The sequence below is a fragment of the Meriones unguiculatus genome, chromosome X (assembly GCF_030254825.1).
Source record: "Meriones unguiculatus strain TT.TT164.6M chromosome X, Bangor_MerUng_6.1, whole genome shotgun sequence".
Lineage (NCBI taxonomy): Eukaryota > Metazoa > Chordata > Mammalia > Rodentia > Muridae > Meriones > Meriones unguiculatus.
In genome coordinates, this window is record NC_083369.1 from 60370330 (window position 1) to 60514508 (window position 144179).

General features: G+C 37.6%; 1 pseudogene; it reads right to left on the bottom strand.

Annotated features, from left to right (window-relative positions):
• Positions 1-791: 791 nt before the first annotated feature.
• On the bottom strand, positions 792-101443 carry LOC110542436 (small ribosomal subunit protein uS19-like; annotated as a pseudogene).
• Between the last annotated feature and the right edge of the window lie 42736 nt (positions 101444-144179).

The following is a 144179-nucleotide window of genomic DNA, read 5'->3' on the forward strand; positions in this document are numbered from 1 at the left end:
CCCATAAGCAGCTCAGTCTCAAGTGGGATCCATAGTAAGGGGAGCAAGGGCAGTCTTTGACATGAACTCAGTGTCTGGCTCTTTCATAACCTCCCCCCTGGAAGGTGTAACCTTGCCACACTACAGAGGAAGAGGATGCAACCAGTCTTGATGAGACCTGATAGACTAGGATCAAATATAAGGGGAGGAGGACCTCCCCTATCAGTGGACTAAGGGAGGGGCATAGGTGGAGAAGAGGGAGGGAGGGTGAGACTGGGAGAAGATGAGGGAAGGGGCCACAGCTGGGATACAAAGTGAATAAATTATAATAACTAATAAATCAATTAAAAAATAAAAATAGTCTCCAGTCAAATAAGGTTTCTAATCTTTTTCACAAAGGAAAGAAAGTGACATGGAACCAGGTATTTTCTAAAAATTCTGTCTTAACACCGATGTTTGAAAGTTTTTTTTGAATGATCTGTTTCTTCCTTTCTGAATATATGCTTAACTTATTTAAATATCCACATCATTTACTATCAAATAGTAATTGGTATAAAGAATAATGTAAGCTTTTTTGTTATCTCCATTGTAATGTTCTGCAAAGTTACTGTGCATGATTTATAAAATCAAAACATTAAATGTTTATTTAATGGGAAAATGTCTTACATACCTTTAGTGTCTTGCAATCACAGCTCTAAGAGCTATAAATAACATTTTAATATTTTTAATTGACAAATTAAAATTTTATACACCTGGGGCATAGTATAGTGTTTTGAAATACTTTTTAAAACATGAGTCTTTATTGGCCAATGCTATTTGAGGGGGATAAAGCTGGAGGAGTGGGTGGTATCAATGCCAGGCTGGCCATGCTTCAAGGGTAAGTGATAGGGAACTCATCTAGGTAGTGGTTGATCATCTTCAGCTTGATCTCCACCTGGTTGAAGGTTTTGTCATTGTACACACCCGCCCTGCTGCCCATCATCTCGGGCAGGGTGATCATGTCCCTCAGGTGTATCTTCACCACCTTGGAGGTCTCAATGGGTTGAACCTCCTTGGCCTTCCTCAAGTGTTTGAGAAGCCAGTGCTGCTTCTGCCGCAGAAACCGGTTCAGGCGCAGCCTCTGGCAGGCACTGTACAGGTACATCAGCTGCTCCTAGGATGTGTCCAGCAGCTGGTCCAGGTCCACGCTAAGACAGGTGGACTTGCAGGAGGTCCTCTTCTTCTACTCCACTTCAGCAACCTCGGCAGCTTCTCGGAAAAAGCTGTTTTGAAGTATTTCTTTTTTTTTTTTTTTTCAATGCAGTTTATTCAGGAACCTTGAACAATCATCTGACCCTGGGGAAAGCCAGCCCACAGCTTAAATAGCCTCTGGGTAGCCAACCCCAGCATGCCATGTGGGCAATGCAGATAGGTCCACATACATGGAAGCAAGTCAGATCCTCGGCCTTAGCCAAATGTGGAGTTGTTCATGACAGAGAGCACTCACCATCGGTAAGGTGGAAGGCAGAAACCAGCTCCATCTTTAAGACACGGCATTACACAGCTCTCTACAGTTCCCCCTTTTTGTTTTAGACGCGTCAGGCAAGAGTAGAGGTCTGATCTCTGATATTAGAAATAAATTGGGACTTTGTACCGATGTTTGCCGAGGCCAGCCGGGCAGAGTCGAACGGTTCTTGAGTTGGGTGTGAGGATTAAAATTAATAAAATAAACACAGAGCACACAGGAAACTTTTTAAAGGTCCAGACTCGACATCTTTTGAAAAAGGCAGACTGCTGCAGCAAGCAGCAAGTCTCAAGTGCTGCCTCATCCTCTGCCTCCAGCCTTCTGACCACTTTATTCTTTGAGGAGTTACTTTAGCCAGTAAAACATCTCAGAACAACAGGTTAATTTGCACAAGGAACCTGAAGAAGAGGTGTAACCCTCACAAGCTATCCCACCTGTTGTCACAAACAAAAGGAGATGGACTTGCAAGTTCTCCTCTGCCATTAGTAAAGGCCTGCTAAAAGCCATCTCTCCACCGAGATTTAAATATCAAAGCAGGCCACTGAGTCACGGCTCCTGACAGATGTTCATTTAGGTGTCATCCACCCAAAGAGCATCAGACCTGTCTGATACCTTATTCTCAGAGGCGGGACCTGGGGCATCAACCCGCATGCAATCAGACATGCTCTTCTCTGGGTCCAAAGCGGCTGACCCTGAGTGCAGTGCTTAGCCTCGCATCCTGAGCGTAACATTTTAGCATTTCAACAATGTAAAATGATTAAAACAAGATAATTAATATTTCCATCACCTTACATATTTTTGGTGAGATACTGGAAATATAATTTTTTCACTGTTTTCAAATGTGAAGAAATTGTTATTAACTATGGCCACTCTGCTGTTATAAATAAGTTTTAATAACATTTTCCTTAAAAATGTTTTCTCTAGTAGTCAGCATAAGAATAACGAATATTCATTGAGTTCTTTTATTATAAATGGCAAGAGGATAGGCATTTTACTTAATGTACATTGCCTCATTTCAAACTCACAACCTCATACGGGGATTATTTTTAAGATTTGCTTTATTTTAAAAGGTAGTAAAATTATTATTATTTACCTTGTAAAGAAATATAGTGGGAGGAGTCACTAAATTACCATGTATTATAACCTTATATTCAACTATGAACAGTAATAATGACTAATGTGTATTGACTGCTTGCTTTGTACCAGAAGTATTTTATCTGGATAATTGCAACACATACACTATAAGCTTACACTTGAGAACTGAGAGTCTAAGGAAATAAGCAACTGGTCAAAGCCACAGCATGCATTGAACAACTGAGATCCATGTATGATTTTTTTTTTTACAGATTCTAATCTGTGTTCTCAAACACTTCCCCTGTTTACCTACATTCCATTTTTAGAATATCAGAAACTGAATAATATATAAAGATAAGAAATATATCTTCCTTATGGTTATGAACGCTAAAAAGTTCAAGATCAGGTAGCCTTATGTCTTAAGGCACCACCATTATGACCTTAAAGTTAATTAGGTCATAACATCTTCACCTTCAAATGGTATAGTTTCAGTAAGTTCTTACCCTCTTGCCATTTTATGAAGGGGATGAAATATCAGCACGGACTTTAGTGGAGTCATTTAAAACTATAGCACCATTAAAATGTCTTCCTACTGTATTCTGTATACTTTGGAAATCATCAGAGCAGCAAAGTTTTGTTTGTGATCTTTGTCTTGAAATACTGTTTGATTCTACTGGAACTTTTAGATACTGCCTTCAGTAAAACTTAAGTATTTTATTTGTTTATTTATTTTTATTATTTCTAAGTTGTCTGTTGTGAGTAAGGAAACCCACCATCTGCCTTATAGAATTCTCTCTCTCTGTCTCTCTGTCTGTATGTCTGTTTGTCTCTCTCTCTCTCCTCTCTATCTCTGTATAAATGATAGCAGTCCAGAGTTCTCTGTCAACATATATTTATTCTAACTGCAAAATTAACCCATTTGAATATCCAGTGACTTTGTGAACTGGTTTTGAGAATCTGGAAGGCATTTTTTACATTTTTATAACATGGAGAAAAATTCAAACTAAGTATTCACATAAATTCCTAAATGTTCATATAGGAAACAATTATGTTTTGAAGATGATTTATAGTTTATAGATTCCCTTAAAGAGGTGGTCTCTTTATAATTATCTCAATAATTCAGACTAATGTGTCAAAGGTACAATTTGCTTTAAAACATACCATACTTAAGTTTTCTACTAAAGAAAATTCTCTTACAATGAAGTTGCATTTACAAATATTTTCACACATTTATCCAAAAGGCATATTTTCAAATCTCATAAGCCTGGGGCATAAAAGTAGAAGTTTACAACCAGGTACCAAAGCTTAATTTTTCATATCCTCAATTTCTACATCTGCTAGCCCATGTCTACTTCTCCCTTAGGGTAACCAGGCCCCTTGCACACTGGCCTGAGCTGGAGGGAGTGAAGCTCAGTGATGGTGAGTGCAGTGCAGGGTTTCAGTAGGTGGTCCTGTAAAACAAACACCTGGGAATAGCTTAGGAGAACTGGTTCCATTTATTGGGGGAGGGAGTATTTATTCCCCTGAGGAAGTGGGCTATAATCTCTGGGGTAAGGTTTGTGTAGCTGTGTAGCCTTGGCCATGGAAGGGGTGTTGGAACATGTTTCATCCACTACTCAGGGGCTGTAGGGTCTGAGAGCAAAAACCTTATAAGGTCAAACAAGGAGTGAAGCCTAATTAACTGTTAGGGTAATAAATTCTTCATGGTGGAGATGCTGGCTTTTGGCACTAGGTTGGGAGGGCAAAGGTAGCCAACTCCTGCTTTCCTCAACTTAGAGGTTTCCAGTGTTGAAACTTCCTTAAAACTCTCTCTGTCGTCCTAGGCCATTGTGGTCTCACATACATGTACAAAATAGAAGGACAGTCTTGAGAACATTTAACATCTTTTCCAAGTCTGACATTATTTAATCTTTACTGTGATTAAGGTGATTCTGTATAACCTTTTTTAAAAATAAAATTTCTTTATTTATGTTACTTTACATCTGTCTTGCAGTCCCCTCCCTCCTTTCTTCCAGTTCTACCCTCCCTCCCTCCCTCGAACCATCCCACCTCCCCTATTCCTTAGAAAAGGGGATTGCCCTAACCACCTACCACAGTTCATCAAGTCACATAAAGACTGAACTAGTCCCAATTCCCTCCCCGACCAGGGGCCAGTGATCAAAAAGCAGGCAGCAGAGTCCTTTATATTATTTAAAATTTTTAAGTGGTCACAGACAGTTAATTCTTGAATGAGTTTTACTAGTACAAATGTGCCTTATTCTAAAGTCCCCTGTGTAAGAAGGGAGTTTGTATAAATAGCAAATTCTTAAAGGCCTTGGAAGGGTTCCAAATGAGAAACACAGAGGTGATTAGAATACAAACAGACATCTTAGACATCTTAGATTTTACAAAAATATTGATGTAGAGCATTCCTTCTCTCCTTGTTAATGTAGATCATAAATCAGAATTTCCTGACTCATGACAATTAATATCTTGCTATGATACTATTATGTGCTTTAAGTTATTTAAAAATAGTCTGTGGATGTCAGATTTATAATTTTAATTAAATAACAAATTCCTCAAGGTCCAGAATCATGGTTTGGCTTGGTTTGTCTTCCTTGTTGAATGTTTAGCATCATAAATTGTTCATGGTGTTTGCTTAGATCAATGTTATGCTTTACATGTTGTTGGGAAGTCCTACATAACAGCATTACATGTAATTCTTACCCAAGTCGTAGATACAGCAGAAAGATAAACTATACCACCACAAATGGAGAAAATATTTAATAAAATGAGAGAGGGGTGGTGAGTTAAACCCTAAAGCATTAAAATCCCATTAGGGGATGTTGCTAATAAGAGAAGTAAGCTAACATTGTAGGTACACATTAAAGATTACAAAGTATGAAGAACTTAGACTCAAAATACACTTTTTTAGGATATTGAATTCTAATGCATTACAAATTATAAGCATGAAGGGGTTTGAGCTTTCTGGCACCTAGAACTTAAATTATTTCAGCTTTCCTTTCCTAAAACAAATTTTCAATTTTGCTAAAGCAAAGAATGTATACAGTCACAGAAAAAGCCCGTGGGGGTAAATCTCTAAAACCTTAGCTCTATCAGCTGCATAATAACTATGCTTTGGGACTTTGCAAAGGTCGTAACCTTGGTAAAGGGCAAGGCCCTATACTGTCATTTCTTACATGAAGTCCAAAATCTGAAAATGAATATCTTCTTAAAAGTCTCTACTGGTTGGATCACGATGGTAAAGATAATTCTCTACTTAACCTACCTTTGTGCTACGTAATAATATAGCCAAGAAAGAGATATTAATACTAGTTTGGAATTTGTGAGCCTAAGAACCGAGACAGAGGCATCTCTGAAAACAACTTCTAAAAAGGCTGTTATAACCCATCTCTTATTCAAATATTCCACAGGAAGTATGCTCACATATTCAAAGAAGATGAAATCTTACATAAAATTGTAAAACATATGAGAAATTTCAACACTAAGAAAGCTACTCCACAAAACCAACAGATGGGAGATAGTAATCAGAGACAGCAAAGCAATATGAAAGAGAGTTCAAAATAAAAGTACATGTATATGTATATGTATGTATAGACACACACGATATATATGTATATATGTAATATATATGTATAATATAAAGACTAGCCCCAACTTATGGTTTGTCTTATTTTTTTCCAACTTTTTGATGATGCAAAGGTGATATGCAGAGTAGAAGCCAGGCGCTGAGCTTATTATCCCTGGCTAGTTAGAGCCATCTGTTCCTCATTTGCAATTTTGAGAAGTGACAGCATGCTTTAGCTTACAAATAGCCATGTGATTACAAAGATAAATACCTGCTATATTGAAGTATCTATGTTACCAACAACTTTCATATGTAGATAGTCAATAAATTATATAAGTCATCCGACAATTTGTTACCAGTAAGGCTTATGTTATATGATTGAACATAACTGTAGGCTAATGTAAATATTCTTCGGGGTTAACTATGCTATGACATTTGGTGGGCTTGGCATTTCAAATGTGTTATCAACTTACAATGTTTAGTATGTGTTAATCAAAATATAACCCCTTTGCAAGTCAAGTCATACACACATGTGTGCATACATATATATGCATATATAAAATATTATCTTTTATATAAGACAAAATACTATTTGACATGTTTGTTTAAAAAGCAACAAGAATTTATTTCTCATAATTCTAACAACTCAAAATCTGAAATCAGATTAAAGCCACTTTCTGGGTCATGGAAAAGCATCCTAAGAGAATTATTTGTGGTCATTTTATTCATAAGGAAATATGTACTGTTTATGAAATTCCTATTCTTAGCATCTAAATTACCATTTCTGCCAAAAAAGTCATTTTAAAATAGCATTACAATGGAGGTTAATATTTCAACATATGAATTTAGGAGTTATATACATTTTGTTTATTGTTATTATTATTTATTATTATTATTTGTTTATTATTATTATTATTTTTAATAACCTAAATACTATGTTGCCTCATTGAAGCAGTGGTGGTTAATCTCAACTGTCAACTTGGTTGGATTCAGAAACACTTAGGGCATTAGTGGGGTACACTGTGGAATATTTCTGTTTGAAATATTTTCCAGAGAAAATTAACAGAAGAGTAGAAGATCCACCTATGTGGCAGACTATACCAAGGGCTGAGATCTTGGATTGAGTACAAAGTGGGGAAGAGGAAAGCCAGCTAATTGCCCACTTCCCCTGCCCTCTGCTTCCTGATGTGAAGACTCCTTACTATAAGCTCCTGATGCCATGATTTCTTTGCCATGACAGACTCTACCCTCTCAAACATGAGCCAACATGAATCCTTTCTTATGTAATTTAGTTCTTGTCAGGTATTTAGTCACTAAATGAAAGAAAAAGAAACCAATATGGATATTTCTTATCTTCCTTTTTTTGAGACAGGGTTTCTCTGTGTAACTTAGCTGTCCTGGACTCACTTTGTAGACCAGGCTGGATTCAAACTCACAGAGATCTGCCTGACTCTGCCTCCCAGAGTGCTGGGATTATAGGCATCTGTCACTGTACCAGGTTTTATTATCTTCTTATTGGCTTAAATATTTTTGTATTGTTTTTACAATGCTGGGAACTGAACCTTATGCTTTCCACATGCTAAGTAAGTACCCTACTACTGAGTTAGATTCTTAACCTAATATCCAAATTTTATTAGGTTAATTTTAAGGTTCGCTATAAATCTCCTTCATATTCTTTTCAATCTGGTATTGATGCCATTAAGTAGCAGGGCTTGTAGTAGATATTGACTGACATTTTCATTTGAGAGGGGAGAAGAAGAGCAAAGTGGTAAATTCCTTGATGGCTCTGAAAAGATATAGAAAGCAACATGCATCATTTCCCTTCTTCCTTTATTAGTTGGTGCACAGTAATCACATATCTAGGCATGATGAAAACATAGAAAAGTACACAATATTCCTGAAGTAATGACCAATGGATATTTTCGCAAAGAATATTAGGGTCAGTTGTGACAACTAATAAAAATTTGATTATCTAATGAATCTATGCTTTGTTTATGGAAGCTTTATAAGACTTATTTTATATAATCTCCCTTAAATTTAGATACTCTTTCCATAAATGATTTATTGATATAGCAAGGATTATAACCAATACTTTCCTGTTATCTGGACCTAAATATGTAGACATGAATATCATTATTTTATCCTTCCAGTTCAAATTCTTTACTGAGGAAATGGAAAAAAAATTTGGGAAGAGCTGGGAGAGAGGAAAGCATAATCAGACATATTGTATGAAAAATATCTATTTTCAATTAAAAAATCCTTTCCCATGCAGGGATAATAAGGAAGTTTTATAGTTCCAAGAACAAGAGAGGTAAAAGTATATCTTGGGATCAAGAGACAAGAGACCACATTGGAAAGAAGGAGACTATTTATAAAATGGTTCTTTTCCAGTCTTTATCATATCTGTATATAGATCTTTAAAGTTCAGGTTTGATTCTCTATAAACTTCTCTCTTTAAAACTTAAAATGTGCACAGAATCATAGGCAGAGAAAATGGGGTGTAACATGTTTTTCTTTCATCATCAGGAAAAGCTTATATTCAATAATCTTGCTATGAATGCCAGAACAGGTTGGTTTCAATAACAACAGTCATCTTCTAGCCACAAATCAGGTCCACTCCTTGGACTTGTTATTGATGCTGCCAGAATAGAGGAAAGTGAATAAAAGGAAAAGGCATGTTAATTTCAAGGTCCATTTAGAAATGCACTAGAAAAATCAATGGCTGGTAAATAGAAAATCAGCAAAATTGGCAGGAAGAATTTTTATATTCAAGCTTAGAAGGATCCAGAATATAAATCTGCACACTGGCCAGATAATAACCAAATAAAATAATGATAATAGTAGAAAGTCATCTGACAAGGCTTTTTCCTAGTGTTTTAGTGTACAAAGGAATGACTGTTTATCAGATTCACTGAACCAAGTGCCTGTCAATGGAAACTTAAAGATTAAAATTTTGACTATAGCTTTTCATCAGGCATCATTGTAGCATCATTGATTTTAAAGGGCCAAAGAAAGTAGACCATATTGGAGTGATTAACTAAGAACATTAATGCTGAAGGTATTTGAGAAAACTGGCCTCTACTTAGTTAGACTTAAGGGGTCTTTGTTCATCAGGCTTAGCTATTACTTTCTGTGATAAACATAATCTCTTGTGTATTCTTCATTGTTATGTTTTATAACAAGGACACTGTTGTGAATTGGATGCCCAGCTGCAAAATAAGATATTTTACAAAAGTGTGATGTTGAAATAGGGAATTACTTTCTGATTCTCACCCTAGAACGCTATTGGCTCTAACCTAAACTGCACTTTGCTCTTTGAAGTACTCACTGAAAATTTTTGACTTCACATTTGTGGCTTTTGTTGTTGTTGTTGTTGTGTTTTGTTTTCTTGTTTTTGTTTTTCGAATGCTCAGGGAAATTTATAACTTCAAAGTCATTATGATAATGTAGTCTTCAGTATTGTTCCTTAAGTTTATTTGCATTTATTACTTTATTACTCTGTCAGGTACTGTTCAATGATGGGAACAAAAAAGTATAACATTCCCTCCTATGTAATACTCACAATTTAATAACAGGAAAGATAGTAATTAAAATACTATGGAGACAATTAAAATACTATGGTAAAAAATTAAAAAAAAACCATGTCATACACACCAAGTAGTAAGCACAGGTCCTTTCTGAATGCTGATTTATGTATGCCTGGTACTTCCACAAACCAAATAATATATTTCTCCTAGAATTGATCCATATCTTTTACTTTGTTCTCCTATTTCCTGTAGTTTTTGATTTCTAATGTTCTGGAACTCCTGTCCACTACAAAAATCATGATATATACTAGTATATAGAATATATTGCATATAACATATCATAACCTAATATGCCACGACATAATATATATGTTCTTTCGTTTAAGACTTTTACTCCAAAAGACATTTGAACTAGGTTTTGTTTTCAAAATTGCATCTGCCTGCTTGCTCTCCCTCCCTACTTCCACATATAGTCAGTCACTATAGAAGTATATATGATCTGGCCTCATTTCATTTTTCTACCTGCTATTTCACTACTATGGCATTTACTTATTTTTTTCAGCGTATTGTCTAATTTCATGCTGGAATATGTATTCTCTGTAGGGGTGAATCATGTGTGTGTTCTTCAGTACTGAGCTAGAGCCTGTGACAATGTAGAGTGCATATTTGTGATTTAAAATGTAAGTGTTGAATTAATAGATAAATGCTGATAGTCCAAATTAGTGTCAAAATTCTAATTTATTTACTTGAATGGATACTTTTATTATAGCAAACAAGGCCCCTCTACCACCATCTCTGTTTTTGATATAGTTTATAATGGCTCTGCCATCTTTAATCTTTAATGTGTTAGAACTCTTGTTCTCCTATTTCCTGGCCACATGTCAGAGTCTTGTAAAATTGTAGTGCCAGAGCAGATACCTCCACAAAGCAGATTTGTACTCTGGATGCACGTAGCAGATGGAATTGGCTTTGGTGTAGGTAAACAATTTACTCAGATTTCTGCTTTAGGGGGTATCATATTTTCATGACCATGATAATTTTATAGTGTACATTTGTTTATATTTATTAACTTTGAAACTTATGCCTTCTATGTAACAAGTCAGAAAAATTAATTTTTCTGCTTTTAGCAGTCAACAAAGGCAAATATTTCCTTTATAATAATGTCAGTTCCTTGTCTCACAGCTCAGTATACAAGTAGGTTCCCTAATAAGGGGAACAGGGAGTGTCTCTCAGTGGCTGGCTCTTTGACCTTAATCCCCCTTCCCCACTGAGGGAGGAACATCCTTGCTAGGCCACAAAGGAGGACATTGCAGACAGTCCTAAAGAGACATGATAAGCTAGGATCAGATGGAAGGGGAAGAGGACCTCCCCTATCAGTGGACTTAGAGAGTGGCAGGGAAGAGATGAGGGAGGGAAGGTGGGATTGAAAGGGAATGAGAGAGGGGGCTACAGCTGGGATACAAAGTAAATAAACTGTAATTAATATAAAAAATAAAAAATAATTAAAAAATAATGTCAATTTCCAACCCCCTGTTAAAATTTTTGATTAGTTCTAAAAGAAAGTATGAAAAAATGGCAAGTTTAAAGATTTTGGTTATTTTTTTTTTCCTAGAAATGGAGTAGAATATAACCTTTTGCATTCCCAACTCTTAATTCTAGACTTTTTTCCTTAGGAGTTTTGGATATCACTCTTTGAAAAAATAAAATTAGCATTTTTTAAGAAACATGCAGCTAATCAATGGAATTTAGAACCCACTCTGGGTGAACAATGGCCATAAATAACTTTTGTCACTTGAGATCACTGTTAATACAAGCCATTTGTGAGTGTGTATGTGTGTGTGCATGCCTGTGTGTATGTGTTAGAGCAAGATCTACAGGAAATAAAAGAAGATTAATCTTTGAATAAAAATCATTGTTTACTTCAAGAAAGAGCAAATTCATCAAAAAATAACAGGTATGTGCCAGACCTAGAAAAAAATGATATAAGACACATGAAAATTGTGAAAGATATTGCAAATCAAAATTTTAGTTTTTTTTGTGGTAGCATGCCATTGGCTTGGGATAAATTCTATGGGACTGTGGACTAAGACAGTTCTTGATAAGTCTATCAAGTGACTTTACTCAGTCCTTACTGTTGCTGTAGCACATCTTTTCCATGTGATCCAAGCATATATACTGTCCAAGCATTGGTACCTAGCTTCTAAACCTTACTGCTGACCCTGGGACATTGAATCATTCAGAAATATTTGTTTTGTTACACTCCACTGCTTGCAACCATCTTCTCCCCTGATTTGGATTCTTGCTACTACTTCACTATTTCTTACTGTAAAGACTTGTTCCATGGAAACTGATGGTACGTCTTCGTGTGTATTTTCTTGCCAATATCTTTAAGAAAGTCATGTATGAATTTGTGTCAACTCTCATAACATTTCTATTTTTTATTATAATATATTTATTACTTATTGGATTATTTTTGGTTTATTTTGCTGGATAAACTTGATACTTGCTTTGCAATATGATCTATAACATTAAATTCTCGCTAAAAATAAATTTCTTCCAGATACATAAAATTACTTGCATATGATGTAAATTGTGGCCTGGTGTACTTTCTAAAGGTATCCTGTTGACTTTAGCCTGCTCTAAGAAGATATGAGATTCACTACCATGAAGGTTTTATTTTTTTTCCTAATGAGTGAGTCCTCATTTAAATTTCTGAGTCATAGTTACAGATAGGATGGGTCCATTTTTGGAGAGGCTTGAGGAAACTAGAAGTATTCAATTAGAAACATTAAAAATTCAAAATTATCCAAGACAATCTAAGTGTAAGCTGAATAGCAAGTAATGAATGCTTTCCAGGTAACAAAAGAGAATTGACAACTTCACAATCAATTAGGGTAATGTGAAAAACGTAGGAGTATGTGTATACAGTGGGTTGAATGCTCAGTAATCAAACTATAGTACTACTCACTTTCCCCTGCTGAGTTCATGAACTCTTGTTTGCAATATTTCATTTGCTAATCTTACTTTATCTTACAGTAATTGCAGCCTGCTATAAGTATATCCATCATTTGCTCTTATAATTCTCCTCCCCTCAAATCTGTAAAATCAAGGCAGAAACCCTTTGAATTGGAGGCATACAGTGTTAGCTGTAACCTGGTCAGATTCTCTCCTGGCAAACTGCACAATGAGGCTTCTATAGCATAGTTCAGTCGGAGATTCGTACCTCTGCCAACATCTATAACTCCAGGGAACATTTCAAATCTAAGACAGTTTGTGACACTGCAGACCTTCTAGAGATCAAGCAACATTTCCCAGTTGCTTTTCATGAGAACTTAAGGTGAATATTTGCTTTCTCGAAAAACATATTTCATATTATAATAGAAAATTATAGTTTACAAGACATAAATTTGCTCAGAGAAACATGCAGATAAAATACATAAATGCTAGGGAAATACAAAAAGAATATTCTTAACAATGAGGCTCTGTTTCATGTATTTTCATACCCCCTAAAAAGAATTTAAAGGACAGAATAGCTAGATACATATTAGTTTGAGTAATATAAGATAAAAGATATTTGAAGGTAATTTTTTTTTCTTGTAAAGAACTACTCTTTAGTTGGTTTTTGGAAAGTATGCAGTTATTGTTTCTTGAATAACCAACCATCCTAAAGCCTATGGGTTTATAAACCATATCTACATGCTTCTATAGACTGACTAGGTACAACTAATATGATGTCAATTTCAAGCGAGAAAAAGTATTCTCAGATTATATGAGAATATATTTATAATAACCTAGGGATTTAATATTGATGTTATGATACTATCATAATGACTGTATCCAAATCTAAAATTGGGATTAAAAACGTAGTTGTGGATTGATGTTATGATAACATATCATGCCTGTATCTAAAGCTAAAACTGTGTTTTTCTTTCCATGTAGTCACTCTAAAGGGTAGAATGATCCTTGTTACAGTATGGTATGTTTTGTGAGTAATTTTCTTTTGTGAGAGTTATTTTCATATAAGAGAGCAAATATCCCAGAAATAAGAAATAAAAGCTTGTAGTCTTTTAATTTACTGATTTACAATCTGGCACAGAATCATTTTTTGATATTTTGTTAGTGACAATTGACCAACTCAAAGAGGTGACCATACCTCTCCACTTAGAGAACTGTTGACGGATTTGTGGCCAAAGTAATCAATAGCAAACATTGCATGTGACAGGATGCCTCTTTCATTAATCTTGTTGAAATAGCAAGGATAAGAAACAAAAACACAGAGAAATGTCAGAATATCTATATATGCAAATTGAACAATAAGTATCTGAAAAACAATTCAATGTATGATGCCCTTGATATTACACTTGTCTCATACTCAGAAGGTGGCATGGACATCCCTTATATAATTCAGATTTTATTTATATATTCCAGAACTGCTCGATATCTCTTAATATAAAGTAAAACCATCCATAATGTTATTGAATACAAAGGAGATAAAAGAATAAATGTTTTTTTTTTAATTCTCTCATTCTTTTAATGTTTTCTGAAATGTATGCCAAGTCTCTCTCTCAACTTAACTGGAGTGTTTGGAAGCCTTGCATATAAACGTCTATTCTTGGTTTTTGAATAGGAAAACTATTGAGTGTGTTGGTGGTAGTAGGAGGCAAGAACAAGGGAAATACTGCATGAAATCTGTGGCCCAAATTTGAAAACCAATCCTTGATTGCCATAGAAGTTAATTTAGATGGTGAAACTCACTGCTATGTGCTGTGTGTGCTCAGGTATCAGGAGAGAGTAAAATGATAGTAGTTTGGCATTAATAACATTGGAAAAGTGAATTCACATTTAGTAAAACAGAGCAGAGTCTTGGAGAATGGGGACTGGGTTTTATTTTACTTGGACTAATCTAACAAACATAGTTCCATATGGTCAGTGAGGGATGAGTATGCATATCTTAGTGTTCATGTTAGTTTGTGACACAAAGCTTAATTGAATTTATAAAATGTCTTACATATCTAAGTTTTTAATCCATATTTTAGATTAAAATCAAGAAACAAAAGATGGTGATTGACATTTTTAGCATTACCTTTCCAGTAATTTGATTGGAGCTTTTAACTTTGTCCAGAACTAATTTGAAAATTTGGGCTAAGATACTATGTCTCTCTTTTCCTCATCTCTTTGTAAATTGCCAAGATGAAAAATAGAGATAATTTTAGGCAAAAGATTAATATATCTGTAACAAGTTACTAAAATAACATTGAAAATATGCCATAATGTAGTAGAAAATTGACCTTAAAATCCCATTTGTCTATACAAATAGTGCCAAAACTAAATGATTTTCATCACATCTTTAATTTTCTATGTATTATTTTTGTGAAACTTTTCTGAGGTCCATTATTACTATTGTTATTAGTATTATTAATATTAACTATTAATAGTAGTGGAGGTGGTAGTAGTAGCAGTATCATTATCATTACCTTGGTATTATGAAGACATCAGGAAAGAATGCAAACAAAATAAGGGAAATTAAAATTTGAAACATGTCTTAAGTCAATTTCAATTTATTGATGTCAGACAAATTTTTTGTAACTAAATTTTCAGCAAAAGAAGGCTTTATCTGAGAAGTATTCCTACATAGGGTAAAGCATATAACTTCTAGCATACTTTAGTGAAGAAAATAAGTATGTCAAGGAATTAGAAAGTAAGACTATATAGCAAAATTGTGAAAAAAATGATTTTTATTTCTAGAAATCTTGCTATGCATGATGAACTGATGGCTGTAAGAGGCAGCCTTTGAAATAAGCTGAATATATAGTTGCCTATTTACCTGTTTCTAGACCTTTTCATTATTTTTCATTCACAATTTAGCCATTGTAAGTGAGCTCAGTTCCATTAGAACTAGAATGCGGCGTCATGCTGATAGATATATACCCAAATGAAAACTGTGAGAGAATAGTAACCTAGTGCTTTTCAAGTTAATTCATTTTACATTCATAAAAATTTGTTTATATTCTTTGGAGTCATATTAAAAGAATCTTCTTTCTGTACTGTGTGAAAATGATGTCTGACTCAAATTACCATTTAATTTATAAATACAAAACATATGGATGTCTCCAAAAAATAACCCCTTGAATCAAAAGGATAACTGAAAACATCATGGTTTTCACAGAACAGTGGTGGTTTATGCATTTTGTCTTTTGTCTCATCATAATTATTAACCATGTCCCATTCATTCAGAAAAGTCCCTAGTCTGAGTGCTCACATACATGGTTACCCTATTTATATATGAGTCTCTAGGTATTAAGGAATTGATTAAACACTGTGCTGTTTATGCTGCCTCACGATTCATTAATTATCCTAAGAAAGAGCAGAGCCTCTGTTCTTTGGGGATATCCCACTCAATACTATTCTGAACACACATATAAGGGATCAAACAGTTAACTAAAGGATCATTGTAGTCCTGTCATGTTCTGTAGAAACACATTTCTTTACAGTATGGAAGGAATGAGAGAATTCTGTTTGAAAATTACAGGACTTTTAATATTTTTGTAATTTATTTTTATTTTATTTTTATTTATTCACTTTATATCCCTATTGTAGCCATCTTCCTCATGTCTTCCTGGTCATATCCTCCCACCCTCTTCCTCCCTATGTCCCTCACCTAGTCCACTGATAGGAAAGGTCCTCCTCCCTAGCCTATTTGGCCTAACCTATCTGGCCTTAGCTGATCAGGTCTCATCAGGACTATCTGGATTCTCTTTCTCTGTGGCCTAGTAAGGCCACCTTGCAAGGGGGAAGTGATCAAAGAGCAGGCAACAGAGTTCATGCCAGAGACTTACTCTGCTCTCCTTACTAAGGAACCCACGTAGAGACTGAGCTGCCTATGGGATACAGCTGAGCAGGGCTCCTACGTCCTCTCCTTGCATGGTCGTTGGTTGGTGACTCAGTCTCTACAGCGCCCCCCCCCGGGGGGCCTAGATTTGCTGGCTTTGTTGGTCTCCTTTTGGAACTCTTGTCCCGTCTGAGTCCTTCTACCCCTCAATCTTGAGTGCAAGCTTCTACAACCACTTTGGAAATCAATCTAGTGCTTTTGCAGAAAATTGGGAATAGTGCTACCTCAAGATCCAATTATACCACTCCTGGAAATATGCCCAAAAGTTGTTCTACCATACAACGAGGACTCAACCATGTTCATAGCAGCTTTATTTATAACAGCCAGAATCTGGAAATAACCTAGATGTCTCTCAACCAACAAATGGATCAAGTAATTGTTGTATGTTTACATAACACAATGCTACTAAGCTATAAAAAAATAAGGAAATCATGAAATTTGCAGGCAAAAGGTCATCCTGAGTGAGGTAACCAAAATCAGAAAGACATGCATGGTTTATACTCACTTATAAGCAAATATTAGCCATATAATACAGAATAACCATGCTAAAATCCAGAGATCTAAAGAAGCTAAATAGTAAGGAGGACCTTAGGGAAGATGCTTAATTCTCATTTAAAAGGGCAAGTAGAACAGATACCAGAAGCAGTTGAAGAGAGGGAACAAGATAGGAGCCTACCAAGATAGGGTACCATTATTTTTGTTATTGTCATAGAACTGGAGATTGAATTATGAGTCCTAAATACAATACTGTTCTAGGAAGCTATATCCTCTGCCTCCTACGGCCTGTATACAGTTGATTTGTCCCTGGATGGTGTGGTTCCATATGAAAGACAGAGAAAGAAACTAAAGTTATCTGTGACTTACAGAACTTTAATTTACAGGCACAAGAAATAAGTACTAAAAATAGACTTTTTCCCTCCCCCTTTCCCAGCTGAGTAGCTATTGTCAGTTGACGCTGCCAATAGCAGGAGGGTGACTCAGATTTCTTTAAGGCTTTGGCCCTTTGTAGGTTAAGCATACTTCAGTGGATGGCCTAAAACTCTTGCATTCATGGGCAACACAAACTATGCTATATAACATGGCTTAGATATAGTTAAATCTTGCTTGCAAAGAATGGCTGTATATTAGGGTATTGCTTAATATTGTGTTTTTAAGGGGGGATGGGGATTCTTGGCTGCACACAAGATTTATTGTTTAATTTCAATGCTCCTAAAATGTTGTGATTTGTCATATTTCCAAAACTGTATTCACCTTGTTTGTTTTGCTTAGAATATGTCCCCCTTTTTGTCTTTTCCTGCCTTGAGAACACCGACAGCAATGTTGCTTTACCTAGCATTCCTCATTATTTTTGTCTAGGTAGATCAGAACTTTCTTTCTTTTTTTCTTTTTTTTAAACCAGATAATGACATAAATTAGAGAACCAAGACTTAAGTGAATATACTAATACATGAAAGATAGACAAAAAGCACCCATGCATGCTAAATCATGTGTTATTGAGGAAACAAAATTTTGGACCAAAATGGTGGACTCTTTGAAGACACCAATTGTCCCCCCAAATTTTAAATCTACTCCAAAAGTTTACTTGATTTTCTACTATCATCTTGCATTCTTAAGTAGGAAAGTTAACTTTTCTTAACACTCAGAAGCTGGACATTCTTTGACGCTTTTGCCTGCCTTTGAGACCCCTTTTCTCCTACTGGGTTGCATCTCCCATCCTTTATATCATGGTTTATGCCTACTCTTATTGCATATTATTGTGCCTGTTTGGTTGCCTGCCATAGGAAGCCTTCTTCTCTTTTCTGAAGGGGAATGAATGAGGGTTGGGTATGGGGAAGAGGTGAGGTGGGGAGACACTGGGAGGAGGGGAGAAATTAGAAACTGCACTGTGGATATAACCTATGAGAAAAGAATAAATAAAAAGAAAATATTGAAAAGAAAGATAGACATATATTTAGCACTGTAATACCTGTTGGTTATTTATTATTTTTACAATGACATTGTACAAATTAAAACTTTAAATAGTCACTTTAATGTTTATTTATTTTATGTACATGAATGTTTTTTGTGCATGGATATATTTGTCCATGTGTGTGCCTGGTGTTTATGGAGGTCAGAAGAGGTTGCCAAAACCCCTGGAAGTGGAGTTACTGATCAGATCATTGTAAACCATCATGTGAGTGAAGGTTATTGAACTCAGATCCTCTGGAAGAGTGAGGAATAATCCTAATCACTGAGCCATCTTTCTAGCCTATAAAATAGAAACGTTTCTCTTTTTTTTCTTCACAAATTTTCAAGAGATGTGCCCAATGATGTTCTTGAACTCTTTCTTTTAACTTCCAAGTTAAACGTTTTTTTCTGTTTGTTTTTCCTTGTAAGTACTCAATTGATATTTGTAGAAAATATGTTGAAGAAATTATATTCTTCTATTAGCACTGTAATAAAAATAATTTCCTTTTTTGTTGTCATTTCATTTTACTGACTTGTTCTGCATGCTAAATATTATCAACAAGAATATATTTATTTATCACAAACATGGTATGTGTGTTTTCTTCCCTTCAGTAGGAATTTCAGTATAAATACCAAGCAATCAAACATAAATAGCTTAAGTAGTAGTGTTACATTTCCAATTACTTGTCATTACATGGGATGTTATGGTTGCAGCTGACTACTTAGCCCTACCTGTGATGTACATTTTACATTTACAAAAGCCTATTACAGATGAACTGTGAAAATTGGAGAGAAATTTTGATAATTATAAGACGTTTTCCTTGAAGTATGTAAAACTCTTCAGAGAACTTGAATTACTTGTCTCTAATTTTGTTATCAACTATGATGTTATTTATTTAACTTGAATTTTATTGCTCCTGAATATATTTTCCTGTGTCTTTCTATTGAGTGACACATATGCTATATTCTCTAGAACAGCTAATCTTGAATATCATTTTAAATTTTATTTTGCTTGTTAGTTTCTAAACATCATAGAATTATCTTCCTAGGAGGAATGATTCAAAGGTGATAAATTAAATTACTCCTGGAATTTTAAATTAAGCATATGAATCAAATCAAGTACCAGGCATGGAGATAACCTAGAACCCCTGCACAGATGTAGCCCATGGCAGTTCAGTGCCCAAGTGGGAAGAGAGACTGCCTCTGACATGAACTGATTAACCTGCTCTTTGATCACCCCCCCCCTTGAGGGGGGAGCAGCTTTACCAGGCAGCAGAAGATGACAAAGCAGCCACTCCTGATGAGATCTGATAGACTAGGATCAGAAGGATGGCGAGGAGGACCTCCCTTATCAGTGGACTTGGGGAGGGACATGTGTGAAGAAGGGGGAGGGAAGGTGGGACGGGAAGGGGAGAAGGGAGGGGTTTATGGGGGACACAAAGTGAATAAAGTGTAATTAATAAAAGTTAAAAAAAAGAATGTGAATCAAAGCTCAAAAGATAGATTCTCTTTGATCTTATCTTTCTTTCCTCTCAGTACTTGACCCAGCATTGCACTACTGAATGACTGTCAACCTGCACAGGCTATATGCAACATTTTCTGTCATAGAGAATGTTCTCCTTTTGTACATTTCCATCATCCTTTTACAATCTTTCTCTTGGTTAGTTTTTTTTTTTCCTGATTTTCCAACATAAAGTTTCAAATTCATTCAGATTTTTTTTTCAGTCTTTGAATAAAACAAATCGCTATATAGACTATCTTCTTACTCTCCAAAATCTACCCAAATTTTTATACTTCCTTGACAAGATGGTCCAATTTATATTTTACTATGTCCGCGAATATTTATGTAAGTACTGTGGCCCAAATTTATCTTTTATCATATTTTGCTTGTATGCCTTATTTGCTAGAACTCTGTGCTGGAACAGCACTTCATATAATTGTGTTTTGTTCCACTCAAGATTACAAATAGGAGAATTACAACCTGAAATCGTAACCACAAAGCTGCTTCAGTGTGGCTACAATTCATTCTTAAGAGCAATAATGTATAATCTCAGTTTTTAACAAACTTATCTGGTTCCCAAGCCCTTAAATGATAATGCATAATCAGCTGAACCTCATTTCCTAATTTTTTATGTGAAAATTATCTTTATGATTTTCATCATATCTAATATAGTGCTGATTGTAAGATACACTGCATCATAGTCCACAAAGAAAGAAAAATATTGCTTGTAAAGTTCTGCCATAAGGGCTTGCCAAAAATAAGAATTTCTATTTTTTAGTTATTGAGAAAGCTCTTTAATATTTAAGGATATACTTTTGATTATCACCTTGTTCTTTAAATTACCTATAAATTGGTATTAAAATATTAATGTGCATTTCTACAAGTTTTTAACTTTTGAATCTTTTCCTCATGGTCATAATTCTGGAACAGAGTGCAATACTGGTCAGGCCTGTATTAAATTCTTCATCTACGAAATGTTAGCTTTCTGTTATTGGTGTATTAGTTACTTCATTGTTGCTGTGATGAAACACCATAGCCAAAAACAACTTATTGAAGTTTATTTTGAACTGTGGTTCCAGAGGGCTAACAATCTATCATGTCTAAGCGGCATGTCAACAGACAGGCATGGTGGCAGGAACAGGGAGCTGAGAGCTTGAGCAGTCACATCCTCAGCCTCAAGTATAAAACAAAGAGAGTGAATTGAAAGTAGAGGATGATAAAAACTTTCAAAGCTCACACAAAGCTCCAGCAATGTTGTTCCTCCCACCACCCCTCCAAACAATGTCACCAGTTGGGGACCAAGTGTTTAAATGCCTGAGATTATGAGGGACATTCAAACCATTACAAACAGGAGTATTATCGAATCCTCCTGTGGCCTTCATTTCTTTACCTATAATATAGGGAAAATAATTTTTTTTTTTCAATGCAGTTTATTCAGGAACATTGAACAATCCTCGGACCCCGGGGAAAGCCAGCCCACAGCTTAAATAGCCTCTGGGTAGCCAACCCAGGCGTGCCACGGGGGCAATGCAGATAGGTCCACATACATGGAAGCAAGCCAGATCCTCGGCCTTAGCCAAATGTGGAGTTGTTCGTGACAGAGAGCACTCACCATCGGGAAGGTGGAAGGCGGAAACCAGCTCCATCTTTAAGGCATAGCATTCCGCAGCTCTCTACAGTTCCCCCTTTTTGTTTTAGACACATCAGGCAAGAGTAGAGGTCTGATCTCTGATATTAGAAATAAATTGGGACTTTGTACAGATGTTCATTTAGGTGTCATCCACCCAAAGAGCATCAGACCCGTCCGATACCTGGGAAAATATTTTCTAATTGTGGGTTTTTTTGTTTGATTTTTTTTTTTTTTGCATCTGAAATAGTCTTTTATTTTGATGTTAGTAATACAGAGTAATACCCACTTCTGTCAGTGGTAACATCTTCAAATATTTTGTTAGAATATCGTAATTCAATACTGAAACCAACAGCATGCTACTATCTTACTGACATGAAAAAATCCATCTAGACCAGTGATGCTCAACCCCCAAAAGGTCATGGCCCTCTAGGGGGTTGAACTCATCACAGGGGCACATATTCAGTATCCTTCATATCAGATATTTACATTATAATTCATAACTATAGCAAAATTATTGTTAAATAGCATCAAAAATATCTTTCCTTTCATCTATCTATCTATCTATCTATCTATCTATCTATCTATCTATCTATCTATCTATCTATCTATCTAATCACTTTACAGCCTGATCACAGCTTCCTCCCTCCTCTCTTCCCATTCCCACTGCTATACCCACTTTCTTCCATTTCCTCCTACCCTTCTCCTCAGAAAAAGGGAGGACCCCCTGGGTACCAACCAACCCTGGTACACCAAGTCACAGCAGGATTAAATGCATCCTCTCTCACTGAGACCAGACAAAAGAGCTTAGCTATGAGAAATGAATCTAAAGGTAGGAAACAGTCAGACACAGCCCCAACTCCAATTCTTAGGGGGCCTTCTTGTAGAACAAGCTGCACATCTGCTGCATATGTGTAGGGGCCTAGGTCCAGCCCATGCATCATGCTCTTTAGTTGGTGATTTAGTCTCTTCACCCCCCCCCAATGGTCCCAGTTTTGTTGACTCTGCAGGTCTTCTGATGGTGTCCTTGACCCCCATCCAGCTCCCTTAATCCTTCCTCCTCCTCTTCCACAAGACTACTTGAGCCTATTGTTTGGCCATAGCTCTCTGCATCTGTTTCCATCAGCTGCTGGACTAAACCTCTCAGAAGACAGTTATAGTTGGCTCTTGTCTGCAACCCTATCAGAGTATCATCAATAGTGGCAGGGATTAGTTCTCCGCTTTGGGTGGGTCTCAGGTTGGGCCAGGCATTGGTTGGCCAGACCTTCAATCTCTGCTCTATCTTTATCCCTATAGTTCTTGTATGCAGGACAAATTTGGGGTCAAAATTTTATGGGGGTTGGTGTCCCTCTTCCTCCACTGGAAGTTCCATTTGTCTACAGGAGGTGACCACTTCAGGCTCCTTAACCTCACTGCTAAGAACCTCAGCTAAAATCACCACCATAGACTCCGATGAGCCTCTCCCCATCCCAAAGATGGCCCCTAATGATTTGCACTCTCTCTCCCAGTCCTCTCCTACACCTGATCTCCTCCATATCTCCTCTCCCACCCAGTTCCCTCTCCCTATTCACTTCAGATATCTATTTTATTTCCCCTTCTGAGTGAGATTCACGCATTCTTCCTTGGGCACATCTTGTACCAGTTGAGATACTGCAAGTGCTATGTGAATGTTATTAGTCTGTCATATATGGTAGTGTATAATTAGCCTCCTAGAACTCAGCTTAGTATTTGAATAACTTAGTTATCATTTAAATATCTATTATGTTTGCCTACAACACTGTGTCTAGAAATAATAGACTAGAATCTGGTAATTCAATTTTATTTAGACTTTGTTCTTTGAAATTAATATTTTATTTCATGACAATATATTTTAATTTATATACATCTATATTTACTCAAGATACACTAATTGTATGATGCATTTATTTATAGTTACAGAACAAACTAAGATATGAAGAACACCTTGAGTAAATCATAACCATCTTTATACAGTGGGAGTGAATTTTTTGGTTTATTTTATTATTTGGAATTCTCTTGGTACTTTATAAATGTCTGGTGATCTTTCAAACTACCTTTATTATTGCTACTAAATTTTCTACTTGTTTTCTTAAACTACATTACAGTTACACTTGTAGAATAAAGCAATAATGCTGCTTTTCTTAGCAAGTAGAATGAAAGATTGTTATGATGAATAGCAGGAAATGAGTAGAAATAACTGTAATGTAGCAAAGAATTTATATTAACTAGATGTAGTGGTTGAATTGGTATTTAATTTAAATTTATCACCTTACAGAAGATGGCTCTCTGTCTTCCATAATCTTTCTATAATTATTGATTACTAGAAATACAAATGTAAAGGAACCATGGTTCCTTCCCTAAAAAATCTCTCTCCCGTTTCTTTATAGATGAGAATCCTGGGGTGGAGAGAGCTCAGATGTATTGCCCAAAGCTACACAATAGATAACAGAACTGGGGCTCTAACCTATTTTCTGCCAATTAAACTCAATAAAAATTAAACGAGAATCTAGTTATAATGGATTCTGCCAAAGCCTATCTTGTCTGATGTTTCCTTTATTCCAAGAAAGAAATGCAAACTGGACATGGAAGCTTGCTACTTTCATAACTTGACTTCTGTTGGAAGAATGTGAATACCACTGTTAATAGCAAATAAAAGCAAAGTATAGTAAATTTCAGCAACAAAAATATAGCTAGTAGCATTTGTAACTACAATTGTCTGGGCCAGACTTGGTAATTAGGGTACCCTGCATGGAGAGTTCCAGAAGAATAAAATCCAAGCTTTGAAACAAACTATCAAGGAAAAGACCTTTTCTATTGCACAATGGTTCTTCCATTTGTAAATGGATTGGTTGCAAGAGGCCTCTGTAAAAGTTGTCCTTTCATGCTTTTAAGTATGTTATTAACAGTTTCAAAGAGAATGGATTCCAATAATTTCCTTGTGAAAACTGGTTTCTATAGTAAGCCCTTCACTTATTCATATATTTCTTCATTCAACAACAATATAACCCAGTATTAATGACCTAGGATTTATTTGTATATGCATTTCTTATTTTCCTGTTGACTGGGTATCAGCTTTTTCACACCAGTAGATGTTACAGAGCTCATTCTTTAACTGGTGACATTTTTGAAATTTTTACTTATTTATTTTATTAATAACAGTTTATTCACTTTGTATTCCCCCCATAGCTCTCTCCCTCATCTCCTCCGAATCCCACCCTCCCTCACCCTTCTCCACCCATGTCCTTCCCCAAGTCCACTGATGGGGGAGGTCCTCCTCTCCTTCCTTATGATCCTAGTCTATCAGGTTTCATCAGGAGTGGCTGCATTGTCTTCCTCTGTGGCCTGGTAAGTTTGCTCCCCGCTCAGGGGTAGGTGATAAAAGAGCAGGCTACTGAGTCCACGTCAGAGACAGTCCCTGTTCCCATTACTAGGATACCCACTGGGAGACTGAACTGCCATGGCCTACATCTGAGCAGGGGTTCTAGGTTATCTCCATGAATGGTCTTTGGTTGGAGTATCAGTCTTAGCAAAGACCCCTGTGCCCAGATTTTTTAGTTTTGTTGCTCTCCTTGTGGAGCACCTGTCTTCCCCGTGTCTGACTATCTCCCATCTTACCAAAAGCAATCTACAGATTCAATGCAATTCTCATTAAATTACCAACACAATTCTTTACAGACCTTTAAAGAAAAATTCTCAACTTCATATGGAATAACAAGAAACCCAGACTTGCTAAAACAATCCTCTGCAATAAAAAATCTTCTGGAGGGATCTCCATCAGTGATCTCAAGGTGTACTATAGAGCAACAATATTAAAAACTGCATGGTACTGGCATAGAAACCAACTGATGGATCAATTGAATCGAATAGAAGACCCTGAAATAAATCCATATACTTATGGACACCTGATTTTTGACAAAGCTGTCAAAACCATTCTATGGTTTTGAGTACCAACAAATGATGCTGGTCTAACTGGATGTCTACATGTAGAAAAATGCAAATCTATCCATATTTATCACCCTGCACCAAACTAAAGTTCAAGTGGATCAAAGACCTCAATATAAAACCAGACACACTAAACCTGTTAGAAGAATAAGTGGGGAAAAGCCTTGAACTAGTGACATTTTTGCACCTGAAACTCAGCATTCACTTTGATGGTCTTTTCTTAGTAGATCTCCTGAAGAAGCTATATACTGAAAAGGGGCACTGAATCAAATACCTGACTTTCGGTGTATTCCTATTGTTCACTGCATGTGTGAACTCTGACAAATAAATATATCCAACATGCTTCAGTTTCCTCATCTATAAAATAGGGGCTATGGGTTCCATGCTACAAAGTCTTTGTGAGGATTACACAAGATGATAAGCCTTATATTTGTCCCTTTTTAGGGGTTTAACAAATGTGAGTACCTCCAATACCCACAGTTGTCTATGTTCTACTTGTTGTTTTATCCTTGCTCTGTGATATGGTCACTGGCAAAATATCAATGGAGAACTTTATGAAACTTCTTACTCCAATACCCACAGTTGTCTATGTTCTACTTGTTGTTTTATCCTTGCTCTGTGATATGGTCACTGCAAAATATCAATGGAGAACTTTATGAAACTTCTTACTCTATTTCTCTTGAGACAAATTCTAGGTGGCTTCTGTGCTCAAATTGGAGATGAGGGGTTAAGCTATATTTACAGTAGACATTCCTAAAAACTCTGTCAGTCTGCATCTCCTGGTGTCAATATTGTGGAACTAAAGTAGCCTCTTGTTTTCTGGAAAGAGATCTTCAGGGCCAAAAGAAAATTGGACTGTGTGCTCCTAGCCACCTCTGAACTTTGACCCAGCAGAAACTGAGAATATATTTAAAAAATTATTTAAAAAATTTAAAAAAATAAAAATAAATAAATAAATTATTAAAAAGTACTTTTCAACACAGTATATTAAACAATAAAGGAAAAAGTTCTGAGAGTTGATTTTCACTAATTACCACAGTTAACCTCCAAATTACACCAACCGAAACATCTTTTTCTCTTGAAATTCTGTCACAGATTGAGTGAGCCCGTACTGGGGGATATGAAAAAAAAAGTTATGTAGGTTGGTAGGAATTTTTATTTTGAATAATATTGTAGACAGTAAAAACACATTTAACCTTGAAAACTGTATCTGGGTCTAAAAGGAAAACTGTTCTCCAATGTCTAGTTACTTCAAAAACTATTGAAAATTCATTCAACTTTAAGCCAAACATACTGTTCATTTAACACTGAGTAGAATTTCATTTCCTTATTGTGAGTTTTACAGTTATGAATACTATTTTTCATATATGTCCTACATTTCTATGCATATTCATGTATTACTGAAATATTGATGTTATAGATAACAGGTCTCTGTTTGAACAATTTAGATAAATGTAAGACTAAATTAAAAAATGTAAAGATGTAAACATAAAGAAGAGAGTAAATTTTAAACACACACACACACACATACACACACACACACACACACACACATTCATGTGCCAGTATGTGCATGCTTTTTCCTTGGTTTTTAGAGACAGAGTTACTCTGGGTAGCCTTGGCTGTCCTGGACTCACTTTGTAGATCAAGATGTCCTCAAACTTAAAGATATGCTCCAGCCTCTGCTTTCCTGTGTGCTGGGATTAAAGGCATACACTATCATGCTTGGTTTACAAACACCTATTTCAAATGATCATACAGACTACTACTTAAAATAGCATTTTATTTTTTTATTTTTTTATTAATTACACTTTATTCATTTTGTATCCCCCCATAAGCCCGTCCCTCCTCCACTCCCAATCTCACCCTCCCTCCCCTTTCTGCATGCATGCCCCTCCCCAAGTCCACTGATAGGGGAGGTTCTCCTCTCCTTTCTGATCTTAGTCTATCAGTGCACATCAAAAGTGGCTGCATTGTCCTCTACTGTGGCCTGGTAAGGCTGCTCCCCCCACAGGGGGAGGTGATCAAAGAGCAGGTCAATCAGATTATGTCAGAGGCAGTCCCTCTTCCCATCACTATGTAACCCACTTGGACACTGAACTGAAATGGGCTACATCTGTGCATGGGTTCTAGGTTATCTCCATGAATAGTCCTTGGTTGGAGTATGTGTCTCTGGGAAGTTCCCTGTGTTGAAATTTCCTTGTTCTGTTGCTCTCCTTGTGGAGACCCTGTCCTCTCCAGCTCTTACTATTTCCCAGTTCTTACATAAAATTCCATTCACTCTGCCCAACAGTTGACCATCAGGCTCAGCATCTGCTTTGATAGTCTGTAGGGCAGAGGCTTTTAGAGGCCCTCTGTGGTAGGTTCCTAGTTTGTTTCCTGTTTTCTTCTTCTGGCTTTCAGAAGCCCTCTGTAGAAGGTTTCTAGGTTGTTTCCTGTTTTCTTCTTTTTCTGATGTCCATCCTCTTTGCCTTTCAAGATGGGGATTGACCGTTTTAGGTAGGGTCCTCTCTCTTGCTTAGTTTCTTTAGATGCACAGATTTTAGTGGGTTTATCCTATGTTGTATGTCTATATGAGTGACTATATACCTTGTGTGTCTTTTTGCTTTTGGGACAACTCACTCAGGATGATTCTTTCCAGGTCCCATCATTTACCTGCAAATTTCATGGTTTCCTGATTTTTCATTGCTGAGTAATACTCCATTGTATAGATGTACCACAATTTCTGCATCCATTCTTCAGTTGAGGGGCATCTGGGCTGTTTCCAGCTTCTGGCTATTACAAATAAAGCTGCTAAAAACATGGTTGAGCAAATGTCCTTTTTATGTACTTGAGCCTCTTTTGGATATATGCCCAGGAGTGGTATGGCTGGATCTTGGCGAAGCAGTATTCCTAGTTGTCTGAGAAAGCTCCAGATTGATTTCCAGAGTGGTTGTACAAGTTTACATTCCCACCAGCAGTGGAGAAGGGTTCCCCTTTCTCCACAACCTCTCCAGCATGTGTTGTCACTTGAGTTTTTGATCTTGGCCATTCTCATGGATGTAAGGTGAAATCTCAAGGTTGTTTTGATTTGCAATTCCTTAATGGCTAATGATGTTGAGCATTTCTTTAAATGCTTCTCTGCCATTCGATATTCCTCTCCAGAGAATTCTCTGTTTAGCTCTGTTCCCCATTTTTTAAGTGGATTACTTGGTTTGCTGCTTTTCAGCTTCTTTAATTCTTTCTATATAGTGGATATGAGTCCTCTATCAGATAAAGTGTTGGTGAAGATTCTTTCCCAATCTGTAGACAGTCACTTTGTTTTGATGACTGTGTCCTTTGCTTTACAGAAGCTTTTCAGTTTCATGAGGTCCCACTTATTGATTGTTGCTCTTAGAGCATGTGCTGTTGGTGTTCTGTTCAGGAAGTTGTCTCCTGTGCCAATGAGTTCTAGGATGTTCACCATTTTTTTTTCTAGCAGATTGAATGTGTGTGGTTTTATGTTGAGGTCTTTGATCCACTTCGACTTCAGTTTTGTGCAGGGTGATAAGTATGGATCTATTTTCATTTTTCTACATGTAGACATCCAGTTGGACCAGCACCTTTTGTTGAAGATGATATTTTTTTCCATTGTATGGTTTTGCCATCTTTGTCAAAGATCAGGTGTCCATAAGTGTGTGGGTTTATTTCTGGGTCCTCTGTTCTCTTCCATTAATCCACCATTATGTTTCTATGCCAGTACCATGCAGTTTTTACAACTGTTGCTCTATAGTACAACTTAAGGTCAGGGATGGAGATACCTCTGGAAGATCTTTTATTGTAGAGGATTGTTTTAGCAATTCTGGGTTTCTTGTTATTCCATATGAAGTTGAGAATTTTTCTTTCCAGGTCTGTAAAGAATTGTGCTGGTATTTTGATGGGAATTGCATTGAATTTGTAGATTACTTTTGGTAAGATGGCCATTTTTACTATGTTAATCCTGCCAAGCCATAAGCATGGGAGATCTTTCCATCTTCTGATATCTTCCTCTAATTCTTTCTTCAGAGACTTGAAATTTCTTCATACAAATCTTTGACTTCCTTGGTTAGGGTTACTCTGAGGTACCTTATGTCATTTGTGGCTATTGTGAAGGGTGTTGTTTCCCTAATTTCTTTCTCAGCCCTTTTGTCTTTTGTATACAGGAGGGCTACTGATTTTTTTGAGTTAATTTTGTATCCGGCCACTTTGCAGAAGGTGTTTATCAACTGTAGGAGTTCCCTGGTAGAGTTTTTGGGGTCACTCACGTATACTGTCATATCATTTGCAAATAGTGATAATTTGACTTCTTCCTTTCCAATTTGTATACCCTTGATATCCTTCAACTGTCTTATTGCTCTAGCAAGGACTTCCAGAACTATGTTGAAGAGATATGGAGAGAGTGGGCAGCCTTGTCTTGTCCCTGATTTCAGTGGGATTTCTTTAAGTTTCTTTCCGTTCAGCTTGATGTTGGCTATAGGTTTGCTGTATATCCCCTTTACTATGTTTAGATATGTGCCTTGTATCCCTGATCTCTCCAATACTTTAAACATGAATGGATGTTGGATTTTGTCAAATGCTTTTTCAGCATCTAGGGAGATTATCATGTGTTTTTTTTTTTTCTTTCAGTTTGTTAATATGGTGGATCACATTGATGGATTTCCGTATATTGTGAACCACCCCTGCATACCTGGGATGAAGCCTACTTGGTCATGGTGGATGATATCTTTGATGTGTTCTTGTATTCGTTTTGCGAGTATTTTGTTGAGTATTTTTGCATCAATGTTCATAAGGGAGATTGGCCTGAAGTTCTCTTTTTTTTTGTTGGTTCTTTGTGAAGTTTAGGTACCAAGGTGACTGTGGCTTCATAGAATGAGTTTGGTAATGTTCCTTCTGTTTCGATTTTGTGGAATAGTTTGAAGAGAACTGGAGTTAGCTCTTTTTGGAATGTCTGGTAGAATTCTGCGGTGAAGCCATCAGGTCCTGGGCTTTTTTTGGATGGGAGACTTTTGATGACAGCTTCTTTTTCCTTGGGGGATATAGGACTATTTAATTGATTTACCTGGTCCTGATTTAGCTTTGGTAAGTGGAATCGATCAAGAAAATTGTCCATTTCATTTAAATTTTCAAATTTTGTTGCAAATAGACTTTTGAAGTAAGTCCTAATTATTGTTTGAATTTTCTCACTGTCTGTAGTTATGTCCCCCTTTTTATTTCTGATTTTGTTTATTTGGATGGTGTCTCTCTGCCTTTTAGTTAGCTTGTCTAAGGGTTTGTCGATCTTGTTGATTTTCTCAAAGAACCAGCTCTTGGTTTCATTGATTCTTTGAATTGTTTTATTTGTTTCTAATTGATTGATTTCAGCCCTCAGTTTGATTATTTCCAGCTGTCTACTCCTTTTTGGTGTGTCTGCTTCTTCTTTTTCTAGGGTTTTTAAGTGAGCCATTAAGTTGCTTGAATGTGCTGTCTCAAATTTCTTCTTGAAGGTACTTAGTGCTATAAACTTTCCTCTTAGCACTGCCTTCATTGTGTCCCACAAGTTTTGGTATGTTGTGTCTTCATTTTCATTGAGTTCTAGGAAGACTTTAATTTCTTTCTTTATTTCTTCCCTGACCCAGCTGTCTTTTAGTAGCAAGTTGTTCAGTTTCCATGTATGTGTAGGCTTTTTGCTATTTCTGTTGTTACTGGGGTCCAGCTTTATTCCATGGTGATCAGACAGGATACAAGGGATTATTTCAATCTTCTTGTATCTGTTGAGGCTTGCTTTGTGACCAACGATGCGGTCTATTTTGGAGAATGTTCCATGAGGTGCTGAGAAGAAGGTAAATTTTTCTGTGTTTGGGTGTAAGGTTCTGTAAATATCTTTTAGGTCCATTTGATTCATGACCTCTGTTAGAGATATTGTTTCTTTGTTTAATTTCTGTTTAGTTGACCTGTCCTTTGTTGAGAGTGGAGTGTTGAAGTCTCCCACTATTAGTGTGTGTGGATCTATGTTTGGTTTAAGTTTTATCAATGCTTCTTTCACAAATGTGGGTGCCCTTGTATTTGGGGCATAGATGTTCAGGATTGTGATGTCTTCTTGGTGGAATTTTCCCTTGAAGAGTATGAAGTATCCTTCCCCATCTCTTTTGATTAATTTTGGTTGAAAGTCTATTTTATCAGATATTAGAATGGCTACTCCTGCTTGCTTTTTGCGTCCATTTGCTTGGAAAGCCGTCTTCCATTCCTTTACCCTCAGGTAATGTCTATCTTTGTGACTTAGGTGTGTTTCTTGTATACAACAGATTGCTGCGTCTTATTTACGCCTCCATTCTGTTAGTCTGTGTCTTTTTATTGGAGAATTAAGTCCATTGATATTGAGAGAGATTAATGACCAGTGGCTGTTAAATCCTTTGACTTTGATGTTGGCTGTGGTCATATGGTTGTGTGCTTGGTTGCTTTTTGTTTTACTGTAGTGGGGTTATTTATTTCCTTGTTTTCTTGGATGGAGCTAGTTTTCTTAGGTTGTATTTTCCCTTCTAGTGTCTTCTGTAATGCTGGATTTGTTTGTAGGTATTGTTGAAATTTGTTTTTGTCATTGAATATCTTGTTTTCTCCATCTATGAGGACTGAGAGTTTTGCTGGGTATAGTAGCCTGGGCTGACATCTGTGTTCGCTTAGGGTCTGCATGATATCTGTCCAGGCCCTTCTGTCTTTCACAGTCTGTGTTGAAAAGTCAGGTGTGATTCTAATGGGTTTGCCATTATACGTTACTTGGCCTTTTTCTCTTGCAGCTTTTAGTATTTTTTCTTTGTTCTGTATACTTACAGTTTTGATTTATTATGTGGCGGGAGGATTTTCTTTTCTGGTCTAATTCATTGGTTGTTCTATAGGCCTCTTGTATTCTTATTGGCCTCTCCTTTAACTTGGGCAAATTTTCTTCAATGATTTTGTTGAAGATATTTTCTGGGCCTTGGTGCAGGGAATCTTCTTTTTCCTCTATTCCTATTATTCTTAGGTTTTGTCTTTTCATGTTGTCTTGAATTTCTTGGACGGTCTGTGTCCGGAATTTTTTATATTTAATATATTTCTTTGACAGATACATCTATTTCTTCCATTGTATCTTCCACACCTGAGATTCTTTCTTCCATTTCTTGTAGCCTATTGGTTAATGCTAACCTCTGTAGTTCCTGCTTTCTTCCCTAAGTTCTTTCTCTCCACAATTCTTCCATTTGTGTTTGTTTTTTTTTTTAATTTTTCCAATTCTATCTTCAGGTCTTGAGCTATTTTGTTGGTTTCCTTCACCGGTCTGACTGTATTTTCATGTTTTTCCATCAATTCCTTCAACTGTTTGTTTGAACAATCCACTGTTTCTTTTATTTCATTCAGTGATTTAAGCATTTCCTCTCTAAAGGCCACAGACTGTTTGGCTGCAGCTTCCCGTATTTCTTTTCATATTTTATTTGTTTCCTCTGTTATCTTCCTCATGAGCATAGATGTTAGGTCATCTCCTTGAATTTCAATTATGCTGGGTTGTCTAGGGCTATTTGCCCCTGGATAACTGGGTTTCAGAGATGCCATATTGCTCTGGCTTTTGTTGGTTGAACTTTTACGCTGTCCTCTACCCATTGTGCTATCTTAGTTGTTTGAACTTAGTTTCTGGTTGTTCCTGGACTCTTGTAGTGGAGAGAATCCCTTTGGCAGGAAGATGGTTTTTCCTGAAGAAAGCCTTCTCAGCTTTTTCGGTATAGTCACTGGATGGCCAGTGTTTTTCAGGAGTTGCTACAGCTTGCCTCAGGCATAGAGACCTGGGTGGTAACTGTGGTCCTGATTAGTCAAGAGGGCTCTCCTCTCACCGGGAGAAGTCCTTGAGACAGCTGCCCTCCTTCTGGGTTTCTTGCTGTAAATTTAGTGATCAGCTGCTCTAACCTGTATGTCCTGTGGTTTGGTCGGTTTTGTTAGGCATAACTGGTTGCCCCTTGGAGCAGTATCTGGGGGTTGATCTCAGGGTTCCTGGTCTTTTCTAGGTCTGAGTTTGGGGCTCTGTGTTCCAGACCCCAAGAGGTAATCTGTGGCAGGTGAGTACTGCTCTCCTGGTAACAGCAGGTTATCTGGGGTACAGCAGTTCCCTGGGTTGGGCCAGTCTGTGGGACCTTTTCCGGGGATATACTGGGTTGCCTATGTCTGTCCCCTTTGCTTCATTCCTTGTTCTTTGTGAGGGTTTCTCTAGACAGTGACTCTAAGACTCTGGTGTCTTGGGGTACACAGTTCTGTCTGTAAGGAGTAGTTGGTACAAAGCAGGCCTCTGGGCTGGCGGAGTGTGCGTCTGCATGTATTCAGCGGGGGCTGGGTTCCCAATATCTCTGTGCTCCCTGCTTGGGCCCGGATCTGTGATGGCTGGGCATACTTGCCTGTTTGCGATCTGCAGTCTGTTAGACTTTCCCCAGGCACAGCCTAGGTGACCCCAGCAGCACGGTTTCTTCCTTCCCTGTGGGGCCCTCTCCAGGCATGGGTTCCCAGTCCCTGTTGCACTGGGGCGCGCAGCTCGTCTGTACTGGTGAGCTGGGTGTGCAGCTCTCAGCACGGCGGGAGATCAGTTGCTATGGTGGCGGGTACCCTTGATCCGTGAGACCTTCCAGGGAAAGACTGGGTGACCCGTGATCAGACTCACAACTTTGCTTCCTCGTGAGGTTTTTTTGAGACTGGGACTCCCAGTCTCAGGCACCCTTGTGCCCACTGATCAGCCTGGGAAAGTGATCGGGACACGCAGGCTTGCGGCTCCAGCCCGGAGACCCAAAGCCCGCGTTACTCGGGTTCTCTTCTGGGTTCTGGCTGGGCAGCCGAGAGTGGACCCGACCCATTCCCACGCTGTGGGAGCCTCCCCTCACCTGGGAAACATGATTGCTGCAGTTTTAGGGCCCAGAGTTCAGTCTCCTGGTTGCTGCATGGAGAGTGCTGTCCCACTTCTCAGAGGCAGTGCTCTCCTGGCGCCGCCATCTTGGCTCCCCCCGTTAAAATAGCATTTTCAATAAACATTAAGATGCCTTAATTCTGTTCATTTAATAAAGACAAATGAAATATTGCTTAGCAAATTTATTGTTCTATTAAAACCATACATTCTTGTACTCTCCAAGAACATTATGTTTGGTGAATTCATTATATTTCAAACATCTTGTTTCATTATAACTTTGCTACTAACTTGAATCTCTAAAAGGGAGTGTAATTTGAAAAATGTTAACCAATTGCATTAAAAATAATTTCATCCAATATGATCAGCTCAGGAAGAAAGTTCCTGTGTTATCATGTTAATATACAATTGGGAAGATTTTGTTTTATCATTCCCTACATTTTAAATATCATCCAACATTGAAAATCTTTTCTATAAACTTTCTAAATTAAATTTTCCTTAGGCTTTCATCAATGAAAATGAAGTGTAGGAACATCTAGAAATGCAACTATTGTGGTAAAATATAAAGAATCAACTGTCTACAGTTTCACTGAAATGAATTAGGAGTGGATGCTGTCTGGTTTTCCTGAATCTACTGAAGTTAGCTATATTAACAGTGTTTTACAAATGATGACAATTACACACAGTTAAGTATACTGATGCTTTTACCAGGTCAAATCTAAGACTGAAATTTAGGGCATTCTAGGTCATAATTTTCATCCATAATTTTTATTGCTGTTTCCAAAGAAGAAACGAAGTTTGGGTCACAAGGTTGCTCAAACCTAGCTTGTAGTTTTACCTTTTGTTTTCAAGTTTCTTTTCATACAAATGTACCATATGGCCATTGTAGAGTCAGGCAGAAAAAGAATGATCTTTTCATGAGAGTTCTGCTTTATACTGATTGAACAATACGTCTACAACTTTATTTTGAATGTTTTAATTTCTTCTTCATCTACAGCCAGCATAGCATACATGGATGTGTAAAGCCTGATAAAGAGAAATATTAGGTTTTCGATTTCCTTTTAGCTTCCTAAAATAATACTACATGATCCTTACTCTCAGAGCATTCTGCATAATTTACTCACCTATGTTTATAATTTATGAACTCCTTACAAACAAAAAAATAATGGGGATTGCTTGGGTGGTGTCGTTAAACTGACATATTTTCAAGGAGTTTTTAAATTACTTTCTGTGAAGCCTTTTTAAAGGCTGAATATGATCATTGTTGAAATAAGGAAAGGGAAAAAGGAAAGAAATGAACATATAAGTAATATTAGGAATAATAAAAATCAATATGATAGATAAAATAGAAATTTGAAAATTCAGAAGAGAATACATATGCCAATAAAAGTTTAAATATTAATGGAATGGATATATTAATAAAATATGTCATTTATCAAAATTATCTCAAGAAAAAATTATGAAAACCTTACTAAGCTAGTAGGCTTAATTATATTGAAATGGTTATAAAAAATCATTCCTTCTCTGAGACTCTAAGCCTAGGTGATTTTGCTGGCAAATTTTCCCTAACTTTCAAGGATTAAATTGTCCTAATTATATTAACAATTTTCAAAAAAAGATAAAGGCTACTCAATTTATTTTATGAGACTAGTATAACCTTCATCATAAAACCAGGAGGGGAAAGGACATAATAAGGAAAGGGAAGTAACAGGTCAATGTTGCTATATCTGGAGTAAGTATCACAATACATGTTATGTTCTGTCTTTCTGTCTGTCTTCCTGTCTGTCTCCTTCCTCTCTCCCTCTCTTTAAGGCTGGGGATTGAACCAAAAAATTCTCTGGAATTGAAACATGTACCCTGCCTTTAAAAAGTTGCTTTTGAACTAGGGTTATCAGTATGTTATTTAGGCCAGCATTCAAGTCACTCTGTAAGCCAGGCAGATTCGAACGTGCAATCCTCTTGCCTGAGTCCCCTGAGTACTTTGGATTACAGCCCTGTGTCACTACTCCTTGCTGCCAAGTCATCTTGACAACCACATTTTACTTGAAATCTGTTTAGTTTTCTTTCTCTTCACTCTTGCCATAGGTCACACCACAATTCTCACTCTGCAGCAAACTTCTTAGTCACCTTGGCAATCTTGCCTTGACCCTGAAAATACAAGCAAGATCACTTAGGTTCCATTTAGAAGTCCCTACATGATATCTAGGATAAAGTACATAGCATTCATAGTTTAGAAGCCACTGTGTCATCTGAAATAGCTCTTCAGACATCTTTTTCTTCTTTTCACCAATCTAAACATATTGCTGTTTAAAAGAACAAGCATGTCTGTCTCAGACGTTTTACATTTTTCTATCTTCTGCTCCTTAAATACTTTTCCTCCAACCATTTGCATAAGAAAATTCATCAGATTACATGGGGCTCTTCTCCAGTATCTCCTTAGAGAGGCATTCTCTCTTCCCTGTGTTTCTATTCGCCCTTCTTCCATTTGCTTTGGCTTTGCATTCCTTTATTCACCTTTGTTTTCTTCATTTTCAAATGTCTTAAAAATCCATTGTCTTTCACATTCACTAGAATGCAAGCTGTGTGAGAGCATGGATTTGTATTTGTGATAATATTCTTATTATCTAAAAAAGCCTAGCAGACATTCAATACATACTGAATGAATGAATCTAGTCTAACACTTTTATTCTCAGGCAGAAGAAAACTAAAGCCATAGAACAAAACCCTTCTGCACTTGGGAACAGAAAACTTTCTCTAGATTATAGTATAATGCCTTTTGTGCTGTGCTATATTCCTCTATGCATATGTAGGCCTGTGTCTCTAATTCAAAAGATATTCCTTACTTCTTCCTAGTAGACTGGTCTAAGTATTAACTTATGGGAAGGATGATGAACCATGCCTTCGACAAATCAACATGATAGAGTTTCATTATAGACACTGTATTACTTTGTACCTCTCTAGTAGTTATGTTTAATTTCAAGGACATCTTCATTCATGGGTAGAAAATATATACATATATTTTTAGTACACCTATTAGGAAATGTGGTAAAGCATGATAAGGCCAGGAATGCTGGTCTGATGACATTAACTTACCCTAAATAAGTCTTGAGTCAAATAGTTTTTCAAAGTCTCACTGTTTACTATCCAGCAAAAGACTGTCACAGAAAAACAAGGACAGAAAGGTCACATAGCAGAGGTGAGTGTTTGTACGTGCATATATGTTACATACAATAAGCACATTGGGCAAGCATCATATGTCTGTGTGTATTCCAGTGACGATACAAAAGCAGTGTCAGACATTATCTTTTTCCTTAAGGACTATCCATATAAAAAAGGCAGGGCAGTGAAAGTATGCTGATTTGCCAGAGCAAGAGTGATACAGAATCAGACAAAGTCACTATGTATTAGCATTTATCTTATCAAGCAACAAAATGATTATGCAATATGATGTTGCATATAGCTGCTCTTTCTTCTTTATTTTTGCAATAAGATTCACAGTGGATTGACATATCATTAAAAGTAGTTTATTTTGTTTGCATTTGAGCTGGAAGTCATCCACCATAGGTGATGAAGTTTTTTTAAGGCTTCAAAATAATTCTTCAGAGATAATAAGGTTCACAAATGCCTTTGATTTTCTAAGCAGAAACAGTGTTGGAATTTCCTTTGTCTCTTTTCAGAAGTAGGAAAAGGGCTAGTATCCTGTTACTGTGGAATGTTTCACAAGTTGCATAAAAGAGGTAGAATATGAGTTTCTTTGTGGCTCATTACTTTTAGGCCTCTGAACAAGGTGGAAGAGCTCTGATAAGTTTTGTTTTCCCTGGACTGCCTGTTTCCTATCAGCTGCTATGGAAAAGAGGCTGACTAAATCTGGATTTGATTTGTGCAAGGAACTTTACACAACAGTAAGAAACTCTCACCAAATATACTTAACCCTTTCAGGCCTCCATCTACTCAAAACCAAATAAAAGTTAATGGATACTATTTGTTGAGGGCATTTGTGCTAATTTACCAGTGTGTCTGGTGGTAACTTCAGAGATCATTCACAGTTTTCCAAAGACCATCCACGGCCACAGGAAATTATGCTTCTTTATCAATCAGCTGCAATGTGGAACCCTCTATTTGTAACCTGCAAAGCACTAATCACATTTCTTTTGTAAAAATAGTTAGGAAATAAAATATGTACTAGAATATTAAGCTTGTTATAATAAGAATTGTAGGGAGTTTAAAAATAAATTTTGGCTTCTACAGGTAGAATTTGGCTCAGAGTGATAATTTTGTTTGCATTTATTTATTTCAAATGTGTTTCTTTGAGCAGCTGATGCTCAAGGAAATATACAACTTATTTTCACTTCAAAATGGAACCTAACGTTCAGGAAAGTGGTTCTTTTTTAAATAATTTATTTAATTTTATTTTGTATGCATTAGTGTGAAGGTGTCAGATCCCTTGGACTCAGCATTACAGACAGTTTTGAGCTGTCATGTGGGTGCTGGGAATTGAACCCAGGTCCTTTGGAAGAGGATACAGTACACTTAACCACTGAGCCATCTCTCCAGCTCTCAGACAGTGGTTCTTAAAATGGAGAATGTAATACAATCATCTGGGGAGATGTTTAAAAGTATACCTTTAGTCCTTGCACCAATACTGCTTTGTTTCTCCTAAAATTAGGGCTCCTGATTCTTTTATTAGACATATAATATAGGATAAATATACTAAAATCTGTATACCTAAAGAAGCTAAGCTAGAAGGAGGACCCTGGGTAAGATCAATCCTTACTCAGAAAGGCAAACAGGCCAGACATCAGAAGAGGTAGAAAACAAGGAACAGGACAAGAGCCTACAACAGCGGGCTTATGAAAGACTCCATCCTGCAGGGTATCAAAGCAGACGCTGAGACTCATAACCACACTTTGGGCAGAGTGTAAAGAATCTTTTGAAAGAAGGGGGAGATAGAAAGACCTGGAGGGGACAGGAGCTCCACAAGGAGAGCAACAGAACCAAAATCTGGGCACAAGGGATTTTTCTGAGATTGATACTCCAACAAAGTTCCATGCATGAAGATAACCTAGAACCCATGCACAGATGTATCCCATGGCAGCTCAGTAGACAATTGGGCTCCCTAGTAAGGGGAAGAGGGACTGACTCTGACATGAACTCAGTGGCTGTCACTTTAGTCACCTCCTCCCTGAGGGGGGAGTAGCCTTACCAGCCTTCCACAGAGGAAGACAATGCAGTCAGTCCTGATGAGACCTGATGGGCTAGGGTCAGATGGAAGGGGAGGAGGACCGCCCCTATCAGTGGACTTGGAGAGGGGCATGGGAGGAGATGAGGAAGGGAGGGTAGTGTTAGGAGGGGATGAGAGACGGGGCTACAGCTGAGATACAAATTGAATAAACTGTAATTTATAAAAAAATAAATTAATTAAAAAACATTGGCAGTTACAATAAGACTAGGTATGTACCCTCATATCAAGCCTGGGATGCTTTCTCTTTTCCCAAGGGAAACTGAGTAGGAGAAGATCTGGAGCTTAGGAGAAGTGGGGAAAGGAACTGGGAGGAGAGGAGGGACAGCAGAGTGAGGTTGGGATATAGTATATGAGAGAAGAAAATATTAAAAAAGAAAAATGAAAAAATACATTAACATTTGCAGTGTTCAGTACTTGGAAGATAGAACAAGGTTAATTAGAAAGAATAAAGCACAAAGGTGGCATGGAGATTACCACCTAATGTCAAATAATATTTCTTCATTTGCATGTCAGTGTTGCTTCTAGAATTAAAATGTCAATTGTTCATTGAGAAAGGGCTACAGAGCCAAGTATGTCATACATATAATGTCATATATATAATATAATAATACATACAGAGCCAAGTATGTCATACATATAAGCCAAGTGCATACATATAATTCTAGCACTAAGAAAGCTTAGGTAGAAAGATTTCTGGAAGATTCAGGACAGTCTGGGGTATATTGTGATATCAGTCTCAAAAAAATAAAAACTCCGTCCACCACACCATTAGTAAAAGAATGTAGCACAGCTAGTCAATATGTAAAATGACTTTATGAGTGATTTATAAGTGCATGCAAAAGATGCTCATTCGACATTATTCACTGAGCGAAGCAATTGATTGCACATGCATAATGATTGCTTTTTAAAAACATTATGCTTATTATAAATAGGGAAATATAAAAATAAGCACATATAGTGAAATAAACATTGTGTGATTATTAGATAATTTCATACTCTTTTTTTTTCTTTTTTTCTTTTTCTTTTTACCAAATTGGGTCCTTTTAATTATTTTCCTAAACATTCTTTTTTGTTTGTTTGTTTTTAGTTTTTTTAATTTTTATTATTAGTTACTTTTATTAATTCTGTATCCCAGCTCTATCCTGCTCCCTCTCCCTCATTCCCTCCCAATCTCACCCTCCCTCCCTCATCTCCCCCTTCCCCCTTTCCAAGTTCACTGATAGGGGAGGACCTCCTCCCCTTTCATCTGACCCTGTTTTATCAGATATATTCAGGACTGGCTGCAAAGCCCTCCTCTGTGGCCTGTCAGGACTGCTTCTCCCTTGGGGGGTGGGGAGGTCAAAGAGCCTGCCATTGAGTTCCTATCAGAAATAGTCCCTGTTCCCTTACTATGGGAAACCAATTGGTTACTGAGCTACCATGGGCTACATCTAAGCAGAGGTTCTAGGTTATATCCATACATGGTCCTTTTCTTTCCTGTTTTTTTTTTTTTAATTCTTAATAATGAATGTTTGACATAAAGATAAACACAAGATATATCAGGTATTTACTTTTTGTGGCCTAATATATTTTTAACCATCTTAGCTGAAGGGGCTAAGATGCCCTTTTATGCCCTTTCTTCTTCTTTGTCTGAATATAATGACAACACCTTATTCAGGTGGATGCAGTAGCCGCATCATTCTCTTTAACTGTATGTACTAAACAGACTAAGCTTCTAGGATGCTGAAATTTCTCCATTAGAGAGCCTAGTCTACCTCTTGCTAGCCTGTCTGTGTGTCTCTGTGTTTCACTTTTCTTTAGTTTCTCACTGCCCATAGTCAGGTCAGTTCCTAAAGTCATGCAAGGATGGGGAACTTAGCTCTCAAGGAAATTCAAATTAAACTACAATGGGATTCCAGCTCACTCTGGAGAGAATGGCTGTCATAAAAAAACATGGACCCTAATTTATTACTGATGAGAATTTTAAATTGTTCAACATCAATAGGAGAACAGATTTTTTTTTTTCAAAAAAGCTAAAAAAAAATGGAACAACCATATGACACAGCATCTACATTTGTGTTTCACTATTTACAAGAACCAAGTTATGAACTCAATCTAGATGTCCCTCGACAGATGTATGGCATCAGAAAATATTGCATGTGTGTAAAATGGAACATTATTCAGCCATAAAAAAGAACAAAATTATGTAGTCTGCTAGAAAATGGATATAACTAAAAGTAAACACATTAAACAACATAAGCCAGAATCCAAAAGACAAATATCACACCTCCTCTCACTTATGGATCCATTTTACATTAAATACACAGTATATTCGCATGCTGAGAGAGACAGGAAAAACTTTGTTTCATTCTGTGCAGGTGGGGCCCACGTTCATACTTTGTAAAGCGAGAGCAGTGACTTATCATACAGTTAAATATAGCTGGGAACAAAGTGAATAAATTGTTATTTAAAAAAAGAAAGAAAAAATATTGTTAGTTAATGCATTATCCTATAGCTGTATTTTAAATTTACTTAAAGGTTTTCTTAATCAGTGCTCGTTAAAGAGATGCCATAGGTTTCTTTTTTTTTTTAAAGGCTCCATTTGATTCTTTTTTTTTCAAGATTTATTTATTATATATACATGTATACCTGAACACCAGAAAAGGACACCAGATCTCATAGATGGTTGTGAGCCACCATGTGGTTGCTGGGAATTGAACTCAGGACCTCTGGATGAGCAGCCAGTGCTCTTAACCTCTGAGCCATCTCTCCAGCTCCCATAGGTTTCTTTTATCTTCTCTTCTCTTCTCTTTTTTCTTTTCTTTTCTTTTCTTTTCTTTTCTTTTCTTTTCTTTTCTTTTGAAGTGATCTTGCAATAATCTTTCCAAATTGCTATCTTTATTGTCTGGCTATTTCAGGTAATATGGACTAAGTGATATTAGAGAAGCTTTTCAGGAATGAGAGTGTAACTCAGGTGTAAACTCCAAACAATGAAAGAAAAACAAACAAAAAACTCTGTTCATATCATTTGCAATGTTAAATGGTTCAACATCAATAGGGGAACAGATTTTTTTTAATTTTAATTTTTTATATTCAATAAAATTTATTCACTTTGTATCCCAGCTGTAGCCCCCTCCCACATTCCCTCGCAATCCTACCCTCATTATCTCATTTCCTCCCATGCCCCTGTCCAAGTCCACTGATAGGAGAGGTCCTCTTTCCCTTCCATCTTACCCTGGCTTATCAGGTCACTTCAGAACTGGCTGTGTTATCTTCCGCTGTGGCATGGTATGGCTGCTCCTCCCTTAGGGAGAGGTGATCAAAGAGACAGCCATTGAGTTCATGTCAGCTACAGTCCCTGTTCCTATTACTAGGGAACCCACTTGGACACTGAGCTGCCATGGGCTACATCTGTGCAGGGTTTCTAGGTTATCTCCATGCATGCTCCTTGATTGGAGTATCAGTCTCAGAAAAGATCCATGGGCCCAGATTTTTTGGTTCTGTTGCTCTCCTTGTGGAGCTCCAGTCCCCTCCAGGTCTTTCTATCTTCCCCTTCTCTCATAAGATTCCCAGCACTCTGCCCAAAATTTGGCAAAGAGCCTCAACGTCTGCTTTGATATCCTGAAGGGTAGAGTCTTTCAGAGTCCCTCTGTGTTAGGCAACTGTCTTGTTCCCTGTTTTCTCCCTCTTCCAATGTCAGTCCTGTTTGCCTTTTTAGGTGAGGATTGATTATCTTTACCTGAGATCTCCTTCATGTTTAGCTTGTTTAGGTGAACAGATTTTAGTATATTTATTCTATATTATATGTCTAATATCCATTTATAAGTAAATATATACCATGTGTGTCTTACTGCTTCTGGGATACCTCACTCAGGATGATCTATTCTAGATCCCACCATTTACCTGCAAATTTCATGATTTCCTTCTTTTTAATTGCTGAGTAGTATTCCATTGTGTAAATGTACCACACTTTCTGTATCCATTCCTCCACTGAGGGATATCTGGGTTGTTTCCAGGTTCTGGCTATTATTAATAAAGTTGCTACAAATATGGTTGGGCATACATGTCCTTGTTGTGTACTTGGGCATATTTTGGATATATGCCCAGGAGTAGTATAGCTGTATCCAGAGGGAGCACTATTCCTAATTGTCTGAGTAACCCCCAGACAGATTTACAAACTGGTTGTACAAGTTTACATTCCCACCAAAAATGCAGGAGCATTCTCCTTTCTCCACATCCTCTCCAGTATGTATTGTCCATTGAGTTTTTGATCTTAGCCATTCTGGTGGGTGTAAGCTGAAATCTCAGGATCGTTTTGATGTGCATCTCCCTGATGACTAAGGACATTGCACATTCCTTTAAGTGTTTCTCTGCCGTTCGATACTCTGTTGAGAATTCTCTGTTTAGCTATGTACCCCATTTTTAATTAGTTGAATTGTTATTTTTTAATTTCTTGAGATCTTTATATAGTCTGGATATTAGCCCTCTGCCAGATATAGGGTTGATGAAGATCCTTTCCCACTCTGTAGGCTGTCATTTTGTTCTGATGACAGTTTCCTTTGCATTACAGAAGCTTTTCAGTTTCATGAGGTCCCATTTATTGATTATTGTTCTTAGAGCCTATGCTGCTGGTGTTCTGTTCAGGGAGTTGTCTTCTGTGTCAATGAGTTCTAGGCTCTTCCCCACTTTTTCTTCTAACAGATTTAGTGTGTCTGGTTTTATGTTGAAGTCTTTGATCCACATGGACTTTAGTTTTGAGCAGGGTTATAAATATGCCTCTATTTGTATTTTTCTGCAAGTAGAAATCCAGTTAGAGCACCACCATTTATTGAAGATGCTGTCTTTTTTTATTGTATGGTTTTGGCTTCTTTTGCCAAAAAATCAAGTATCCATAGGTGTGTGGGTATATTTGTGTGTCTTCTTTTCAATTCCATTGATCCTACATTCTGTTTCTATGCCAGGACCTAGTAGTTTTTAGTTCTATATTTCAGTATTACCGCTTGAGTTCAGGGATGGAGATACCACCAGAGGATCTGTTATTATACAGGATCATTTGGCAATTCTGATTTTTATTTTTCCATATGAAGTAAAGAATTATTCTTTCAAGTTCTGGAAAAAATGGTTTTGGTATGTTGATGGGAATTGCATTCAATCTGTAGATTGCTTTCAGCAGCATTTCAATTTTCACTATGTTAATCCTACTGATTCAAGAGCATGGGAGATCTTTCTATCTTCATATATCTTCTTCAATTTCTTTCTTCAGAGACTTGAAGGTTTTTTTGTTTGTTTTTTTCAGACAGGTCTTTCATTTGCTTGGTTAGAGTCATACCAGGGGACTTTATGTTATTTGTGGCTTTTGAGAAGGGTGTGGGTTCCCTAAATTCTTTTTTCTTAGCCCTTTTGTGTTTTGTATAAAAAAGGGCTACTGCTTTTTTGTTTGTTTGTTTGTTTGGGTTTTTTTAGTTAATTTTGTATCCAGCCACTTTCCTGAAGATGTTTATCAGCTGAAGGAGTTCTCCGGTTAAATTTTGGGGGTCATTCATGTATACTAGCATATCACCTGCAAAAAGTGATACTTTGACTTCTTTCTTTCCAATTTTTATCCCCTTGATCGCCTTTGTTTTATTGCTCTAGCTAGGATTTCAAGTACTCTATTGAAGATATACAGAGAGAATGGAAAACCTTGCCTTGTCCCTGATTTACGTGGGATTGTTGTAAGTTTCTCTCTGTTTAGTTTGGTGTTGGCTATAGGCTTGTTGTATATTGTCCTTACTGTGTTTAGGTATGTGCCTTGTAATCCCTGATCTCTCCAAGAATTTAAACATGAATGACTATTGAATTTTGTCAAAAGCATTTATGGCATGTAAGATGATCATGTAGGTTTTCTTCTTCAGTTTGTTATTTGGTGGATTACATTCATGATTTCTATATATTGAAATATCCCTGCATGTCTGGGATGAAGCCTACTTGCCTATGGTGGATGATATCTTTTATGTGTCCTTGGATTCGGTTTACAAGTATTTTATTGAGTATTTTTGCACCAATGTCCATAAGAGAGATAAGTCTAAAATTCTCTTTTTTTTTTTTGTTGGGTCTCTGTTTGGTTTAGGTATCAAGAAGATTGTGGCTTCATAGATTGAGTTTGTTAATGTTTCTTCTGTTTCTATTTTGTGGAAACGTTTGAAAAGAATTGGAGTTACCTCTTCTTTGAAGGTCTGGTAGAATTCTGCACTGAAATTATCTGGCCATGGGCCTTTTTTGGAGGGGAGACTTTTGATGAATGCTTCTATTCCTTTGGGGGATATAGGACTATTTAATCTATTTACCTGATCTTAATTTAATTTTGTTCGATGCAATCCATGAAGAAAATTGTCCATTTCATTTAGATTTTCAAGTTTTGTGGCATATAGACTTTTATAGTAAGACCTATTGATTGCTTGGACTTCCTCAGTCTGAGTCTGTTGTTATGTCCCACTTTCCATTTCTGACTTTGCTGATTTGGATAGTCTCTCTCTGCCTTTTAGTTAGTTTGTCTAAGGTTTTGTCTATCTTGTTGATTTTCTCGAAGAACCAGCTCTTGGTCTCATTGATTCTTTGTATTGTTTCCTTTGTTTCTCAATTTGATTTCAGCTCTGAGTTTGATTATTTCTAGTCTTCTACTATTCTCAGGTGTATATGTTTCTTCCCCCCCCCCCCAGGGCTTTTAGATGTGCCATAAAGTTGCTTGTATGAGATGTCTCCACTAAGTACTGCTTTCATTGTGTCCCATAAATTTGGATGTGTTGTGCCTTCATTTTCACTGAATTCTAGGAAGTCTTTAATTTCTTTCTTTATTTCATCCTAAACCCAGCTGTCATTGAGAAGTAAGTTGGTAAGTTTCCATGTGTGTGTAGGCTCTTTGCTATTTCCATTGTTGTTGAGGCCAAGCTTTAGTGCATGGTGGTCAGATAGTATACAGAGGCTTATTTCAATCTTCTTGTATCTGTTGAGGCTTGCTTTGTGACCAAGTATATGGTCAATTTTGGAGAAGGTTCCATGAGGTGCTGAAAAGAATGTATACTCTTTTGAGTTTGGGTAAAAGTCCTGTAGTCATCCCTTAGGTCCATTTGAATTAGGATGTTTGTAAGTGCATTTATTTACCCATTTGGCTTCTGTCTAGATGATCTGTCCCTTGGTGATAGTGGGGTGTTGAAGTCTCCCTATTAAGGTGAGACCTATTAAGTCACACTATTAAGGTGTTGTGGTCAATGTGTGAATTACACTTTAATAATGTTTCATTTACGAATGTTGGTACTCTTGTATTTAGGGCATAGATGTTCAGAACTGTGATGTCTTCTTGGTGGATTTTGACGAGAATGTAGTGCCCCTTTATGTCTTTTTTGATTAGTTTTGGTTGAAAGTCTATTTCGTTAGATATTAGGATAGCCACTCCTGCTTGTTTTTTGGGTACATTTGCTTGAAAAACAGTTTTCCAGTCTTTTACTCGGAGGTAGTGTTTATCTTTGTTGCATATGTGTGTTTCTTGAATGCAGCAGAATGTCAGATCCTATTTACTCAACCATTGTGTTAGTCTGTGTCTTTTTATTAGAGAATTGAATCCATTGATGTTGATAGAATATTGTTACCAACGAATGTTAGTTCATTTTATTGTGATGTTACTGTATTTCAACGCTTGTTATCTTCAAATTTTTTATTGTGAAGCTTTCTATATCCTGTGTTTTCTTGAGTGTAGTTGTATTCACTGCATTGGTGATTTCCTTCTAGTGTCTTCTGTAGGGCTGGTTGCTGTGTAAAGGTTTTTTAAGTTTAGTTTTGTCATGAAATATTTTGTTTTCTCCATCTATTGATTGGAAGCTTTTCTGGGAATAGTAGTTTGGGTTGGCATGTGTGGTCTCTTAGAGTCTGTATGATATCATCCCAGGCCCTTCTGTGTTTCACAGTTTCTGTTGAGAAGTCTGGTGTAATTCTGATAGGTCTACCTTTATATGTTATTTGGCCTTTTTCCCTTGCTGCTTTCAATATTTTTATTTGTTCTCTAGATTTAATGTTCTGACTATTATGTGAAGTGAGGAGTTTCTTTTCTGGACTAGTTTATTTGATGTTCTGTGGGTCTCTTGCATTTTTACAAACATTTCTTTCTCTATATAGGGAAATTTTTCTTCTATGTTTTTTTGTTTTTGTTTTTTTTTTTTTTTTTAAATATTTTCTGGATCTTTGAGTCTGGAATCTTCTTTCCCTTATATTCCTGTTATTCTTAGATTTGGTCTTTTCATGGCATCCTAGATTCTTTGGAAGTTTTGTGTTTGGAACTTTTCTGATTTTACTTTTTCTTTGAGAGATGTATCAATGTCTGCAAGTGTATCTTCAGCTCCTGAGATTTTCTCTTCCATCTCTTGTATTCTATTTGTGATGCTTAATTTTGTGGTTCCTGATCTTTTCTATAAGTTCCCTAGCTCCAGGGTTTTCTCTGTTTGTATTTTCTATATTGATTCTAATTCTGTTTTCATGTCTTGCACCATTTCCTTCATCCTTTTGAATGTGGAAGTATTCTTTCCATTATGGCCTCTTTTTGTTTTTTATCAGTTTCCTCTTTATTTGCCACTAATTGTCCCTCTGCTTGTGCTTGTATTTGTTTGGCTGTATTGTCTGTATTTCTTTGAGAGCTTTGTTCATTTCCTTTTTATGTGCCTCTCATATCTAGATAATCCAAGAGTTGAGATCGTTTTCCTGTGTTTTTTTGGAATTACGATGTCCATTGATTTTTGGGGTTGATGGTGAAGCCAGGATGTCCTGATTTTTGTTGGATGTGTTCTTATGCAGACCTCTAGCTATCTGCTTTTCTGTAATCTTCCCTGTTTGTTCCTGGAGTCTGTACTTCAGACTGGGTCCATCTTTCTCTGGTATCTGGAGTATTCTTCATGAAAATGAGAGAAGTCTGCTAGTATGAGAGTGTATGTTGGTGTTTCAGCTGTAGCTAACGGAGGAAAGTCACAGGTGCAGTGCACAAGTACAGGAGAGCAAGTGAGGGCATGTGCTTGGAAATGTGCCTTGAAGGACAGGGTGTTAGAGCTTGTAGATGCCTGGAATGTGGGCCTTACATGCAGGAAGGGGTGTTGGTGCTTGTGATGTTTGTTGGCACAGTGTGCATGTGCAGGTGACCTGAATACCTCAGTGGCCTACAGCCCTGTTGTAATGTCTTCCTAGTATTCAGATCTGTCTGGGCTCCAGGAATTGTTTGCCTGGACTTCACTGGTAGGCCCATAGAACAGGGGCTTCAAATTGAGAATGCTGTCCTTAGAAGCCCTATGTTTCCCACAGTGTATGTGTGTGTGTGGGGGGGGGGGGAAAGGTAGATTCAATGTCTGTCTGCTATTGTAGAAGGACCCTGGATCTGGGGTTTTGCAAGCACTTACTTGAAGGTGCACTCACTCGTTAGCAGGCCTAATTGGAAAGCACAGCGGATCCCTTTGTTCTCTTCTCTCAGATATGGGTCTGCAGGGGCAAATTAATCCACATACCTCAACTCAGTGGTGTCCACTGTTTTTCCATTGGGAGGGGAGATGCTTACTTGGGTGGCCACTTCTGTTGTCTCAGTCACTGAGCATGGAGGCTCCTGCTAAGGCTAGCTGCCACCCTGATGCCACAGCTCCCAATCTGAGAGGCTGGGAAGCCCTAGGAAGCCTGTACAGCAGCCCAAATACCTTGGAGGCCCTACAGTGGCCTACCACTGTGGACCTGGGAGTCCTGCCTCTGCTGTCTCAGATAATGGAGCTGGGAGGTCTGTGCTTGAAGCAGGAGGCACTGTGGACCTCCTCCAGAGGAGGGAGGCCTATCAAGGGGAAGAGCATAGGAGCAAATATTTGCCACTCTCAGTCCCGTGAGATGTCTGCTGGTGATCTGTATCCAAACTGTCTCAGCTCACATGTTGTCCCCTCTTGCACATGAAACCTCAGTATTGATGTTCTGGCTTCAGCTGCCCCTCCACTTACCAATTTTGGAGTTTTGAATCCTGTGCCCCTCAGATATGGTGAGAGCTGGTTGTCGCCATCTTGGATCTCCTCTTGCAATGGGTTTTGAAAGAAATAGAAAACACATGAAGTTGAAAGAAAAAATTGGTGGTGTTGTGGGAAAAGAAATAAAGCAGAAAGAATACAGTGGATCTGGTAAAACACGTGTACATTCTCAAAGAATGATTTTTATTTTACATGTTTTCGCTTATTCATTGATAATTACATACTTGTGTAGAGTCCATTTAGATTTCTAAAAATGATCTAGTTGGAGGAAGCTGGTGGATTATGTTTAACAAGGAAATAACATTATCTTTGCATATAAGAAGAGGAAATTGAATACATAATGACTTCTTGTCCTTCTCTTGGTTGAAAGCTGCTCAAGTACTTTCTACATTGTCATCGCTAAACTCATTCTGTCTTATAGTGATGCTTCTGGGAGGCAAAGCGCAATACTTCTGTTTTCTACATTGTTAAGTGAATATTGTGGAAATAAATACAAAGATGGATGGAGTTCTCACCTTCTTGTGACACCCTTTTGTCCAGAATTTTAACCCCTGTGAGTTTTGGTTCCTTTAGTGGCCCTGTGGTATTTTAAGTAACATATTAAAAGTTGTGAGCATCTTTTGTAGGCTTACCATCTGATGTAAATTGCTCTATCATAGCTAGAAGAAATAAGCAATCATGGAATTTTGAAAGTTTGCAAAGACAGTGAACTGTTTTAACACAGTGTCTTATTTTGATTTATGTTCCAATGGTGATGACAATTTCCTTTGTAGACCCATCTCTGTCCTCATTGAACAGTATTGATTAGTCACATATTTCTGAAAAAAAAAATAGTAGGTCATTTTACCACTTCCCATGAAGGAGAATTATTCTCAGTGGTAGAAACATGAAATAAAAGTGTTCTGACATGTTTATCAGAGAACATGTAGATAGCCTGTTGCAGTACCAAACCAAACAATAGTTCATAGAATAAAAGAATTTGCTGAATATAAGCTTTCCATCAACAGTATGTATGTCAGAATCAGTCCATTCCCTACTATTGGGGTAGCTGTAGATTCTGATATTGTCCCCAGTGGCATTCAGTTTGGGCCTTGCCATACAACATTACTAAAAAGAATCACATCAGTCCAGGTACTATTTTGAGAAAACTTTGGAGAGTGAAAGAGTGCCAATATAGATAACTTCCTCTGTGATTATTCACCTTTTTCTTGGGTCTTCTTAAGAACTTGAGGCTTCTGAGATGGCTCAGAGTGTAAAGGTGATTACTGCCTATCCTGAAGACTTGAGTTTCCATGTGCCCATCTTGTGAAAGAAAAGAACTAACTCCCACAAGTTGTCCTCTGGATTCTGCATATATACTGGAAGACACATTAAATAAATGAATGAATGTAAAAATATGAACAGCGTTAAACTTTTACCATAGCTTGAACTTGTTTTCGTTTTTAAACCATACATTGTTCTTTGTATAGCAAATGAATTTACATACTAAATAGCATTCTAATGGAACAATTTGACAATTATAAACAGAAGAAAAAGAAAATTTGTCTCTTATGTTTAATTCCTATTACACTAATGGTCAATGGATAAAAAGCAAGTCCTTGGAGGAGAAGGGTGGAGGGAGGGGAAAATATAGTCGGGATGTATTATTGTCTGAAAGAAGAATAAAATACATACATTTATATATTTATTTATCATACTGGATTCTTTTGAGATGAAAAAAAGTGTTTCTTGCTACTTCAACACACAGAAAGATGAACTCATGCATCCACCACAGAGGCAGAAAAAAAAAAAACATAGATACTATCTTTGGTAGATCATATTGTATAACTATAGTTCAAAGATTTGTTAGTTACAGTTCTTCTTGGGTTATAATGTAGAATATTCCTCTGTGCTTGGATGTAAGGATATTTTATTTTACTGATATGCTTATAGTAGTGTAAGCTCATAAATAAAACAGTACAGAATAACACTAAATATAATACCACTAGTTTATTTTCTGAAGTTATATTAAGAATATAGGTCTTGAGTAAAGGATGTAACTGAAGGGATGCACAAATTAACATTTTGTTGTTTTGCTTTATTGGAGTTATACTTTTTTATGTTAAATTACAAATGCTCTCTTAAAAATCTTAATATTTCTTTGTCAAAGAATAGTTCTGTGAGAAAAATATTTTATTAGTTAAACTTAATGAAACTATGCAATAACCATAGCGATTTCATTTGCCTAAAAATGGAACATAAAAAGAATATAAGACTGTGATAATATTCATTCCCACATTCCTTCCTTTGCTCCTCCCTCCTACTTTCATGCGGCTTTTCTTATTGTCTTTTATTTACTATTTGTGAAGGCATGGAATACTATATAGAAACTGTAGTCATGTCAAGAAAGTCTGATTTGCTCCAGTAGAAGAATACCTTGTAAACTTCCTAACATCAATTGACAGTGCTGTCACCTATAGAAAGACAGTCAGCTAGAAAGAATACTCACAGGGTAAAGTACTTAGATATTAGGTGAATGTTACCAAATACATGAAAACCTGAGTGGATTGGGTTGGTCTCTTCTCAAAAGACAAAAAGTGAGAGAAGTCAGAGCATCATAGACATATTTAAATAATTTAAGAGTTGTGATGTTAAACAGAAAATATACTCTAAGTGAAGTAGATATAGCTTAAGATCTTAACAGTCAGGCTATACAACATTTAATACTGAAAAAAAATAGAAATAAGTTTTCTATTTATGAAAAAAACGATTCCTCAAATATCTGAATGTTACTTTACATTTCAATTAATTTATCTAAATAATACATTTTGATATATGAAACTACTTGAGACCTATTTATTAAATTTTAATTAAAACACATTTTTGTAATACTGAAAAAAATTAGCTTATAATGGTTTATTATGTGCAAACATTCTCCAAAAGTGGAGACAGTGTAGCTTTCAGCAGAAAGTTCCTTTGATTGAGTGTGTGTGTGTGTGTGTGTGCATTCTAGACAGTGGCTCAGCCAGTGAACTACATTTCTAGCCCAAAGGTTTTGTTTGCTTCTTTATTTGCTTATTTATTTTAATACTCTGTAATTCAAGCCTTTCTTGAACTCATAGCAATCCTCATGCTTCAGGTTTCTGACTGCTAGATTAACAGATATGAATCCATATGCCCAGAAAAGACTTACTTTTTATATTAGAAGTGAAATTAAAAAATCTGATGGAAGTGGCACTGTCGTGAAGTTCTTCAAACATAAAACTACTATGATTACAATATATATGAAATAAAGTTTATAAAAAATGACAGAAAGACACAAAGTTATAAGAGTGGCTCAAGTGTTTGAGATGTTTACAATATCTGAGTATCATTAAAATAGGTACTAACATATAGTAGAATCTCAAAGCATACAGCATATGCTGTAAGCTTTAGATTTGCCACTGAAAAATATTAATGTGTGTTAACATAAGAGTTGAAAAAAATGAGTTGAAAGAAAAGGACTAAAAGGTAACAAATCCTTAATAATTTCAATCCAAAAGAAAAAATACTGAAAATGAAAACAACTCTGAGATTTCACCTTACACCCATCAGAATGGCTAAGATCAAAATCTCAAGTGACAGCACATGCTAGTGAGGTTGTGGAGAAAGGAGAGCACTCCTCCATTGCTGGTGGGAGTGCAAACTTGTATAATCACTTTGGAATCAATCTGTTGCTTTCCCAGAAAATTGGGAATAGCTCTACCTCAAGAAAGAGCTATACCACTCCTGGGCATATACTGAAAAGATGCTCTACCATAAAACATGGACATTTCCTCAATCATATTCATAACAGCTTTATTCATAATAGCCAGAATCTGGAAACAACCCAGATGTCCCTCAACAAAAGAATGGATATAGAAACTGTGGTACATTTACACAGTGGAATACTACTCAGCTATTAAAAAGAAGGAAACCATGAAATCTGCAGGAAAATGGTTGGAACTAGGAAAGATCATCCTTAGAGACTTAACTCAGACCCATAAAGACACACATGGCAGGTACTCACTTATAAGCAGATTTTAACCGGATAGTACATGATAACCATACTACAAATCACTGCCCCAAAGAAAAATAAGTAGCAAGGAGGACCCAGCATAAGATGCTTAAATCTCAAGAAGAAGGGAAAATAGAATAGACAGCAGAAATGGCTGAAGAGAGGGAACAAGACAGGAGTCTAGCATATATGTTTACTGAGAGACTCCATCCAGTGGCAGATAGAAATGGATGCTGAGACTCATGGCCAAACATTGTGCAAAGCATAGGGAGTCCTGCAGAAAAGTGGGAGGAAGGATAAAAGGACATGGAGGTGGCAGGTCTCCACAAGAAGACCATCAGAGTCAACTAACCAGGGCTCAGAGGGGCTTGCTGAGAATGATGAACCTACCAAGGACCATGCATGGACTGGACCTAAGCCCCCTACACAGATGTTGCAGATGAGCAGCTCTGGCTTCATATGGGTCATCTAGTAAGGGGAGCAGGTGCTGTCTCTGATATAGACTCTGTTGTTTGCTTTCTAATCACTCCCTGCTGCAGGGAGGCCTAGCCAGACCACAGGAAAAGAGTACTCACTCAATCCTGATGCAACTTAATGAGCTGGCATGGGTGAGTAGTGGGAGGAGGGTTCCTCTTGTCTGAAGAATAAGGGAAGGGAGATGGGGGAAAGGAGAGAGGTTGGGACCTGGAAGAGAAGAGAGAGGGTGCTGTGATATGGATGTAAAGTGAATAAATAAATAGATAAATAAATAAATAAAATTTTAAAAAGAAAGGGGACTGAAAAAAATATTTGACAAATAATTGGTGGCTTTAAACCCAGACCTATAAGTAATTACAGTATGGAGAGTGGGCTAGCTACTCATATGCAATATTGATAAATATGAAATTATTTTTTTTCAAGAGCTTGTGTCTTTATTTCTTTTTTATTAATTTTTATTTTTTCATATTAATCACAGGTTATTTGCTTTGTATCCCAGCCTCCCTCATTCCCTCCCAATCCCACCCTCCCTCCCTCATCTCCTCCCTGCCCTTTCCAAGTCCACTGATAGGGAGGTTCTCCTCCCCTTCCACTGACCCTAGCTTATCAGGTATCTTCAGGACTGGCTGCCATGTCCTCCTCTGGGGCCTAGCAAGGCTGCTCCTCCCTCAGGGGGTGGGGAGGTAAAGAAGCCAGTCATTGAGTTCATGTCAGAAATAGTTCTTGTTCCCCTTACTAGGAGACCCACTTGGTTACTAAACTACCATGGGCTACATCCGAGCAGGGGTTCTAGGTTATATCCTTACATGGTCCTTGATTGGAGAAACAGTCTCATAAAGGGCCCCCGCACTCTGATATATTTACTATTAAAATTGTAGTGGCATACATTCATTCATTCATTGCACACATTCATGAATTTCATAAACTCATATTCTTTCAAGTATATTATACTTTGTGAAATTGGATATTTACAAAAAGCACATATTCTCTAGAAGAAACAATGCTTATATAGGAAGACATGTAAAGACTGAAAGTAAAGGTCTGAAATTATGTGTTATGCCATTAGTAACTGAAAAAGGCTGATAGTTATGTTAATGCCAGATAAATCAACTATTAGTTTGTTTTCATGATGATGATTAAAAGAGGCCAGTTTAGCAATAAAAACAGATATTCATAAAGAAAATTCATAGAATTAAAATCTTAGCAGGACTTTGGCATACCTTTTTTCAGTAACATGAGAGAGGGAGAGAGAAAGCAGTATTAATTGACATATAGTAAATTATATTCATAATAAGAATCCACAAATACACACATGAGAATATGAAGTTTGTAAGAGTGATAGTACCATAGTTCTAGAGGCATACAGACCTGGGAGAATGGAACTGATAAGTGAGGTGGACTAAAGCTTCATGCCATAGCCAACTTTATTCATAGCCTTAAAAAATTTATACACTGGGAGTTAAGCAGGGTCATCTGAGAAAGTTCTCATGATTTCAAGCTATATATAATCACAAGAACATGTCGCATGTGCCAAAAACTTGTTTTTCCATAGAGGCATATAAAAGATGGTTTAAACATTTAATTGAATAACAGCATCAAGCAACAATCTGAAGTAAATTCACTCCTATTTGCTACAGCTGGGAGGAGCGCAAAACATATTCCGAGAACAATTATGTGCTTTGGGGAAATTGAGGTCAAAAGACTCTTGTCTTGTTTGAGGGAAGTTCTCTCACAAACACTCAGAGTTCTCACACAGCTCCCTTTCTTGACTGTATTCTAATATGATAACACCAAGGGTCCACTCTTAGAGAATGCTAACTCTCCCTCTCCCAACAGCTAACATTTTCAATAGTTCCACGACTAGGATTGTATGTTCAAGAAGTCCCTGGGATTCAGTCTGGCTTGAGCCTGTTATTGATTTCTCTTTTTACTATCTATGTTTCCAATTATTCATTTACCAAGTTTTTTACCAGATATCCACATAGTTGTATATTTAAGTATATTTAAGGTGTGCATATGTATAGATATATGTCAAATACAAATTAACCAGAAAACAATCCCACCAAGATAGAAACAAAAGAAACAAAAGAAGGAAAGGATATAAGTGCCAAAAAAAAAACAAAAAACAATGAAACAAGAGAAAGGAAAATGTCTGGATATGAGTGGTCACATGGCTAAGTTAGATGGCTTAGAAACAGACGGTTACTGGATTCACAAGATTAACTATCTAAACAGGAGTGGGCTTCACATTTTGAGTGGTGTGAAATAACTGTCTAGCTTCAGTGTGAGAAATCACAGTGCCTTTGTCATTTGCTTTCAGAGGATGTCTTTCTAGCTTTTAAGATTCTTGATAAGTAGCATTTTTCCTGCTTTGTCTCTTTTCTGCATGTTGAAATTCTAGTCTCTCACTTTATGATGGTCACTCAGCTCATCTCATTGAATCTACTGAACTGTGGAGTGATTTTAATCCTCTGTAAATAATGAGTAGAGGCTCTGTCAGTCTTTTTGTTGAATGTTCTAGAATTGCTTAAAATTTTTCAGTGCTTTTGATATAAAATCATGAAAAACAAAAAATGTGTCAACTTTGTATGCTGGAATATTGAAATTTCAGTAAAATGATAAGATTTACACTTTTTTTTAATTTTTATTACCTTCGGGGTCTAAAATGTTCTTTGTTAATGTTATTATGTAGGGAAAAGCCAGTATACTTGATGATGTGGGACACAAAAGAGCCCTGATAAAGCTAATTAGCCATTTCCTAGTTTATTGAAGAAGGAAAAATAAAACAATCTGAAAACCACCAACCCTAATCATTGGATGTCAGGTGAAATAATGAATTTCTTATTAGATTTCTGATGTAATATTCAAGAGCAAACTAATTCTTTGCAAAAAAGAAACCCCCTTGAGGTTGATGTGGCCTTGACACACAGACATAGAACTAGAAATACCAGAGTGATTCTTGCACCCAGATCTGTAGTTTTGTATTATTATTTTTATTATTATTACTAAAAGAGCTCCCCAAATTGATTTTTGTTTCTTATGGGAGTCAAGCCGAGTGACTACCAAACAAGAATGGAGTAATTTTACCTGTAGAAGATGCAGGCAAAATCAACCCTCGCCTGAGGTCCCAGACTTAATAGTAGGTATCTCATTAGCCCCAGAAGAAATGCTTAAGTATCCTTCATTTTCAATAGTCAAAGCCTATCTATCTGGTGATAAGAAATTAAATGTATTATCATTTGATAGAGCACTAAATCCAATTAGTGCTGCCCAGATGTGCATGAGTATGGAGTGATCCATTAGAGCATGGGGAACCTGCCAGTGGATATATTGTCACTAAAGAATGATTTTCTTCTTATCCCACAACTATCCACTGCCAATAGCTCTACAGTGTGGGTTTCAGGCGATATCTTCTCTGTCTAAGTCAAAATTTTTGTGGGCTTGATATTGTATAAATCTTTGTGTAGGTTGCCACAGTTGATGAAAAATCATAATTGCATTATCCATGCCATGTTCAGAAGACAGAATGAATTTCATATATACTTCCCCATCCTCCCATCTATCTTATTTTTACTTCCTATTCCATGAGGTTTTCCAGTTCTTTGTGAGGGTGGGGATAATATGCTGTGCTTTTAATGCCTAAGCACTTGAGTCACTTAATCTCAACATTGTGTTGAGTTCTGCAATGCTCCATTGTTTTCTGCCCGCTGCAAACAAAAGCTTTTCTGACCAATGATGAGAGCTGCCCAGGTCTGTGGGTATAAACAATTATTTAAAAGGCAATTTGAATCTCAGCATCTGCTTTGATACCCTGCTGGGTAGAGTCTTTCAGAGGTCCTCTGTGGTAGGCTCCTGTCCTGTTTCTTGTTTTCACCCTCTTCTGATGTCTATTCCACTGGCCTTTCTGAATGAGGATTGAGCATCTTACCCAGGGTTTTCCTTCTTGCTTGGATCCTTCAGTTGTACAGATTTTAGTATAATTATCCCATATTATATTTCCAATATCCACTTATAAGTGAGTATATGCCATGCGTGTCTTTCTGCTTCTGGGATACCTCACTCAGGATGATCTTTTCTAGTTCCCACCATTTCATGATTTTCTTTCTTTTTTAAACTGGTGATTAGTGTTCCATTGAGTAAATATACCACAATTTCTGTATCCGTTCTTCAGTTGAGGGACATCTGGGTTCTTTCTAGATTTTGGCTATTATGTATAAAGCTGCTATGAACATGGGAGAAAACAGGGAACAGGACAGAAGCATACCACAGAGGGCCTCTGAAAGACTCTACCCAACAGGGCATCAAAGCAGATGCTGAGACTCATAGCCAAACTTTGGACAGAGTGCAGGGAAGCTTATGAAAATGGAGGAGGTAGGAAGACCTGGAGGGGACTGGAGCTCCACAGGGAGAGCAACAGAACCAAAAATCTGTGCCCATGGGTCTTTTCTGAGACTGATAATCCAACCAAGGACCATGCATGGAGATAACCTAAAACACCTGCACAGATGTAGCCCATGACAGCTTAATATCCAAATGGGCTCCTAAGAAGGGGAACATAGGCTGTCTCTGACATGAACTCAGTGGCTGGCTCTTTGATCACTTCTCCGTGAGATGGGAATAGCCTTACCAGGCCACAGAGGAATACAATGCAGCCAATCTTGATGAGACCTGATAGGCCAGGGTCCAATGGAAGGGGAAGAAGACCTCCCCTATCAGTGGACTGGGGAAGGGGCATGGGAGGAGAAGAGGAAGGGAGGGTGGCTTTTGGGGTGATGAAGAGGAGGGCATAAATAAAAAAAATTAAAAATTAAAAAAAAAAATTAAGCACAATTTGATAACATGACCATTTAGCAAGATAATAATAGCAAGTTCTACCCTAGGGCCTATGACCTTCTCAACCATGAGCTTTTGTCATGATTATAGTACCAAAACTTGAAATTTCCTTTTGTGGAACAGGCCTCAAATCCAGCTTAAATGTACTTAGTTACCCAATAACTATTGTGCCACAATTGTACCAGTAGGTACATATTGCCTGGTCACCTAGTAGGTCAGTGTTGTAACATGCAGGGTCTGAAACTGGAAAAGACCACTGATATCTTTTCTCCTCCTGCAGTTTTCAGAGCAGCTTCTGATGGTGCCATTATAATGGGTAGATAGTTGTCTTCAGTTTTATTTCTACTGTTGTGATAGAAAAAAATGATCAAAAGTAACATGGGTAGGTTTATATGTATATATCATCTCACAGTAATAGCCCATCATCAAGGGAAGGCAAGACAGGAGCTCCAGGGAAAACCTGGAAGCAGGAATGGAAGCAAACACCATGGAGGTATTCTGCTTACTGGCTTGATCTTCATGACTCATTCACCCTGCTTTTATATACACCTCCAAGACTACCTGCCAGGAATGGCACTACCCTCCTCCATGAGACAGGCCCCACTAAATCAATCATTAATCCAGAAAATGCACTACATACTTTCCTACAAGCATTATGATGGAGGCATTTTTCTCAACTGAAGTTCCTTTTCCTATCTGGATTCAGTGACCAGAACCAACAGGACAATTCACAATCATCTCTAAGTTCGGTTCCAATGGACCAATCACTATCTTTTGGCCTCATCTTTGACACTGAAAATGCATTGTATACTTACATACATGCAAAAAAACAACAAAAATTATATGAATACGGTATTTTATTCTTTTAAGTTCAGAATTTAAAGTGTGGAAAAACCTTTAACAATGTTTATTTTCCAACAGAAGGCATGAATTTGAAAAATTATAAAATGATATACATTGAATTTGCCTTATTGTGAATCCTCTCTTTCTTTTCTTTTTTCCCAATTTCTTCTTTTTCTTATTATTATTTACAATTTATTCACTTTGAATACTAGCTGTAGACCCCTCGCTCATCTCCTCCTGGTCCCACCCTTCCTGCCTCTTCTTCCCCTATTCCTTTTCCCTAGTCCACTGATAGTGGAAGCCCTCTTCTGCTACTCTAACAATAGCCTATCAGGTCCCATCAGAACTGCTTGGATCCTCCTGTTCTATGGGCTGCCAGGGTTGCACCACCTGGGAGAAGTGATCAAGAAGCAGACAACTGAGTTCATGTCAGAGACTGTCTCTCCACCCCTTACTAGAGAACCCACATGGATTCTGAGCTGTCCATCTGAGCAGTAGGTCTAGATACTGTATATGTATCATCTTTGGTTGATGAATCAGTCTGTGCACTGTGCAGTCACATGTGGGCCCTGCTTTTTTTTTTTTTTTTTTTTTGCCTTTGTTAGTTTCCTTGTGTGCTCCTGTCCCCTCTGGGATGTTTTATATCCCCCTTCTTCCAAATGACTCCATGTGTTTTATATCCCCCTTCTTCCAAATGACTCCGAGGTTTGACTGTGAGTATCTGCACCTGCTTTGATCCCCTGCTGATTGGAGTCTTTTAGAAGACATCTGGTGGTAGGCTCCAGTCTTGTTCCCTCCCTTCCACTGCTTCTGTTGTCTATCCTGTTTTCCCTTCTGAATGGGAATTAAGTATCTTTCCTAGGGTCCTCCATTTTGTTTAGCTTCTTTAGGTATGCAAATTTTAGTATGTTTTTCTTATATAATATGGCTGATATACACTTCTAAGTGAGTATATACCATCCGTGTCTCTCTACTTCTGGGGTACATTACTCAGGATGATCTTTTCCAGTTCTATCCATTTACCTGAAAATTTCATAATTTTCTTGTTTTTTATAGCTGAGTAGTACTCCACTGTATAAATGTTAATCCAATTGAAAAATGGGGAACAGAGCTAAAGAGAGAATTCTCAACAGAGGAATATCAAATGGCAGAGAAACACTGAAAGAAATGCTCAAAGTCCTTAGTCATCAGGAAAATGCATATCAAAATGACCCTGAGATTCCATCTCATACCCATCAAAATGGCTTAGGTCAAAAACTCAAGTGACAACACATGCTCAGAGGATGTGGAGAAAGGGGAACCCTACCCCATTGCTAGTGGGAATGTAAACTTGTACAACCACGTTGGAAATCAGTCTGGCACTTTCTCAGAATCCTGGGAATAGTGCTCCTTCAATACCCAGCAATACCACTCCTGAACATATATCCAAAAGATGTTCAACCATACAACAAGGACATTTGCTCAAGTATGTTCATAACAGCTTTATTTGCAATAGTCAAAATCTGAAAAAAATTTAGATGTCCCTCAACTAAAGAATGTATATAGAAATTGTGGAATATTTACTTTCTTTGAGACTTTGCAAATAAAATCAAGAATGGTTTCTTGTTGATTTGAGTGCTCTGTTCCAGAAACAGCTTTTGTTTCCTTTTTATGTTTTCTACAACACTGTACGGTTTATCAACCCGACTATGACTAGTCCATTATTACCTTCTTAGGAAACATTACACATGATTTCGTTAGCACTCAAGGATGTTTGTTAATTACAAACACCAGGGTCGATTCACTAGTGTGTGATGGAAACAGATGGCAGCTTGCCCACCACAAGGCATATCACAGTTTTCCAGTTGTGGATGGGAACAATGGCAAAAACTATCCAGGTCAGTCTTTGATGGATTATAAATATTAGTCTGGTATTTCCAAGTTCTTAGAAAATTTGATTTCAGGTGTCTTGTCAGGTGTCTTATTCTCTATCTTAATCTATCAGTCAGTCCTTTAATCTCTATTTTACAAACAGTTTTGGAGTATTGTGTTTTAGTAACACAAAGTCATCTTGCCCAGGAGATTTGAAGAAACAGTTTAGCTTTACTCCTCCATGTTGAAGGATCTATGTTATTTCTCGGTCAGGTTGGAACTGTGCCACACCAAGAGAAATTAGTTGTTCCAGCAATAGTGTTTGCCCTCTTCTTTTCTGTACTAGAATGAGACTCCAGGGATTAAGCAAAGCTGATGTTTCTTGAAATAATTCCAAGCTTCTTAATTCTCAGAACTCAGATATCCATGGAAATAACCACTGGCTAAAAATAAACTTATATGGGCTGGTAATTAAGAACAATTTTGGAGAAAGGAATTTAAGCAGGTAACTCAGAAGAGTAGGGAAAGCTTGTGTGTTGTGGATATTTGAAGGAAAAATGGAAAAACAAATGGAACTTTCTTTGTTTGCATTTGTGAGGTGAGCAAGCGGTGACAGTGAAGAAAGAAGCACTTCCCAAGATCTTGTGCAGATCAATGATGATTATATATTCTGACTCTATTTATGGTAGAAAAAAATTAGTGAATTAAAATCCTTTAAATTAAGCAGTCTTAGTTTCACTGGTATGTCATCTTCAACCCCCAGGAAACAGTAACCTTTATCTAGAAAGACTGGGATAATTTTCAGTCACAATTTTACTGAAAAGAAAATATGGACTTGGTTTATGTGTAACATCAAGTTTAAACTTTCAAAAATTAATGCATCTTTATTTCTCTAACTCCTTAAGCTAAATAAGGGGCTTTGTATTGTCAAAATGGATTTAATATATGCAATACTAGAATACTTCATGTCATCCATGCTATTTTCCTTATGATTATGACAGTATGAGGCACATCAAGAAACTAATTTTATCTTTCATGTTCAGGAAACTATTTCTCTTGACCAAAGAAGCTCACTTTCTACTAAGTACTAAGCCCAAGAAGACCCTCTGCAGGCACATCAGCAGTATTCACTCTATAATGTCATATTAACTTGCCCAGTTGGATCTTTTTTAACATTACTCCCAGAGCACAGATTGCTGATATCAGCATGCATTCTCAGTTCCAGAATTCTAGCATCATACCTCAAGTGTCACTTGTGTTAACCTGGGCTTTCTTATTACAGCGTTTATTGCTGTCACTGCTTCATCATTTTTTATTTATCTGACTCAACTGCAGGTATTTTTTCTCAGTCTTTGGCAGGCTGTTAACCAGCATGTGTGTTTGGGGCAGCTATTCATTCATCCATTTTGACAACCATACCTGACATCTTCATTAATGCCCAGTAAAAATTTCAGGTTCCAAATTTTATATCCTTTTACGCATAAAGCTTTTTGCTGTGTTGCATATTTCATGTAAATGTCACTTTTTCAACGTTTCATGTATTCTGTAGTGGAACCATATGCCTTACAGAAATGATGTCCTTTTAGGTCTGTGTCCAAACATAGTTCACAAATTCTAGGTCAGCTTGTAAGCTTTTAAAATTTTTTTTTCTGGAATATTTTCTTTAGTGCTTGTAAACTTCTTAGCAATGTTATACATACTAGCTGTACCCCTGTGTTCTTTTTGACATTAAGTATATACACTTTACCACCTTTTTATTGTTCTTTCAATTCATCACATTCTGATGACCTTTTGCCTTAGGGAATGCTTCCTCTGTGTTTGTGTATGTGTGTATATGTCTCTGTGTGTCTCTGTTTCCGTGTGTGTGTGTGTGTGTGTACATGTACATGTGCTTATGAGCTTGTGTGTGTGTATGTGTGTGTGTGTGGGTGGGTGGGTGTATGTGTGAGTGGTTATTAAGTTTTGAGCTACATCTGTAATTACAGAAATTTGTATAAGTTAGAATTGTGTTGTGGTCAAAGCAAGTAAGATATAAGTTATATTAAATTTTTTTGAACATAGGAAAGAAGATATCACTAATTTCATGTAACAAAGATTATACAGCCTGATCCATGTAACTTGAAAGATGTTGTTTTGTTGTTCATCTATTATCACTATTACTATATGATGGTTAACATTTAGTAAGTGTTTACTGAGTGGCAGAGACTGGTATCAATACTCATTGCAGCCCTTCTAAATAGATTCTCTTACTTAGAACTCAGAGCTCAGAACCAGATAGGTATGTATCTCAAGAGCATACAATCATTAAGTTGCAGAGAATATTAGAGTCTTGCCAGTATAATATCAGAATTCACATTTCTAAGCATTCAGTCTGTACTCTTCATATAATGGACACATTCACTGTGCAATTACAATGAACCAAGCATAGCACCACTACCATTAGTTCAGTCATCATTTCACCACCATTTAGAGACTGGTGCCTTCCTTTTACAGAGGAAGAAGCCAAGGCTTAGGGAAAATACACAAAGGAATTAAAAATTATCATCTAAAATATGTGCTTCTGGTAAAGGGAAGCTGGTCAGGCTAGTCTGCACTTAGAGTGGGAAATATGATGGCCCTACGCTGGAGTAAAACATGTGGCATTTCTAGTGAGAAGTCCACTGAAAACAAAGGAAAAGAGGCAAAAGCCGACGCTGAGACTTTATGGCCAACTGTTGGTCAGAGTGCATGGAATCTTATGTAAGAAGTGGGAAATAGTAGGTTATGGAGAGGACAGAAACCCCACAAGGAAAGCAACAGAACTAGAAGATTTGAACACAGGGGTCTTCCCAGAGACCCATACTCTAATCAAGTACCAGCCATGGAGATAACCTAGAATTCCTGCACAGATGTAATCCATGGCAGTTTAGTGTCTAAGTGGGTTACATAGTAATGGGAAGAGGGACTGCCTCCGACACAATCTGATAGGCCTGCTCTTTGATCACCTCCCCCTGAGGGTGGAGCAGCCTTACCAGGCCACAGGAGATGACAATTCAGCCATTCCTGATGAGAAGTGGTAGACTAAGATCAGAAGGAAGCAGAGGGGGACCTCCCCTATCAGTGGACTTGGAGAGGGGCATGCATGAAGAAAGGGGAGGGAGGGCGGGATCGGGAGGGGAGGAGGGAGGGGCTTATGGGGGATACAAAGTGAATAAAGTGTAAAAATAATAATAATAATAAATAAAATTTAAAAAAAAAGAAGTCAAAGACAATTGTTCAGCCATGTTCGTGGTAGCTTTACACATAATAGCCAGAAGCTGGAAACAACCCAGGAGTCCCTCAGTTGAGGAATGGATACAAAAATTGTGGTACATTTACACAGCAATTAAAAACAAGGAAATCAGAATGATCTTTTCTAGATCCCACCATTTGCCTGCAAATTTCATGATTTCCCAGAAGGAGAAAGACAAACATGGAATATACTCGCTTATATAGACCTAAAAGATATGATAAACATAATGAAATCTATACACCTAAAGAAGATAATCAAGAAAGCAGACACGGGGTATGATGATCAATCCTCATTTAGAAAGACAAATGGGATATGCATTAAACATATGACAGGAGTCTACCGCAGAAAGCATCGGAAAGACTCTACCTAGCAGTGTTCTAAAGTAGATACTCAGCCATGACTCATAACTAAACCTTCGGCAGAGTGCAGGGAATCATATGAAAGAAGGGGAGTTTGATGTGGAAAGGATAGGAGCTCCAGAAGGACCAAACATATCTGGGCACAGGGTCTTTTCTGAGATGGACACTCAACCAAAGACCATGAGAGGATAAAACCTAGAACCTCTGCTCGGATGTGACCCATGATAGCTCAGTAATCAATTGGCTTCCCATAGTAAGGAGAACAAGGACTATTTCTAACAGGAACTCAATGACTGGCTCTTTGACCTCCCCACCTCCCAAGGGAGGAGCAGTACTGTTAGGCCACAGAGGAGGACTTTGCAGCCAGTCTTGAAAATACCTGACAAAAGGGAGTCATATGAAAGGGGAGGACGTCCTCCCCTATCAGTGGACTTGGAAAGGGGCAGGGAGGAGATGAGGGAGAGAGGGTGGGATTGGGGAGGGAATGAGGGATACAGCTGGGATACAGAATTAACAAAATGTAACTAATGAGAAAATAAAATTAAAAAAAAAAACAAAAAACAAGGAAATCATGAAATTTGTAGGCAAATGGTGGGAACTGGAAAAGATCATCCTGAGTGAGGTGAGCAGAAGCAAAAAGACACACATGGTATATACTCACTCATAAGTGGATATTAGACATGTATTATAGGATAAACATACTAAAATCTGCACACCTAAAGAAGCTAAGCAAGAAGGAGGACTCTGGGTAAGATGATCAAGCTTCATTCTGAAAGTCAAACAGAATGGACATCGGAAGAGGGAAAAAACTGACAACAGGACAGGAGCCTACCACAAAGGGCCTTTGAAAGATTCTACCCAGTCGGGTATCCAAACATATGCTGAGACTCATAGCCAAACTTTGGGCCAAGTGCAGGGAATCTTATGAAAGAAGGGGAGATAGAAAGACCTAAGGAGACAGGAGCTCCACAAGGAGAGCAACAGAACCAAAAAATCTGGACACAAGTGTCTTTTGAGAGACTGATATTCCATCCAAAGACCATGCATGGAGATAACCTTAAGCCCCTGAACAGATGTAGCCCATGGCAGCTCAGTGTCCAAGTTGGTCCCTAGTAATGGGAAGAGGGATTGTCTCTGACGTGAACTCAGTGGCTGGCTCTTTGATTACCTCTACCTGAGGGGGGAGCAGCCTTACCAGCCTGTAGAGGAAGGCAATGCAGCCAGTCCTGATGAGACCTGATCTACTAGCTTCAGATGGAAAGGGAGGAGGACCTCCCCTGTCATTGGACTTGGGGAGGGGCATAGGAGAAGAGGGAGGGAGACATTAAGAGGAGAGAGAGGAGGGAGCTACAGCTGGGATAGAAAGTGAATAAACTATAATTAATAAAAAATTAAATTAAAATTTAAAAAGTAGTTTCATCATGGTTAACCTTAATTTGGGGCATTATTTTTCTGTCTAAGAACTATCAAAATGTCTAAAAGTAATGAAAAGATTTTCTTTTCAATATTAGTGTTTTGGTTAGGAAATTTCTGTTTCTTCATTTACTGGAGCTATCAGAGATCTAAAATGTGCTGCCAGGCTTCTCTTGGAATCTTTTACTGGCAAATCTGTAGAAATGCTAACTTTTGAAAAATGGCATTTGGCTGGCAGTTCCTCACATAGCTACTTTTAAATTTCTACTAAAACACCTTTGAAGACATATAAAAAGGATGAGAACCTGCAACAATATTGATATTTCAGGCTTTCCATCAAATGATTTCCAGAATGAGGGATAACTTCCAGTAGTTAAATTCAAAATGCAATGGTTCAAAAGAGCAACTGTTCTCTGCTGTGAGATTCCACATCTAGCAAAACAAAAACCATTGTCTTATGTCCTAAAAGGTGTTTTTGTTTTTGTTTTTGTTTTTGTTTTTAACATGGCTACAAGGCTGGACAACAACAAAATATTCTCATTGTTTCTGTGTATACTTGGGACCTGGAACACTTGGAAACAATGAGAATAGAAGGCAAATCAAACTTCTATTACCACGAACACATTGCCTTAAGTCAGAACAGTGAAAAGAAACATCAATAGAAGTATGTAGAAAAATACACATTCCAGACATTCTAAGGTCTCTGCATGTTATTAGCTTACATTATCACCAAAGCAGGCATTGTCATCAGGACATAATCTAATCTTATTTCAAAACAGGAATGTTAGATGAAATAAAAGTAGATACTGAGAACAGATCACAAATGTTATATACATCAAAGTATTATCTAGCTACACATCTAATAAAAGCAATTTATTTTAGACAATTTGTGTTTTGCCTGGGGTAATTATTTTCTCTTAACTATTGAATAACATACACAATCAAGATAGACTACACATTTTTGAAAATAGGCAATAACAGAAGAAATTAAAACACAATGTGCTGCATATGGAAAAAGAAATCTTATAAACAAGCTAAGACAAAACTTGTCCACAAACTCAGCAAAAGAAAACATTCCTAGATATGAGATTTTGCAGGCATCTAAAAAGAGATTTTTAAATCTTGGGCTGAATTATAAGGCAGCATATTTTTTTATGAAGAAGCAGAGTATAAAATGGCAGATGCTCATAACCAATGTGAGGTCATGGACCATTAAAAATGATGAAAATTCTGGTTCTTTCCTTATTTAAAATTATACATATATTTGTTTTCATATTCAATTTCTGGAGTTTCAAATATCCTCTGAAACTTGCCTAAAATGTTTAAGGCCTGTCTTGTGATAAAAGAATAGACAAAGATGTCAACACAGTGGAATTGGACTCCTAAAATTGAGAAATCATGATAGCAAAAGATTACAAACAAACAAACAAACAAACAAACCAAACACTTTAGCCAACTTTTTATTTCAACAGAGGCTCCAGAATGTTAAGTTGACAATGCTGAAAGTCAAATCAGGGGAGGACCTGGTGAGATGGCTCAGTGGTGTAGAGCACTGGAGGATGTTGTAGGGAACCAAGATTCAATTCCCAGTACCCATACGGCAGTTCGCAACTTTCTGTTGCTCTAGTTGCCAGAGATATTACAACCTCTTCTGTCCCCTCCAGACAGTGAATGCACCTGGAACACAGACATGCATTTAGGCAAAACATTAAAAAAATCAAATCAGTGAGAACTTTATATATTAGAAAGATAGTCTTAAAAAGCATGGCCTACAGATTGGGAAAGAATCATCACCAACCCTTTATCTGACAGAGGACTCATATCCAGTATATATAAGAACTAAAGAAGCAGCAAACCAAGTAATCCACCTAAAAAATGGGGAACAGAGCTAAACAGAGAATATTCTGTAGAGGAATATCGAATGGCAGAGAAGCAGTTAAAGAAATGCTCAACCTCATTAGCCATGAGGGAAATGCAAATCAAAACAACCCTGAGATTTCACCTTACACCCATCAGAATGGCCAAGATCAAAAACTCAAGTGACAACATATGCTGGAGAGGTTGTGGAGAAAGGGGAACCCTTCTCCACTGCTGGTGGGAATGTAAATTTGTACAACCACTCTGGAAATCAATCTGGCACTTTCTCAGACAACTAGGAATAGTGCTTCCTCAAGATCCAGCCATACCACTCCTAGGTATATATCCAAAAGAGGCTCAAGTACACAAAAAGGACATTGCTCAACCATGTTTGTAGCAGCTTTATTTGTAATAGCCAGAAGCTGGAAATAGCCCAGATGCCTCTCAACTGAAGAATGGATGCAGAAACTGTGGTACATCTATACAATAGAGTATTACTCAGCAAAGAAAAATAAGGAAATCATGAAAATTGCAGGTAAATGGTGGGACCTGGAAAGGATCATCCTGAGTGAGTTGTCCCAGAAGCAAAAAGACACACATGGTATATACTCACTCATATAAACATACAACATAGAATAAACTCACTAAAATCTGTACATCTAAACAAACTAAGCAAAAGAGAGGACCCTCACTAAAATGTTCAATACCCACCCTGAAAGGCAAAGAGGATGGACATCAGAAGAAAAAGAAAACAGGAAACAACCTCGGAACCTGCCACAGAGGGCCTCTGAAAGCCTCTGCCGTACAGACTGTCAAAGCAGATGCTGAGCCTGATGGCCAACTGTCAGGCAGAGTGAATGGAATTTTATGTAAGAAGTGGGAAATAGTAAGAGCTGGAGAGGACAGGAACTCCACAAGGAGAGCAACAGAACAAGAAAATTTGAACACAGGGAACTTCCCAGAGACTCATACTCCAACCAAGGACTATTCATGGAGATAACCTAGAACCCTGACAATGCAGCCACTTCTGATGAGAACTGATCGACTAAGATCAGAAAGAAGGAGAGGAGGACCTCCCCTATTAGTGGACTTGGGGAGGGGCATGCATGCAAAAAGGGGGGAGAGTGGGACCGGGAGGGGAGGAGGGAGGGGCTTATGGGGAGATACAAAATGAATAAAGTGTAATTAATAAAAGTAAAGTAAAAAATTAAAATAAAAGCTCTGAGAAGGGCAAACGTGGGACTCATGAGTGAGATAATTAGCCTGAAGAATAGAGAGCCACCCTAATGATTTAAATATTCTCAAGAAAGAAAGATCAATGGAAGCAATAATAAGACACATATAGTGTTAATTATGAGATGACTTAAATGGACTCAGTGTGATCTAGGCAAAATTAGTGAATTAAGAGAAGGGAATAGCAGTTTTTCCAGAGTTTCTTTTTAATTATAGGTGAAATTGAAAATACCATCTATGCATGACATATTTACTTAATATATGAATAGTGTCATCCAACATGGATTTTAAATAATAATAAATAAAAAGATAAAATGACTTAAGTCATTGATCTCATAGATGTAGACAAGAATAGTGGTAATAAAATGCAAAGAAAAAAGTATCTGAGAAAGCTAAAACATTGGTGATTAAATGTAAAAGAGGTAATCTTTTTAAATTGTTCTTGCTATGCTTGCTGCTGGAAAAAAATGCTTGTTTATTCCTCTTAAGTCAACATTTTAGTACTTTCCTAATAATAATAGAAGAATTTTCTTTACTTAGAAATTTTAAGCAAAAAGAAAAAGATGCCTAGTGTATGATGATGCTTTCCAGAAAGGCTCTAACAATTTTTATTCCTCTTCTAACCAAACCCTTAAGTCTCTAAAATTGGTTTCTCATTTGATAATAAGTTTAGTTAAACTGTTTCAACTTTTTTTTTTGTCTTCCAATCAACTGCAGCATTTATCTCAAAGGGAAGCCAATAATAATAGTCCTTCTCTGTATATTATTCTTAGGACTCTTCATACTTTTGGTGTTGCTCTTTAATTGTTTCCATCAAAATGAATGCTCACATACAAAATTAAAATAAATCTTTATTTTAAATGTATAAAACTTTCCAATAATTTTGATCAATTTTCATGCTTTTCCATGTTTTTAATTGCTGAGTAGAATTCCATTGTGTAAATGTTCCACAATTTCTGTATCCATTCCTCAGTTGAGGGACATCTGGGTTGTTTCCAGATTCTGGCTATCTCAAAGAAAGGTGGTACTAACATGGTTGAGTAAATATTCTTGTTGTATATTTGAGCAAGTTTTGGATATATGCCTAGAAGTGGTATAGCTGGATCTTGAGGAAGCACTATTCCTAATGTTCTGAGAAAGCACCAAATTTATTACCGAAGTGGTTGTACAAGTTTACGTTCCCACCAGCAGTGGAGGAAGGTTTCACTTTCTCCACATCCTCTCCAGTATGTGTAGTCACTTGAGATTTTGGTTTTAGCCATTATGATGTGTGTAAGGTGAAATCTCAGGGTCATTTTGTTTGGCATTTCCCTGATGACTAAGGACATTGAGAATTTCCTTAGTTTTTTTGGTTGTTGTTGTTGTTGTTGTTGGCTTTGATTGTGGTTTTGTGTGTGTGTGAGTGATTTTTTAATTTTTATTTTTTATATCCCAGCTGTAGCCCCTCTATCATTTCCTCCAAATCTCACCCTCCATCCCTTATCTCCTCCCATGCTCCTCTCCAAGTCCACTGATAGGGGAGGTCCTACTCCCCTTCTATCTGACCCTTGCCTATCAGCTCTCCTCATGACTGGTTGCATTGTCTTCCTGTGTGGCCTGAATACCCCAGGGGGAGTTGATCAAAGAACACGCCACTGAGTTCATATCATTGACAGTCCCTGTTCCCCTTAATGGGGTACCCACTTGGATACTAAACTGTCATGGGCTACAACTGTGCAGGGGTTCTAGCTTATGTCCATGTGTGGTCATCGGTTGGAGGATCACTCTAACAAAAGACCCCTGGGCCCTATTTCTTGGTTCTGTTGCCCTCCAAGCATTTCTTTAAATGTTTCTCTGCCAATCGATATTCCTTTTTTGAGAATTCTGTTTAGCTCTGTACAACAATTTTAAATTGAATTACTTGATTTTTTGCTGTCTAACATATTCAATTCTTTATATTTCTGGATATTAGCCCTCTGTAAGATATATGGTTGGTGAAGATCCTTTCCCAGTCTGTAGGCTGTCGTTTTGTTCTGATGACAGTTTCCTTTGCATTACAGAAGCTTTTCATTTCAGGAAGTTCCATTTATTGATTGTTGATCTTAGAGCCTATGCTGTTGGTGTTCTATTCAGGAAGTCTCCTTTGCCAATGAGTTCAAGGCTCTTCCCCAAATTTTCTTCAAAGAGGTTTAGTGTGTCTGGTTTTATGCTGATGTCTTTGATCCACCTGCACTTTAGTTTTGTGGAGGGTGATAATTATGGAGCTATTTACATTTTTCTACATGTAGACATCCAGTTAGAACAGTACCATTTGTTGAAGATGCTCCTTTTTTTTTTTTTTTTTTTTTTTATATTCCATTGTATGGTTTTGGCTTCTTTGTCAAAAATCAAGGATCCATAGGGGTGTGGAGATTTATTTCTGGGTCATCTATTCGATTCCATTGATCCACCATTCTATTTCTAAGCCAGTATCATGCAGTTTTTGTTACTATTGTTCTGTAGTACATCTTGAGATTAGGGATGGAGCTATGTCCAGATGATCTGTTGTTGTACAGGATTTTTTGAGAAATTCTGGGTTTTTTGTTTTTCTATATGAAATTAAGAGTTGTTCTTTCAAGGTCTCCAAATAATTTTGTTGGTTTTTGGTGGGAATTGCATTGACTCTGTAGATTTTTTTTTTCCAGAATGGCCATTTTCACTATATTAATCCTATTGATCTATGATCATGGGAGATCTTTCCATGTTCTGATATCTTCTTCAATTTTTTCAGAGGCTTGAAGTTGTTTTTTTTTTTCAAACAGGTCTTTCACTTGCTTGGTTAGAGTCACACCAACGTCCTTTATGTTATTAGTGTCTATTGTGAAGAGTGTTTTTTTTTTTTTCTCTAATTTCTTTCTCGGCCCTTTTGTCTTTGGTATACAGGAGGGCTACTGATCTTTTTTAGTTAATTTTGTATCCAGCCACTCTGTTGAAGGTGTTTATCAGCTGAAGTGGTTCTCTGGTTGAATTTTTGGGGTCGCTCATGTATACTATCATATCATCTGCAAATAGTGATACTTTGACTTTTTCCTTTCTGATTTGTATCCCCTTGATCTCCTTTAGTTATGTTATTGTTCTACCTAGACTATATTGAAGAGATACAGAGAGAATGGGCAGCCTTGCCTTGTCCTTGAGTTCAGTGAGACTAATTTAATTTTCTCTCTGTTTAGTTTGATGTTGGCTATAGGTTTGCTGTATATTGTCTTTACTGCATTTAGGTATGTGCCTTGAATCCCTGATGTTTCCAAGTCGTTAAACAGGAATGGATGCTGGATTTTGTCAAATGCCTTTTCAGCATCTAAGGAGATGATCACGTGGTTTTTCTCCTTCAGTTTATTTATATCATAGATTACATTGATGGATTTCCATATATAGAACCACCCTTGCATGCCTGGGATTAAGCCATCTTGGTCATGGTGGATGATACATTTTACGTGTTCTTAAATTCAGTTTGTAAGTATTTTATTGAGTATTTTTTCATCAATGTTCATGAGACATAGGTCTGAAGTTCTCTTTATTTACTGGGTCTTTTTATGGTTTAGGAATCAAGGTGATTGTGACCATAGAGAATGATTTTGGTAATGTTCCTTTTGTTTCCACTTTGTGGAAGAGTTTGAAGAGAAATAGAGTTATCTCTTATTTGAAGGTCTGGTAGAATTCTGCACTGAAACTATCTGGCCCTGGGATTTTTTTTTTTTTTCTATTTCCTTGGGGTATATAGGACTGTTTAATCTATTTACCTGATCTTGATTTAATTTTGGCAAATAGAATCAATCAAGAAAATTGTCCATTTCATTTAGATTTTCAAATTTTGTGGCTTATAGGCTTTTGTAGTAAGACCTAATTGTTTGGATTTCCTCAGTGTCTGTCGTTATGTCCCCCTTTTCATATCTGATTTTGTGCATTTGGATAGTTTCTCTTTGACTTTTAGTTAGCTTGGTTAAGTGTTTGTCTATCTTGTTGATTTTCTCAAAGAACCAGCTCTCCATCTCTGTGATTCTTTGAATTGTTTTCTTTATTTTTAATTCATTGATTTGGTCTCTGAGTTTGATTGTTTCCAATCGTCTACTCCTGTTGAGTGTTTCTGCTTTTTTTCTTCCCTAGGGCTTTTACATATGCATTAAATAGCTTCTATGAGATGGCTCCAACTTCTTTCTAGAGGCACTTAGGGCTATGAATTTTCCTCTTAGCACTGCTTTCATTGTGTCCCTTCTGTTTGTGTAAGTTTTGCCTTCATTTTGGTTGAATTTTTGGAAGTCTATAATTTCTTTTTTAATGTCTTCCCTGACCCAGTTGTCATTGAGTAGATAGTTGTTTAGTTTCCATGTGTATGTAGGCTTTTTGTTATTTCTGTTGTTGTTGAGGTCTAGTTTTAGGCCATGCTGGTCTGGTAGGTCTCGTGGGATTATTACAGTCTTCTTGTATTTGGTGTGGCTTACTTTGTTCCTGACTATATGGTTAATGTTTGAGAAGGTTCCATGAGGTGCTGAAAAGATGGCATACTCTTTTGAGTTTGAGTGAAAAGTTCAGTAAACATCTATTAGATCCATTTGATATAGGACCTCTGCAAGTGTCATTATTTCCCTATTTAACTTCTGTCTTGATGATCTGTTTCTTGGTGAGAGTAGAGTGTTGAAGTCTCCCAATATTAAGAGGTTGAGATCGATTTGTGATTTAAGCTTTAATAATGCTTCATTTACAAATGCAGGTTTTCTAGTATTTGGGGCATAAATGTTCAGGATTGTGATGTCCTCCTGTTGAACTTTTCCTTTGATGAGAATGAAGTGTCCTTCTTTATCTTTTTTGATTATTTTTGTTTGAAATTCTTTTTTTATTAGGTACTAGGGTAGCTACCCCAGCTTGTTTTCTGGGTCCATTTGCTTGAAAAACATTTTTTCTAGCCCTTTACTCTGAGGTAATGTTTGTCTTCATTGCATAGGTGTGTTTCTTGGATGCATCAGAATGTTGGATCCTATTTCCACAACCATTCTGTTAGTCTGTGTCTTTTTATTGGAGAGTTGAGTCCATTGATGTTGTTAGATAATAGTAACCAATGAATATTAGTTCCATTTATTGTGGAGTTGGTGGTGTTACTGCATTTTGATTTCTTTTAATTCTTTGTTGTGATGTTATCTATCTCCTTTTGGAGGGGGCGTCATTGATTTCTTTGGATTGGAGTTTTCCTTCTAGTATCTTTTGTAGGGCTGAGTTGCTGTGTCAATATTTTTTTAAGTTTAGTTTTGCCATAGAATATTTTGTCTTCTCCATCTATGTTGATTAACAGCTCTGCAGGGTACAAAAGTCTCAGTTGGCATCTGTGAGTCTGTATGACATCTGCCCATATTTTCTGTTGCAAAGTCTAGTTTGATTCTGATAGGTTTACCTTTATATATTACTAGGCCTTTTTTCCCTTGCTGCTTTTAATATTTTTTCTTTGTTCTGTAGATTTAGTGTTTTGACTATTATGTGACATGAGGAATTTATTTTCTGGTCTAGTCTATTTGGTGTTCTGTAGGTCTCTTGTATATTTATCGACATCTCTTTTTTTAAGTTGGGAAAATTTTCTTCACTGATTTTCTTGAAATTTTTTCTGGACCTTGGGGCCTGGAATCTTCTTTTTCATCTATCTTATTATTCTTAGATTTCAGCTTTTCATGGAATCCTTGATTTCTTTAATGCTTTGTGTTTGGAACTTTTTTGATTTCACTTTTTCTTTGAGACATGTATCAATTTCTGCAATTATATCTTCAGCGCCTGAGATTCTCTCTTCCAAATTCTTTCTTGTATTCTGTTGGTGATGCTTACCTTTGTGTTTCCTGATCTTTTCTCTAAATTCTCCAGCTCCAGAGTTTTCTCTGTTTGTGTTTTCTTTATTGAGTCTAATTCTTTTTTCATGTCTTGCACCATTTCACTCATCTGTTTGAATGTGGTTTTTTCATGATGGCCTCTATATTCTTGTCTGTTTTCTCTCTATACTCTTCCTTTGATTTTTGGAGTTGCTGGTGAAGCCATAATGTCCTGATTTTTGTTGGATGTGTTCTTATGCATACCTCTAGCCATCTGCTTCTCTCTAACCTTTGCTGTTTTTTCCTGGAGTTTGTACTTCAGACTAGGTCCATCTGTCTCTGATGTCTCGAGTATTCTTCAGGAAGATGAGAGAAGTCCACCAATTTGAGAGTGAATTTTGGTGTTTCAGTTGTTGCTAAGGGAGGAAGATCACAGGTGCATGCATATGTGAAAGCATGGGTGTGTGCATAACATTGTGCCTTGAGTAAATGAGGAGAGTGCTATAGCATGTAGATGCCTGGAACGGTGACACTTAAGTGCAGGAGGGGGTGCGGGTGCTGGTGTTGTTAGTGGACAAAATGCACATGCTCAGGTGCCCTGAATATCTCAGTGGCCTATAGGCATCTTGTACTGTTTTCCTGGTATGCCGATCTGTCTGGGCTCCAGGTTTTGTTTGCCTGGACTCCCACGGAACAGGGCCTTCAGTGTTGAGAATGTTGTCCTAAGGATCCTTATGTTGTCCAGAGTGGGGATGTGGGAGGGAAAGATGTCTGGCTACTATTGTAGAGGGACCCTGGATCTGGAGCTCTGCAAGCACTTACTTAAGGGTGCACTGACTTGCTTGCAGGCCTAATTGGAAAGCATGGGGATTCCCCCTGTTCTCTGCTCTCAGATATGGGCCTGCAGGGGCAAATGGGAGTGTAGGACATCCATCAGCTCAGTGGTGTCCACTCTTTGGCTACAAGGCTGGGAGGCCTGAACTTGGGGCAGCTACCTCTGAGCCTCAGTCAGTGAGCACAGAGGAGGCTCTTGCTTGGACTAGCTGCCACCCTGCCACAGCCACAGCGGCAGGTCTGGGAGGCCTGCCGGTGCCTTTTCAGGCACTTAGCATGGAAGCTTGTGTTTGGGGCATTCACTGCAGTCTCAGTCAAGCAGGGAGGCCAGTGCTTGGGGCAGAGGCCACTTCTGGTCACTTCAGCTGAGCAGTGGCCACAAAATACTTTCCCATGCTTGGGTCAAAGGGAAGTGCAGGGGGTTTAATAGTCACCACTCCCAGTCCCTGGAGACATCCTCAGGTGACCTGAATCTAAACCGTCCCAGCTCAGGGGTTGTCCCCTCTGGCCCAGGATGCTTCAATGTGGATGTTCTGGCTTTTGCTCTACCTCCACTCACCAATTTCGGAGTTTCAGATCCTGTGTCCTTCAGATATGGTGTGTACTGGTGGCCACCATCTTGGACCACCCTGTTCTTTATTAGTAGACCCAGAATGGACTGGATACTTTCCAAGACTAAAATGAAACATGATCTCACAGGATCTCAGTTCTAGGAAATTTTGTCAGTGTGTTTGTAACTATTGTGACAGGGCAAGAATGCAGTCTATAATGAGCACAAAATTCTCAATTAGTCTATCCTTGGCATTCTTTTTTCAAGGCATTTCAACATTTCTGTGCATATTCAGAATGAAAAGCTAAAGCTTCACTCTTATAAGGCTAACCTACTTTCATTCTTCTACACTTGGACTATCCAAAACTCTGCATTCCTCCAGAGGGTTGTCCGATGTTTTTGTTGAAAACATAATGCATACTACGTGGAACTAACAGGGCTATTTTACATCCCTTGACATTATACCTTTCCTCCTTTCTATATGCATTGTTAGTGCATTTTCTTCTGTTCTCTCCTATATTTAAAATGTTACTGTATCTTTTTCTTACATTTTTTTCATGTCATGTTATCTCCTCATTTCTTATTCAGCAAGATAAAGCTAAATATCAAGCAAAAGGGTCCATGCAAGGATATCTTTCAAACAGGGTTATGACCCTTCAGTGGTTTGTAAAATTAATTCAGAAGGTTGAACCCAGCACTTCTAAACTGACATAAAATACAATCTATCACAGTACATCCAATATAGTAAGACATTTACATTTTCATTAGATAAATATGGGAGTGTACTGGATCTAATCTAAAATGAATTTTATCGTGTGGGTCAAGTCGAAGGAAATGAGACATATTTCTATAAAATGCATTTTAAGATGTAAAATACTGATTCAGAGCTGCTTTAAGGGGCCTATTAGCTGGACAACTACCCTGGGTTCCAAACTGTATGCAAATAAATATTTCTCTGGTAGAAAAATATAGTGACCACCAGATGATGTAGAAAATTGTATCTGTTAGAGAGTTCTGTAAGAATAGTAATAGATGTGGAGGAAGGTGGCTACATATGTAGATAGGGTTACATTGTGTAGAGAGGCACTTAGTGAAACTCTGCTCTGCCTCCACAGTGATCCTTTCTTTTATGTTCTTCATCCACCTTCACTGCCTTCATTGGTTCAACAGTTAAGGAACCAATATTTAAAGAACGAACAAATATTTAAAGGAATTGGTTGAAGTGGCATCAAATCAGTAGCCTTCTAATTTTGTGGATAGTTTTGAATTATGTCTGTATTTTATGTTGAGAGAACAAGGGTTCTTTCTTGTAATATGTATATTTAGGGCTGGTAAGCAGGGAAAGGGGACAGCCACCAAGCCTGGAGAATTGAGTTTGATCTCTAGATCTCATATGATGGAAGAAGAGAACCATCTCTTGCAAGTTGTCCTCTGACTTCCACCAATACACTGTGGCATGTATGTGTGAGCATGTATACAAGCATGTGAGCACATGTGTAAGCACACACATATATGCATGCACACTCATAATACGCAAACAAATATTTAAGAATTAAAATTAAATATGTTTATTAGTTTTTTCAGAAGGCAGGAATTATCAGTTTTAGAAGCATGTAGCATAATGGAAGATCACTATTTATTCACATGGTAATTTATTGCAGGTATGGCAAACAACTGAGTCACATTTTCTCCAAAGAAGAGCTCTAGAAATAGGATTCATTCATGCTGTTATTATCTCACAGAGCTTCCAGAGTCTACTCAGTTTACCTAAGTATGGGTGAAGAAAGAGATTAAAAAATATATCATCAGGAAGATAATCAAACTTTCTTTTGCATTCCATTGGTGAAAGCAGATTTTTGGGACCTATCTCTATTTAAGGAGAAACTATGGAATTTAACTCCTGAATACCTTCCAACAGGGTCAGTGCAGATTGATAGGGGTACATGAATTTTTGATGAATATGGGGTTGTTATAGCTATTATATGTTACCATTGTTAAAAAGTATCAACGCTGGGCATGATGGCATCTTTGATCCCAGCACACGGGAGGCAAAGTCTCTCTGAGTTGAAGGTCAGCCTGCTCACTTATAGCAAGTCAGGCCAGTCAGGTCAATATAGCAAGTGCCAGGCAGGGAGGTCTACATTCTGAGACCGGGTCTTCAAAAACAAAACGGGTCTCTAGAAATTGGGATCATATCAGTCCTCCAGTTACCATCTGTACGGAGCTCTTTTGCATTACAGCAATATTGTCTTGATTATTGGTTCATCTATACTCTCTGGGCAAAAATAGGCCACTTCACTTAGCTGGATATTCTTTTTAGTTGAATATGAATGCAGTTGGCAAGCATGAAGTGTATAAAGGTAGTAAATCCTAAATCATAGGCAGCTACCTCATTTATTCAGTTGCTGGTTTCCATTTGGTTGACCAGACAGAGCACTTTGCATTATGTGATTTGTGATATCTGGATGCAGTAGAATGGCTTTAAATTTTGATTAAACAGAAAGCTTGAAATTGTGTGAAGCAGTAAGCCAGAAATACTGAAAACATTACAATCTGGTTTAAACAGTCATCTAAATGAATTGAATATAAACATATTTATTTGGGAAAGAAAGTAGTTGGCTAGAAATTACCGTTGTGATTTTACTTAAGCCTCTGACTATCTAAATAATTCAAAATTAGGAACAGTAATGGTTGAAAAATGTATTATTGCTGTTTTTAGAGTTCTTGCCCAATATTCATCTGGTGCTATTACTTCTCTATTTTCTGATAATCAAAAGAAAGCATGTAAATATCAATTTCTGTAATATCAATTAGTGTTTTCTTTAAGAAGTCTCTAATCAGTGTCACTGTGGAAAATCATGTTCCCTACATATATAGGATATATACACATAGTTAAAAATAATGAATTCATGAGATGTGTTATGTGACTGTTCACAAAATGACTTCTCTTTACTGAAAAGTTTTTAACAAATTTATGTAATGAGTCCACCCCCCACAATACACCATTTTTGCTTTCCGTTTAGTTTAATGAATACTGGGTAGGTTAATTAAGTGCTAACATTAAATTATCTCACATATACACAGAAAACAGGAATAGCATCTCCATTGTTGAATAAACAGCATTATAGAAGGCTAGAATCGTGATATTTTATTTGAGGCATGGGAGCCACTGGCTTCTTTATGTAATCTGACCATAAAGGCCAGTTAGAACAGGAAAATGGTGATAGAAAAATAGCATGTGCTCAATTTTACAAAACTAATAAATATGACCTTAAACAATAGATCAAGCTTACCATGTATTTTCTATTGAAGTAACAGTCCCAGGAAATATTTCAAAGAAATTAATTGAATCTTCTTTCTTAAATAATCACAAGTTACTTTAGCATTTTAAGGGGTTTGAGAATATATTCATTTAGAAAACATATTTGGCTTATGAAACTGGTCTGATTCCTCTGGAGCTGGACTTAGATGTGTTTCTGAACTGCCTGATTAGGGTGGTGGAATCTAAAATCTAAATACAGGTCCTCAATAGTAGCAGCAGTGTTTTTTTAGCTTTTTTTTTTCTTTCTCCAAATCAAAATTAAGTGCCAAATGATAGTTGTGTCACTTGTTAAACATATTCTCATTTTGTGAATATTCTTTACTGAAAAAAAAAACACACTATAATTTTTGCATTTTTTTTTTTCATTTTAAAAAATCACAGCACTGATGGGAGTGGTGGTGCCTGCCTTTAATCCCAGCAGGTGGATCTCTATGAGTTTGAGGCTAGTCTGGTCTAGAAATGAGTCCAGGACAGCTAAGGCTACATAGAGAAACCCTGTCATAAGAATAAGAAAGACAACACCTCCTCTATACAACTGAAAGAGCAAAATCAGGACCATTTCCTATGAAAGTTTCTACTCCAATGCCATTTAATTATCATTCATTTCACATTAGTATACACACACACACACACACACACACACACACACACACACACACACACATATATATATAGTTGTCTTTGAAGTATTAATTTGTTTTGTTTCTAAAAGCAGATAGCATACAGTCTAGAAGAGAGCAAAATATCATATATGTACAACTGAAACAAATGAATCTTGCTATTGAGACTAGAATTTCAGAGCCAGGGACTTAAATAACTCTTATGTTGAAGTCATCACCATCAGAGCCTCATTAGTTTAAATTTTACAGTTAATTTATGAAGACAGAACTCTCTCCCTAGAACAAATTCACCTAGTCTGTCCGTTATAAAATGTCTGGTGGGAAACACTAGTTTAAGATTTCTTCCCTAGGTCTCATTTTTAGTTACCTCATTAATTTATAATGTGATCCAAATTAGAATTTAATTTCAATGTCTCAAGTTGATTTTTTAAATTTTTTATTAATTACATTTTATTCAGTTTGTATCCCCACTGTGGTCTCCCCCTCCTCCCATCCCAATCCCTCCCTCTCCCCTCTGCACTCATGCCCCTCCCCAAGTCCACTGATAGGGGAGGTCTTCTTTTCCTTCCTTCTGATCCTAGTCTATTAGGTCTCATCAGGAGTGACTACATTATGATGGTAAGGGATGGTAAGGCCGCTTCCCCCTCAGGGGGAGGTGATCAAAGAGCAGGCCAATCAGTTCATGTCAGAGACAGTCCCTGCTCCTATTACTATGGAACCCACTTGGACACTGAACTGCCATGGACTACATCTGTGCAGGGGTCCTAGGTTATCTCCATGCATAGTCCTTGGCTGGAGTATCAGTCTCAGGAAAGACCCCTGTGCTCAGATTTTTTGCTCTCCTTGTGGAGTTCCTGTCCTCTACAGGTCTTACTATTTTCTACTTCTTTCATGAGATTCCCTGCACTCTGCCCAAAGGTTGCCCATAAGTCTCAGCATCTGCATTGATAGCCTGCAAGGCAGAGCCTTTCAGAGGTCCTCTGTGACAGGCTCCTGACTTGTTCCCTCTTTTCTCCTTCTTCTGAGGTCCATCCTCTTTGCCTTTCTGGATAGGGATTGAGCATTTTAGCAAGAGTCCTCCCTCTTGATTAGTATCTTTAGGTATACAGATTTTAGTAGGTTTATCCTATATTATAGGATATTATATGTTATCTATATGAGTGAGTATATACGGTGTATGTTTTTCTACTTCTGATTTTTTAAAAGATGAGAATGCAAAGAAATATTATTCTTCTGAACTTATGTCAAAGGAGACATTAGTTAATTAATGTATGGTAGAAATAGCGTATTCTTTGATTAATAAGTGACCTGGATTCAAATTGTTCCTCAGCCACAAACTACTTTTGTGGCTTTGGGAAATTCACTGGTGTGATCCTTACTGCTGTCATCCATGATTTGCATTTGTTATTTGTTTGTTTTTTTGTTTGTTGTTGTTTGTTTGTTTTTGAGACAGGGTCTCTCTTTGCCGTCTTGGTTGGCCTGAACTGAGTTTTACATTTTAAGATATACTTTATAAAATGAGGATATTAGATAAATAATTTTAAATGCACTGACATTCTAGCCTGCTCAAGTTGTACCTCTCCAGATCTTCCTTTTCTACCTGCCTTTGTCCTAGGAACGCACTCTGAACATTACATTCTGTGGATCCTTAATGTCTCTGTCATTTAGTAGATGATGTGCACAATGGTAGTTCTGTTGGCATTGCTAAAAGACAACTGAGATTACTAGGGAAGAGAAAGTGAGTAAAATAAGGAAGTAAATTGTGTGATACACATTGGATATTCCAAAAAATAAATTTTAAAGGAAAACTTTAAAGGATAACTTAAAATATAGTAATTATTACTCTCTGAAAACATTGAAGAGTGCTTGCCTCATCAAACGAATAAGATATCTGAAGAGTAAAGACTTATAGGTAGTCCAGTCCATTGTCCATATGAAGCCTGCATTTTGAAAAGATTTTGAGATAATAAAATATAGAACTAAAATAAAGAATAATGGTTAGATTATCAAATCCAGCATTTTATCTATCATGCTTAAAATTAGAACATTATCTGCTACACAATTGAATTGGATATAGACAGAACTTATATTGGAAATAAAAATTTTAGGGAGGTATATATTTATAAATAAGTCTCAGTTAATTTTAACAGATTTGTGTATGCCTCTTCGTAAATGCTCTCAACGGCAACACTGAAGCTTAATGTTTGTTAATGTCTTGAGGATAAAAAAATGATAAACTTCACTGTTTATGGTCCAATTACGGTAACTATTTGTATTCATCTTGCCTTAAATTAACTCAGCATTAATTATGGCTCTAATCCAAACTATATTTAAGCTTTTAAGATTTATTATTATTTTTAAGTTTATGTACATGAGTGCATGCGAGTAGAGATGTCCATAGAGGCCAGAAGAATTAGATCCTCCAGGAGCTGGAGTTTCAAGCAGTTGTGAGCCACTTGATGGCTTTGCTGGGAATCTAACTGAAGTTATCTGGAAGAGCAGTATATGCTGTTAACAGCTGAGCCATTTCTCCAGCCCCTATATTTAGGCCTCTTTTAAAAATAGATTGCTTCGTCGTTTTTCTCATTTTACTTTGGAACCAGACAGATAAATACAATTTCCCCACTTTTATGATCTTCAGGCCATAAAAGCCTACTCATCTGTAGTATAAATATGACTTGATAGTAAGATGTATCCTGATTTTTTTTTCCTTTTTATTGATTCTTTGTGAGTTTCACATCATGCACTCATCTCCCTGTCCCCTCATATCTGTCCTTCACCCATGCAACCTCCCCCCACCCTGAAAAAAAAAAACACAGAGAAACAAGCAACAAACAACAAAGCATAGAAAACAGCTCATTGTGAAGCTGTAGTATGTCACAGTATGTTCCACAGTATATCTCTCTGTCCACACATCTACACTTTCAAACATTCATTGCAATGAGTCATTGGTCTGATTCATGATCTGTGGCTTCTGTGATATCATCAAAATTGGATCCTCATCAAGAGTTCTCCAAGTTGTCCTGTTGTTTCCCTGTATCATGGAGATCCTGCAGCTTTGGATCAAGAGGACTGGCCCTTTCACGTGTCTCAACTATTTACAGATGATATAGATTTTGGAGTGGGCCAGTTCAAAGCCTTGGGTCTGGGTCTGAGTGGCAGCTGAGCTGTACTGCCTAGTCAAGGTGCAGGCCCCACTCTTCCAAGTGCTTCAGCCTATTAGGAGTAGACCAGCTATCCTGCTCACTGTCTCTGGCTGGCTCACCTGTGCCTTTGCTATCATGGCCAGGTCATCTGCCTTCTTTTCCACCAGGGCCAGCTCTACTGTGCTGCACAGATGAGGTACAGAGCTCTGTCTTCCAAGTGCTGCAGGCAGTGAGGGGCATGGACAATATATCCAGTCTTATGACCCAAGGGCCAGCTTTTCCAACTGCTCTGATTTGTTATTTTTTAATTAAATGAGAGAATGCATTATATAGTTGTGTATCATTTGCAATCGCATCTAAAGGTCAGATGATACCTATTTGTAAAAATAATATGATAGAAAGTACGATTTTTCAATGATCCCATTATCCAAAAAAGTCAGAGAAAAAGTATCTAAACTGAATAAAATGAGAATTAAGACCAAAGGTTTTGAAATTGTTTTACTTTTTCCTTTTTCAAATGAAGAGAACATATCTTTCTGCAAGTTAATAGTAGTTACTAATAATTCAGTATTTGGAGTTGAGGTTACTGGGAACAAGTGATAATTTCAACAACTGAACTCTTTTTGGAAAATTATAATTAAAATCTCTTCCACACAGGTGGCTTTTTATTTAGTTTTTGTGTTTGATGTTCAGTTCAACAAACGTTTACTTTGAGCTGTCTACCAGGATGGTTAAGAGCACAAGCCTCTGCAATCAAATAGACTCTGGCTTGGTTTTACACACCACACTGCTGTACTGTGTAACAGGGAGGAGCTTAGTCAACTTCTAATTTGATGTTTCAATTTTACCTTTAGGTTCTCAGATTCAGCATTGCAGGGCAGAAGCAGAATTCTCTAATAAAGTGTGCATGTGCATGTGTTGTCAGGAGATTCTCATGGTAATCCCTCTATAAATGGAAACTGTTAATCCAAACCATGTGAATGATTCTTAATTCTCTATATGGTGCTTGTCTAGACTTCACACACACACACACACACACACACACACACGCACGCACAAAACATGCACGCTCTGGTACTAAGGTTTAAATATACCGTAGTAGAGTTTAAATTGAGACATGGTTTAATGCAGCTGGGCTCCACAAATAATATGCTTCAAGTAGCTATTATCATAATTTTAGTGAATTTTATGTTACAGAAGATAAATTCTGCACAAGGGACTCTGAAGAACTCTGTATTTAGAAATGATGGAGTACATATGAATTCTTGTGTCCAGATGGGGCATACATTAGTTATGCTTTTAAAGTATAATATACCCTGTATACAAAAATATGTTGACATTTTAAGAATAAGATCAACATTTTATAAAGGGATGTTTACTTTATTCTGAAGTAACACACATAAAAAATTAAGATTTTGAAGAACAACTATGTGTTTTGAGGCACAGAAGTGCTTTCTGTAAACCATACAGAAAGCCAAAAGTATATGGTCCCAGGAGCTAGAAGGTTATTGGCTAATCCCTGTATATTACTGTAGTCCAGATATAACCTTCAGCATGCTGTTAAGTGTTTAGTAAACTGTGAGAACTCCATGTAGTTCACTGTTAATACTTTAAAAATAGAGGTTTCAGCACAGAATTCTACCAGATCTTCAAAGAAGAGCTAGCAACAATACTCCTCAAACTATTCCACAATATAGAAACAGAAAGAGCATTACCAAACTCATCTTATGAGGCCAGTCACCTTGATATTTTAAATGCACAAAGACCCAAAAAAGAAAGAGAACTTCAGACCAATCTCACTTATGAATATGGACACAAAAATGCTCAGTAAAATACTGGCAAATGAAATCTAATAATGCATTAAAGATATTATCCACCATGACCAATAAGCTTCATCCCAGGCATGCAGGGATGGTTCTATATATGGAAATCAATCAATATAATCCATCATATAAACAATCTGAGAGAAAAAAACCCACATTATCATATCCTTTGATGCCAAAAAATCATTTGACAAAATTCAACAACCTTTCATGTTTAAAATTTTAGAGATATCAGGGATACAAGGCACATGCCTAAACATAGTAAAGGCAATATACAGCAAGCCTATAACCATCATCAAACTAAACAAAGAGAAACTTAAATCAACCCCACTGAACTCAGGGACAAGATGAGGCTGCCCACTCTCGCTGTATCTCTTCAACATAGTACTTGAGATCCTAGCTAAAGCAATAAGACAATTAAAGGAGATCAAGGGGATACACACTGGAAAAAAAAATAGTCAAGTATCACTATTTGCAGATGATAGGAGAGTATATGTGAGTGACCCCAAAAATTCTACCAGAAAACTATTTCATTTAATAAACACCTTCAGCAAAGTAGCAGGATACAAAATTACTTAAAAAAAAAAAAGATGATGGGCTGAGAAAGAAATTAGGGAAACCACACCCTTCACAATAGCCACAAATAACATGAAGTACATTGGTGTATCTCCAACCAAGCAAGAGAAAGACCTGTTTGAAAAAGACTTCAAGTCTCTGAAGAAATTGAAGAAGATATCAGAAGATGGAAAGATCTCCCATGCTCATGGATCAGTAGGATTAACATAGTGAAAATGGCCATCCTGCCAAAAGCAATCAACAAATTCAATGCAATTCCCATCAAAACACCAACAAATTTTTTGTAGACTTTGAAAGAACAATTCTCAATTTCATATGGAAAAATAACAACAACAAAACAACTGCTAAAACAATCCTGTACAATAAAAGATCTTATGGCGGTATCTCAGTCCTTGATCTCAAGCTTTACTATAGAGCAACAGTTATGCCCTGGTTACTCACATGCCTCGCTGGGTGCCTGTGCCCGTTGATGCCCCTCATGCTATGACTCCCTTCAGACAGAAAAGGGATCTTGGAACTACAACCGCCATTGTTACTGCAATCTCATTTGTGGCTGTTGGAGCTACCACCGCGGCATTAGCCATGAGTCATACTGTGCAGACTGCTCAGACCCTAAATAATCTTTTAGCCAATGTAGCTCATGCCTTAGATGTACAAAAAGGAATTAATGCCCAACTAAAAGGAGACTTGATGGTGTTCAATCAGAGGATTGACCTCGTGCAAGAGCAAATTGATACCCTATGGCAAATCGCTCAACTTGGCTGTCAATGAAAGTATGCTGGACTTTGTGTCACTAGCATACAACATGAGAATTTTTCCTGTGCTATAATCTGTCTAAACAATTGTCTAGCTATATTTTAGGTAATTGGACTGGAGAATTCGATACTACCATGGAGCAGCTGAGAGTGGCCATTGTCACGGTAAATTCTACCAGAGTGGACGCAGGACTAGCCACAGGATTATCATCATGGATTGCTGCAGCCATGAATCATCTGAAGGAATGGGCAGGCATGGGAGCGTTAACAGGCCTTCTGGTGTTGGTCTCCTTGGTTTGCCTGTGGTGTATATGCAAGATTAGAGTCTCACAACAGCGTAATGCAGCCATGATCATTCAGGCCTTTACAGCCATTGAAGCAGGAGAGTCTCCCCAAGCATGGTTGGCTACCATAAAAAGCTAAAAGGTCAGGCTCAGGATGCGAGGCTAAGCACTGCACTCAGGGTCAGCCGCTTTGGATCCAGAGAAGAGCATGTCTGATTGCATGCGGGTTGATGCCCCAGGTCCCGCCTCTGAGAATAAGGTATCAGACAGGTCTGATGCTCTTTGGGTGGATGACACCTAAATGAACATCTGTCAGGAGCCGTGACTCAGTGGCCTGCTTTGATATTTAAATCTCGGCGGAGAGATGGCTTTTAGCAGGCCTTTACTAATGGCAGAGGAGAACTTGCAAGTCCATCTCCTTTTGTTTGTGACAACAGGTGGGATAGCTTGTGAGGGTTACACCTCTTCTTCAGGCTCCTTGTGCAAATTAACCTGTTGTTCTAAGATGTTTTACTGGCTAAAGTAACTCCTCAAAGAATAAAGTGGTCAGAAGGCTGGAGGCAGAGGATGAGGCAGCACTTGAGACTTGCTGCTTGCTGCAGCAGTCTGCCTTTTTCAAAAGATGTCGAGTCTGGACCTTTAAAAAGTTTCCTGTGTGCTCTGTGTTTATTTTATTAATTTTAATCCTCACACCCAACTCAAGAACCGTTCGACTCTGCCCGGCTGGCCTCGGCAAACATCGGTACAAAGTCCCAATTTATTTCTAATATCAGAGATCAGACCTCTACTCTTGCCTGATGCGTCTAAAACAAAAAGGGGGAACTGTAGAGAGCTGCTTAATGCCGCGCCTTAAAGATGGAGCTGGTTTCTGCCTTCCACCTTCTCGATGGTGAGTGCTCTCTATCATGAACAACTCCACATTTGGCTAAGGCCGAGGATCTGGCTTGCTTCCATGTATGTGGACCTATCTGCATTGCCCACGTGGCACACTGGGGTTGGCTACCCAGAGGCTATTTAAGCTGTGGGCTGGCTTTCCCCAGGGTCAGATGATTGTTCAAGGTTCCTGAATAAACTGCATTGAAAAAAAAAAAGAAATGAATAAATAAATAAATTAATTAATTAATCGAAACAGCACAGAGTATTATTCTGATGTCATAGTGTGAGTCATGTATTATATTTCTCAGAATCAAATAATTTTGGAGTGTCATTTGTACCCTGATAAGTTAAGGCTTATGATAAATATCTTTACTGAATGGAGGTGAAAAAAGTACACTTTTCTATATAATATGCTTACTTCTTTAATTCATGGACTGACTGGTTTAAATGGGTATATTTAAAGGATGCCAAGTCCTTCCATTGTCAAACTTAAGAAATTCAGTTTTCCAATGGTATTCACATTTCATTGAGAAATAGCTCAACTGTTTGCCAAATTCTGACCAGAGCTTATGGTTTCTCAAATTTCTTCTGAATCAGAAAGTAATTCTTAGATTCCAGTGTAATATTTGTGTGTGAGCTGCATTTTGCTTTACTCGTCGGCAGTATATCATTCTTGAATAACATACTCGGTCTGATTATAAGCAATACACCTAGTATTCTTGGAAATCTTGTAAATGGAACTAGGAATAGCACTTCCTTAAAATCTAGCCATAACACTACACTCCTAGACACATATCCAAAAGATGCTCAAGTTCACAATAAGGACATTTGCTCAACCATGTTTGTAGCAGCTTTATTTGTAATAGCCAGAAGCTAGGAACAACCTAGATGTCCCTCAGTTGAGGAATGGATACAGAAATTTTGGTACATCTACACAATGGAATATTACTCAACTATTAAAAACAGGAAATCACAAAATTTGCAGGCAAATGATGGGACCTGGAAAGGATCATCCTGAGTGAGCTGTCCCAGAAGCAGAAATGTTAGGCCCAGCAAGAGCCTAAATATAAGAAGGTATGAAGAGAACTCAGGAAACTAATCATCCATCGATGAAAAAATGCAAGAGACTCTTTTTAACCATTGTACAGTGGGGTCACCCCTGCTGGTCAGCTAGGAGTGGCACCAGGAGACAAAGAGCTTAGGTTTTTAAAAGACACAAGGTGGGAATCTCCTGGGTTTGACTTCTTGGCAAGTTAGGATTGGATGAAGTGTCTAACTTTTAAAATAATTGGTTAGTTCTGGTCACCCTTAGGTCTAGTCAGCCCTGTCATAAATATCTGATCTTCAAGTCAGTTTGGAATTTCCTGCCATCCACAGTTAAATGTCGGGGGGGGTGATTAACTTATCCCATGTCTGTTCTGAGGAGTGGGGGTTACAGGCTTTGGATCAAAGGTCAGGAGAAGGATTGGGGCCATTTGGCCCAGTTTCCAAACAAAGCCCATCTCACCGGCGCCAGCCTGTGATTTTTGATTTTTTCTCCATTTAGTAGAGATCTCTGCTTGTTCTTTTCCTTATCTCTGCCCTCACAGATGGCTAATGTCAGGAACTTTCACATTCCTCGGTTCTCTGGAGAAGCACTAAGAGGCTTTAATTAAAATGGGCCTAAAACTTGCAAATATAAGTTATAAGGCAATTAAAAGAAACATAGGTTACAAAGTTAGTCTGATTCTTTCAGAAAGACACACACAGTATATACTCACTCATACAGACATATAAGATAGGATAAACCTACTAAAATCTGTACATCTAAAGAAACTAATCAAGAGAGAGGACCCTGACTAAAATGCTCATTTCCCATCCTGAAAGGCAAAGAGGATGGACATCAGAAGAAGAAAATAGGAAACTACCTAGGAACCTGCCACAGAGGGCCTCTGAAAGGCTCTGCCCTACAGACTATCATAGTAGATGCTGAGACTTATGGCCAACTGTTGGGCAGAGTGCATGGAATCTTATGAAAGAAGTGGGAAATAGTAAGACCTGTAGAGTACAGGAACTCCACAAGGAGAGCAACAGAACCAGAAAGTTTGAACATAGGAGTCTTTCCAGAGACTCATATTCCAACCAAGTACCATGCATGCAGATAACCTAGAACCCCTGCATAGATGTAGCCCATGGCAGTTCAGTGTCCAAGTGGGTTCCATAGTAATGGGAAAAGGGACTGCCTCTGACATAAACTGATTGGCCTGCTCTTTGATCACCTTTTCCTGAGGGACGAGCAGCCTTACCAGGCCACAGAAGATGACAATGCAGCCACTCCCGATGAGATCTGATAGACTAAGATCAGAAGGAAGGAGAGGGAGACCTCCCCATCAGTGGACTTGGGGAGGGGCATGCATGAAGAAGGGGGAGGGAAGGTGGGATTAGGAGGGGAAGAGGGAGGGGTTTATGGGGGGATTCAAAGTGAATAAAGTGTAATTAATAAAAGTTAAAAAAGAGAGAGTTGATAAAGAAAAGTTAACAAAACAACAAAACAAAACAACAACAAAAAACCCTTTCAAAAGTTCCAACACATACATAGCTCATTTCACATAGTTACCACATTGAAGAGTCAGTTCCATTACTCTGTGATTATAGAGGTGAGAACATCTTAACCATTGTCAAAAAGGTTACAGTTTAGTTGAGGAGATTAATCAATGAATACACACTCATATTCTATATAAGAAGTACTCAGACCAAAGGAATTGTAGATGCTGTAGGTTCAGAAGACTAGATCTCAAAACAAAAGCCTTTGTAAATTAGTATGGGAACATGCATTTGATCAGATAAGGTCTGAGATATACTTGTCACATAGTGTATTATAATGTCTAAGCTTATCAGTCATATTTTGGCATCTACTTGAGCAGCTAGCACGCGTCCAATGTATTTCACATTGAAAAAAAATCAGTGTTCTCTTTCCTCTGTTCAAAGAAATTCATGCATTCAGGCTCAAAAAGAATAGTAAGATATGTTAAAATAAGTTGAAGTCAAGCTAAGTAGCTTAGTATAAGGTGAACACTGAATCAAGAAAATAGAGTGAATTTCTAGACAGAGCAGACAAATTCATTATGATAAATTTAAATGTTTTTCTCTCATAACCATAGCACATTGTTAAATGTATTCCTCATATTGCTGATGAAGTTTACTCAATCTAAATAACATCGAAGGACACCAACCTGGAATAGTCTAGTACATGTTTATGTAGCAAAATATAAATTCTTTTTTCATTTTTTCTTTCCAATTCTCATTTTCTTTGGGAAGACATTCTTTCTGAACAAGGAAACAAATAGCAATGAGGAGGTCAGGTGTCACTTAGGTTGTATTCCAGACTTGCAAAATTTGGCTATGGAGATCAAAAGGTGTCCAGGGTAAATCACAGTAAAGACAGAGTTGAGAGGATATCCTGTCTCTCTGTACTGGGTCAATAGGTCCAACTGAATTAATTCAGTTGGAAGACTTTCTCTCTCTCCCTTTTTTAAAAATCACGTGTATAAACTGGATTCTAAGGAAGCTGTATTACCTTAAAATCACCACATAGAGGCTGTCTCTGCCTCTGTTGGCTGCCGCTGGATCCCTTTTCTCCAGCTGCACTGCCTTGTCTGGCCTCAGTTGGAGAGTATGTGCTGAGTGATTTGATGTGCCTGGGTGTGTTGGTACCCATGGGGGCCTCCTCTTCTCTTAGAAGAAGGAAAGAGGAGAATGAGGGAGTAGAGCATGAGGGCAGGACTGAGAATGGACTGGAATCAGGCAGTAAGGAGATTAAATTAATAAAAATGAAAAAAAAATACACATCACCCATAGAAAGGCATATGTTTCACATGGTAGACACTGACTGTAGAGGAAAAAAAAAAACTATCATGACTTTTCTTTGAAACATGGTCTCATGGCCTCATGTGGATAAGGCTGACCTTGAACTCACTATGTAGCCAAAGGTGACTCTTTGGACTCATCGGTTTGCCTCCACCTTCCATGTACTGGGAACAAAAGTATGCACCACTGTGCCTGGTTTTTCTCATTATGATCTGTGGTGTGTGTGTGTGTGTGTTTGTGTGTGTGTGTGTGTGTGTGTGTGTGTGTGTATTCATTAGGTTCGTTTCAAGGTACAACTCACGTGTGGAAGACAGAAGACAATTCCAGCTGTCATTCCTTAGGTACTACCCACTCTTAAATATTTACGGACAGAGAGGGAACTGGAATGGAATTAACCATGTATTCTTGGCTAGCTAACCAGTGAGCTGCAGGGATCCACTTACTCTGCCTCCCCAGCACTGGAATTCTAAGTATGTGCTAAAATACCTGGGTTTTCTACATGAGTTCTGGGAATCAAACTCAGGTTTTTATTATTGTTTGCCAATATGACTGAGTCATTTCCCCAGCTCTCCTGCAGTGATTTTAATTGTTGGTTTTACTATTCTCCTAAATCAAAAAAATAAGCAACATAGACAAGTAATTTTTATCTTCTTTCTGCTACTACCCAGAAAACTAGCTACTCAAACTATATAGAAGATTGTTGAAATATATAGACCTTGGGCCTGGTCAATTTGGATGTATGATTTTTTAAGTTACAATTTTTAATTAATTCAATTTACATCTCAGTCATAGGACCCTCTCTTCTCTCTTCCCAGTCCCACCCTCTCTCCTGCATCCGTTCTCCCCTATTCCTTAAAATAAGACAGGCCCCCTACCCAGCTATCCAAATTTTCAAGCTTTTTATAATAATTCAGAAATTAAAAAAAAAAACACAGATATTTTAAGTCAGTGCATGCTCCTTGAAGGTCTGTTTAATGATGTGACCAAAATATAATCATACCCAAAACAGACATGGCTCTTTCCACATAGAACTTCCAGTATGACAGGTAAGTCAGATATTGGACAAATGGGTAGAGGCTCAATGAGTACTCTTCTTCCCAGTCAATAGGCATGAACACATTGGAGCTACCCAGATCATGATTATGAACAGGAAAGGAGAAGCTCTTCGAAGTCATGTTTGGAGCTGCTTTAGTTTCCCGTAATATTTAGCAACAGCAAATATTGGCAGTAGGAAGATGAAAGCAGCAATATTTGGCATCCTCTAGTGTTCTGATACTCATGCAGGTTTCAGAACATGGAACAGTAAACACTACAATGTTAGAACACTTAGGTAGAGTTAGGAAGTCTACACTCTTCAGTCCTTGGCTGAAAGTGCAATTGAATCTCCTAGGTGGACCTAGGTATCAGTAATCCTCCTCAGTCTTAAACACCAGCAAGGCTTGCAGATTTTGGCCTGGACTTAATGAGCCATTTTCCTATTGAAGATTTAACATCTTGGTTGAACACTTCCATTGACCAGGGTTTGCAATTTTCCTTTTCTGGATTCTTAACTGTTTTTTATCTTTCTCCAACATCAGCCCTGTGTCATCTCTTACCTTTTCTTTACTTCTGCAGGCCTTCTTTCTGCCGTGACTACTCTCAAACTGTTCACCTAATTGTTCGTACTTCAGGATGCCAACTTCCCAGCTGTTGTTGACAGTTCTACTCTGCTGTCTCTGCTATTGCCTCTTGTCTCCTTCTCCTTCTCTTTCTTCTTCCCTTCTTTTTATAAGCTGCTCAGTCCATCCTAATGAAAGGAGACAAGAAAAATAAAACTCCAGAGAAATATTTTCTTTGGCCTTATCTTGAACACTGAAGAAGGAAGCAGAGGAAAATCTCTTCCAGTGAATACATTAGTGATGGTGTGAAGTCTGTTAATATAGCCAAGAAGGAATGTTTAGGACAAGTAAACCCTTGTGATTTTTACAGATCCTAGCCACTTGAAATCACAGCCAAGGAGATTTATGTTTGGGCCAATCATAGTACAACCACTTTCTACAATTTACTTTTTGAAAGATTTTGATATGAAAAGTACCTTGTTAGTAGAGTGAGTTTTTCCTATTTTTAAAACAAATGCCAGAAAACAGTAAAGCAATTTGTAAATGGGGGGAGGGGTGACTGTAAAATCTAGCAGCCATTGTCTTGAAACATTCATAATGATCCAAACTTGCTATCTGGGGTGAAATGAAGTGCATAATAAAGAACTGGTGCCAGGCATGGCAGCTCACACCTGTAGTCCTAGTATTAGGAAGCTGAAAACTGTGAGGTCACACCAACTTGGAGCTACCCTATACTACACAGTGACTTCAAACAAGCCTTGGCTACAATTTGAGAACCTTTCTCCAATAATAATAATAATAATAATAATAATAATAATAATAATAATATAAAAATAAACAACAAAAAACCCAGTGTTTTCAAGACATCTTAGTAGCAGGTTGGGGAGAGGAATACAAGGGAGGGAATGTGTTGAGAGACAGATAAAATTAAGACCCATTTGGGGAGTTAGTATTGAAAAAATACAGTAGAAATGTCCAAAAATAAATACACATATGAAGGTGATCTAAATGAAATCACCAAATAATGGGGAGAAGAGTCTCAACTACCCATCTTTGTGACCAAATGTGGCTTCTAGTCCTGGGGTTAGGTTACATCTAATTCAGATGTTTGCCAAAGGGGTCCCACGGAAACCACCAAACAGCCTAGGCTGTTGCCAAAGCTATAGGTTGCTCTCCAAAAACTGACAGCAAGGCTTTAATGCTGATGACAATACCTATTCAACCCGTTGAACACAGTGAAGTCAATCTGTTGCCCATCTAGAACCTTTACCCCTAAGACCTAGTGTTCTTGGTATTGGAAGATATCCTTCATGCTACCAGAGAGAAATGTAAACAACCAACCGAGCCTTTGTTTTACAGTGGTGTCCTGCCTGCAAGACAATCTGGTGCAAAGATAGCACAAAGCTTGTGTGAGTAACAAACCAATATCTGACTTGACTTATGGTCATTCCTTGAGATGGAATCCCTTACCAGCTACAGAACTAAGGAAAGTAGACCCCTGCATTTCTCCCTAAGTAGAACTAGCCCTGGTGGTGTGGGCAAGGGAAAGCCAGCTTTACACCTCAGAGGACTCAGAAGAGCAGGTCCTGAACCTCATCTGGGCAGCAGAACATAGCTGGCCCTAATGGCTTTGATGAGGGAGCTGGCCCTGCCCCTTCCTGGGGCAGCACTGGAGAGCTTGCCCTGGTGGCATGGGTATAGGAGAGCTGGCAAACTGACCAACCCAGTTACCAGCCAGGCCCAAATACAGGGTTTTGAGTTGGTCCACCTCAACATCTACCCCATCTATAAACTCCCAGAACACATGAAAAAGCCAGTTCTGCAGATTCAAATGTCTGTACAGCCCTTGGACATCAACAAGGACCCAGGTGGCAGCCCAGACCAAAGACATCTGCATGGCCTTTCATGTTGAGTCATGGACACTGATACAGACCCATACTGCTACAGGGCCATAAACACAGACATGGTCCTCAATGGCAGCATGGGCCAGGACTTCACCATGACTTCAGGTGGCAAAGCAGGTTACTCACATCAGGCTGTTCCTCACTATTCTTGAGTCTTCAGTACTGCCTGTCTTTGGTGTGTAAACACTATTCTGCTTCTCTTTCTCATCCATCTCTCAAAAATTTACTTGGTAGTCTTAGGGGAACCTGTGCCTCTGGTTGCCTTCTGCCCTACCTGTGCTGAGAAACAAACTACTCTTAAAGGTAGGCCCCACGCCTACAAGTAGATGGCTAACAGAATATGAATTCAATGCCATCTTTAGAGGTTCCTTGACTCATAATGTCTGTCAGGGATTTTATTTAAAAATTCTTTCTATTTTTTTATTTATTTCATTATATACACACACACAATTTTCTTTCTCTCTCTCTCTCTCTCTTTTTAATCCTAAATTTCCTTTGCGTGTATATTATGGGTTTCAGTTTTATGTTTTTAAGGGATCTCTGATGGACAAACAAGTGAAACTCTATGTCTGAATTTATTTCTTGTGCTTTTTCTTGGGCACTTTTCCTTCTGTTTTTATGTGTGTTTGTTTTGTCCTATCCAAAGTGTTAGTTTTGTTTCATCTTATTTTATTTTATTATTTCATAGAAGCCTTTGTGTTTTCTAGGGAGACAGAAAGAGGAACTACCTAGAAGGGAAAGGAGGTGGAGACTAACTGGGAGGAGTCTCTGAGGGAGAGGAAATTGTAATTAGGATACATTAGATGTGAAAATAATCTACTTTTAATAAAAGGGGGAAAAGAGCAGAATAAAATATATATGCTGCATAATAGTCTACACTTTATTTAAAATAAACAGGTTTTTGTGCAATGTGACTGCATAACTTTAGGATAATACAACTATGTTCAATATATCTAGATAATTAAGCCAAGAGAGATTGTAAAAAATATAATAAAAGATGTCTGAGTTGATACAGGTATGTCTAAGCAAGCCTGATGGCCCACATTCAATCTCCAGATCACACAAGGTAGTGTGAGAGGACTCAGTTGTGCTCTGACCTCTACTTACATACCCATCACACACACACACACACACACACACACACACACACAAATAAATAAATAAAACTGAACAAAGAAACAAAGCCCATGTCAAAGATCAGTACGGTTTTTTTTTTTTTTTTTTTTTTTTTGTTCCATAAGTATTCTGTAGAAACTGAGGTTAGATAGCATTCTGAATGTATTCAAAAGAGGTCTATTAGGGCCAGCAAGATGGCTCTGTGGGCAAATATTCTTTCTGCCAAGCTTTATGATCTACTTTTTGTTTCTGGAATCCACCTGGTAGAAGGAGAGAACAGACTCTCTCAAGCTGTCCTCTACTCTTCACAGGCCACTGCATGCACATACCCAATGTTTAGAAAAATAGATAGATAGATAGATAGATAGATAGATAGATAGATAGATAGATAGATAGAAAAATAGACAGACAGACAGACAGACAGATAGATAGATAGATAGATAGACAAACAAACAAACAAATAAATGTAATTTTTAAAAGACACCTATGAGTCCTCTGTACTGTGACCCAACTAAAAGGCATAATGGGGAGAGAGTATTAACAAGGCATTACCTTCTACACCCACCCTGCCTCTTACCATTGTTCACTTTTCAGTGTTTCTGCTTCTCAGCAGTCTAAAGGAATTTGTAGTCAAGAGAAAATACTTTGTATTTCACATTTTCATTATTTCTTTTGCTAGGTATAGATGGTACAATTCTCCCCCTCCCCCCATGCTATTAGCAATAGCAAGTGTGCAATTCCTAGTTAGGTAGCCCTACTATGACAACAGGAAAAGAATCCTACTGTACAGCATGCCATGTTGCAAAACTAGCATATTCTATGCATCAGATGTGTTCAATGAATTTTCACAGTACAGTAAATTGATTTGGATATAACCCTGTTTCAAATTTGAGGAGTGGTTTTTCTTTGTTTTGTTTTTTTGTTTGTTTGTTTTTGTTTCAGTTCTGACGGACTTTGTAGGTGGACAGAGTCTTGAAATACAATGAAGAAAGTAAGGCAGTCTGGAATGTAACAGTTTCAACAGTATACTGATAAGGATTGTAGGTAACTCACTTGCTTTCTCTAGGACTCACTTTCACTATTTATAGAAAAGAGAATGTTCAAGTGAAATAATGTGACTTTCTTCATTGCTTTAGGCAATTTAAGTTGGTAGCATTAGGAAGAATTTGGTGACTAAAGTTTTCCTGCTTTAGACATGTAGGCCCTGCCACCTGGTTTGAAGTACAACTCTGCTTTGCTGTTTTCATTTGCACATATGATTTAATTTACCAGAGGCTCATAGACTTAATCATTGTCCTACATGTTTTTTAAAGAGTCGGGTTCTTGGGCTTGCTTCAGATATCCTGATTATAGAAATCAAGTTGCTGGCTTAAAAAAAAAAAACAAAACAAAACAAAAAAAAACTAGTTGGTGTGGGAAGTGGCAGCTTACCCAGAAGCTGCTTAAAAATCCCCTGGAGTTCTAAAGGGAAATCATTTTTCCTTCGTGCATGTATATGTCCTCCTGCTGAGTTAAGATATGATGGTACTGGAAAGTGAACTGGCCCCCAGGGTGTGCTGAGAGTGATTTCCCTTGAATGAAGTAGGGGGAGCCAACAGGCTAAGCTTAAAAAAGTGTATGTTAATGAGCAGATGTTTCAAGGCTGTCAATCACTAATGCATTGGAATTGTACTGGGAACTAAGTAAAGCTCCAGGCTTGGAGTACTTCTGAATGCAAAGTGCCTAGGAATAATGGAGGAGAGACCTTTGGAAAAGTCTGAGGTTAGAGGGGAATCTGATTTGTATTTTTTGTTTGTTTGTTTGTTTTGTTTTGCTTTTTTATTATGTCAGGGTAGGTAGAGCCATCCTGAAGAAATACCAAGCAAGGCATGATGGGATTTGTGGGACATAAAACTAGGAAGTGATCTGATATGTGGAAGGAGAAGCTATACTATTTCTAAGCACCCATGTCACCTAATAATAAAAATACCACTTTAAGCTACTTTGAGGACTATATTTCAAGACCTATGGAATCATCTCACTTATTATTTGTGTTTTTTCCTCCCAAATAAAATTTTAGAATCAATTATCTTGATTTATACTTTTAAAAGTTATTACATTTATATCATTTAGTTTCTTACTCTTCCCCTTCTTTTTTCTTATTCAGGACCATACTATGTAGCTCTGACTGGCCTGGAGCTTGAGCTTGCTATGTAGACCAGGTGGGTTTAAACTCACAGAGATTCCCCTGCCTTTGAGTGCTGCAATTAATGTTGTGTCAGTATATTTGGCTTCCCCATCAGTTTTCTATAGTTTCTTTGGGAAATGTTGTATCTTAGTATTTCTTTAGGAATGTGTGTAGCAAGACATGTAACCTGCAAAGTCCTTTAGGCTAGTGATCTGCTTCTACCTGGAACTCTTTTCTTGGAGGTCTGTGGATGGGAGAATCAAGTCTTATTTTGTAGTGCATTCTGGCCTCAAAGTTATTATAAGTCCTAGCTCATCTTGAATTCACAAAAATCTTCTTTGAGACAATCCCAATTGCTAGAATATAGAGATGAGCCAACAAACATGCAATTTTATAAAGGATTGGATCTTTTTTTTATTATAGTGGGATCCACAAATTCTATAGTAAATCCTTGTCCTTGATATTCATTTATCCCAGTTTTACTAAGCTACTTAGTCTGTGGACATAATAGGTAGAAAGGGACTAGTGCAATTCTTTTTAAGCCTTAGACATCTGTAGCCTGTCTGTGGGCTAAAATATCAGGTTAGAGTAGGTAGAAATTGAGAGGACCTAGTATTAGGCACTGGAGCTTTAGTGTTTTACTCCCTGAGGCCTAGACATAGTGATTTCTCAATTGCTGTGTAAGTAATTCGTGTCTGTCCTATGAGAATTGTTTCTAAATTGTATCCTATGAGATCTTTTGCAAACTTGGTCACAGAGGCAGGGTAGATATAGCTCTAGATTGTGAAGATTTATTGCTGTCACCAGATAAAAAGACCCTGCTAGCAGCAGCTTTCTGCCACTCTGGAATGCTATACACAATAAAAACTGATAAGTGAAGCCTGGCACATGCCTTGGGCTCTGCCTAAGGAGAGATGCTAAGAAAATACTGAGATTACTTATTGTTATTGTTTGGAACATGAGGGGCCTGATATCTTAGTTAACATTTTAGTTCTCTGGGCATCTGAGGAAAGAACTCTTAGGCTTAATAAACTAAGCTAACAAGCATGACAGATTAAATCTCTTTCACTTAGATGTAAGGACATCAATATACACATCTTTAACAGGGTAATACTCTTACTGGTTTACCATGAGAATGTCAGGTCTGTTAATTCTCTTGGGGTCACTCTTAAAATATCAGCAAAAAGGTACTAGATGTATGTGATCACTCTCTGACCGAAAGAGGTTTTAAGATAAATTATTTGGTAATCACTAACAACAGCTTTGCTGGTACCTCTTCTGACCAGGTGAAGTATTTGTATTTATTAAAAAATGCCACACACACAACCAATCTTAAATCCAATGAGGTTTACTGGATGGAGAGAGAGAGGAGAGAAAGACATGATAGGGGAAGGGGAGGGGGCACCCTGACAGAGAGAAGGGAAGAGCAAGAGAGTAAGAGAGCTACAAAGTGGCAGGTTGGTCCTTTTATGGAACAACTGAACCATGCCTGCCAGTTAGTAGCCCCTGGCAGGCGACAAATGATAACATCGTATGTTGCTAGGCAACCCAGAAGCAGAGTGCCTAAATACTAACATTCCTCCCGTTTTGATTAATTAAATATGAGGAGCTTGGGCTGCTTCTCATGTAAGGCAAGTTAAAGTATATAAATGTAGGTTCATTGGAAGCAGCTCTTGATCACCTTGTAAGGGGATAAGAGAGAGAGAGGAAAAAAGTAAGAGCTCCAAAATGTCCAGATTACATGGTGAGGAGTAGAGGAAGTCCATGCCCTGAAAAGTTCAGGGTTGAGGGTGGTGTTGCCAGCCATGCCAGCAGCAGATAGCGACTGAGGAATGCTGGGAGAAGCTGGAGCTGTTGGTCTTGGGCCTGAAGCACACCATTTTAGCCTTTTGTTGATAATAAGTGGATCACAGGGGAAGAAATCAATGATCTTTAGCTACTTCCTGCTTACACTAAGGTGGCAACAGGGATGAAAGAAAAAGAGACTTTTATTTTTTCTTTTTACCTACACAATAAAAAGAAAAAAAGATTTTTCACCGAAAGGAAGTCATCTCTGTGAGGGTCAGTGAGAGACTGACAGAGAGATAGCAGTCAATCTCTCAGACTTCAGATAAAGGAGAACATTTGTGCTAACCATGGAGGGGGACTCATCAATCTGCCAGTGCTGAATGTATGGATATAGCAATTGATTGCATAGCCAGGGAAGAAGAGTCCCAAAACCAGGGAAAGGGGTGGGGGAGGGTTCTCACCTTTTCAGATAGAGAATAAGTGCAGTACTTACCTGGAGCCCAACTGACCTGAGAGATGGTTTCGGGTAGATTTTCTGCAGCTTACAAGAATCCCTTTTAAGTCTTTCAAAGGAGATAAAACTTTAGACATGTTAGCATTAGAAATATATTAAATAGGTAATATGCACTGAAATGTACATTGTAGAAAAGGCAGTAGACATACACCTTTGTGTTAACAGCATAAATACTCTCAAGTGAGCTCTGATAAGGCAGAAACCTTTCGTGAAGTAGAAGGGACAAAAGCTCACTTGGTCCTAACTTTTAGTATGAATATACATTATGGAGAAGAGGCTTGACCAATTTTTAAGTTTGCATTATTAATCTTAAAAACGTTTCTTAGACCTTCAAACACTTATAACTTGCATTTACCAACCTTAAATACTCTTTCTTAGACCCTCAAACATTTTCTTAGAAGCTTTATATCATAAACTTCCTTAGGCCTTTGTATCTAGTTATTTACCATTAAGACATAAGTGAGACTGCTGTGAACATTTACTGTCCATTAGTTAAAAGGATTGTAACAGTTTACATCTGAAGCCTGTTTTTTGAGTCTGATAGCAAACTAGACTGTCTAGACCTGACAATAGCAACTCTCAGAGTGAGTCTTAAGGCCTCATCTCCTGTATATGAAGGGAAATCAGAAGGCATCTGAAGTTTCCCAACACAGAAGTTGGCAATATGTCTATGAGGCCAGAGCATGATGTTAAAACAGATCTGCAACATTATCTTGGTTTGGCAAAGCTCGCAGAGGTCACTGCATCTAGGAGCTGTTTGTCCTCCACCAGGCTAAAGAGTTCGAAGGCTGGAAGTATCTATAGTTCTTGTGATAGTTGAACCTCCATGGCTGGGCACAGAGGTCAAGCCTGCATGGGAGCATTTTGACTTCCAGAGGCCAGTCTCCCAGCAGGCAGTCATGGCTTGTTGAGGAAGCCATGGGGCCAGTGTCCCCTTTGGCTGCATTTCAATTAGCTCTAAGGAGTTGTTACTGGCTTGTTGAGGCAGACACATCGCCAGCATCCTTCCTCGCTGCATTTGAAACAGTTACCTGGCGGAGCTGACTTTTGCCTATACCTGGTGGAATGGAAAATTGTAAGACCTCTTGTATTCTGGACGGGAATGCTGACAGCCTCAGAGCAGCAGCCAAGGTCTGGAGCATAGCTTTTGCTGTAGATGAGCCAACTCCTATATGGTGATTCAGGGACCATCCTTGGCTGTTTAATTAATGACTAAGATTTAACATAAATAAATAAATGCTTCTAAAATTAATAGATCTTAATTTAGAGTATCCTTGGAATTATATAGTTTAAGGGTATCTAGGCAAAAACTTTTATTTAGTAATCCCAGAGTTATAAGTTTTCAAACTAACAATATAGTAGAGCAGTATAAATCAAATTTAAAATTATATTGGAATTTATTATACCAAATCTATTAGCCAAACAGTCTAGTGGTGAATCTGCATCACAAACAGCTCATGGCAGGAGAAACAGCATTTATTAATTTAGGGATTGAGAAAGACATAGGCAGTTAGAGATACATATTAAATTAGCTTAATTTGAATAGACCTTTATAACCTTGAAACTTCAGCATTATATAAAATTATTTTGAATAATTTTTAAATAATTATAATTATTATTTATATAGCATGGTGTAAAAATATAACTTTAAAGATACATAAAAATCCATACCCATTTTAAATGCAACTTGTTGCTTTTAGTCTAAAAGGAGATAAAATAAACAGTTATGACTAAGGAAGTCTTATAAATGTACACCCAATGAGCAAATTATATAAATTATATAAATCTTCAGATAAGAATTTATAGCACTTTAAATATTTATACATATATATTTATATATATTTACATATATATATATATATATATATATATATATATAAAGAGTAGAGGATACAGAAATCAGGAAGAAAATATTTTTAAAAGCTGAGAAGTAGCACCTTAGTAGTCAGAAATATTTTGAGAGGCCTGTTTAGAACTCTCAGTTTGGAATTTTGCAGGAGTAGAGGAGGGCCTGTTGTGCCCTATTTGTGAGGCGCCAAAAGACAACCAGGAGTCAAGTCTGTTGCAAAACACATGAGGATATTTTTATTAAAAAGCTACAGCTTGGGCCCACACCCTTACCAATGCAGCAATTGAGAGTAGAGTGACCTATGCTCAGGGTAAGTGTTTGCTTTAAAGATTGCAGTCCCTCCCAGCATGCCCAAAGCAGGGGAATTCCTGCCTGGCAAGTGACTACTGGTTGAAACACAAATAGGGATGTTGTATTTTAAACTGATTGGCTATAGGAAGGTCCCAAAACCATTAATTATCTGGCTTCCCTTGTTTGGCTGTCCTGGGGGAGAGGGCCAGTCAGAGCTGGTTTCCTAGCAACTATATCTCCAGTGGGCAGAAAAAGAATGCAGTAAGGCTGGTTCCCCCAGGCATGTGGCTGGACACCTCTCCACCTGTCTGGCCTTTATTCAGGCTTGTGTTTTAACTTTAAACCAATAACTCAAAAAAACTAATTTTTAATTCTTTGGTCTCTCAGGGTGAGTGCATGGCCCGTATTCTCTATTTTAAAATTAACATGGACGTTAGCCATGTGCAGTGCAATCACAGCATAATAGTGAGACCAGGTCACAGGACCTGGGGCTTTGCTGATGGCATGGCTGTCCCTGCACAACAGCAATTCTAAAGATGTCCATGGGTGGCACAGCTGAGCAGGTGTCAGTGCAATTCAAATACCTTGCTCCATAGCTAAGCATGCAAGCGAGGCAGAAAATGTAAAACCCTAATTCCTGGGGCCTGAGTCAGTGGCAAAATTTAAAGCCCTTTGAATGCACTTTTAAAACCCTCAGTACTGTGCAGGCAGATCCTGGGGCCTGGCTTACATAATAGTGAAGTCCATCACGAGTAAGCTGAAAGACCATAGCAGATGAGGGGGTTTGCAAGAAAAACTTCTAAGCAGCCGCCAAAAGTGGGACAAATGTGTGGGATGACAGTGGCAGGTAGAAACAGGTTAAGCACATCATGAAAGGAGCAAGAGATGAGCGTGCTAAAGAAAGATTTCTTGTGGGCCAGCATGTGAAGAGGTATTCTAGCGTGTTAAACATTGTTAGCAGAGCTGTCCTGGTTTTGGCACAAAATGTTAGCATTTATTTAAAAATGCCAGGCATACAACCAATATTAAATCCAATGAGGTTTATTGGATGGAAAAAGAGAGAGAAGGAGAGAAACATGATGGGGAAGGGAAGGGGTTCCCCAACGGAAGGGAAAAGCAAGAGAGCCAGAGAGTAAGAGAGTGACAAAGTTGCAGGTTGGTCCTTTCATGGAGCAAGTGAACCAAGCCTGCCAGGTGAGACTACCTGGTGGAAGACACATGATGACATCATAGGTTGCTAGGCAACCCAGATGCAAGCTGCCTAAATACTAACATGAAGAGCCACCTCTTTCTTTGTGGCATATATTTTTAAAAATTTCAAAGACAGTCTAATTGTCTCATCAGACTGTGCAAGCCCTTGTTATTTGGAGCTTACCCTACCCATCTGAAAATGGCCTATGGTGCAGTTAAAAATTTGTTTGTAAGATTTATTTTCGATTTATATGTGAGTATCTATGTGTATGTCAATCACGTACATGCAGATGTTCTCAGAGGTCAAAAGAGGGCACTTGATCCACATTGGGCTAGAGTTATAGGCAAATGTCACGTGACCAGCATGGATGATGAGAATCAAACTCTAATCTTTTGTAAGAGAGGAAAATACTCTTAACTGCTAAGCCATTTCAACAGCCCCATCGTTGTAATTCTTTTTTTTAATTATTTTTACTTTTTAATATTAATTACAGTTTATTCACATTGTATCCCAGCTATAGCGTCCTCCTTTATTTCCTCCTAATCTAACCCTGCCTCCCTAATCTCCACACATGCCTCTCTAAAAGTCCACTGATAAGTGAGATCCTTCTCTCTGACCCAAGCCTATCAGAACTCATCAGGACTGGTTGCATTGTCTTCCTCTGTGGCCTGGTAAGGCTGTTTCCCCCTCAGGGGGAGGTGATCAAAGAGCCAGCCACTGAGTTCATGTCAGAGACAGTCCCTGTTCCCCTTACTAGGGAACCACTTGGAGACTGAGCAACCACAGGATACATCTATGCTGGGGTTCTAGGTTATCTCCATGCATGGTCCTTGGTTGGAGTATCAGTCTCTCAAAAGACCACTGTGCCTAGATTTTTTTTTGTTCTGTTGCTCTCCTTGTTGAGCTCCTGTCCCCTACAGGTATTTTTATATCTCCCTTCTTTCATAAGATTCCCTGTACTCTGCCCAATGGTTGGATATGAATCTTGTCATCTGCTTTGATACCCTGCAAGGTAGAGTCTTTCAGAGGACCTCTGTGGTAGACTCCTGTCCTGTTCTGTTTTCTCTCTCTTCCGATACCCACCCCCTTTGCCTTTCTGAGTGAGAACTGATCATCTTATCCAGGGTCCACCTTATTGCTTAGCTTCTTTAGGGGTGCAGATTTTAGTATGTTTATACTATATTATATGTCTAATATCCACTTATAAGTGAGTATATAAAATGTGTCTCTTTCTAATTCTGAGATACCTCACTCAGGATGATCTTTTCTACTTTTCACCATTTGCCTGCATGATTCATGGTTTCCTTACTTTTAATTGCTCAGTAGTATTCCATTATGTAAATGTACCGTAATATCTGTATCCATTCCTCAGTTGAGGAACATCTCTGTTGTTTCTAGATTCTGGCTATTATGAATAAAGCTGCTACGAACATGGTTGAGCAAATGTCATTTTTGTGTACTTGAACATATTTTAGATATATGCCTAGGAGTGGTATAGCTGGATCTTGAGGAAGCACTATTCCTAATTGTATGAGAAAACACCCGATTGATCTCCAAAGTGGTTGTACAATTTTACATTCCCATGAGCAATGGATTAGGAGTCCCCTTTCACCATATCCTCTCCAGCATGTATTGTCACTTGAGTTTTTTTTTTTGTTTCTTTTGTTTGTTTTTTTTTTTTTTTTTTTTTTTTTTTTTTTTTTTTTTTATCTTAGCCATTCTGATGGGTGTAAGATGAAATTTCAGGGTTGTTTTGATTTGCATTTCCCTGATGACTAAGGAATTTGAGCATTTCTTTAAGTGTTGCTCTGCCATTTGATATTCCTTTATTGAGAATTCTCTCTTTAGCTCTGTACCCCATTTTTGAATTGGATTGCTTGATTTGTTGCTTTTTAAGTTCTTGAGTTATATATAAATATATTCTGGCTATGAGCCCTCTGTCCAATATAGGGTATGTGAAGATCCTTTCCCAGTTTCTTGGCTGTAGTTTTGTTCTGATGACAGTGTCCTTTGCTTTACAGAAGCTTTTCAGTTTCATGATGTACCATTTGTTGATTGTTGATCTTAGAGCCTGTGCTTTTGGTGTTCTGTTCAGGAAGTTGTTTCCTGTGCCAGAGTTCAAGGCTCTTTGTCAATTTTTTCTTTAACAGTTTTAGTGTGTCTTGGTTTCTGAAGAGCTCTTTCATCCACAAGGACTTTAGTGGTGATAAATGTGGATCTATTTGCATTTTTCTGTATGTAGACATCCAGTTAGACCAGCACCATTTGTTGAAGATGCTATCTTTTTTTCCTATTGTATGGTTTTGCTTTCTTTGTCAAAAATCAAGTATCCATAAATGTGTGGGTTTATCTCTGGGTCTTTTATTTGATTGTTTTGATCCATCATTTTGATTCTAAGCAAGTTCCAAGCAGTTACTATAGCTCTGTAGTAAAACTTGAGATCAGAAATGGAGATACCGCCAGACAATCTGTTGTTGTACAGGATTGTTTTGGCAATTCTGGGTTTTTTTGTTTTTCCATATGAAGTTGAGAATTGGTCTTTCAAGTCTGTAAAGAATTGTGTTGGTATTTTGATGGAAATTCCACTGAATCTGTAGATTGCTTTTGGCAGCATATCATTTCTCTTTTAATCCTATAGCTCTATGAGCACGGGAGATATTTCCATGTTCTTATATCTTCGTCAATTTCTTTCTTCAAAGACTTAAAGGTTTTTTATCTTATTTTTTATTTTTATTTTTATCAATTACAGTTTATTCACTTTGTATCCCCTGTAATTCTCTTCCTCTTCCCCTCCCAATATCACCCTCCCTCCCCTTTCTCAACCCATGCCCCTCCCCAGTCCACTGGTAGGTGAGGTCTTCCTGTCTTTCCATCTGGTCCTAGTCTATCATGTCTCATTAGGACTGGCTGCATTGTCTTCTTCTGTGGCCTGGTAAGGCTGCTCCCTCCTCAGAGGTAGGTGATCAACAAGCAGGCCAATCACTTCATGTCAGAGGCAGTCCCTCTTCCCATTACTATGAAACCCACTTGGACACTGGACTGCCATGGGTTACATCTGTACAGGAGGTCATGGTTATAGCCATGAATGGTCTTTGGTTGGAGTATCAATCTCAGAAAAGACCCCTCTGCCCAGATATTTTGCTTCTGTTGCTTTCCTTTTGGAGCTCCTCCCCTCCCCTCCCCTCCTCTCCCCTCCCCTCCCCTCTCCTCTCCTCTCCAGGTCTTACTATTTCACACTTCTTTGATAAGATTCTCTGCACTCTTCCCAAAGTTTGACTGTAGAGACTTGATTTTTTTTTTTTTCAAACAGGTCTTTCACTTGCTTGGTTAGAGTCACACAAAGGAACCTTATGTTATTACTGGGTATTGTGAAGTTTGTGGTTTCATTAATTTCTTTCTCGGCCTTTTTGTCTTTCTTATACAGGAGGGCTACTGATTTTTTTTTTTTTTAGTTAATTTTGTATCCAGCCACTTTGCTGAAGGTGTTTATCAGCTGAAGGAAATCTCTGGTTGAATTTTGGTGGTCCCTCATGTATAGTATCATGTCACCTGCAAATAGTGATGCTTTGACTTCTTCCTTTCTGATTTGAATCCCCTAGATTTCCTTTAGTTGTCTTATTGCTCTAGCTAAGATTTCAAGTACTATGTTGAAGAGATACAGAGAGAGGGGGCAGCCTTTGCCTTGCCCCTGGTTTCAGTGGAATTGATTTAAGTTTCTCTCTGTTTAGTTTGATGTTGGCTATAGGCTTACTGTATATTGTCTTTACTATGTTTATGTATGTGTCTTGTATTCCTGATTTCTCCAAGACTTTACACCTGAATGGGTGTTGGATTTTGTGAAATGCTTTTTGGCATGTAAGGAGATGATCATATGACTTTTCTCCTTCAGTTTATATATATATATATATATATATGGTGGATTACATTGATGGATTTCCATTTATTTAACCACCCGGCATGTCCGAGATAAAGCCTACTTGGTCATAGCAGATGATATCTTTATGTGTTCATAGATTCAGTTTGCAAGTATTTTAGCATCAATGTTCATAAGAGAGACAAGTCAGGAGTTCTCTTTTTTTGTTGGGTCTTTGTGTGGTTTAGGTATCCAAGTGACTGTGGCTTCATTGAATGAGTTTGGTAATGTTCCTTCTCTTTCTATTTTGGGGAATAACTTGAAGAGAATTGGAGTTAGCTCTTCTTTCAAGGTCTGATAAAATTCTGAACTGAACCCATCTGGCCCTGGGCTTGTTTAGGAAGGGAGGATTTTGATGACTGCTTCTATTTCTTTGGGGGATATAGGACTATTCAATCTATTTATCTGATCTTCATTTAATGTTGTTAAATGGAATCTATGAAGAAAATTGTCCATTTCACTTAGATTTTCAAGTTTTTGGCATATAGGGATTTTAAGTAAGACCTAATGATTATTTGGATTTCTTCAGTGCCTGTTGTTACACTCCCCCTTTCGTTTCTGATTTTACTGATTTAGATAGTTTCTTTTTGTCTTTTAATTAGTTTGGTTAAGGGTTTGTCTATCTTGTTCTTTTTCTCAAAGAATCAGCTTTGGTCTCATTGATTCTTTGAATTTTTTGAATTGTTTTTGTTTGTTTGTTTCTAATTCATTGATTTCATCTTTGTGTTTGTTTATTTCCAATCATGTACTCCTCTTGGGTGTGTCTGCGTTGTTGTTGTTTTTTTTCCTAGGGCTTTTAAGTGTGCCATTAAGTTGCTTGTATGAGATATCTTTAAATTCTTCCTGGAGGCACTTAATGCCACGAACATTCTTCTTTGCACGGCTTTCATTGAGTCCTATAACTTTGGGTAAGGTGTGCCTTCATTTTCATTGAATTTTAGGTAGTTTCTGATTTCTTTTTTTATTCATTCCCTGCTTGAAAAACATTTTTCCAGCCCTTTACTCTGAGCAAGTGTTTATCTTTGTTGCAAAGGTGTGTTGCTTGGATGCAGCAGAATGTTGCATTCTTTTTCTTCAATCATTCTGTTAGTCTGTGTCTTTTTATTGAAGAGTTGATTTCATTGGTGTTGATAGATAATAGTGACCAATGAATGTTAGTTCCTTTTATTGTGGAGTTGGTGGTATTACTGTGTTTCAATGCTTTATTTCTTTTAACTTTTTTGTTGTTGTTGTGAAGTTATCTATATGCTGTGTTTTCTTGGGTGTAGCTTTTTGTTGGATTGAAGTTTTCCTTCTAGAATCTTCTGTAGGTCTGGGTTCTGAGCAGATATTAAGTTTAGTTTTTTTTTTTTTTTTTTTGTCATGGAATATTTTGTTTTCTCCATCTATGTTGATTGAAACTTTGGCGAGTATAGTAGTCTAGGTCAGCATCTGTGGTCCCTTAGAATCTGCATGACATCTGTTCAGGCCCTTCTGACTTTCATAGTTCTCTTGAGACTTCTGGTGTGATTCTGATAGGTCTACCTTTATATATTACTTGGCCTAAATTTTCCCTTACTCTTTTAATATTTTGTTCTTTGTTCTATAGATTTAGTGTTTTCATGTGAAGTGAGGAGTTTCTTTTCTGGTCTAGTCTATTTGGTGTTCTATAGGCCTCTTTTATGTTTATGGACATCTCTTTCTTTAAGTTGGGAAAATTTTCTTCTATGATTTTTTTGAAAATATTTTCTGGGCCTTAGAGCCTGGAATTTTCTTTTTGTCTATTCCTGTTATCCTTAGATTTTGTATTTTCATGGTGTCCTTGATTTCTTGGATGTTTTATGTTTAGAACTTTTTTTATTTTACTTTTTTCTTTGAGAGATGTATCAATCAATGTCTTCAAGTGTATCTTCAGTGCCTGAGAGTCTTTCTTCAATCTGTTGTATTCTATTGGTGATGCTTAGATTTATGGTTACTGATCTTTTCTCTAAGTTCTCTATCTCTAGGGTTTTTTCTGTGCTTTCTTTATTGAATCTAATTCTGTTTTCATATCCATTGATTTTTGGAGTTGATGGTGAAACCATAATGTCTTGATGTTTGTTGGATGTGTTCTTAAGCCAACCTCTATTCAGCTTATCAGTAACCTTTGCTGTTAGTTCCTGGAGTCTGTACTTCAGAATGGGCCCTTATTTCTCTGGTGTGTGGAGTGTTCTTCAGGAAGATGAGAAGGTTTTCCAGTTTAAGAGTGGGTGTTCGTGTTTCAGGTATAGGTAAGTGAAGAATATGGCAGGGACAGATTTATAAGTGTGGGCAAGCTAGGGCAAGTGTCTACGTGTAAGTGTGCCTTGAAGGACAGGGTGTTAGAGATGTAGATGCCTGGAATGTGGGGCTTAAGTGCAGGAGGGGGTGCTGGTGCTGGCACTGTTCATGGGCACAATGAGCATGCACAGGTGTCCTGAATACCTCAGTGGCCTACATGCCTGTTGTACTGTCCTTCTGGTATTCAGATCTGTCTTGGATCCAGGAATTGTTTACCTGGACTCCACTGGTAGACCCACAGAATAGGGTCTTCAATGTTGAGAGGCTTGTCCAAAAGATTCCTATGTTACCCAAAGTGGGGGTGTGGGTTGGAGGAATCTGATGTCCTGCTGCTAGTGGAGAGGGACCCTGGAATTGTAGCTCTGCTTGCACTCACTTGAAGGGGCATTCACTTGCTAGTAGAACTAACTTAAATGCACAGGGGTTTCCCCTGTTCTCTACTGTCAGATTTGGACCTGCAGGTGCAAATGAGAGTGTAGGAGATCCATCAGCTCAGTGCTGTCCACTGTTTGTCCGCTGAGTAGGGAGACTCTTAACTGGGGTAGCCACTTCTGTTGTCTCTGTCACAGAGGCTTGGAGGATCCTGTTAAGGCTTCTGCCACTCAGCCACTGCAGCCACAGACCTGGGAAGCTGGTACAGCCACATGCTGGGAGGTTCTGGGAGATGCTTACAGCTGCCCACTACCAATGCAGACCAGGGAGTCCACACAATGGGTCTCCTGGGAGGCCCTGGGTAGCTTGTACAGCCGCCTGCAGACCTGGGAGGGCCATACAGCAGCCTGCTGTAAAACTGGAGGCCTGCTTGTGCTGTCTCAGTTACAGAGCAAGGAGGCCCTTACTTGGGTCAATGGGAAGTTCAGGGTGTTGAATATTCACCACTCAGTCCCTGAAGATGTCTGCAGGTGACCTGGAGCCAAATGATCTCATCTCATGGGCTGTGAATTCTTGCCCAGGAAGCCTCAATGTGGATGTTCTGGCCTCAGCTGCTCCTCAACTCAACAATTTCCAAGTTTCAGATCCTGTGCCAGTAAGATATGGTGCATGCTGGTCACTGCTATCTTGAATCTCCCCCATCCTTGTATTTCTAAGCTTGTTTTTCACATTTAACATAGATGGAATTAGTGTGTAAGTCTTCTAGTAAAATATATTCTTGGTATTCACAGACTGGTAATGGTTCTTTATAGTTTCTGAAATGGACCTTGTTCTGCGATTGTTCACCTACTTTGCAGCATCTTATTCTGGCAGACATTTAGAGTTAGTGTTTTATGCTGAGAGAGGTAAAGGCTGAGATTGTTTTTTGGAACAGACACACTATTTAAAGGGTTGCTAAGCACAAATTACACTGGATGTGTGCAGGTAGGGAGGGAGAGAGAGAGAAAGAGAGAACACAAAGTTGGGTGGGTTTGAAGTTATGAAATTAGGCATGGATTTGGGAGGTGATAACTGAAAGCAGGGTAAATATGATAAAAATACATTGTATGAAATTCTCCGAGAATTAATAAAACGTTGTTTTAAAGAAATTAGAGGGCTGCCAGAAAGAATGGTTCCTTTGCCAACATTATGTGGTTTCTTTTGAATTAGTGCCTAAGTAATTTCTTTTGTATTTGGGAATACCAGCTAGAGATTAGCTCCTATAAATACTGCTGACCGACCACATGTGTCGGTGCAGCAGTACTTATGTGTAAAAACGACACCAGCTATCTGCACTAGGTGCTTTTCTCATTGCTGTACCAGACAAGAAACAAATGAATGTGGAATGATTTGTTTTTGACTTACAGATCACATGGATACACCCTTACTCTTTTCCTAAAACCTACTTCATGAATCCTTTAGGTGCAACTATCTGCAAGAAAACTTCCCTAAATGTTTTTGTTTGTTTGTTTGTTTTGTTTTGTTTTGTTTTAATCCCACCATCCAGTCTTTGGAATTCATAGGTTCACATATTCTGAGATTTCTTAAATGTAGCACCCAGGAGATCACAAGAGAAAAGTGAACTGGGCATGTGAGTGATGGGGAGTAAATAGCTATCCATTAGCTTCAAAATTCAAGTAATGGTTAATTGCAACATGTGAATCAAAACTGTAATGGTAATATGTTATCTTTTCTCTAATTCTTCCACCACCTTTCAACATTCTACTTTCCCCTCTCCTCCTTCCAAGAACCTAGTTACAGTTTTGCAAGATGGATTGTGGACTACATACTGTTATATTCATATCTGGAATTTCCATCGATTTTATGCAATCTAAATTTGAGTGCCACTTTACCTTGCATTCTCATAGCAACCTCACACAGGAGAAGGAGAGAGAGAAAAGAAACTTGAAAGCTCAGCAACTACAGTTCCTAGACCTTGTACATTTAAGACCCTATCTGAAAGGAGGATACAAATGAACATGATATCACTTCCTGTGCTGACTGCTTGTATTTGAAAAAAAAATCTTGAAATTCCTACGTTACACTATAGGAAAAAATATAGTGATTTGTGCTTAAATGACAATGGTTTGTAAAATACCTTGATTATAGTCTCTGACCTACAAGAAAAAAATCAGAGAATTGTGGCTGTCTCTTGCTTATGCTTCCACCTACAGTGTCTCCTCCTTTGCTGAACTGTAAGCTTAGAAATAAGAAGCAGAAAAACAGCCAAAAGTCAACCATTGCTGCCTTGGAGTCTGATCATATTTGTGTTTAAACTGACTTTTTGGGTCCTAAACGCTTGGCTGAGTTTTAAAATTATCTTGCTTGACCAAAGGCCCAAGTCTGTCTTTCATATGTGTGTGTGTGTGTGTGTGTGTGTGTGTGTGTGTGTGTGTGTTTCAGACAAGGTTTCTTTCTGTAACCTTGGCTATCCTAGAACTCTGTATCACAGGCTGGCCTCAACTCACAGAGATCCACCTGCCTCTTCCTCCCTGAGTGCTTAAAGGTGCAAGTCACCACTGCTAAGTTGTCTTTCATATTTCAGAGTTGCTGGAAACCCTATTTCCATCCTCCTCATTCAATGATACTTCTTTTGCTGTTAGTCATGCCCTATTATACACACTGGCTTTATTGGCATGACTTGTTTTCTTTTACCATGTGTAGTATCTTTCAAGAATCCTTGAAGACTCAATTCCATTGTTGTCTCCTCTAAATTCTTTGTTCACAAACTTAGGTAAAGTATCTCCTCCTCCACATTCCTTCAAGAACTCTCAATCCCATGATTTTGTTTTGCTTTTCCATGGAACATATTACTGACTGAGATTACCCTGTGTTCGCTTGTTTATTCTCTGATCTGCCCCCACTGTTGTAAAAACCTCTGTGCTCTGTATTCTACACTTTATCCTCAGCTCCCAGCATAAAGTTGCTGATGAATGAATGCATGAATTCTGAAAGTGCTTATTGAATACTCTTAGGTGATTACTACATGACAACTCATTGTGGCAAATGAATACCATTGGCCTCTTGGAAAGTATACTGACAGAAATATCAGACTTTGAAAGGCTAATGTGTGCTTGTTTCTTCTTGATTCCTGTCACTATGATCCTCATAGAAGTACCAGGACAAAATATATTTTAGACCTTAGAGGGGCCAAGATATTTTGAAAGTGCTCCCCAGAACTGGACAGTTTAGCTTGGGTGTGTTTCTAGGCACCATCCATTCTACTAATATAATTTTGGGCAATTAAGTTCTAAAAACATTGATATGGTTACATCTATCTTTAGCCAAGGTCCATAAATTATTTTGAAGACACTTCAGAATACGTGGGAAACTGACAAGATCTCTACCTGTGCACTGAAAATGTGCTTCCTGGATACTAAAGAAGTTTATGGATTTACTTTGTTTATTAGTTAGCTTTTAAAAAAAATATAAGCAATGAAAGTGTTTCTTTTAAAGTGTTTACTGGCAAGAGAAAAATAAATTACTCCCTTAATAAAGCTGTTGAATGAATGTGATTTCAATTTCTCTCTCTGGGTAGTAGTCCTCTGAAATATTAGGTGTTATTTTGATCATTGTTAATGGTTATCATTAGCTATCTAGGTTTTCTCATCCCTGGATTGTGGTGATGGCAAATTCTTTATGCATGTCTGTCTGTCTGAGTCAGTATCCAAGTGGGTTACAGAGTAATGTGAAGAGGGACTGCCTCTGACATAATCTGATTGGCCTGCTCTTTGATCACCTCCCCCTGAGGGGGGAGCAGCCTTACCAGGCCACAGAAGAGGACAATGCAGCCACTCTTGATGAGAACTGATAGACTAAGATCAGAAAGGAGAGGAGAACCTCCCCTATCAGTGGACTTGGGGAGGGGCATGCATGCAGAAAGGGGAGGGAGGGTGGGATCGGGATGGGTGGAGGGGGGCGCTTATGGGGGAATACAAAATGAATAAAGTGTAATTAATAACAAAAAAGAAAAAATATTAAAGAAAAAAAAAGAAAACAAAGTATCCATAAGTCTTGGTGAGGGGTAGCTCTTACTGACCAGTTAGCAACTACAGTGCTAAATCTCGTCATTTTACCTATAGTATTTCAGATACAATAATTTTTCCCAGGTTTATTTTGGACTTTACTTTTTAAAAGTTATTAAAACATATTACTTTCACATTATTGTGATTATGAACAAATTAAAATATTCCTAGAGCATATTTGCTCTTCTAACCAAAAGGTGTCACCATAAATCTAATTACTCATTTGCAATTGAATCTGTCACAGAAATAATATATTTTTTTTTCAATGCAGTTTATTCAGGAACATTGAACAATCCTCGGACCCCGGGGAAAGCCAGCCCACAGCTTAAATAGCCTCTGGGTAGCCAACCCAGGCGTGCCACGTGGGCAATGCAGATAGGTCCACATACAGGGAAGCAAGCCAGATCCTCAGCCTTAGCCAAATGTGGAGTTGTTCGTGACAGAGAGCACTCACCATCGGGAAGGTGGAAGGCGGAAACCAGCTCCATCTTTAAGGCATAGCACAGAAATAATATTTTAATAATTAGTACTACTGAACATGTCCAACATACTTCAGGAAAGCATTCTGACATCTAGATGTTCCTCATGGACAATGATGGGGTCAGTGTGCTCACTTACCATCACAAATTAGGAATTACCACTGGATCATGTTGAACCAGTACAGCTAGTAAATAGTTTCCGTGCTCCTGGATCCAAATAACATATCAACAATGTTCTTTACCTTCTTTAGGCCATTCTATATATGCCTGGAAGTTAGAAATCTTAATTAAGTCAGAAGAGAAAGAAGTACTCCCTCATTTTGTTTTGAGTCTTCTAGCATTCTTTTACATCTACTCTGCTATTTTTGACACCAGTTCTTTGAATTTTCTCTTAAGCTAATTTTATATAAGACAATAAAAAGTATGTATATAAATAAAAGACATAGGCTAAATATGTATCAGATATGTAAGACTAATTTGTACACATCACATGTCACAACAGGAGAGAGAAGGAGAAAGAGACAGAGAGAGATACAGGTACTATGATGGTCTATGAGATCTGATCATGAGTACATAAATTACAAATAGAAATCTGACAAAAGAAGGTCTTAAAGGGAAGTTTGGAGAGGTCAAAAAAGGGAGTATTAGAATACAGCTGCCATGAAAGTAGAAAGGAGGATCCTAGGCTGAAGAAGGGAACACACAGTAATATACAAAGGGATAAGGAGGAGGATAAACAAAAACACAATATGTTTGAAATTATCATTGTGAAACTCACTGCTTTGAATGCTAAATCTATAAAGCAATAAAAGGAAAAACTAAAACGTAGCTTCTGTTACAAAGATTCAGTGAAAACAACCTGGATACCACATCCTCCAAGGCAACACCAGAAATCAGCAGTGAAGTTGTTGCTGTATGGGAAATATATTTTTTGTATCTTATTAAACTGCCACATTTTATTTTAAAAGACATACAAGGAGAAAGTGGGAGAAACTTGTTTTATGAATGGTGGTTATTGCAGACTGAGGCTGCCCACTCAATCTGTAAAAAGATACAGTTATGGAGAAATGGCTGTATGTCATATGGCCATGAACAAAGAAAAATGACAAGTAAACTAATCTGTCTTGGTAAAATGCAAAATTGTACAGTTAGAAGCCTGTCCTTGTGATGCAGACTTTAACAACGCAATGTCTTTATGACCATGACACTGTAAGCAGAGAACTTGTCTTAAAATGCTTAGAGACTGGTTTACCATAGGACTTTTGGAAGATGCAAGGCTAACTTCTTTTTGGAGGATTTCTTCTTAACCCATATTTTGTAGGACTCCCATAAATAAAGCCTTCATGAACATAAAATGACAGTCCAGAGTTAGAAAATCCAAGAAAACAAACTACTTTGAGTAGAAACTTGCAGAAACAATAAAACAGCTGAATTAAACCTTTAAGAACTTCATTTATTGTACTGTCAAATAATAGATAAAATCTTTCCATTTAAAGAGTGTAAAAACATCAAGAAGGAATCAGTAGCATGAATGAAAGTGAATAGGCAATTTTTAAAATATTTTATTTTTAGAAATACAAAATTCAGTAGGTGAATATAACAGGAAATAAAGAATAGAGAGGATTCGTGAGCTAGAGGGGAAATCTGAACATATTGTCAAAATGTGTTTCATAGAGACAAATTTAAAATAAATTGAAAACATGGAGAACAGAATGGAAGGATGTTTTATATATTTAATCAGAATCCCCAAAAAAAAGAAAAAAATGAGATTGTGAGGAAAATATATCAAGGAGAAAATGGCTATAGCTTCAAAGCCATGAGGAATTATGTATGTACATATACACATGCACAGATACATATATTGCTTCACAAAAAATAAATCAGCAATTATGCACACAAAAATAAAACTACAAAACATTAAAAATAATTTAGCCTTTCTGTCTACAAATGATGTAACAGGGAACAAAGCTGTTTGTCGAAAAAGAATGGTCCACCGAAAGTACTGCCCAAAATAGCAGAATGCCAGCAGTCACTATAACATAAATGGACATTATTATTATTTTTTTTTATTTAGGAAACAGACAACTTAAAATAGGCAGCTTACATGATGAGAAAAAAGCTACTAGGCAGAACAAGAGTGCTGTCTGTGAATGTCATGGGCTTTTGAAACCTCAAAACTAACCTCCAGTGACATACCTCCTTCCAAAGCCATAGCTCTTAATCCTTTGCAAACAAGTTCTAGCAACTGGGAACCAATAATTTAAATATGTAAATCTATGTGGGAGACTTTTATTCAAACTACCACAGCTTACATGACAACACAGAGTAGAATAAATTTATTACACCAGATATAGTTTACAATCTTTTTCATCAAAGATTTGTATGACTTGATTAATACATATAACTTAGTGACAAACCTTATGTCTAGTATTTAGGGACTATCTGTCATGTGCTATTTAATAAAATTTCACATAGTTGTCCGTAAACCAGTTTTCAATATTTTTGATACAATATATTCAGTACAAATCATATTTTCTTTACTAGTAACATGAACTTTAAAAAAAAAGTATGTTTCAAAAATACATAGAATTCTGTAAAAAAACTAATAGGCATGAAAATAAATATTCATGGGTTAAAATTTTTTAAAACATTGAAAAGCATTTACAGAGAGCAAATGTGTGTCTCTATTTTTTTAACAAAATAAAATATAATAAGATGAAACAAAAATTGTAACACTAAAGTAGGACAAGGCAAGAGAAAGCACAAAAATGAGAGACCTACTCATTCTCACACTCAGGAGTCCCGTAAAATTATTAAACTAATAGCGATAATATATATGCAGATGATCTAGTGTAGACCCATGTAGGCCCTGTGCTTGCTGCTTCAGTATGTGTGAGTTCAAATGAGCTTTGCTCAGTTGTTTTAGAGGGCCTTGCCTTATTCTGTTGGTGTCCTCTGACCCATTTGTCTTCCCTACTCCTTCTAGCTCCTCTTCCACAAGGTTTCCTGAGCTCTGAGAAAAGGGATTTGATGGAGACAGCTCATTTAGAGCTATGTGTTCCAAGGTCTCAGAGAGGAAATCTTAAAGTAAAAACAAATAAAATCAAGAAAAATGTTTTAGAAGAAATTCATAGTATTAAAAGTTTACTATAGTCCTGAGAGATGGCTTAGAGTTTACAAGTATTTGTTGCTCTTGGAAAGGATCTGAGTTTAGTTGCTGAACACACCCACCTGGTGGCTCACAACCACATATAACTATAGTTCTAGGAAATCTCTCTCTCTCTCTCTCTCTCTCTCTCACACACACACACACACACACACACACACACCACACACAAATCATGCACATAGATGCAGACACACAAAACACTCATACACATAAAATAATATCTAAAATAGAAATGAAATAAAGTAAAAATATAAATTAATGAGCCAAATGCCCAGAATATTAGGCAAATAAACATAAGAGAAAAAGAAAATAAAATTAATACAGAAATTAGTGAATCAGAAAAAGTACAACAAAGAGCTGATAATCTGAAAGTTGATTTTATAAAAAAGGCTAATATAAAATGGAATAACCTTTTACAATGTGTATTAAAAACCATACAAGTAAAAATGAGAACACAGATGAACGATATTATACATTTACAATTGGGTTGTGATGAGACATAAAGTAACGAGAAAATATATAAAAGCAGCCTTCCCAAATGAGTGAAAATTTAGAGAAATTTTAACTTTTCCAAAAATATTTATCTTATGCATGGGTGAGTGGATACCGGAAAATACCATATGAGGGCAACAGTTCCTCTGGAGTAGGAGTTGCAGGTGTAAAAATTTGTAGACTTTAAAACCTGTCCAAATTTAAACTAAAAACTTCAACTAATCTAAAAACCTTTAGAATCTATACTAATCATCTCAAATTGATTATATCCCTATAAATTGGGAGAAAAATTTGAAAATTTAAAACATTTAGGAAGTTTATTGAATTCTAACTCTAAAGAATTAAGGCATATAAGAAATAAATTTAACAATGGCATTTAAGATATTAGTGAAGGAAATTAAGGTTTCATTGAGACTTAGATAAATGCAGATGTAAAGCATATTATGACATGCTCAGTATGCTATACATGACAGTTATCTCTACTTTATGTATATATTCTTTTTAATTTAATTTAATTTTTTATTATTAGTTACATTTTATAAACTCTGTATCCCAGCTGTATCCCGCTCATTTACTATCTCCAATCCCACCCTCCCTCCCTCATCTCCTCCCTGCCCCTTTCCAAGTCCACTGATTGGGAAGGACCTCCTCCCCTTTCATCTGACTCTAGTTTATCAGGTATCTTCAGGACAGGCTGCAAAGTCCTCCTCTGTGGCCTAGCAGGACTGCTCCTCGCTTGGAGGGTTGGGGAGGTCAAAGAGCCTGACTTTGAGTTCCTGTCAGAAATAGTCCCTGTTCCCCTTACTATGGGAAATCAATTGATTACTGAGCTACCATGGGCTATGTGGGAGCAGAGGTTCTAGGTTATATCCATACATGGTCCTTGGTGGAGTGTCAGTCTCAGAAAAGATCCCTGTGCCCAGATATATTTGGTCCTTGTGGACCTCCTATACTTTCCATGTCATACAAACTCCCCCTTATTTCATATGATTCCCTGCACTCTGCCGAAGGTTTGGTTATGAGTCTTAGTATCTGCTTTGATACACTGCTAGGTAGAGTTTTTCAGGGGCCCTCTGCAGTAGGCTCCTGTCCTTGTTTTCTCCTATGTCCAATGCACCTTCCATTTGTCTTTCTAAGTGAGGATTGGTCATCTTACCCCATGTCTTCTTTCTTGTTTATCTTCTTTAGGTGTATAGATTTCATTATGTTTATCATATCTTGTAGGTCTATATAAGTGAGGATATGCCATGTTTGTCTTTCTCCTTCTGGGATACTTCACTCAGAATGCTCTTTTCTAGTACATATTCAATCTAATTCCAATCAAGGTTACAAGGGTATTTGTTTTTTAAGTAGAAGCATATTGACTCCAAAGTACTAAAGAATAAAGGATTCAGAATAGTCTAATACATGTTTATGATCATGGAATATTGGAAAGAGCTATGGCTTATAGATATAAAAGGTTATTAATAAAGATATGGTCATTACTGTAATTATCTTATGCAAGAAGTAAACCAATAAAATAAATATCTTAGAAAAAGTACTTTACACAAAGGAAAAATTGATATAAAAAGTAAGCATTGAAGCACAAGGTAGCTCAATAAATTAACACATAATCTACGAGATATACACATCTAAAATAGAGTGTTGCAATCTCAAATCATACACAAATTTAACTTCCAAATATTTTTATTTTTATTTATTTTATTTATTTATTTATTTATTTTATTTTTTTATCAGTTACATTTTATTAACTCTGTATCCCAGCCGTGTCCCGATCCCTCATTCCCTCCCAGTCCCTCCCTCCCTCCCTCATCTCCACCGTGCCCCTTTACAAGTCCACTGATAGGGGGGACCTCCTCCCCATTCATCTGATCCTGTTTTATCAGGTATCTTCAGGACTGGCTGCAAAGCCCTCCTCTGTGGCCTAACAGGACTGCTCCTCCCTTCGGGGGTGGGGAGACCAAAGAGCCAGTCATTGAGTTCCTGTTAGACATAGTCCCTGTTCCCCTCACTTTGGGAAACCAATTGGTTACTGAGCTACCACAGGCTACATCTGAGTGGAGGTTCTAGGTTATATCCATACATGGTCCGTGGTTGAATGTCAGTCTCAGAAAAGACCCTGTGCCCAGATATATTTGGTCCTTGTGGAGCTCCTATCCTTTCCCCATCAGACTAACTCCCCTTCTTTCTTATGATTCCCTGTACTCTGCCAAAGGTTTGGTCATGAGTCTTTGCTTTGAAAACACTGCTAGTTAGAGTCTTTCAGATGCGCTCAGTAGACTCCTGTCATACGTTCAATGCACATCCCATCTGTCTTTCTAAATGAGGATTGATCATCTTCCCTCGTGTCCGCTCAATTGATTATCTTTTTTAGGTGTATAGATTTCATTATGTTTATCATATCTTATAGGTCTATATAAGTGAGTATATCCCATGTTTGTCTTTCTCCTTCTGGGATATTTCACTCAGAATGATCTTTTCTAGATCCCACCATTTGCCTGCAAATTTCATGATTTCCTCCTTTTTGATTGCTGAGTAGTATTCCATTGTATAAAAATACCACAATTTCTGTACCCATTCCACCGTTGATGGACATCTGGGTTGTTTCCAGGTTCTGGCTATTACAAATAGAGCTGCTATAAACATGGTTGAGCAAGTGTCCTTTTTGTGTACTTGAACAAACTTTGGGTATATACCTAGCAGTGGTATAGCTGGGTCTGGAGGAAGCACTATTCCTATTTGTCTTAGAAAGCGCCAGATAGCTTTCCAGAGTGGTTGTACCAGTTTACATTACCACCAGCAGTGGAGGAGGGTTCCCCTTTCTCCACAACCCCTCCAGCATGTGTTATCGCTTGAGTTTTTCATCTTGGCCATTCTGATGGGTGTAAGGTGATATCTCAGGGTCGTTTTGATTTGCATTTCCCTGATGGCTAATGAGGATGAGCATTTCTTTAAGTGTTTTTCTGCCATTCGATACTCCTCTGTTGAGAATTCTCTGTTTAGCTCTGTTCCCCATTTTTTAATTGGATTACTTGGTTTGCTGCTTTTCAGCTTCTTTAGTTCTTTGTATATACTGGATATTAGTCCTCTGTCAGATGAAGGGTTAGTGAAGATGCTTTCCCAATCTGTAGGCAGTTGTTTTGTTTTGATGACGGTATCCTTTGCTTTACAGAAACTTTTCAGTTTCATGAGGTCCCATTTATTGATTGTTGCTCTTAGAGCCTGTGCTGTTGGTGTTCTGTTCAGGAAGTTGTCTCCTGTGCCAATGAGTTCTAGGCTGTTCCCCACTTTTTTTTCCAATTGATTTAGGGTATCTGGTTTTATGTTGAGGTCCTTGATCCACTTTGACTTTAGTTTTGTGCAGGGTGATAAATATGGATCTATTTTCATTTTTCTGCATGTAGACATCCAGTTGGTCCAGCACCATTTGTTGAAGATGCTGTCTTTTTTCCATTGAATGGAATTGGCTTCTTTGTCGAATATCGAGTATTCATAGGTGTGTGGATTTATTTCTGGGTCTTCTATGCGGTTCCATTGATCCTCCTTTCTGTTTCTATGCCAATACCATGCAGTTTTTATTACTGTTGCCCTGTAGTACAGCTTGAGATCAGGAATGGAGATACCTCCAGATGATCTGTTGTCGTACAGGATCGTTTTGAAGATTCTGGGTTTTTTGTTTCTCCATATGAAGCTGAGAATCTTTTTTTCAAGGTCTGTAAAGAATTGAGTTGGTATTTTGATGGGAATTGCATTGAATCTGTAGATTGCTTTTGGCAGTATGGCCATTTTCACAATGTTAATCCTACCAATCCATGAGCACGGGAGATCTTTCCATCTTCTGATATCTTCTTCGATTTCTTTCTTCAGAGACTTGAAGTTTTTCTCAAACAGGTCTTTCACTTGCTTGGTTAGAGTCACACCAAGGTACTTTATGTTACTAGTGGCTATTGTGAAGGGTGTTGTTTCCCTAATTTCTTTCTCAGCCTTTTTGTCTTTGGTATATAGGAGGGCTTCTGATTTTTTTGAGTTGATTTGGTATCCTGCCACTTTGCTGAAGGTGTTTATCAGCTGAAGGAGTTCTCTGGTTGAATTTTTTGGGTCGCTCATGTATACTATCATATCATCTGCAAATAGTGACACTTTGACCTCTTCCTTTCCGATTTGTATCCCCTTGATCTCCTTTAGTTGTCTTATTGCTCTGGCTAGGACTTCAAGTACTATGTTGAAGAGATATGGGGACAATGGACAGCCTTGTCTTGTCCCTGATTTCAGTGGGATTGATTTAAGTTTCTCTCCATTGAGTTTGATGTTAGCTATAGGCTTGTTATATATTGCCTTTACTATGTTTAGGTATGTGCCTTGTATCCCTGATCTCTCCAAGACTTTAAACATGAATGGGTGTTGGACTTTGTCAAATGCTTTTTCGGCGTCTAAGGAGATGATCATGTGGTTTTTCTCCTTCAGTTTGTTTATGTAGTGGATTACATTGATGGATTTCCATATGTTGAACCACCCTTGCATGCCTGGGATGAAGCCTACTTGGTCATGGTGGATGATATCTTTGATGTGTTCTTGGATTCGGTTTGCAAGTATTTTATTGAGTATTTTTGCATCAATGTTCATAAGAGAGATAGGCCTAAAGTTCTCTTTTTTTGTTGGGTCTTTGTGTGGTTTAGGTATTAAGGTGACTGTGGCTTCATAGAATGAGTTTGGTAGTGTTCCTTCTGTTTCTATTTTGTGGAATAGCTTGAGGAGAATTGGAGTTAGCACTTCTTTGAAGGTCTTGTAGAATTCTGCGCTGAAGCCATCTGGTCCAGGGCTTTTTTTGGAGGGGAGACTGTTAATGACTGCTTCGATTTCCTTGGGAGATATAGGGCTAGTCAGTCTTTCTACCTGATCTTGACTTAGTTTTGGTAGATGGAATCTTTCAAGAAAATTATCCATTTCATTTAGATTCTCAAATTTTGTGGCATATAGGCTTTTGTAATATGACCTAATAATTGTTTGGATTTCCTCAATGTCTGTGGTTATGTCCCCATTTTCATTTCTGATTTTGCTGATCTGGATAGTTTCTTTCTGCTTTTTAGTTAGTTTGGCTAAGGGTTTGTCTATCTTGTTGATTTTCTCAAAGAACCAGCTTTTTGTTTCATTGATTCTTTGGATAGTTTTATTTGTTTCTAGTTGATTGATTTCAGCCCTTAGTTTGATTATTTCCAGCCGTCTGCTCCTCTTGGGTGTATCTGCTTCTTTTTTTTCTAGGGTTTTCAGTTGGGCCATTAAGTTGTTTGTATGTGATGTTACGAATTTCTTCTTGCAGGCACTTAGTGCAATAAATTTTCCTCTGAGCACTGCTTTCAATGTGTCCCATAAATTTGGGTATGTTGTGCCTTCCTTTTCATTGAATTCTAGGAAGTCTTTAATTTCTTTCTTTATTTCTTCCTTAACCCAGCTGTCATTGAGTAGTAAGTTGTTCAGTTTCCATGTGCGTGTTGGCTTTCTGTTGTTTCTATTGTTGTTGAAGTCGAGCTTTAGTCCATGGTGGTCAGATAGTATACAAGGGATTATTTCAATCCTTTTGTATCTGTTGAGGCTTGCTTTGTGGCCCACTATATGGTCTATTTTGGAAAAGGTTCCATGTGGTGCTGAAAAGAAGGTGTACTCTTTTGAGTTTGGGTGAAATGATCTGTAGACGTCTATTAGGTCCATTTGATTTAGGGATTCTGTGAGTGCTTTTATTTCCCTATTTGGTGTCTGTCTAGTTGATCTGTCCCTTGGTGAGAGTGGAGTGTTGAAGTCTCCCACTATTAAGGTATTAGGATCAATGTATGATTTAAGCTTTAATAATGTTTCATTTACGAATGTCGGTGCTCTTGTATTTGGGGCATAGATATTCAAGATTGTGATGTCCTCTTGGTGGATTTTTCCTTTGATGAGAATATAGTGGCCCTCCTTATCTTTTTTTATTAACTTGGGTTGAAAGTCTATTTTATTAGATATTAGGAAGGCTACTCCGGCTTGTTTTCTGGAACCGTTTGCTTGAAAAACAGTTTTCCAGCCCTTTACTCTGAGGTAGTGTTTGTCTTTGTTGCATAGGTGTGTTTCTTGGATGCAACAGAATGTTGGATACTGTTTCCTTAACCATTCTGTTAGCCTGTGTCTTTTTATTGGTGAGTTGAGTCCATTGATATTGATAGATAATAGTGACCAATGCATGTTAGTTTCTTTTGTAATGGAGTCGATGATCTAACCCTGTTTCATTGCTTGTTTTCTTTTCATTTTTGTTGGGACATTATCTGTATGCCCTGTTTTCTTGGGTGAATTTGTTTTCATTGGATTGGAGTTTTCCTTCTAGTATCTTCTGTAGGGATGGTTTGCTGTGTAGATATTGTATAAATTTAGTTTTGTCATGGAATATTTTGTTTTCTCCATCTATGTTGATTGAAAGCTTTGCAGGGTTTAGTAGTCTGGGTTGACATTTGTGATCTCTTAGAGTCTCCATGATACTTGCCCAGGCCCTTCTGGCTTTCATAGTTTCTGATGAGAAGTCCGGCGTGATTCTGATAGGTCTACCTTCAGATGTTACTTGGCCTTTTTCCCTTGCTGCTTTTAATATCTTTTCTTTGTTCTGTAGATTTAGTGTTTTGACTATGATGTGACGTGATGTGTTTCTTTTCTGGTCTAGTCTATTTGGAGTTCTGTAGGCCTCTTGTATATTTATGGACATCTCTTTCTTTAAGTTGGGAAAATTTTCTTCTATGATTTTCTTGAAAATATTTTCTGGACCTTGGAGTCTGGAGTCTTCTTTTTCGTGAATTCCTATTATTCTTAGATTTTGTCTTTTCATAGCATCCTTGATTTCTTGGATATTTTGTGATTGGAACTTTTCTGATTTTACTTTTTCTTTGAGAGAAGTATCCATTTCTGCAAGTGTGTCTTCAGCTCCAGAGATTCTCTCTTCCATCTCTTGTATTCTGTTGGTGATACTTACTTTTGTGGTTCCTGATCTTTTCTCCAAGTTCTCCAGCTCAAGGGTTTTCTCATTTTGTGTTTTCTTTATTGATTCTAATTCTGTTTTCATGCCTTGCACCATTTCTTTCATGTGTTTGAATTTGGATTCCTGTCTCTCTACGATGGCCTCTATTTCTTTTTTCATTTCCGTCTTATATGCTACTAATTTTTCCTCTACTTGTGTATCTATTTGTTTGGCTATGTTTGCCTGTGTTTCTTTAAGGATATTGTCTATTTCTTCTTTCTTTGCCTCCAATTGACTGGCCATCTCTTTGAAAGACTTGTTCATTTCCTCCTTATGAGCCTCAAATAATTGGGCAAGCATGGCTTTAAAATCATTTTTCTGTGCTTCTGCTGAATTGGTGTATCCATCGATTTTGGGGTTTGCTGGTGAAGTCATGATGTCCTGATTTATGTTGGAAGTGTTCTTTCGCCTACCTCTGGCCATTGGCTTATCTGAAATCTTCCCTGTTTGTTTTTGGATTCTGCAAATCAGACTGTTGCTGTCTCTCTCTGGTGTCTGGAGAGTTCTTCAGGAAGCTGAGCACTCTCAGCGTGTGCTGAGGACTAACTGTACCTGTGGGAGGAAAGTACACAGGCGCAAATGGGGCAAATGCAAGTGTGTATGCGCGCGCACGTGTGTGTCTGTGTGTGTAAGTGTGCGTGGATGAGTTTCTCGAGGGACAGAGTGATGGCTAATGTTGAACCCTTGAGTGTGTGGGAGGGGCTCTGCACTGTATATGTCACAGGCGCTAATGATGATTGCAGCGCAATTTCTGACATTAACTGTCTTAGCTCCTCAATCAGGCCCACAGGGCAGGAACTTCAATGTCCCTAGTGCCCTTCTGTTTCCCAAAGTGGGTATGTGGGTGGGAGGGGGGTTCGATGCCTGGCTTCTGATTTAGAAGGACCCAGGATCTGGGGAACTGCAGATTCTCAAGGGTGCACTCACTTACAGGCAGGTCTCTTGGCCGAGATCGTGGTATCCGGGGCTCTCTGCTCTCTGGTTTGGCCCTGGTTAGTCTTAAACTGGAGGGCTGTGGTGCCCTGCCAGTTCAGTGCTGCTCCGCTGCCACGTCCCACTGTAACTGGAGACTGGGTTGCTAGTCCCAATGCTTTCTGGGAAGTCCTGGGATCTCTTTGTTGTGCTCTCCAAGCTTGGGAGGCCCAGCGCCTGGTGTGTCCAGGTTGTATGACGTTTCTGCCTGGTTTCGGTGAGTATATAGCATATTCTCTGTCACTGTGGGATTGGGCGGGCCGTACCGTCAGTGATGGCGATCCTGCGGAGCTAGTATGGTGTCTAGCAGATTCGCGCCCTGGGAGGATGGTGCAGCCGCTGCGCAAATCTGGGACTCCTGGGCACGTACTGCTGGCTTTTGTCTGCCGCTAAAGTGCTTGGGGCTCCGTCTCAGCGGCTGTATACCCCAGGCAGTTAGGTCTGCGCTGAGAAAGATGAGGCCGCTGTGCCGCTGTGCCGAGGAGGAAGGAGGTCTGGGGGAAGGGAGTGCAGCAAGAACAAAGGATCGTTTCTTTCCTTCCCCAAGCAAGTCTCAAGTCTCCGGGTGACCGGAGGCCAAAGTTTTCACCTCCTGCGATGTTCTCTGGTGTTCAGAAAGCCTCACCGTGGTTTTCCTGGGTTAGGGGTCCTTCCATTCACCAACTCAGAAGATCAGGTATCCCACTGCTCAGAAACTGTGTGTGCTAGTCGCCATCTTGGCTCTGCCCCCTGTCCCAAATATTTTTAAATAAAATGGTAAGAAATGTTTTGAACAATATAAAGCAGGCAGACTGTATGAGCTCAGGGTCAAATATGATTTTTTTTAATTTTAATAAATAAACAGAAATGAAATGATTAATTTAGTTTCCTGTATTAAAACTAAACCCTTCTCATAAAAGTGCCATTAAAAAAATCAAAAGGACAGTTAAGAGTCACAAAATCAACTGATATTTACTATCCAAGTATAATGAAAAGAAATCCTACTAATTAACAGGAAGAGTAAACATTCCAAAAGAATTTCTGGCAGGTCAGGAGAAGGTAGTTCATATTTCAGAAAACCTGAATGGCCAATAAATACAAGAAAAGAAGTTCAACTTGACTTGTAGTTAGAGAAATAAAAATTACATCTAAATGACATGTAATATTTTTACCCACTGCATTAAAAACTGCAATGTCTGACTGTACTTGAACTTTCCTGAAAATATATGAAAACAGATACACTGTTGATGTCAATTTCAATTATGCAGTTACTGAGGACACAGTTTGTCTCTATGCAGTAAAAGATAGGCATGTTCTACAAATTTATAATTCTACTTATAAGTATATTTTCTAGAGAAATCCTTCTGTAATTATTTCTAAGATATTTGTGTAATATTTGGAAGAATATATTAGTTTCTAAGAATATTGTAAGATACTTTTTGTTTTGAGACAGGGTCTCACTATACAGACCCTGCTGGCCATGAACTCACAGAGATTAGCTTGCCTCTGTTAAGATGAAATGTGCGTGCCACTATGCTCATCTAGGGGAATCAAGTTTCAACAATACATCTGTCAGAAAGATTAAAAAATACACAATTTTTTGTATAATAGAAAGACATACCAAGTAGTAAAAGTAAATGAAGTGGAAATAAATGAGAAAACATATAATAATGAAATAAATTAAGGTGATACATAAATGTAAAATATACTTTCATTTCTATAAATATTGAAAACAGGAAAAGCAATAAAATAATACAGTTTTGATACTTCTATATACCTACATATCTTTAAAACAGAGCAAGAGAATTTAAAACACCTAAATTTTTAAAAATAAGATTCACCACATTGTTAAAATGGAAAGGGACAGGGAGTGGATGAGAGAGGGAGGGTGGGAATGGGAGGGATGAGGGAGGGGGCTATGGCGGGGATACAAAGTAAATAACCTGTGATTAATATTAAAAAATTAAAAATTAAAAAAATATAATTCAGAATTCAATAGGGGCAGAATAGATGTTTCTAAGCTGGGTGGTGTTTCATGTGTGGAAATTATATTAATATATCTCCTTGAAGCTCTAAAATCTTTCAAAACACATTAGAAAATAACTCACCATGATGCCTCTGCTCTATATAAGATTTGCCGCCCACACTTCTGCTTTTCTTATTGATACTATCAATTCACAAGTCGCCAACCTTAGAAACCTCAGCCTTAGGATTTTTCATTTTCATTGCCTTACAAAGTCAATCAGTTGACAGCATAGTGGCATTTCTACTCAACTTTTTTCTTCTGCTATTGCACTTCATAACTGTTGTGAACATTGCATTAACTACATCACCAGCCTCCCTATTTCTAGCCAGTGGTTCTCAGCCTTACCTGAGCACTGGAATTACATATAAGACTTTGAGGTGATAAACCTGGACATCCTTCAATACGTGGAGAAGAGAACAAATATTTGTATTTCTAACAGCCTTCCAGTTGGTGCTGTTGGTGCTATGTATATGGAATCATTTGAGTAAATTTATAAAAAATGTTAGGAGCAAATGTGGAACATGGTGTAAGGTAGTAAGTGAAGATCTTGAAATGTAAGTGGTCTGAGGCACAAAATCTAAAAATCTGGGAGAAAATATTTAGTAAGTGGCACCATATAAACATCGACTTTCTGCACAGACAAAATAAAATGAAATGGATATATTTTGAAACCTATGACTGACAAAACATCAATATCTTGTGTTCTTAGACATCAAGGCAAGATTATACACCATAAAATAAAATAGATGAAGAAACAACAGAGATAAATATAAATGGCTTATGAATTTTGAAAATCATTTCATCTATTAGGCCACAGAGGAGGGCTTTGCAGCCAGTCCTGAAGATACCTGATAAAACAGGATCAGATGAATGGGGAGGAGGTCCCCCCTATCAGTGGACTTGGAAAGGGGCACGGTGGAGATGAGGGAGGGAGGGAGGAACTGGGAGGGAATGAGGGAGCAGGATACAGCTGGGATACAGTTAATAAAACGTAACTGATAAGAAAAGAAAAAAGAAAATCATTTCATTACCTTCATAAAAAGCACTGACTAAAAATAAGGGATACATACTAAATTTTACTAATAAGCAACACTGACAATTAACCTTCTAACATAGTTTAAAGCCATAACTAAAAACTTTCCATACAGTAATTCTAAATCTAAGGCACTTTTGTCCCAAAGGGGAATTAGTTAATATCTACAGATAATTTTGGTCTATCTGTGCTCTATGTTACTAGAACCTAGGGAATAGAGCCAAATAGTACTGACAAGTATCCTCAAATGTACAGGGCCTATCCCTATAGCAAACATTTCCCTTACCTAAGTGTCGGTTGTCCTATGATGAAGCAATGCTGCCATTAGTACATGAAGCACACAGGTAGGTGTTCAGGGGCATTCTTTACTACACCATTTTCCTTTCTTTTCTTTTTCTTTGTTTCTTTTTCCTTTTTTCTATTAATTATAGTTTATTCACTTTCTATCCTAGCTCTAGTCCCTCCCTCCATCCCTGCTCGCCTCCCATTCCCCTCTCCAAGTCCATTGATAGGGGAGATCCTCCTCCCCTTCCATCTTTTTTTTTTTAATAAGGAAAATCCTGGGGGGAAAAATCTATGCCTGCAAAGAAACATCTATTTAAAAAAGTGCTACTGTATTATAGAATGGATAAGATAGGTGGCTAGCAATATGAAACTTTGATGACTGATGCCAAGAAAGAACAGGAGAGCGCATGCCGCATATTTTCATTTGTGAAAAGGGAAAAGTCATAAATAAATATTTCCATGGATGAATGTATTCATGTAATAATATACAGAATTATGTAATTAGGTATGATTGCCTCCAGTACAGGTGTAAACTCATATTTAGTGCATTCTCTCATGTATTATTTAAAATGTTGTCTGATTAAGGTCTTAATTTCTTATTCTTTTTTTCACATTTGCTATTATACACTTTATTTATGCAACCAACACATGTTCTAACAGCGAACAAGGAGGAAATTGTGTAAAGTTTTAAAAAGGTCAAATCCACTGATAAAATGTCATTATTAAGAAGGTTTTCTGGCAAGACAACCTATTTTTCTTTTGTTTTTAATTTTTTTATATTTAATTATTATTTATTAATTACATTTTATTAACTGTATCCCATTCCCTCATTCCCTCCCAAACCCTCTGTCCCTCCCGTATCTCCTCCCTGCCCCTTTGCAAGTCCACTGATTGGGAAGGACCTCCTCTCCTTTCATCTGACCCTGTTTTATCAGGTATCTTCAGGACTGGCTGCAAAGTCCTCCTCTGTGGCCTAGCAGGACTGCTCCTCCCTTGGGGGGTAGGGAGGTCAAAGATCCTGCCATTGAGTTCCTGTCAGAAATAGTCCTTGTTCCCCTTACTATGGGAAACCAGTTGGTTACTGAGCTACCACAGGCTACATCTGAGCAGGGGTTCTAGGTTATATCCATACATGGTCCTTGGTGGAGTGTCAGTCTCAGGAAAGACTCCTGTGCCCAGATATATTTGGTCCTTGTGGAGCTCCTATACTTTCCATGTCATACTAACTCCCCTTCTTTCATATGATTCACTGTACTCTGGTGAAGGTTTGGTTATGAGTTTTAGTATCTGCTTTGATTCATTGCTAGGTAGAGTCTTTCAGGGGCTCTCTGCAGTAGGTTCCTCTCCTGTTACTTGTTTTCTCCTATATCCAATGCACATCCCATTTGTCTTTCTAAGTGAGGATTGATCATCTTACCCCATGTCTTCTTTCTTGTTTATCTTCTTTAGGTGTATAGATTTCATTATGTTTATCATATCTTATAGGACTATATGAGTGAGTATATGCCATGTGTGTCTTTCTCCTTCTGGGATACTTCACTCAGAATGATCTTTTCTAGATCCCACCATTTGCTTGCAAATTTCATGATTTCCTTGTTTTTCATTGCTGAATAATATTTCATTGTGTAGATGTACCACAATTTCTGTATCCATTCCTCTGTTGAGGGACATCTGGGTTGTTTCCAGGTTCTGGCTATTACAAATAAAGCTGCTACAAACATGGTTGAGCAAATGCCCTTGTTGTGTACTTGAACAAATTTTGGGTATATGCCTAGGAGTGGTATAGCTGGATCTTGAGGAAGTGCTATTCCTAGTTGTCTGAGAAAATGCCAGATTGATTTCCAAAGTGGTTGTACCAGTTTACATTCCCACCAGCCATGGAGGAGGGTTCCCCTTTCTCCACAACCTCTCCAGCATGTGTTGTCACTTGAGTTATTCATCTTAGCCATTCTGATGGGTGTAAGGTGTAAGCTCAGGGTTGTTTTGATTTGCATCTCCCTGATGGCTAGAGATGTTGAGCATCTCTTTAAGTGCTTCTCTGCCATTCTACATTCCTCTACAGAGAATTCTCTGTTTAGCTCTGTACCCCATTTTTTAATTGGATTACTTGATTTATTGCTTTTTAACTTCTTTAGTTCTTTATATGTGCTAGATATCAGCCCTCTGTCAGATATAGGGTTGATGAAGATCCTTTCCCGGTCTGTAGGCTGTCATTTTATTCTGAAGACAATGTCTTATTCTTTACAGAAGCTTTTCAGTTTCATGAGGTCCCATTTGTTGATTGTTGCTCTTAGAGCCTGTTCTGTTGGTGTTCTGTTCAGGAAGTTGTCTCCTGTGCCAATGAGTTCTAGGCTGTTCCCCACTTTTTCTTCTAACTGATTTAAAGTATCTGGTTTTAATTTCTTATTCTTTAAGAAAGAATAATTGCTGAGATTATTATTCTGATGTTCTTTCTCAAGCTTTCTCTCTATTTTAACCCTAACCAGGAGTATCACTGCAGATAAATAGTGTCAATGTACAATGTTTTATACCTGCTACCTGTGAAATCTTTAAAACTTGTTCAAGGTATCCGTTATCTCAAAGCCTACATTTTAGAGAATCTTTCCAATCCCCTTGAGATTTAACATGTACGAATTTACAAAAATGTGGTTATGCATAGCAAGCGCTGTGGGGGTAAATAAACTTTGTCTGATGTTCTTGCCTTCAATACAAATCTCTACATTAGGCTGTGATGCTTTTGAAGTACAAATGATATATAGCAGAATAGCTGAAGTATAATCATTGGTCAATAATTACTTGCTAAATTGAATTAAAAGCTTATGGTAAATAGAAAAATGTAAATGGATAAATATGAAATGAAATAGGAAAAATATAAGTCTTTCAGAATTCTATCACCCTATACTTTCTGAACATCACACTTAAAGGTATATTACATTTTCTGACTGGAAGCTAATATGCCTAGATGAGGCTTGTATTCTTTAATACAACATTTTCATGACCTGTAGCACTTCCACATAACCAGAATTTAAGTGTCAGTTATTGTTCCTCTTCCTCACTGTAGGGAGTATCAGTTGTATTTATTTTACTTGTGATGCATCAATTATATGAATGCATGAGACATCTCTGATCATTTTTGTCTTTGTTTCTTGACATTTTACTACTGACATCCTTCATTCCAGATATATATGAGGCTGAAAAATCCATCATTACCATTATTACCATTCTTTGGAAGCAAGATAATACATGGTAAAGAAACTGATTAAGTTGTTTCTTCAGACATACTTCATTATATGTCTTGTAATCACACAGTCAGGTCAAATTTGGGGTAAAGCTCAGAGTTCTGGATTATCTCAACTACTGTGTGTATATTCTACAAAACTTTCATTAGATCTGAGCTTCGATGGAGATATAAGAATGTTGAATCTCTGTCAATTACTATCATTCCTAGAAACTCGGTAGACTCTGCTCTCATACATATATTTCATAATTGGTTCCAACTTAGAATTTCATATGTAGCCTTCATTTTTTTTTCGTAGTTCTAATATACAGGTTGTATACCAATATGCTCTTCTCACAGTTTAACATTGAAAACAAATGGGGCGGGTTTGGTCCTCATGTGAAATAATACTATAACCACTGATCACCCATTACTGCTCTTCAATTTTCCAAATGTACCCCCCCATCTTGTTGGTTTTAAATAAAGTCACAAACATTTAATTTTACCAGTAAAACTTGGGAGCCTGATGCTGGGCGAAAACCTACTAGCTTAGATTGGCATAGAAAGCATCCAGCTGACTTTCCTCATTATCATCCCCCAAAAAAAGAGCAAGTCTTCTATATGCTGTCTCAAAACAAAACAGAACAGAATAAAACAAAACGAAACAAAACAAAAACCCTCAAACTGAATGTCCCTCCCTTCTACTTCCTGTCTGTCCTTCTATTCATTCTCCTGACTTCCTCTTACTCTCTATCATTTCTTCTATGTTCACTTCTTATCCACTGGTTGCTTGCTCAACCTCTTGACCTAGAGTTGCTATATTTAATTCAAACAGAAAGCTCTTGGATTTAAAGTATGTGCTAGAGATGAGCCACAACACAACTAAAAACAAGTTTTTCTACTAAACAACACAATCCCAGGGATCACAATGTGAGAAAATAACCTGTAACACCATCTTCCCTTGGGATGTATTCTAAGTTGGGAGCCAGTGAGCTTACTTTCTACAGTACTCTGATGAATTATCTTCCTACTCAAAATAAAATGACTTTGGAATTTAAGGTAGTATTGGTGTGGTAGTTTATAATTTAAAAACTCTATGCTAACCTATGCAAATGTTCTAGGGCTAATTATAGTGTCCAGACTAAGACCTTTCAGTCTCTTCCAGAATAATTTATGAGCACAGATTTAATCACACTTGGCAGAATTTCAAAACATTTAATTAAGAAAAATATGAAAAGTACTTTTGAGAAAGCGTGGTGCACAGCAATACCATTACCCTCACTGTTGAACAGGATGCTATTTTACTCATCTGTACCTATCTGTATCTTGCTAGACAACATGTGAGGTAGCAAAAAACAGTAGAGTAAAAACTATCCTTTGCCTTCAAGGTATCACTGTAGACAGTAATTAATGTGTAAACAAATGCCACATTTTTGTGATTCAGGCAAGTATCAGAGAAACACAATCTCAAATGGCCTGGAATCATTAAAGCAGATCAGACAGAGTAGGAGGCCCTTGAAAGATGATTATATTACTATTTCAAACACAGGGGTGTAGAATAATGCTTAGATGGTTAGATCCCATCATACATTAAGGAAAAAGTCATATTTTTGAATTATTAATAATAATTCAACCTAAAATACAAGCTAAACAAATACTCTTTTGCAATGTTAGGAACTGAATTTAGGGCCTCACATGTTCTAGGCATGTACCCAATCACTGATTTATATTCACCCCAAGCTCATATCTTACTATATGATCATTTAAAGGCTAATTGTTTTGTAATGGAAATTATCAGAGAATGAATGACAGTGATGTCTTACCAATTTTAAATTTTGAAAAAGGTTTAAATAGTATCTGAGTATGGATGAAAACTCAACCATATTTTGTAAAACATGCTATTATATGGCAAATAGTCTTTTCTACATATTGGTTAAAGGTGGGTATAATGACTTCTTAACTTCTGATTCTATATCTATTGAAGTATCAGTATTAGTTTATTTCATTCTAGAGAGTTTTTAGATATCAACCAAGAGCAGCACCCCTCAGACGGATTTCCATTGTGAAAAGAAACATTAAAACAACCCCATGGATTCTGCACAGTTGAAAAAGTGCCTGGCTGGTCAGAGAGACATTATAGATGCTGGAAATAGATAGGTGTTTTAGTGTAAAATGTGACTGTCCCGACAAAAAGTCATTTTGTAAATAATTCCTCTTATCAGAGAGATACTACCCATATAGATTTCCTAGAATTTAGTGAGAGAGTCAGAATAGAGAAAAATGAAGGAATTTTAGGCTTGTCAATAAAATGATAGGTAATATCAAACATTTCCCCTTAAGAAACGTTTTTTTCAGAAAAAGTGAAGAATTTCATGAATGTCTTTGGAAACCTCACATATTTGATTTTCTTTTTCCAAAGACTCAGATACATTGCATTTACAGATCATTTCATTGTGTATACCTGTCTTTCACTGTTGACATTTTACCTTAGAAACTCATGACATACAAAATTAAATGAAATACCAGCAGAATATTCTTTGTTTACACTATATAATCACATTATAGCCTGATCCCAGCCCCCTCCCTCATCTTCTCCCAGTCCCAACTTCCCATCCCCTCCCCAAATTATCTTCTTCCATGGGTACCAACAAACCTTAGCACAAGTCTCAGCAAGACTAAGCACACCCTCTCCTGGCCAGACAAGACAGCCAAGCAAGAAAAAAGGGATCCAAAGGCAGGAAACAGAGTCAGAGACAGCTCCATTCCAGTTGTCAAGGGACCCACATGCAGAACAAGTTGCACATCTGCCTATTGTCTGGCTGTAGGTCTCTGCATCTGCTTCCATTAACTGTTGAATGAAGCCACTCAGAAGACAGTTATGCTAGACTCCTGTCTGCAATCATAACTCTCAAAATAGTGTCAGGGGTTGGCTCTCTCCCACGGGATGGGTCTTAAGTTGGGCCAGACACTGGTTACCCCTTCGTTCAATCTCTGCCCCATCTTTATCCTTAGACTTCTTATAGGCAGGACAGATTTTGGGTCAAAAGTTTTATGGGTAGTTGGTGTCCCCTCACTCGATTGGATGTCATACCTGGCTAAAGGAGATATTGACTTCTAGCTCCATATTGCATCACCCGAAAGGAGGCTTAGCTAGGGTCACCCCCATAGACTCCTGGGTGCCTTCACTGTCCCATAGATGACCCCCACCTCTCTGAGTCCTCCCTCTCCCATCCAGTTTCTTCCCTCCATCTACATCAGGTATCTATTTTATTTCCCCTTCTGAATTAGATTGACGCATCATCCCTTAGGCCCTCCTTGTCTCTTAGCTTCAGTGGTTCTGTGGATGGGAGCATGGTTATCCTGTACTTTATAGCTAATATACACTTATAAGTGAATATATATTATGCACATCTGGATCTGGGCTACTTCACTCAGGATAATCTATTCTAGTTCCATTCATTTGCCTGCAAATTGTATGTCTTTGTTTTTAATAGTTGAGTACTATTTCACTGTGTAAATAAACATAAACATTTTTTTATCCATTCTGCCTTTGAGGGACATATAGGTTATCTCCAGTTTCTGGTTATTACAAATAAAGCTGCTATGAACATAGCTGGGCAAGTGTCCTCATGTTAGGGTAGAGTATCTTTTGGATATATGCCCACAAGTCACATAGAAGGGTCTTGAGTGGAACTATTCCCCATTTTTGGAAAAACTTCCAGATTTATTTACAAATTGATTTTACAAGTTTGCACTCCAACCAGCAATGAAGGAGTGTTCCCCTTGTTCCAGTGTCCTCACTAGCATGCACTATTCCTAGAGCTTTTGATCTTACCATTCTGACAAGTATAAGATGGAATCACAGAGTCATTTTGATTTGCATTTCCATGATGACCAACAATGTTGAACATTTCTTTAAGTACATCTCAGCCATTTGAGATTCCTCTGTTAAGAATTCTCTGTCTAGCTCTGTAACCCATTTTTAATTAGGTTATTTGTTTGATTGGTGTTTAATTTCATGAGTTCAGTATGTATTTTGGATAGTAACCCTCTGTTGAATACAAGGCTGGTGAAGATCTTTTTCCATTCTGTAGGCTGATGTTTTGTTCTGTTGTTAGTGTCCTCACCTTGCAGGATATTTTCAGTTTCAAGAGGTCACATTTATTAATTCTTGATCTTAGAGCCTGAGCTATTGGTATTTTGTTCAGGAAATTGCCTCCTGTGCCAATGAGTTCAAGGCTATTCCCCACTTTCTTTTCTATTAAACTTAGTGTATCCGGTTTTCTGTTGAGGTCTTTGATTCACTTGTACTTGAGTTTTATATAAGGTGATTAGTATGGATCTATTTGCGTTCTTCTACATGCAGACCACCAGTTAGACCAGCACCATTTCTTGAGGATGCTATCTTTCCATTGTATGGTTTTAGGTTCTTGTGCCCATAAAAATCATGTGCCCATAGGTGTTTAGATTTATTTTTGGATCTTCAATTTGATTCCATTGATCAACCTGTCTGTTTTTATGCCAATACCATGCTGTTTTATTGCTCGTACAGCCTGAAATGAAGGATGACAATACCTTCAGAAGTTTTTTTATTGTATAGGATTGTTTTAGCTTTCCTGGTATTTTTTTTCTATATGAAATTGAGAATTCTCCTTTCATAGCTTGCAAATAATTGTGTTGGGACTGTGGTACGAATTATTTTGAATCTGTACATTATTTTTTGTAAGATGGCCACTTTTACTCTGTTAATCTTACTGACCCATGATCATGGGAGATCTTTTCATCTTCTGATATCTTCTTCAATTTCTTTCACCAAAGGCTTGAAGTTCTTGTCATGAAGGTCTTTCACTTGCTTGGTGGAATGACACCAAGATATTTTATATTACTTGTGGCTATTACGAAAGGTGTTGTTTCCCTAATTTCTTTCTCTACCTATTTATCGCTTGAATAGTGAAGGGCTACTTATATTTACGAGTTAATTTTTTATCCAGCCACTTTGCTGAAAGTGTTTATCAGCTGTAGAAGTTATCTAGTAGAATTTTGGGGGTCATTTGTTTATGCAACTACATCATCTGAGAATAACAATACTTTTAACTTTTTTCTTTCCCGATTTGTATCTCCTTGTTCTCCTTTATCTGTCTTACTGCTCTAGCCAGAACGTAAAAGTACTATATTGAATAGATGTGGGGAGAGTGGGCAGTCCCTAATTTTAGTGGACTTTCTTTAAGTTTCTCTCCATTTAATTTGATGTTGGTTATTGGACTGCTGTATATTGCTGGTATCCTGTTTAGGTATGTGCCTTATATCCCTGATCCCTCCGATACTTTTAACATGACTGGGTGCTGGATTTTGTCAAAGGCTTTTTCAGCATTTAATAAGATGATCATGTGATTTTTTTCTTTCATTTTGTTTATATGGTGGATTTTCATGTATTGAACCATCCCTGCATCCCTGGGATGGTGGATGTTCTTTTTTGATGTGTTCTTGGATTCGTTTGCAATTATTTTATTGAGTATTTTTGCATTGATATTCAAAAGGGGAATTCATCTGAAATGCTCTTTCTTTGTTGAGTCTTTGTATGGTTTAGGTATCAGGGTGGCTGTGGCTTCATAAAACAAGTTTGGCAATGTTCCTTCTGTTTCTAATTTGTGGAATTGTTTGATGAGTATTGGTATTAGCTCTTCTTTTAACGTCCAGGAGAATTCTGCTCTAAAACCATCTGTCCTGGGGCTTTTATTTTATTTTATTTTATTTTTGGTTGGGAGAGTTTTAATGAGTGCTTCTATTCCCTTGGGGATTATATGTCTATTTAAATTATTTAACTCATCTTGATTTAATTTTGATAAGCAGAATCTATCAAGAAAATCATCTCTTTCATTTAGGTTTTTCAATTTTGTGAAATACATGTTTTTGAAGTAAGATCTAATGATTCTCTGGATTTCCTCAGTGTTTATCATTACGTCACCCTTTCATTTCTTATTTTGCTGATTTTTATAGTGTCTCTCTGCCTTGTGGCTAGTTTGGCTAAGAGTTTGTCTATCTTGTTGATTTACTCAAAGAACCAGCTCTTGGTCTCATTGATTCTTTGTATTGTTTTCTTTGTTCCTAAGTTATTGATTTCAGTCATGAATTTGATTCTTTCCTGCCATCGTATACTCCCCTTTGGTGTGTTTCCTTTTTTTGTTCTAGAGCTTTCAGGTGTGTTTTTAAATTGCTAGAATGCTATTTCTTCAATTTCTTTATGAAGTCACTTGGTGTTATAAACTTTCCTCTTAGCACTGCTTTAATTGTGTCACATAAGTTTGTGTATGTTGTGTTTGTATTCTAGAAAGTTTTAAATTTCTTTATTTTTTCCCTGACCCAATGGCAACTGAGAAGAGAGTTTTACAGTTTCCATGAGGTTGTAGGCTTTCTACTGTTTCTGCTGTCGTTGAAGTCCAGCTTTACTATGGAATAAATATGGTGCAAGGAGTTTTTCAATCTTCTTGCATCCTTTGAGGCTTGCTTTGTGACCAACTATTTGGTCAATTTTGGAGAAGATTCTATGAGGTATTGAGAAGAAGTTATATTCTTTTGTATTTGGGTTCTGTACACATACGTTAGGTTCATTTGATTCATAATGTTGCTTGTTTTCATTATTTCTCTGTTTATTTACTGTTTGGATGACCTCTCCATTGGTGAGAGAGGAGTGCTGAAGTCTCTCACTATTAGTATGATTTATGCTTTAATGTTTCTTTTACAAATGTGGGTACCCCTGCATTTGGGGCATAGATGTTCAAAACTGAGACATCATCTTAATGAATTTTTCCTTTGTATGAGTTTTGATTTAAAGTATGAATTTTGGTTTAAAGTCTATTTTATTAGATATTATAATGGCTATTCTAGCTTGCTTCTTGGGTCAATTTGCTTGGAAAACCTTTTTCCAGCCCTTAACTCTGAGGTAGTGTCTATCTTTGTTGCTGAGGTGTGGTTTTTGTGGTTTGTACAGAAAGATGGATCCTGATTTTGCATTCATTCTTTTAGCCTATATCTTTTTATCGTGGAATTGAGTCCATTGATGTTGAGAGATAATAATAGCCAATGACTGTTAATTCCTGTTATTTTGTTGGTTGTGTTGGTGGGGGAGAAAGAAAGCAAGAGAGAGAGAGAAAGTTTGTTTGTGTGTGTTTCTCTTCTTATGGTTTCCTGGTGTAAGGTTATTTCTTTCCCCTGTTTTCTGGGTGTAGCTAAACTCCTTGGGTTAGAGTTATCTTATTTTATAATTCTTATTTTTTATATTAATTACAGGTTGTTTAATTGTATCTCAGCTGTAGCCCCCTTCCTCATTCACTCCCAATCCTACCTTCCCTCTCTCATCTTCTCCCTGCCCCGCTCTAAGTCCACTGAGAGGGGAGGTCCTCCTTCCCTTCCATCTGACCCTAGTTTATCAGGTCTCATCAGGACCAACCGCAATGTCTTCCTCTGTGTTATCTTTATAGTATCTTATGTAGGGCTGGATTTGTGTATAGATATTGTTTAAATTTGGTTTTGTCTTGGAATATCTTGTTTTCTCTCTTTATGGTGATTGAGAGTTTTGCTGATTGATAGTTTTGCTGGTTATAGTCGTCTAGGCTGACATCTGTGGTCTCTTGAAGTTTGTAATATTTATGCCCAGGTCCTTCTGACTTTTAGAGTCTCTGTTGAGAAAGCAGGTTTAATTCTGATGGGGTTGCCTTTATATGTTAATTGACCTTTTTCCCTTGCTGCTTTTATATTTTTTCTTTGTTTTGTACATTTAGTCTTGTATATTTAGTTTTACGTGGTAGAAGGATTTTCTTTCCTGGTCCAAACTATTTAGTGTTCTGTAAGTTTCTTGTATATTTATAGGCTTCTCTTTCTTTACGTTGGAGAAGTTTTCTTCCATGATTTTATTGAAAATATTTTCTGGACCTTGGAGTTGAGAGTCTTCTTCTATTCTCATTATTTCAATGTTTGGTCTTTTTATAGTGTAGCAGATTTCTTGGATGTTCTATGTCACAAAGTTTTTAGATTTAATATTTTCTTTGACTGATGTATCAATTTCTTCAATTGTATCTTCCATGGCTGAAATTCTCTCTTCCATCATTTGTATTGTGTTGGTGATGCTTGCGCTTATAGTTCCTGTTTTCTTCTTTAGTCTTCCTATCGCCAGGATTCTCTCAGTCTTTGTTGTCTTTATTGCTTCTATTTCCATTTCCAGGTGTTGAACCATTTCATTCATTTCCCTCACCTGTTTGGTTGTGTTTTCTTGTATTCCTTCAAGGGATTTATTGCCTCTTTAAAAGCTTCTATCATATTAATTAGGTTGGACTTTTAGGTTGTCTTCTGCTTTGGCTGTGTTAGAGTATTCACAGCTTGTTTTAGTGGGATAACTGGGCCCAGGTGGTACCATGTTGATCTGGCTCTTGTTGATTACATTCTGATGCTGGCCTTTAGCCATCTGGTTGTTCCTGGTGTTGGCTAGATGTTCCTGATGCTGACAGGATGACTCACATGGCTGGCGGGGCCTTGGGCTTTACAATGGGGATCAGAGAATGGCCCCCTGCTCACCTCTGCTGGCTGTGATTCAGGTGGGCCTGAACATTCCTGGGTCCTGACAGCCTCTTCAGGAAGGTAGGCAGAGCCTTGAACCTGACAGTAGAGCTCAGGGAATCGAATACACTTCACATCTTCTTGATGAGATCCTGAAAGACCAAGCAGTCAGGGAATTAGAGAGAAGGGGTCTAAGCCAGGTTTCCTGGGCCCTGCAGACTTCCTCAGGTAGGTGAGTGATGGGGCTAGGGGAACAGCATACAGCTCACCTTTGCTGGCTTTGCCCTAGGTGGATCCAGCATGTAGAGGCCTGGCAGAAGATTCAAATACCATTATTATACATTCAAACCAGTCTATTGGTTTTAGTTTATGTCATTTCTTTTTACTTTTCTTCACTCTTGTCATTTGTCCTTCAGGGTGATACTGAAATTCTATTTTATAAAGCTTTTCCTACTCTTCCCATCCTCTGATGATCTCTATTAACACTAAGGATTTATATGTAATCTTCCATATAATGCAGGTGGCCATTATGCTGCCACCTGCAGGACTGGATGGGGCTTTGAACCTGTTGAATTAAAGATGAAGATATAGACATCTTAAAGGCTTAAGTATGGGCTGGATGAGTACAGCTCAGTGTTACAGAACTTCACTAACATGTACATGGCCCCGAGTCTTAGTCCCAGAATAGAAAAAAAAGTAATAATAACAATAATAAAATAAAGACTTACAAAAAGCTAAAATGGAACCTTATATTAATTGCATAGCCTAGAATATGGTAGCCACTCAATAAACTTTATCTATTGTCATTATATGCTGTACAAATACTTAACAATGACTACCTTGACTAAGAATTTCTATTTCAAGACAATAGTGTTATTTGTATGCTACAAAAAGACTCAAGCCATGACCACAGAAACAAAACAAATGGCTAAAAAAAATTAAATATAGTTGCTTTCCCTACATGTACATAATGAGTAGTTTGTTAGAAAGGTTTAAGCAGAATAATTGGTTGTTTAGGCTTGTTGTCATGCATTGTCATAATACCCAAATTTCCACAAAAATCACTGCTAAGAATAAGAAGTTGAAGCCTAAAGTTGGCCCTATGAATCACTTTGCTAGAATTGCTACCAAACACAGTAAAACGGGCATTTTAAAAATCTTCTGATCTTATCATATGATTCTCTGACTTGATTGTGTGTTTAGAAAGAGTTGTAAAGTCTTTTAATCCTGCTTTTTTGTCATTTAAGTGTCATATACCTAGACTAGTATTTCCTTTCTCTGTTCTGCTGGAGGGAATTTCCCAATTATACCAAAACATTAAGCAGTGGCTGGAAATGAACTTGCAATTTCTACCTCATAGATGCTAATATTAACAGAAGCGATGTGGCTTATCAAGTGTTGCAATTTGTGCAGACCTCGTTCCCATATTTTCCCATATGGTACTCTGTTCTTCATTAAAGCTCATATTTAGAGGATAGGAAACATGTACCCTGTTGAACTGGTCTTCACTGACTGTCTATACAGCATTCAATTGCCCTAGTCTGTTCACAAATATCTTATTCAGTAATTAGGGTGATTCAAAGGGATGGCAAATTCAGC